This window comes from Dasypus novemcinctus, chromosome 21 (genome assembly GCF_030445035.2).
Source record: "Dasypus novemcinctus isolate mDasNov1 chromosome 21, mDasNov1.1.hap2, whole genome shotgun sequence".
Classification (NCBI taxonomy): Eukaryota; Metazoa; Chordata; class Mammalia; order Cingulata; family Dasypodidae; genus Dasypus; species Dasypus novemcinctus.
The window spans coordinates 17,338,208-17,482,386 of NC_080693.1; the positions used below are offsets into that span (position 1 = coordinate 17,338,208).

The 144,179-nt window shown below is 39.0% G+C and overlaps 2 protein-coding genes and 1 pseudogene across 9 annotated transcripts; 1 reads left to right on the forward strand and 2 right to left on the reverse strand.

Annotated features, from left to right (window-relative positions):
* Positions 1–3,280: 3,280 nt before the first annotated feature.
* LOC101425908 (zinc finger protein 624-like) lies at positions 3,281–71,433 on the reverse strand. Of its 8 annotated transcripts, XM_071210306.1 has the most exons (9): positions 71,392–71,433; positions 69,703–69,799; positions 63,348–63,455; positions 51,503–51,712; positions 41,080–41,291; positions 24,211–24,276; positions 12,833–12,959; positions 12,034–12,129; positions 3,281–7,518 (listed from the first exon to the last, which is right to left on the reverse strand). In XM_071210306.1, exons 7-9 carry the CDS (start codon positions 12,900–12,902, stop codon positions 5,402–5,404), a joined length of 2,283 nt encoding a protein of 760 aa, XP_071066407.1. In that variant the 5' UTR covers positions 12,903–12,959; positions 24,211–24,276; positions 41,080–41,291; positions 51,503–51,712; positions 63,348–63,455; positions 69,703–69,799; positions 71,392–71,433; the 3' UTR covers positions 3,281–5,401. The 8 variants fall into 8 exon arrangements, with proteins under 8 accessions (XP_071066407.1, XP_071066404.1, XP_004469063.1 ...); XM_071210303.1 differs by lacking the exons at positions 69,703–69,799; positions 71,392–71,433 and adding an exon at positions 27,296–27,384 and having other exon boundaries at positions 24,217–24,276; XM_004469006.4 differs by lacking the exons at positions 63,348–63,455; positions 69,703–69,799; positions 71,392–71,433 and adding an exon at positions 27,296–27,384 and having other exon boundaries at positions 51,503–51,598.
* Positions 66,131–83,588, forward strand: LOC101435537 (BUB3-interacting and GLEBS motif-containing protein ZNF207-like; annotated as a pseudogene).
* A 1,194-nt stretch (positions 83,589–84,782) lies between these two features.
* Positions 84,783–102,567, reverse strand: ZNF286A (zinc finger protein 286A). Its single transcript, XM_071210309.1, has 6 exons — positions 102,507–102,567; positions 101,913–102,142; positions 100,911–100,999; positions 98,344–98,458; positions 97,177–97,269; positions 84,783–86,963 (listed from the first exon to the last, which is right to left on the reverse strand). The coding sequence occupies exons 1-6, from the start codon at positions 102,563–102,565 to the stop codon at positions 86,926–86,928; spliced, it is 624 nt and encodes a 207-aa protein (XP_071066410.1). The 5' UTR covers positions 102,566–102,567; the 3' UTR covers positions 84,783–86,925.
* Between the last annotated feature and the right edge of the window lie 41,612 nt (positions 102,568–144,179).

Sequence of the window (144,179 nt, forward strand, 5' to 3'; positions counted from 1 at the left end):
CAAGGGAAAAAAGAGCAAAGAATGGAGAATTTCAGGAGATACCTAGAATCCATACAAAAAGAAAACTTACAGAAATAAAAAATCTGACTAAAATGAAGAATTTCAAAAAATGGTTTTAATAGCAGATTAAAAACAGAATATTAGTTAACTGAAAGGCAATCAGTAGAAAGTATCCAGATTAATGTACAGAGAGAAAATAGGATGGAAAATACAAAAACTTTAAGACACTTAGACATAATTGAAAGGTCTAAAAGATGTATATCAGAGCCCTAGAATAAGGGAGAGAGAAAATAGGGCAGAAGCAATATTTGAAGAAACACTGGCTGAGAATTTTCCCACACCGGTGAAAGACCTCATAGGGCAGTCTCAAGAAGCTCTACAAGCTGTAAGAATTTTTAAAAAATACCTCCACGCCTAGGTACATCACCAAAAAAAAAAACTGATTAAATCTAAGGGCAAATAAACATCTTAAAAAGTAGCTAAAAAAAAATCTGAATTGACAGTTGACTTTTAATAGAAACTCCAGAAGCCAGAAGATAATGAAGTTTCATTTTTCTAAAAGTGCTGGCCAATTAAAAAGAAATGCCAGCTTAGAACTCTATCCTAAGTGAAAATGGCTTTCCAAAATGAATGCAGAATAGATATTTCAGACAAAAACTGAGATAATACAATGACAGTAGACCTATAATACAAGAAATGCCAAGTGGAGTTAATGAGGCATAAGCAATATGATTCTAGTTGGAACAAGGAACTTCTGGAAAGAATAAAGAGTACCAGAATGCAAATATGTGGGTAAATATAAATATTGCTTAAAACAATAGGAATGGATCAGTGTTCTCCAAAAACAGATTTTTAAAATAATTGTCTCACATGATTGTGGGGGATGGCAAGTCTGAGGTATGTAGGGCCTATTGCTGAGCCCACACATAACCTCCATGCCTGCCACCATGGCCAAATTTTTCATGAACCCATTGGGAAATGACAGGAGTGGCTGAGGAAAAAGGCTGAGTGATATCCTTAAACAGGGTCATCCTATCTACCCGATTATTAAGGTATTCCTCTGCTAAGGTCACTCCTTGGTGAACACTAACATAGGACATCTTCATGGTTTTTGCCCATTCAAGAAGATCTATCCACATACTTTCCCCACAGACCTCCCTGTCACCAATTTTCCAATCATGTTCCTTCAAAGTTTCTTTTAAAAGTTCCAGGCAAACAACTGACCAAAGCCCCTGAATTGTTGCTGGATTTATTTCCCACCCTCTAACATGCCAATTTGTACCAATGAGTCTAGAGTAGTTTCTTCTTGATCACTAGGCCATAATGTACAAGTGTGATGTGTTATGGGAGGGAAAGGTGATCAAGATCCCTGCAGACTAAATCATGGCATAGGGCTGGAGAGTTGATATACTCCTGGGATAAAAAAATGAAGGTGTATTGTTGGCCTTGCCAGCTTAAAGAAAACTGCTTCTAGTGGTCTTTAATAACAGGTATCAACTAGAAGGCATTTGCCAGATCAGTGGCTGCATATCAGATACCAAGAGATGTGTGAATTTGCTTGAGTCACACCACATGTGGAGCAGTAGCTGACATTGGAGTCACCACATGGTTAAATTTATGAGAGTCCATTGTCATTCTCCAGGATTCATCTGTTTTCTCCACAGGACTATCAGGTAAATTGAATGGGGATGTGGTGCGAATTATCACCCCTGCATGCTTCAAGTCCTTGATGGTTGGCACTAATGCTTGCAATTCCTCCAAGAATGCTGTGTTGCTTTCAGTTTACTATTTTCCTGGAAAGATGCAGTTCTAATATCTTCCACTTGGCATTCCCTACCAAAACAGCCCTCACTCCACAAGTCAGGGAAACAAAGGAGGATCCTGCCAGCTGATTATGTCTATTGCAATTAAGCATTCCCAAACTGGAGATATAACCAATGGATGCATTCAAGAATCCATTGGGCCCACTGTGAGATGGCCCTGAGCTAAATCTCCATTGACCATGGAACTTCCATAAGCCACTACTCTGCTGGACCACAGTCATGTTTTGGATCTCCTGGAATTACTGACAGTTCAGTAATTCCCCGAAGTCTGATTATTTCCTTTTCCCCAATGCAATCATCCTCATAAAAGGTCATAGGTTCTTGTGGGGAAAGCTAGGAGAAATATCAACATATACATTTTTGGCACTGTAGCTGGGTCCTTCAAGGGGTTCATATCTCCCTTTCATTCAAGAAGTTCTGCATCTGTAAACTGTCTCAAGTCTGGAAATTGATTGATTCTCTGTGTTGGTGATTTGAGGAGTTACTTATTTTCATTTGAACTAGAACTTCTCCATTTGTACAAATCAAGTGAAAATCAATAGATCGCCAATCTATTTTGCTTCTGGGCACAATCAACTAGCCAATGCCACAGGTCTCTGCAAGGCAGACTATTCTAATTACTGATTTGACTCTGCTATCCATTATGGTAAACATGACCACCTTGTCTTTGATGATTAGGTGCTGCCACTTGGCCCCTGACACTCTGGGATCCAATTATCCCCACTGCACTTACAAGTCCCAGTTCAGTTGTAGCAGTTTCAAAGATAATTTCTGACCTACAGACAGGGGAAACCACAGAGCTTTTCAAGGATCCTGGGGCTCCCCTCGCAAATTAATTTCTCCAGTTGTGGTGTAAGTTGTGTCCTTTGAACAGTCCTAAAGTGGGCAAGCAGGTTTCACATGATAAATCCACTCTTAACATTCCAATCTCCCTGTCATTGGATACCTACCGTTACAGTGTATCAAGGTAGTTCTGGCATTTCATTTAATGCAGGCCACCGTTGCGGTTCATCTTTCATCAACCAGCCAATCACAGTTATAACCCTAAGTCCTCAAGTTCTTAAAGACTGAACCTCTTCTTAGTGGACCCATATCAATAAATTCAACCAGACCCAACTTTATATTCCTTCCGCCATTATCCCACAACATTAATATCCATTCCTATGTATATGACCCTGATATATTCCTAATAAACTGGAAAAATCATTTATATTCTTTTGGAATATAGCTCACCACTCCATGGGTCACATTTTGTATTTCATCTTTCATTGCCTGCTGGGACTTCAGTCTAATTATAGTCCTGGAAGAAAAGTAGTGGATCAGGAGGAGAATCATCATTGTTTTTCAAGTCAGCTATCACAGTGGAGGCCATTTATAGGTTCATCAGAAAAAGCAGAGTTGACTTCATCAGGCAGCAAGGGCGGGCTGCTTCTATGGGCAAAGATAACTCAGCAGCCTTTAGTTGTCAATATCTCCATTTTTATAGGATTGGCACATAAGTCACCATTCAAATTTTTGGGATCCCATTCCTTCTGAAACAATGCCTCACAACAGTAGACACCTTGTGAGATGGGGAATTCAACTTGCATTGTAATTTACTCATTCACAGGATAAGACTCTGGGTTTGGATTTCAGAAATTACAACTCTTTGGTTAGAGGAGATAAGGGTTTCTTTCAAGGTACACAGAAATTTTTAAGTGCTTTGACCTTTGCTTGGATGCCACACTGACAATAGCTTATAGTCCTCCTCGTATACAGCCTGGACACAAGTGCCAGATATCCAGATATCCTTGGATATTTTTAACCTACTGGAATTTCCATCATCTTTGCATCGTCCTCCAAAGGAAATTCCAGGGAATGGGAGGGAGTGAGGTGATGGGTGCTTCTTTGGCAAGCATCAGAATCAATTCCTATACTCTTGGATCCATGGGCCTCCAACTACTCATCCACTCCCTTAATGTATACCCAGTCCGCAGGCAAGTTCCTGGTGTAAAGGAGGTGGCCAATATATGTTTCACAAGAAAAATATATAAATATTATGTTTGTTTCAAAGGAAAACTTTAAAAATACCAAAAAATAAAATAAAATAAAATAAAGCACAAAAAGGAAAATCAAACAAAGAATATCTGATACTCCAACAACCCTGAAACAATCATCAACTTTTTGGAGAATATACCTTCATTCATCTCTGTCACAAGTACACACAAATACATAATTTTACACAGTTTTATACTATATGTGCTGCATTTACTTCTTTTACAGCCTTACTAGATTTTTCCCTTTATCTCTCACTTCCCATTTTCTACATCCCCTCAATGTAACCAACATTAATAGCCTGGTGTCTGTCTTCCACACCTCTCTCCATGCTCATTTAATCACACGCGCACACACACACACACACACACACACGTATATAGGGATGGTCATTATTTTAGAAAAATGAAATTTTAAATATATGCACAGTTCTGTAATAAACTAATTATTAGAACATTGTGGAAACTGCTTCAAGTCAACCAGCATAGACCTAACTCATTTTTTAAACCCTCCCATGTTAACCCATATTATGGATATATCATAACTTATTCAACTCCTATCCTATTGATGTGTATTTTTTCCAACAGGTTTTTTTTTTTTCCCTCTAAAAACAATACTTCAATAAACATCCTACGTATATGTATTCTTATGTGTTGATGCTTTTATTTCAATGGGATAAGTTCCCAGATGTGAGCCTGCTGAATCAAAGATTATATGTATTTTTAGTTTTTCAATATATATTGCAGGATTGCTGGTGCAAATATAAATTGACCCAAACTTTCTGGAAGAGTGCATAATATGCCAAGCTCCACTAGCAAAAAATCTGATTTTGCCAACTCGGTGAGGCTCAAGTGATATCTCACTGGTATTTTAATTTGTATTTCCCTGAGTACTATTTAGGTTGAAAATCTTCACATGTTAATGACCATTTGCAGTTATTTTTTATGAATAGCTATTCAGTACAGATGGATTGAAGACTTCAGTGTAAAGAATAAATTACTAAAATCTTAGAACTAAATTTAGGAGACTTCATATATCCTAAAAATTAATGAGACTCTTTTATCTACAAAAGCAAATCAAGAACCTAATACAGAAAAAAATACAAATATTTTACTATAAAATAAAGTTGTGGCTTCTCTTGCTATACTAAAATGTATAGACAAATGCTAGACTAGGAAAAATATTTGCAAACATGAAGATGGATTAATTTCTAAAACATACACAGAGTATCTACAGATTTATAAGAAAAGAATGACAAACAAATAACAGGTAAAAATATGTTTAGGAAATTCATAGAAGATAACTTGTTGAATGAATCTGGATGCTTTCATTTGTCCATTATTTTTCTCTAGTGTGAATTTTCTTGTAACTTCTAAGATTAAATACAGCTATATAGTTTTCCACATTCATTAAGTTTATAGAGTATGCCTTCAGTGTGCATTTCTGGAGAACTGCTCAAAAGGATTTTCCCACATTCATGAAAATATATAGATCATAAGATTCTTCTTGTGGAGGTGACATCTGAATGAATGACTTCTTATTCTCTATATAAACTTAGCTTCTCTCTGATGTATTCTTTGATGTACAGTAAGGTTTGAGCTACGGTTGAAGGCTTTTGCACATTCATTACATTTATAGGGTTTTTCTCCAGTATGCATCCTCAGATGTAGAGTAAGACTTGAGCTACTCCTGAAGGCTTTTGCACATTCATTACATTTATAAGGTTTTTCTCCAGTATGTGTTCTCCCATGCACTTTAAGGTATGAACCTGTCCTGAAAGCTTTCCCACAGACATTACATTTATAAGGTTTCTCTCCACTATGGATTTTCTGATGTTTGGTGACATTTCCCATCTGGCTAAATGCTTTCCCACAATCAATACATTTAAATGGTTTCTCTCCAGTGTGTATTCTTTGATGAGTAATAAAGCCTGAGTTACTTGTGAAAACCTTCCCACATTCATTACATTTATAGGGTTTCTCTCCAGTATGAGTTCTCTGATGCACAGTAAGATGTGATGTATTAGTGAAAGCTTTCTCACATTCATTACATTTATATGGTTTTTCTCCAGTATGGGTCCTCTGATGTACAATAAGGTATGACTTAGTACTGAAGGATTTTCCACAATCACAACATTTATATGGTTTCACTCCAGTATGGATTTTCTCATGTGCCTTGAGATTTGCCATTAAGGTAAATGCCCTCTCACAGTCAGTGCATTTATATGGTTTCTCTCCAGTATGAATCCTCTGATGTCCTGTTAAATGTGATTTTGTTCTGAAAGATTCCCCACAATCATTACATAGATAAGGTTTCTCTTCAGTATGAATTCGCTGATGTATAATAAGAGATGAAGCACGCACAAAGGCCTTTCCACATTCATTACATGTATATGGTTTCTCTCCAGTATGCATTCTGTGATGTACAGAAAGGTATGAACAATTAATGAATGCCTTCCCACATTCATTACATTTATATGGTTTTTCCCCTGTATGGATTCTCTGATGTTCTCTGAAATTTTCTATACGGTTGAATGCTTTCCCACATTCATTACATTTGTAGGGTTTTTCCCCCGTATGAGTTCTTATATGTACAATGAGGCTTGAATTACTTCTATAGGCTTCCCCACATTCACTACACCTAAAGGGTTTCTCTCCAGTGTGAATTCTCAGATGAACATTAAAAATTGCATTATTTTTGAAGGATTTTCCACACTCATTGCATTTATATGGTTTCTCTTCTGTATGGGTCTTCTGATGTATACTAAGATATGACTTATTCCTAAAGGCTTTTCCACAAACATTACATTTGTAGGGTTTTTCTCCAGTGTGAGTTTCCTTATGGCTTGCAAGTTTTGACTTATCACTAAAAGCTTTCCCACACTCACTACATTTATAAGGTTTCTCTCCAGTTTGAATTCTTTGGTGCTGATTAAGGCGGGCACACTGGCTAAAGGATTTTCCACAGACATTGCACTGATAAGGTTTCTCTTTAGTATGAATTCTCTGATGTACCATAAGAGATGAAGAAGCAATGAAGGCCTTTCCACATTCATTACACTTATAGGGTTTTTCTCCACTGTGAATTTTTTTATGTTGGCTAAGGTATGAAGGCTGACTGAACATTTTCCCACATTCCTTACATTCATAAGGTTTTTCTTCAGTGTGAGTTATCTGGTGTCTAATCAGTAGTGACTTATAACGAAAGGCTTTTTCACAAGTACTACATTTATAAGGTTTTTCTTTATTCATTTTCTTTTCGGAAGTAAGCTCTGTACCTTGCCTTCTGTCTTTACTGCCCTCAGTATCCTTGCAAATTTTCTTCCTCAAATGGGTATCTTTAATCACATCTAAATTCTCTGTGAAATTTTCCTTTTGCGTTAGACATTTGCTGTAGGGCTCCACTGATTCTGGGAAAAGAATAGATTCAAATCCTCTCTGATCAGTGGGAGTTTTCTTGTGTGTATCTATTCTTTGATTCAAATGACTCTCCTGACTATTTTGCAATCTCAATATCCTGTCATTCCATTTCAATGATTCTCTCAAACTGGAATCGCAGAGACGATTCTCTGTGAGTTTCTCCAATATGGTCCCCTGTGATGTATCTTCAGAAATACCCTCTATTGGTACTGCATCCTTTGTTTCCAGTTTGGTCTCCAAGCCTGAGGGGGAAAGAGAAAAATCAATGACCTCTATGTCCTTAGTTGGGAAGATCTCACTGAGTAGGATAATAAAATGGATAACTGGCCTAAAATGAATACATGGCTTTAACTGCTTGTAAATTGGCAGTTAATAATAATGTCCGACGGGATCTGACATATGTATATAATTTAAATACATAATGTCTGTAGCAGTTTAATATTATTTATGAATTCCAAAAAGAGATATTGACATTTGTAAACTGGACTGTTCCTCGGTATGATATCCTTTGATTTTATTAGATTCAGGTGAGATGTCTTAATTAAATTATGCTACGATTAGGACTTTGATTTGACCATATCAGTAGAGTATAATTTAGTTTGAGTCCACACCCCCATTGTGGGCCAGATAAATGGATCTTCAGTTAAGGAGTACACAGAAGTAGACACATAGAGAAGATACACAGAGGAAGAGAGACAGCTCCGTAGACATGGCAGAGGCTCCAGGAAGTGAGATGAGCCATTCATCTGATAGTCTGCAGCTGAAGAGATTAGAGCCCTGAGCAGCTACGAAGTCCTGAAAAGAAACAAGCCTCAGGAACAGAGACAAGCCCTATGCCAGCCTATAGCTGAGACTAGAAGAAGCTGGGACCATGGAGCCTTAAGAGGGAAGAGGAAGGTTGAACCCTTGCAGACGTCACATGCCATCTTGCTTCAACATGTGGCAACTGACTTTGGGTGAGGAAGTACCTGTTAGGGTTCCTTGAGTTGGACCCTTTAGGCCCTTGTAACTGTATACTTTTACCCCCAAATAAATACCCTTATAAATTCCAACAAATTTCTGGTACTTTGCATCAGCATCCCTTTGGCTGACTAATACAATGTCAATAGTATATAAGTGAGGTAAGTGGAATAAATTGTTCTAAGATCCTTGCATTGTTTGGGAAGAGGAAAAAATCTATTTATTTGACTCTGTTGATTCAAGGTGCTTTAGTCTCTAGATTAACCACTTAACAAATAGTAAAATGTGGTAGAAGAGGAAAACAGAACCACAAAAGATGATAAAACAAAGATTGAATGATAAAATAGAAATCTAAAGCCAGGCATGAATGGTGAGAAAAAGAACATAGAACAGATAAGACACATAGAAAGAAAATAGTTAAGTGGTATAGTTAAACATTATGTAATTATAGTACATATAAATGGTCTAAATACTGCAAAAGACAAAAGACTAGATTGGTTAAAAAAAGAGAAGAAAATCTCAGAATATAATATGAATAGAGAAACAAATAAAATATAAGAATATAGCCAAGATGACAGTAAACTGATGAGAAAAGATATACAAACAAGAACCAAAAGAAAGTGTTGGAGTAATATTACCAGGTAAAAGACTTTAAGGTAAAAAGTTATACCAGAGATAAAGAAGATTCTTCATAAAATAAAATATTCTATTTACTAGGAAGACATAACAGTGCTAACTTTGTATTCACTTAATAACTCAGCTTCAAAATACATAAAGCCAAAACTGATGGCATTAAAGTAACAAACAAATCTACACTAACACTTGGAGACTTTAAAAAACTTTTATCAGTTAACTTATAGCATGAGGTGACAATCCTTAAGTACATAAAAGACTTGAACATGATTAACAAACATGACCTACTGACTTATCTAGAACACTGCACTCAATACCTTCCAACTACATATTATTCCCACAGGCATATAAGATGTTTATAAAAGTTGGCCTTATATAATGGGTCAAGTTTTAAGAAATTTGAAAAAGACTGAAATCACATAGAGTATGTGCTCTAACCACAGACGAATTAAAGATAGCAATATCATTAGAAAAGTTCCATATGGTAGAAAATTAAGAACACCCTTCCAAAATTCCCTACTATCTAAAGATTTCACAATGGAAATTATCAAATATTTTGAACCCAATAATTATGAAGATGCTGCTTAATAAACACATGTGATATGTCCTGATAGTCTTAGACACATTTTTAGAAAAAGAATGGCTGAAAATCAATGATGTAAAGCACTGAACTGAAAATTAGAAAAAATGAGCAAATTAAACCCTAAAAAAGTAAAATCATGAAATAAAGATAAGGGCAGAAAATAATGAAATGGAAAATACAACAGAAAGTATTTAAAAAGTTAAAAAAAATTTTTTTCTTTAAAAGACAAATAAGACTGATAAATCCTGGAAAGACTAAGACAAAAGAGAGAAGGCATAAAAATTCAAATTAGGGATGAGGGAGACATTAATTCAGATCAATATAGGCATTTAAAAGATAAACATAAGATATTACACCAATAAAATTAAAATTTAGATAAATGGATCAATTCCTAGATAAACACAACTTACTAAACAGAAACAAAAAATTAATGAAAATATGAATAGTCCTAAAACTATCAGAAGAATAGAAAGTGTAATTAAACACCTTCCACACAAAATGTTTCAGAGCAAGATGGCTTCCCTGTTGAATTCTATGTACCTTAAAAAATATAACTTTTTCTCTCTCATATCTCTTGCCTTCTCTGTAAGCTGATGACCTTGCTTCCTATTTTATTGAGAACAGGGAAGCTAGCTTAAAGGAATGAATGCTTTGATCTTTCTGCCACCAGCTGCCAAATCTGAACCCATTTTCTCCATCTTTCCTAGTGTTATAATAGAGGAAGTGGCCATACTGTGTATCAAAGATAAATCTCATCTTTTCCATCTAGAGTCTACCCCCTTTCATTTTCTCTAAGACTTTAGTCCTTCAGTGATCATTTCTCTTGGAACACTGATCTCACCTCTTTTAGGCATTCGATCAGCACTCAAACATTTCATAGAAACTCCATCGTCTCTAAATCTCCTCCAGTACCATTGACTTGATATATAAAAAAATACATGTAACATGTAAGTTGTGGAGGGGCTGATAATAAAATCAATACCCAAATGAACTCGAACTCATTTATTTATTTTTCTTCTCCTCTAACTATCACCCTAATTAAAGTCATCTCTTGCCTAAACTATTGTAATAACCTTTTAAATGACTGTCAGCTTTATCCCCTAAAGTTCAATATCCATAAACAGGGTGGTTTCCTAAAAGCCTTATTACAGCCTTTAAATGCTTTCCCACTCATTTAGATTAAAATAAAAATTCCTTACTATCATCTATAAAGCCCTGGCAGGTTCCTGTCTAATTATCTTTTTTTTTTTTTTTTTTTTTTTTTTTGGTTTTTATAAAAGGTATTTATTTGGGGTAGAAGCTTATAGTCACCAGGCCATAAAGCAATAAGTTACTTCCCCCACCAAAGTCTGTTGCCATTTGTCGGAGCAAGATGGCTGCTGACATCTGCAAGAGTCTAGCCTTCCTCTTCTTCTTAAGGCTCTGTGGTCCCAGCTTCTTCCAATATAAGTTGTAGGCTGGGATAAATCTCGTCTCTCCTTCAGAGCTCAATTCTCTCTGGGCTCAGTTGCTTTGCTCTTTCACAAGGCCAGCTGTGAACTATCTCTCTTCCCAGGACCTTTGCCATGTCTAGTGGAGCCTTATCTCTTTCCTCACTGATCTGTTTCACTGTGAATTTACTTCCCGGGGCTCCAGCACTAAAACTTCTACTAATCTTATTTTATAACACTCTTCCCCTCAAGTTATGCTTTAGTTGCACCAGCTTCCTCTTGATTTCCAGAACACATTATGCTATTTTCTGTATCAGGTCCTCTGTATCACTGTTTCATTTACCTGGAATGTTCCCCTCACCTCTTTCCATGACTGGCTTCTTCTGAAGTCTCAGCTAAAGTGTCACTGCCGCAGAAGACTTCCCTGACCACCCAATCTGAAGGAGGCATCCTCACCCCACTCCCAATTATTCTTCATATCCTTTAGTTTATCTCATAGTAAAAACTCCTTGCAGCCAGTATTAAATATGCTTTATTTGTTAATTATCTATTTCACAGAATTAAATGTTCAGGAGGGCAGGGATCTGGCCCATCTTATTTTTTTCATTACTGTAGCCTAAATTTACAGCATACATATGTTCAATAAATATTGATTAAATAAATGAATTTTGATTCTCAATTGATTTCCAGTTTGTATTCTGAATTAAGAATCTGGAGGGCAGGAAGACAGCTCCCCAAAAGTTAGAGCAGGCACGCGAGTGAAGAGTTATACAATGAGCAAATCACTTTGACTTAGAAGAATTAAGGGGTGCCCCTGAAGATAACATTTTCAGGAAAACTAAAGAGATGTCAGATAATAGTGAAAGAAATGAGAAAAACAATTAACTAGAATGAATATTTCATACAGGTTTGAATGAGGTCCCCGAGAAAGTAGAATAGTATTGGATGGGAACTCAAAGTAGAGAACTGAGAGAGAGAGAAAAGGGAGGTGGGTGAGAGGGAAGGGACAGGGAGAAAGGAAGAGAGGGAAGATACTTCTTTCTCTCAGACAACTCTGAGCAAAGTTACCAAAAAAATATTTCAAATGTTCTCCTCCATCCTTGACTTATCATTGAAATAAATCTCTTCTTCCTGGTTCTTATTCAACTCACCTGAATAGGGAGCTCTTGTAATTTCTCTTACTAGCAGCCAAGGTCCTTTCCCATCCTCCAAATGAGATATCATGTCTGGTTTGGAAACTGCAAGCCCTGTTCAGAGAAAAATCATTGGGACTTGATTGTGGCTATGAGCTAGAAATATTTTCAAGTTCAGTCTCATTCTTAATCTTTTGTGTAGGAAGTCCCAGAGCTGCACTGTTCAATACAGTTACTATTACCCCCATGTAGCTATTTGCATTTGAATTTAAGTTAATTAAAATTAAACAAAATTTAAAATTCATTTCCTCAGTTGAACTAGCCAAATTTCAAGTGCTCATTAGCCACAAATGGCTAGTGGCTGCCATATTGGGCAGCACAGCAGAACATTCTAATGTATAGTGCTGTCCTAGAGAATTAAAAAAAAGTATCTCAAAGGATTTCAACCGTATGATCCATGAAGTGATAGAGTAATACATCATGGGAATAATTTAGGGTTAGAAAAGAAATGAGCAGATTCTTTCCTATCTTTACACTGATAAGTACTTCCATTTATTGAAGTATGTAGAAAAGACTGGTTCTAAGTTTTGAGGACTGTCAAAAAGCTCCAATATTCCAATGAAATATGTACTTCTTACTCTACAATGACCAGAGGCTTTAGTTTAGATAAGGAATAGCACAACCCTCAACAATATGTCCTTAAGATTATGAGATTCTGATGTCTAAACTTTAAACCAACATTCAGCTATTTTCTATATTTTTGGCAAACCTGGTTAAATGGACAGATATAGAAACACAGAAGAGAAGTTAACCTTACCCAGGGAGACTAGATTCCTGTAATTCTCTAGCATCACATCCTTGTGCAGGTTCCTCTGTGTAGGGTCCATCAGTCTCCACTCCTCCAATGTGAAGTCTATAGCTACATCCTTAAACGTTACTGAGTCCTAAAACAAATGTAAGGTGATCGCCCAGAGACTATGCAAGATATTTAGGCAAAATCATACATATAAAACTGAGGAAGAACTCCTAAAATCAGAATTACCAAAAGACTATGGAGATCAACCAGTTAATCCCCTACAGAATGTATGAATCTCGCCAGTGACGAGAATTTATATATCAAGAGGAATTCCATTCCATTTTCAGATTTTTAGTTGTTAGCAGGATTTTTTCAGACTACTTCGAACCTGAACATATTGGTTTTCAATGGAAATTATTTGGTAATGGATGGTGGTGAAGGTAGCATAACACTGTGAACATGGTTGGCAGCACTGAAGTATGTAACTGAATGTGATTAGAAGGAGAAATATGTATATATGGTAACAGAATAAAAATTTTTTTAAAATCCATGGACCTATACAAATAGTAAACCCTAAATAAAAACATGGACTATAGTTAATAGTACAATTATAAAAATGTGCTTTCATCAATTTTAACAAATGTTCCACACCAATGCAAGGTGTTAATAATAGGGTGATACATGGAAATCCTGTATTTTATGTATGATTGCTCTGTAAACCCACAACTCTCTAATAAAATGGAAATATATTGGTTCTACTATAGTACCTGGAATCAAATAGGATTGTTTTCTCCTTCCCTAGAAAGTCTTTTCAGCTAATAGTTCCCACCCAAATTGACTTTTCTCCCTCAAAACTCAGACTTACTAATATCAGCTGTTAGTACTAATATACAGAACAAGACTTGATAAAAGATACTTCGTCACTGAGATGGTATAAACAGAATCCTATAAATTCTCTCAGAAAAATAAGACATCATGGAACTTTGGCAAATATCTTTGGTATTTAGCTTTATAAAAATGGAAGAATGACATAAAAATTTTTAAATGGTTATCTATAGAGGAAAAACTGTGGGAGCTAAAATAGATGCCAGACTCTTGAATATTTATTTTGTAGATGTGAATTTTGAATCATGTAAATACCTTACATTAGTATAAAAAATAATTAAAAATGTAAAAAAAACCACGCACATACAAAAAGTTAAAAGTAAAATAAAGTCAGTTGGTGACATATCCGTTCAGAGAGCGCCTTTAAAACACAGTAATTTGCATACATATTCCTAGTGACATATCCTTGAGGGCAAAAAGAACTGCCAAAAAAATGAACTGTTTTCAGTGAATAATCATATTGATGGTGGTAGTGATGGTGATGTTATTTTCCAACTGTTGTGTGTGTGGTGTCAGATAACGTATATTAGTAATTATATTGAAGTCATTGAAAACTAGTAAATTTGGCAAGGGTGAAAGAAGATATAAATATAATAATATTGATGAGACTAGGTAAAAACACTGTAGCTCTGAATTTGATTAGAAGTATAATTACATGAATTGCTTCATCTTGAAGGAAAAATTAAAAAACAAACATAGAAACCTATTTCCTAACTTTATCCACTGAAAAGACCTAGAAACAATAACCAATCCAGCAGCATTATGCAACCCAGATTGTGGCCTCTAAATAGTATTTCCCAGAAAATGGAACCAAGAATATTCTGTCATACTAAATAGCAAGGGAGTTATCAAAAACTAGTAGCATCAGGTCTAAGACTCAGGAGAAAAGCTGAAGAGGCTTCCACTGGCAATTGATGGGAAAATTTGAGTATCAGTAAGTGTAATAAATGCAATGGATTTCAAAAATATCTAATACATTTAAATTCAGGAGTTAAAAATGATACTTAAATAAAAACTCACTGATCATCTTTGGAGAATGTCTGGAAACTGGTAAATAAAAACAATCAGCCTCTTGACCTTGCTTTCTTATGCAAACCATACATCAATGTAACAAAAAATTTGATAAGAGGTGAATTGTCCTTATGGAAGTATGCAGGCTAATAAAGGAAGATGCAACAACAGAATTAGAATATCACCACTGCAACTTCTAATGAACCAAAGGATCTAGGAAATGACCATCAGTGGCTGCTAATGTAACAGACAAGGACTTAACTAGGCACTATAAACCCTAGTTGGTGTATATACCAACAAGAAATATTCTTGTTCAAAATAAAAACAAACCAAAAGCTGAATCTAATCAAGTCTTTAGAGCTAACAATATAAAGAGAATATAGGGAACAGAGAGGCATATTAAATAAACACATGGGAATGTAATTAGTAAAATCTGGGATGTGGGAAATTCTGAAGCCATACTGTACAAAAGAAATATAATGCAAGCTACATATGTAATTTAAAATTTTCTCTTGCCCATATCAAAAAAAAACAACAACAAAAAGAAACAGGGAAATTAATTTTAAGTGTATTTTAATTCAACATATTCAAAATATTATAGTTTTAACAAGTATTCAATATAAAATTATTAGTGAGGTATATTATTCTTTATTGTATTAAGTCTTCAAAATCTAAGGTTTTGGAAAGCAGATTTGGCCCAAAGGATAGGTCGTCCCCTACCACATGGAAGGTCCAAGGTTCAAACCCAGGGCCTCCTGACCGGTGGGATGACCTGTCCCACATGCAGTGCTGATACATGCAAGGAGTGCCATGCCACACAGGGGTGTCCCCTGCGCAGGGGAGTCCCACACACAAGGACTTTGCCCCGTTAAGGAGAGACGCCCAGCACAAAAAAAGTGCAGCCTGCCCAGGAGTGGTGCCGCACACATGGAGAGCTGACGCAGCAAGATGATGCAACAAAAAGAGACACGGATTCTGGGTGCTGCTGACAAGAACACAGATACAGAAGAACATGCAGCGAATGGACACAGAGAGCAGACAACTGGGGGTGGGTGGGAAGGGGAAAGAAATAAATAAAAAATAAATCTTAAAAAAATTCTAAGGTTTTAAAAAATTTACAGCACATCTTAATTTGGCTATTCTCATTTCAGATGCTCAATAGCTACATGTGGCTGGTGACTACTGTATGGGATAATGTAGTTCTAAAGTATAATTGACATAGTTTCTTGAATAAATGATTACAGGGAAAAGAATGAGCTAGAGGAAAAACCTCTTGAGAAGAGATTATTAACTAATTAAAACTTGGAAAACAAATAAAACAATAACTAGATATTTGAATGACATGAAGGTTTACTGTTAATTTTTAAACTGTAAACTATTTTAAAAAATGATGTTATAAATATGTAATGAAATATTGAAAGATGAGCTATTATGGCTTGCCTTTCTTCAAAATAATTAGTGAGGGAGGTTGGGACTAGAAAGGAAATATGATTGTCCCTCAGTTTACAATTTTTGAAGATGGACAATACATAAATGGGGATTCATCAGACTCCTGTCTCTGCTTCAACTGTAAGATATGAGCTAGTGAACTGAGTAAACTAGTGAGCTAACTAAAGAGTCCTGATTAATCAGGCAAAGGTCTCAAGCTAGATCAAATCTGGCTATGGTATAGTCTATATCAAAAGAAACAGATTTCCTCTGGGTTAATTTTCTGCCATTTAGACATTTATGCTTGTCAAATTGTTGAAATATCTATTTATTTGGACAGCAAAGTTTGTGAAATATTTATATAATTCTGCTAATAATCATGGCTAGTGTGGGATATGATGACAGTTCAAAACTTTTAGTGTCAGTCACTTCAGATGTAACACAAATTATAACAAATTTATTGGGATTTTTTTTTTTTCCCATCAGAAAAAGCTAAGTCCCAGGAAAGATCTGATAAGCCCCTCAGCTCTCATCTCTAGGTGACATATTTCCTTTTATTTTTAAAAACATGTAAGTAATAGCTTACCAGTTGTCTGGTAAGTACAAGGCCTTTACTTCCTCAGGGAGAGTTGCTATACTTTCCTGTTTGTGTGTGTGCATTTTATAATTTTGTTGAAAGTTGGATGTTTTAAGTAATATGAAGTGGCAACTCTGAAAATTAGATTTTCCCCTTCTCCAGGGTTTGTTGTTTGTTGGCGTTTGTTGTTGTTGCTGTTTTTCTCAGTGATTTTTCCTGGACTAAGTCTATAAAGTCTGTATTTTTTGTTGTATGTGGCCACTGAAATCACTCCTTGGTCAACTTGGAGGTTAGCTACTGATAACAAATATTTCTTTAAATGTTTTGGACTTATAAGTCTCTCAGTATTTTCTGTAGGGCTCTGTGTGTTCATGCTGGAGCACACCTCCTATTTTTAGGCAGGCCATTTGTAATTCTGCCTTAGTCTTCACTTCTTGCTTACACAGAGTCTCCAGGTTAGCCATAACTTTGTAATTTATCAATGTTCTACAAGGTAACATCTTGGGAAGCGGACTTGGCCCAGTGGTTAGGGCGTCCATCTACCACATGGGAGGTCCGCGGGTCAAACCCTGGGCCTCCTTGACCTGTGTGGAGCTGGCCCATGCGCAGGGCTGATGCGCACAAAGAGTGTCGCGCCATGCAGGGGTGTCCCGCGTGTAGGGGAGCCCCACACGCAGGGAGTGCGCCCTGTAAGTAGAGCCGCCCAGGGCGAAATAAAGTTCAGCCTGCCCAAGAATGCACTGCACACATGGAAAGCTGACACAACAAGATGACGCAACAAAAAGAAACACAGATTCCCATGTCGCTGACAACAACAGAAGAGGACAAAGAGAACACGCAGCAAATAGACACAGAGAAGAGACAACTAGGGTGGGGGGAGGGGAGAGAAATAAATAATCTTTAAAAAAAAAAAAAAGGGACCACCTTGAGGGCCTGGGTATTAATCAATAGGTATAGTAAGTCAAACAATGTAACCACTTCCTCCTAGGTCAGATGACCCTTAGACAGGATGGTGAGACAATAGTTGAATATGAGACTGAAAGGCCATATATTTATCTTTTGCCTTATTTCTAAATTTTAGATAAATTCTCTGGAAAGATCAGATGGATTCTTTTTGTTTTTTTTTTTAATTTATTTTTTATTCTTTTCCTTTTTCTTGTTATTTTTCAGGTGGATTCTGAACTCACAATAAGAAAGTAAATTTAGCCAATATAATAAAAAATGTAAACCATTTTAAACTTGCCATTAAAATATTTCCCCTGGTGTTGATGTATTCTTGGTATTTTTAATAGCATTGGATGTTATAATAAAAAGCAAGATCAGACTATTTGCTGACAGATTCAATACTTATCATCAGCAATTATGATGTGGATGTCAAATTAGGGCTGTCAGTTCTGAAAGAAATGAAATCTGTCAAATTGGTGCTGCCAGCCCTGGGGATACCACACCTAACCAGCAAGATAGTATGCACTGTAAATCTACAATGGACTGGGAACATTAAGAATTAGGGACATGGGATGTAGCAAAAGCAGAGCTGAGAGAGAAATTTATAGCCATAAATGCCTATATTAAAAAAAGAAGAAAGAGTTAAAATCAGAGACCTAATTGCACACCTGGAAGAATTAGAATGGGTGGCGGACTTGGCCTGGTGGTTAGGGCATCTGTCTACCACATGGGAGTCTGCGGTTCAAACCCCGGGCCTCCTTGACCCATGTGGAGCTGGCCCATGCGCAGAGCTGATGCACGCAAGGAGTGCCCTGCCACGCAGGGGTATCCCCTGCGTAGGGGAGCCCCATGCGCAAGGAGTGCGCCCCGTAAGGAGAGCCGCCCAGTGCGAAAGAAAGTGCAGCTTGCCCATGAATGGCGCTGCACACACAGAGAGCTGACACAGCAAGATGACGCAACAAAAAGAAACACAGATTCCAAATCCGCTGACAACAACAGAAGTGGACAAAGAAGACGCAGCAAAATAGACACAGAGAACAGACAATCTGGGTGAGGGGGAAGGAGAGAGAAAGAAAGAAAGAAATCTTTAAAAAAAAAAAGAACAAATTAATCCCAAAGCAATTAGAAAGAAGAAAATAACAAAGATTAGAGCAGAGCTAAATGAAATTGAAAATAATGCACCAGAAAAAATTAGCAAAATCAAAAGTTGGTTCTTTGAGAAGATTAATAAAATTGACAAACCCTTAGCTAGACTAATAAAGAATAAAGACAGAAGATGCAAATACATAAAATAAGAAACAAGGAAGGGGATAGCACCACTGATGCCACAGAAATAAAGTGTATCATAAGAAGATTCTTTGAAAAATTTTATGCCAACAAGATGTATAACTTAGATGAAATGGACAAATTTCTAGAAACACATAAGCAGCCTATATTGACGAAAGAAGAAATTGATGAACTCAACAGACCAATCACAAGTCAGAAAAAACCTTTGATCTAAGAAAAGCACAGGAACAGATGACTTCACAGGTGAATTCTACCAAACATTCCAGAAAGAACTAACACCAATCCTGCTTAAACTCTTCCAAAAAATAAACGTGAAGGGGAACATTGCCTAACTCATTCTTATGATGCCAATATCACCCTAATACCAAAGCCGCAAGAAGACACCACAAGAAAGGAAACAATAGATGCTAAAATCCTCAACAAAATATTTGCTAATTGTATGCAACAACACATCAAATCAATTATACACCATGACTAAGTGGGTTTCATCACTGGCATGCAAGGATGGTTCAACATAAGAAAACAAATCAATGTAATACATCACATTAATAGATCAAAAGAAAAAAATCATATGATCATCTCCACTGATGCAGAAAAAGCATTAGATAAAATACGGCACACTTTTCTGATAAAAACACTTCAAAAATAGGAATAAGAGGAAATGTTCTCAATGTGATCAATGGTATATATGAAAAACTCACAGCTAACATCATATTCAATGGTTAAATCCTAAAAGTTTTCCCTCTAAGATCTGGAACAAGACAAGTATGCCCACTGTCACCATCACTGTTTAACACTGTGTCAGAAGTACTTGCATGAGCACTTAGGCAAGAAAAAGATATAAAAGGCATCCAAATTGGAAAGGAGGAAGTAAAAATTTCACTATTCAGATGACATGATCCTATACATAGACAGACCTGAGAAATATATACAACAAAGCTTCTAGAGCCAATAAATGAATTCAGTAAAGTGGCAGGATACAAGATCCTGCCCACAAAATCAGGAGCATTTCCGTATGCCAATAATATGGAATCTGAGGAGGAAATTTTAAAAAAGTTCCCTTTACAACAGCAATCAAAAGAATCAAATACGTAGGAATAAACTTAACTAAAGATGTAAAGGCTTTTTATGTATAAAACTATACATTATTAAAGGAAATCAAAGGAGACCTAAATAAATGGAAGAATATTCCCTGTTAATGGATTGGAAGACTAAACATCATTAAGATGTCTGTCCTACCCAAATTGATTTACAGACTTAACACAATCCCAATAAAAACTACAACAGCAATTTTACTGAATTGGAAAAGCTAACTAAGAAATTTATTTGGAAGAGCGAAAGGCCCTGAATAGTCAAAGACACATTGAAAATGCAAAACGATATTGGAGGAATCACACTACTTGACTTTAAAATATACTACAAAGCTACAGTGGTCAAAACTGCATGGTACTGGCACAAGGACAAACATACTGACCAGTGGAACTGAGTTGAGAGTTCTGATATATATCCTTACATATACAGTCAACTGATATTTGACAAGGCCACCAAGCCCACTCAACTGGGAGAGAATGGCCTCTTCAACAGACGGTGCTTAGAGAACTGGATATCCATACCCAAAAAAGTGAGAGAGGACCACTATCTCACACCCTATATAAAAATTAACTCAAAATGGATCAAAGATCTAAATATAAGAGACAAGTACATAAAGCTCCTAGAAGCATCTATGAGATCTTATAGTAGGATATGGTTTCATAAACTTTACATCCAAAGCATGAGCAATAGATAAATGGGACCTCCTAAAAATTAAAATCTTTTGCGCTTCAAAGGAGTCATCGAGAGAGTTAAAAGGCAGCCTACTCAATGGAGAATATATCCGCTAAAACAACTATCTGATAGGGGACTAATATCCAGCATATATACAGAAATCCTACATCTCAAAAATAAAAAGACAACTCATTTAAAAAATAGGCAATATCTGAACAGACACTTCTCCAAAGAAGAAATATAAATGGCTAAAGAGCACATGAAAAGATATTCAGCGTCACCAGATATTAGGGAAATGCAAATCAAAACTACCATGAGATACAATCTTATACCCATTAGACTGGTGGCTATTAAAAAAAAAAGGACTACAATTGTTGCAGAGGATGTGGAGGAAAAGGAACACTTATCCACTGCTGGTGGGAATGTAGAATGGTGCAGCCATTGTGGAAGACAGGTTGGTAGTTCCTCAGGAAGCTAACTATAGAACTGCCATATGATCCAGCAGGGACACAAACAGATATCTGCACACCAAAGTTCAAATCAGCATTATTCATTATTGTCAAATGCTGGAAACAACCCAAATGTCCATCAACAGATGAATGGATAAGCAAACTGTGGTATATATATATATACAAGGAATATTACTCTGCTGTAAGAAGGAATGCAGTATAAACACACAGGATAACATGGATGAGTCTTAAAGACCTTATGTTGAGTAAAGTAAACCAGGCACTGAAGGACAAATATTATATGACCTCACTGACATGAATTGAGAAAATTCAGCAGACACAGAGCTAGAGTCTGGAAAATAGGTTTAGAGGAGACAGAAAGGGAGTAGAGGGTGATGAGCTGATGCCTATAAGGGGAAAATCTAAGATAAGGTGGCCAAGGGTGTGGTTGGGCAGTGGATGGGCATGACAATGGTGCAGGGATATGACTGGGTTCAGTTGTACTCATCTCTGAGGAGGATTACAGTAGGGGGGTTGGGTTGGACTATCCACGGGACTGGGGGGAGGGGTCAAGGGAAAAAGCAAAAGAACTCTGGAGATTTGCAGGTCTGTGGTTAACCCTATAATGTTGGAAATGTTCTTTTGGCAAATATGGCAGGAGAGGGTTACTGGTGTAGGGTTTTGGGTGTGGGGGGGTATACAGGAAAGGGTGCACCTAAGTGTTCATCTTGTCACAGAATGTTATATCAGTGGGTGAAGACCACACAATAAACAAGAAAATATTAAACTCCCACACTAGGGAGTCCTGTTATGTTCTCAATTAGAGGAACAAGAATCTCTCAAGAACATAGGCAGTGCCTAATAAAAGAAAACTGACCAATATGTCAAGCCCTCAATATTACTGCAAGTAACTATGAATATTATTCTTCAAAAATTGAAACTTAGTGATTACCATAGGTTCCGAAGGGAGGGGAGGGAAGAATAGAATAGAATAGAATAGAATAGAATAGAATAGAATAGAATAGACGGAATATAGGGCATTAGAATTGTTCAGCATGATCTTGCAATAACGGATTGAGGCCACTTCAAATTTTGTCAAAACCTATAAAGTGTACAATCCAAAATGTAAACCATAATGAAAAACTCAGACTATGGTTAGTAGCAATGCTTTAATATTTGTACATTAATTATAAAAAATGTACCATCTGCAAGTAAAATGTTATTAACAAAGGAGAGGGGAAAAGGGGGAGGGCACTGGATATACACGGGCATCACCTGTATTCTCTATGTGACTTTTCTGTATCCTAAAGGCCTTCCTTTGAAGATTAAATGGAAAAAAAAAAGATACTAGGGGTATATATGGAAGAAAATATCACTGTACATACAAGACAACAGATCCAAAAGACACAAATGTCTAATGATTTTTAAAATTTAAAAAATTATTTTACTTTTTTTTGTATTTTATTGGTTATTTTTAAAGTTATTATTTAATTTTCTTGTTAACTTTATTTGGATATTTTGTTGGCTTCATTTTTGGAGAGGTTTTGGATCACAGAAGGGTCACAGAAATGGCAACGGAGAATCACTGAAAGAATACTGAATTCGCATCTTGGGGGATTCTGCTACATTCTCTAATAGGACAGCAAGAATCCCCCAAGGGCAAGGGCAATGTCTAGTTAGGGAAAACAGATTATTATGCCAGGACCTTGACAGTGATGGGTTGTATTTATGAACCTTTTCTTGCAAAAATGAAACTTAGTCTAGTATTAAATACTGCCTAAGAGTTACCTCCTGAAAGCCTCCTTGTTTCTCAAATGTGGTCTCTCTTTAATAAGCCAAACTCAGCATATAAATACACTACTTTTCACGCTGGCATGGGACATGACTCCTGGGGATGAGTTTCCCTGGCATCAAAGGATTATTACCAAGAGACAACTAGCAATTCATCTGGAAAAAGACCTTGACCAAAGGGGAAATGGTAAATACAATACAAATGAATTTTTATCACTAAAAGATTTCAAAGTGAGTTGGAGGTCATTTCAGAGGTTACACTTTTGCAAGTCTCAGCAGAATCTCGCTGACTGCCACAGAAAACAGTGCCTCAAATAGCTGGGCTTTTGAGGGCTCTAGAGACATCCAGAAAGTATAAGCAGGGCAGACAGCTCAGGAAGTCGGCACCCTGTCAGTGTGCATTGCTTTGGAATTTATGCTCCCCAGCTGAACAGAGTTAGACTCATTTACAGGTTCTCTACACATGGCTCTTCTGGCCCTTTCATTTTAACCCATAATTAGCACTATACTTGATAAATATTATGTCCCAGAGACTTAAATCTATGGTCCATCCATGTGACAGTTGAGTCCTGAATTTCTGCAGAGTTGCAACACCTACTCTCCAGTTCACTGAACTCACCCAGGAGATGACAGTGGACAATATCCATGCCAAGGAACAGAGAGTAATTTTAACTGCAAGCAAGATAGCTCCATCCATCTGCCTCACGGGATTTAAGCCCCCTCTCAAATAGAAGCAGAGTGGGCATCACCATCCCCAAATCCTCAAGATTGGAGAATGAACAATGGACTAGAGTAGACTTACTATTATTCTACTATAGACAATGGAAGAACTCTATTATTGATGTAAAGGCAATGGCTGCCAGAGATTCTGAGGAATGGGAGAGGTAAGAATAGGTGTGATATGGGGGCATTTTCGGGACACTGGATTTGTCCTGCATGAGGCCATTTTATATTTTGTCATAACTTACATAATTGTGTGAGACAAAGTGTAAACTATAATGTAAACTGTAGTCCATGGTTAGTAGCAATGCTTCGATATGGGCTCATCAATTTTAACACATGTACCACAGTAATGAAGGATGCTGTTAATGTGTGAAAGTGTGGCACAGGGAGGGAGTGGAGTATATGGGAACCCCTTATATTATTTTATGTAACTTTATGTAATCTAAAGCTTCCTTAAAAAATAATTATATAAAAAAATTAGGGACAGTAAAAAAAGGCTCTATCTCTTTGTTTCCCCTTACATACATGCTAGGTACTACCTTTACCAATTCAGGTTCTTCGGCTTGACACTGAAGGTCTTCACCTCCCTGGGTAAGTTCAGGACTCTGAAGGGATACAAAACACGATCACTCAGTGACAGGCTGCCTATAACCTACAGCGGAGCTTCAACAACCACCACTGTCGACTGGGGTGTATATGTGGGGCCTCATTTATTGTTTGAGTTAGGGCTGAAATTAAGGTCCCATCATAACATCCAATCATAACCTTTCATATTGTTTGAGACAATAAACATGCACGTCACTGAGATAGATATACTTGTAAAAATTTTAAGGGTAGCTTTTAACAGAGAACTTTTGATATAGCATAAATCACCAAACCAAGAAACATATAATAAAGGCCTTTAGACACTATATAATCCTCCTTTTTTATTTGGGGATGAAATCTATTTCTCAGAAAGTATCTATCTTATTCAAGAATAATATTCAAAAGCTACTAACACCATCTGTTCTTATACAATCACAAATCATTTTAGTGTCAAGGTGGGGTATGTCTCAGTAGCCATTCAGCAAATATTTCAGGAACCTCCCATAATATTCTTTTCATATAAACCTTAAAAACTATCTTGCTTATGGGAAAAATACACCAAATGTGAGCTATGGACTACAGTTAGCAGTAATATTTTGATGTTCTTTGATCATCTGTAACAAATGTTCCACAACGGCGCAGGTGTTGGTGGTGGGGTAATACATGGGAATTTGGTATGTTAAGGATTTTTTGTTTTGTAACCTTATAACTTCTCAAATAAAAAGTACACTACATTGCCATGAAAGCCTGATTTTATAAAGGAAATGTAATTTTTAAAAGTAGCATAAAATCTAAAATGGATAAGTACTGCTAGTATGTTATGGGTAATAAGACTATTCAAATACAACTGGAAAACATGTTATCACAGATCCCCCCTCCATCATGTCTTGATTTTGGCCAAGACCAAGTGTAGTGGCCAGTTCCCTCCACCCAAATTCTTGTCTGAAAAAGTACATATATTCATCTTCCAGAAAATTAAAGATAACGGGAACCTCAATTTCTAATAATCAGAGATGAGTTTGATCAGACCATGTAGCAGTGTGGTATTATTTATGATTCCAAAAACAGATATTGGATTATGTTTGTAAACTGGCCTGTTTGCATGTTAGATTGTATTGGATTCAGAGGTTTCACTTTTACTGGATTAAATTATGATTAAGGCTTTGATTGGGCCATCTCAGTAGGATGTTGAGTCCCTGCCCCCTTGGTGGGCAGGGACTCACAAAGTAAACAACAAGGCAGAGGAGCTGGTTGGGATTTTGATATTGGAGCCTCAGGAAGTAAACACACAGAGAAGCATATATGTGAGGGATGAGAGAAGGCTCTGATAGACATGGCAGAGGCCTGGGGAAGAGAGATGAGCCATTCACCTGAGAGTTTACAGCTGGCCTTGTGGAAAGAGCATGCAGCTGAACCTGGAGAGAAATAAGCCCCAGTAAAAGAGGAACTCAGGAAGCCTGAACTCTTACAGATGTCAGCAGCCATCTTGCTCCAACACAGATCAATGGACTTCGGTGAGGGACCGCTTTATGAACCTGGTATTGTAATCTTTTACCCCAAATAAATACACTTTATAAAAACCAACAGATTTGTGGTATTTTGCATCAGCACCCCTTCCGGCTGACTAACATAGGCCATGACCTATGACTAAACAAATATGGAAGGACCTATTGATCAAAGACAACATTCTGGCTTTTATTTCTTTTCAAATTTATTTTTTATTGGAAAAGTTGTAGGAATACAGAAAAATTATGCATAAAGTACAGAGTTCCCATATATAACCCTATGAATAGCACCTTGCATTAGTGTGGTACATTTGTTATAATTCATGGGAGAATATTTTTATAATGTACTTGAAGACAGCATATTGAGTAAAATAAGCCAAACAAAGGGAAAAATATTGTATCATCTCCCTGATATGAAATAATTATTTATTTTTAAAGGAGAGGCTTTAAGGACTAGTTTCATGTTCTGCATTACTACAGATTATGACAGATCATTACTATAATGAATTACAATTAATGGTATTACCTTTCTTCTGAATCTATTTAGAAAAATTACTAGTAAAACACAGCTTTTGTCATATTGATACCCACCACAAACATACATGCAACACATACTCGTATGTCCTCAGGGAAAGATTAAAAGATTCAGCCTAAATACCAAATTTTCAGCCTTAGTTTTCAAAGCTTTTTCATCTGAACCAACAGCTAACCCACTGGTGTCTACCTCAGGGCCTTGCCCCTCAACTCCCTACTCCCCTGTAGTACCCTCACAGATACTTTATTATTTAAATCCCACTCATAATTGAGTACTGACTTGAATCTAACTATCTCTACGAGCTTCCCATGACTAATTTAGCCCACAGGAGTTTACCATTTCCTTCCTCACATAGCATTCATCACTTTTATCATATGTTTAGCAACTATTAACAAATTATGTAACTATTTCTTTTGTATGCCTTGTAAGTGCCCCACAGTGAAGCACTGTGTCTTAGACATCTTCTTCCTCTCCATGTCATCTACTAAGCTTGATCACTTCTTAGTGGGTAGAAAAGAGGAGATCACTGAGAGTGGGCACAAAGGGAACAGTCCATATGAATTAGGAGTGTGTATATGTATGTGTACATAGATCTTTTCCCAAAATTTCCTAAATAAAACTTCCCAATTAAAAAATATTCCATTCTACTGCCCCCAAATAACTGAAATTTCCTGGAAACAAGAAAATTTTAACATAAAAATAAATTTCCTTGTTTTTGAACCATCATCTCTAAAGTGATTGACTCTATCATCTCTAAAAAGAGCCCAGATATTCTTTGAAAGACCAGGTGCCCTGATATTTGGTTCGGTAAGTATAGCAAATCCTCCTATAGATCAGAACCTTTATTAAGATGATGAACTCAAGTTCATGGGTCAAGACATTTGGTTCAGTTCCCACATGGGGAGTGGGAGAGGTGGAAAAGTCACAAGACTTCAGGGAAAAGTAGAAATGCTCTCATCCCAAGAGAGCAATTCAGGAACGGAAGAAATCTCAACTTACCAGAGGGACAACTGAAAAAACCACAGCAGTCATAATCTCTTCCTCTGTGCTCCCCTTTCTGGAAAAAGTAGAGTCCCACAAAGACATATCTAAGGAAGAGAAGTATGGCATGAAAACCAATCCTGCCTTGGAAATCTTAAACTCACCATGTTAGAAACTCTAACATTCATGGGAACCCTATTCCCCTTAAGGGAACATAACCATAGCCCCCAAGATCAATGAAAGACAAAGATCAATAGCAGGCTAGACATTCTACAAGGAGTTCTAAAAAATATCTCATTGAATCTGTTTTTTAAAAAAAGATTTATTTATTTATTTATTTCTCTCCCCTTACACCCCGCCCCAGGTGTTTGTTCTCTGTGTCTATTTTGCTGCGTCTTCTTTGTTCACTTCTGTTGTAGTCAGTGGCATGGGAATCTGTGTTTCTTTTTGTTGCGTCATCTTGTTGTGTCAGCTCTCCGTGTGTGTGGCACCATTCCTGGGCAGGCTGCACTATCTTTCGGGCCGGACGGCTCTCCTTACGGGGCGCACTCCTTGCACTCGGGGATCCCCTACATGCCCCTGCGTGGCCCAGCACTCCTTGCATGCATCAGCACTGCGCATGGGCCAGCTCCACACGGGTCAAGGAGGACGGGGTTTGAACCGCGGACCTCCCATGTGGTAGAAGGACGCCCTAAGCACTGGGCCAAGTCCGCCGCCTCATTGAGTCTTTACAACAATCCAGCTGCATTCTATTTCCATTTCATAGATGAGGAAAACTGAGGTTTAGAAAAATTAAGCTAATTATCCAAGGCTATGAAGATACACAACATCAAATTATTCTAATTACAAAGCCCACAATCCTCCCACTAAATCAACTTGCTAGTGAAATGAAAGAAAAATTCATTCTTTCTTTGCCACAATCACCTACTCATTTAACAATGAAATGTTCTAAGAATCTTTTCCCTGCCTTTCCTGTTATATATCTATTTGCTAAAATTCTCCGACAACTCAGATTTATGTAAAGAGAACACTAGGACTTCTAAATTTAAATGATACCAGAAACCTGTCACGCCCCTCCCAATCTCCTAGGCAAATAGGCATTTGTCTTTCCTTTCCTCATCAGGCAAATCTAAATAAAAAGGAATTAGGGATAACAATGATAATATAAGAAAAAGTGGAATTTAATGCATAAAGCAATATAAAAGACCTTTTATATTGAAAAAAATATATATACCTAATAAAGGTTTTATGCTATGGATAAACAGGGTGGCAGAGATCTTACTTAGGTACACCTGGTCAGTAAGTCTGCTTTTCTACTTTTGGATAAGGATATCAGCCTTACTTAAGCTGTTTGGTTCAAAAACAAGGAAAGCCTGATGTCTGTAGACATTCCCTTAATGCATAGGTTTCACAAATCCTTCCAGAATGATGCTGCAAGTTCAGAGGATAAAAGGGCTCTGGTATAGCAAGAATTGAGCTTTCCAGAACTTGTGAGATCCTAATCTGCAAAGACCATTTCCCAGGCAGTTCTTCTCCTGCCCCTGCTCCATTAGGGCCTATGGGTGCCAGAAGGATCTATGCTGAATTATGCTGCATCTATCCTTGCCTTCTACGGACAATTGGCTTCTATTAAGAATCTAGCGACTTCCAAGAAGATGGCAGACTAGAACGACACAGGACTCTCTTCTCCTCCAATAAAAATAGCTAGAGGATAGGCTTAAACAGCCTGGAAAAAGATCATCTAGGGTTTAGGACACCACGCGAAGGCTAGACCCCAACCAGAAGAGAAAGGGACAAAGGAGGGGAATGACAACCACAGAACTGTGAGCTGAAACCCAGGGCTGCTGGTACCCTCCCCCACACTAGACACTTTAGAATTCTCAGACTTCTGGGCCTGGGACTACAGACAAAGGGGGCTCCAGGGACCTACCATCCCAGGAAAGGAGAAAGAGAGGGATATAGCCTAAGGCTGACTCAGCTCTTGGCTCAAAAATTTGGTCTGCAGTACCCCAGGAGCCCTTCCAGGTCACGTAGAGCTATGCCAGCAAGGGCTAAAGATAACAGCCCTCCCAACCTCCTTCTGGATTAACCAGCACTGACTGTTGAGGACTCAGAGGGGAGGGGAAATATCTCCTACCCAGGGAAAAGCCAAGTGGCTGCCAGAGAAGGCAGAAGTGGCTGTGAGAAAGTTTGAATTATGAGGCTCTCAGCCCCTAGGCAGGAAGCTCTATCACATGGATCCTGTCTATGTTGCAACAAATACACTCCAACCAGGCACTCAACAGAGAGCTGGCAAAGAGTGCCACCTGCTGGCAGACCAAGGAAGTGAACATGAGAAAATAAAAAACGAGAGGCTTTTTCCAGTCTTTATAGTTTATAGGTCCCTCAAAAGCCCTAGGAAGTGGGTCTGAAACCAATTCCTGGGTCCACAGACCAGTTTTGGGCAGTTAGCAGGGGCAATTCTAATAATCCAGGTTGAGCCAAGAATCAAAAAGCAGTGGTAACATACAGACACCTGCCACTAAATCTCTATGAAGAGGAAGAAATTGAGCATCTGTGCAAACCACATCCTAACCAGATGCCTAGACATCAGCAAAAAATTACAAGCCATACTAAGAAAATGGAAGACATGGAAGACATGGCCCAAAAAAAGGAATACATCAAAGCCCCAGAAGAAATGCAGGATTTGCAAGAATTAGTGAGATGCACAGAAATTTCCAAAATCAAATTAATGAATTCGAAGACAATATGACTAAAGAGATAAATGACATCAAGAAGATACTGAGCTATCACAAAGAATTTGAAATCGTGAACATAAAAGTAACAGACCTCATGGGAATGAAAGACACAATAGGTGAGATCAAAAACACATTACAGACATACAACAGGAGACTTGAAATGATAGAAGAAAGAAAAGAACAGCTGACATTGCAGAGAGAAAAGAACAGATAGAGAAAAGAATAGAAAAAATTGAGCACGGGCTCAGAGAATTGAATGACAACATGAAATGCAACAATATATGTGTCACTGGAGTTCCAGAAGAAGAGAAGGGAAAAGGGGCAGAAAGAGTATGTGAAGAAATAATAGCTGAAAATGTTCCAACTCTTATGAAAGAAATGAACTTACATGTTCAAGAAGTGCACCGTACCCTTATCAGAATAAATCCAAACAAATCTACTCCAAGACACATACTACTTAGAATGTCAAATATCAACAATAAAGAGAAAATTCTCAGAGCAGCAATGGAAAAGCGAACCATCACATACAAGGGATACCCAGTAAGACTTAGCATGGATTTCTCTTCAGAAACCATAGAGGAGAGAAGACAGTGGTATGATACAATAAGGATACTGAAAGAGAAAAACTGCCAGCCAAGAATGCTTTGTCCAGCAAAACTGTCCTTCAGATATGAAGGTGAGTATAAAATATTCACAAACAAAATGAAAGTAAGAGTTTGCAAAAAACAAATCCACCTTTACAGAAAATAGTAAAGGAAGCCTTAGAACCTGAAATAAAAATACAGGAGCAAGAGGCCTGGCAGAGAATACAGAAGAAAGAATAGAGAAAGGATAACCCAAAGAGTGAAAAAACAAAAATACGATATGACATATGAAAACCAAAGAATAAGAGGGTAGAAGCAATGCATTTACAGTAATATCATTGAATGTGAAGGGCTTAAACTCCCCAATCAAAGGATACAAGATGACAGAATGGGTTAAAAAAACATGAGCCATCCATATGCTATTTACAAGAAACTCACCTTAGACCCAGGGACAAACTGGCTGAAAGTGAAAGGTTGGAAAAGATACTCAATGCAAATAGTAACCAAAAAAGAGCAGGGGTAGCTATACTAATATTGGACAAAACAGACTTTAAATGCAAAAAAGTTAGAAGAGATACAGAAGGCCATTATGTATTGATAAAAGGGACAATCCATCAGGAAGATGTAACAGTCATAAATAACCATGCACCACCCCAAAATATATGAGATAAACTCTGGCAAAACTGAACGGAGAATAGACATCTCTACAATAATTGCTGGACACTTCAACACCTCACTCACATATCCTCAAGCAGAACAACTAAACAGAAGATCAACAAGGAAACAGAGAACTTTAACAATATGACAAACGAGTTAGACCTAACAGACATATAGAGAACACTGCATTCAAACTCATCAGGTTATACATTCTTCTCGAGAGCTCATGGCTCTTTCTCTAGGAGAGACCACATGTTAGGGCACAATGGAGCTTTCAATAAATATAAAATGACTGAACTTACACAAAGCACCTTTGCAGGTCATAATGGAATAAAACTGGAAATCAATAATAGATAGGAAAAAAAGTAAATTCACAAATGTGTGGAGGCTGAACAACACAGTCCTAAATAATCAGTGGGTCAAAGATGAAATTGAAAGTGAATAATAAATATATTGAGACAAATGAAAATGAGAACACAACTTATCAAAATTTAGGGGATAAAGCAAAGGCAGTCTTGAGAGGGAAATTTATAGCCCTAAATGCCTATATTAAAAAAGAGCTAAACACAAAGATTTAACTGAACAACTAGAGAAAGTAGAAAAGGAACAGCAAACCAATCCCAAAGCAAGCAGAAGGAAAGAAATAATAAAGAATAGAGCAGAAATAAATTAAATTGAGAAAAAAGATAAAATCAACAAAACCAAAGCTGGTTCTTTAGAAGATCAATAAAATGACAAACCTTTAGCTATACAAAAAAGAAACAAATAGAGATGATGCAAATAAATACAATCAGAAATGAAAAAGGAGAACCTACAACTGACCCCGCAGAAATAAAAAGGATCATAAGAAGATACTATGAGAAACTGTATGCCAAAAAACTAGACAACCTAGATGAAATGGACAAATTCCTAGAAACACCCATACAACCTACACTGATGCTACAAGAAATCAAATTAATGAATTCAAAGACAATATGACTAAAGAGATAAATGACAGCAAGAAGATACTGAGCTATCAGAATTTGAAATCCTGAACATAAAAGTAACAGAGTTCATGGGAATGAAAGACACAATAGGTGAGATCAAAAACACATTACAGACATACAACAGCAGACTTAATGAACCAATCACATATAAAGAGATTGAATCCATCATTGAAATTCTCCTAGCAAAGAAAAATCCAGAACCAGATGGCTTCACAGGTGAATTCTACCAAGCATTTCCAAAGAATTAACACTAATCCTCTTTAAACTCTTCAAAAAATTGAAGGGAGGAAAAATTACCCAACACATTTTCTGATGCCAACATCACTCTAATACCAAAGTCAGATAAAGATACTATAGAAAAGAAAATTACAGACCAATCTCTCTAATGAACATAGATGCAAAAATTCTCAACAAAATACTTGCAAATCAAATCCAATAGCAAAGACTTATACATCATGACCAAATGAGATTCATTCCTGATGTGCAAGGCTGGTTCAACATAAGAAAATCAATCAACGTAATACACCGCATTAACTAATTGAAGGATAAAACCACATGATCATCTCAATCGATGCAGAAAAAGCATTTGACAAAATCCAGCATCCTTTTTTGATAAAACCACTTCAAAAAGATAGGAAGAGAATGGAAATTCCTCAATCTAATAAAAGGCATATATGAAAAACCCACAGCCAACATCATACTCAATGGGGCAAGGTTGAAAGTTTTCCCTCTAAAATACAGAACAAACAAGGATGCTCACTGTAATCACTGTTATTCAATATTATACTAGAAGTTCGAGCTAGGGCAATTAGAGTAGATAAAAAATTAAAGGCATCCAAATAGGAAAAGACTCACTACTTGTAGATGACATGATCCTGTATTTAGAAAATTCTGAAGTATCCACAACGAAGCTAACTGAGCTAATAAATGAGTTCAGCAAAAGTGGCAGGATACAAGATCAACATGCAAAAATCAGTAATGTTTTTCTACACTAGTTCTGAACAATCTTGAGGAGGAAATCAGGGGGAAATTTCCACTTACAACATCAACAAAAAGATTCAAACACCTGGAATCGTTTTAACTATAGAAATACAGCACCTATATGCAGAAAACAACAAAACAATGCGAAAAGAAATTTTAAAAAACCTAAACAAATGGAAAAACATTCCATGTTCATAGACTGGAAGAATAAATATCATGAAGATATCAATCTTACTGAGAATGATTTATAGATTCAATGTGATATCAATGAAAACTCCAACAGCCTACTTTACAGAATTAGAAAAGGCAATTACCAAATTCATTTTGAAGGGAAAGTGCACCTGAATAGCCAAAAGCATTTTAAAATAGAAGGGAGATGTGGGAGGAATTTCACTGCCTTACCTTGAAACATATTAGAAAGCTCCAGTGCTTCAAACAGAATAGTACTGGCATAAAGACAGATACATCAATCAGTGGAACAGAATTGAAAATCTAGAAATTAACCCTCACCTCAATGGTCAACTGGTTTTTGACAAGTCTACCAAATCTCCATGTTAACAGGACAAAACAGTGTCTTCAACAAATGATGCCAGGAGAACTGGATATCTATAACCAAAACAAGGAGAGGACCCCGATCTTACTCCCTATACAAGAATCAACTCAAAATGGATCAAAAATCTAAATGTAAAAGTCAGGAACATAAAACTATTAGAAGAAAATGTAGGGAAACACCTTCAAGAACTTGTAGTAGGTTGTAGTTTCTTGGACCTTATACCCAAAGCATGTGCAATGAAAGAAAAAAGTAGATAAATGGGACATCCTCAAAAAGTAAACACTTTTGCACCTCACAGGACTTTGTCAAAAGGATGAAAAGACAGCCAACTCAATGAAAGACAATGGTAGAAAATATGTGGAAATCACATGTCAGATAAGGATTTAATATCCAGGACATATAAAGAAAAATTACAATTCAACAATAAAAAAACAAATGATCCAATTTAAAAATGGGCAAAAGACTTGAATAGTCACTTGCCCAAAGTAAGAAATACAAATGGCAAAAAAAACAAACAAGAAGAAATGCACATCACTAATGATTAGGGAAATGTAAATCAAAACTAAAATGATATCATTTTACACCTATCAGAATGGCCACTATTAAGAAGACAAGTGAACTACAAGTGTTGGAGAGGATGTGGAGAGATTAGGAACACGTATTCACTGTTAGTGGGAATGTGGAAATGGTACAGCCACTGTGGAGTACTGTTTGGGAGTTCCTAAAAGAGCTAAATATAGACTTGCCACATGACCCTGAAATACCAATACTGGGCATATACCCAGCAGAAGTGAGAGCAGTGAAACAAACAGACACCTGCAACCTATGTTCATAGCAGCATTATTCACAGTTGCCAAAAGTTGGAAACAACCCAGGTGTCCATGAACCAATGAACGGATAAACTGTGGTGTATTCACAAGATGGAGTATTATGCAGCTGTAAGAAGAAATGAAGGCGTAAAGCACATGACAACATGGATGAAACTGAGGATGTTATGTTGAGCGAGGCAAGCCAGACACAAAAGGACAAATAGTATATGATTGTGTAACTATGATCCAAATATATTGTGTAACATATTGTATGACTTTTAAAAATTTTATATGTACCCAGAACATTTGAGAAATGTTTTTATTTTTATTTTTTGTGGTATTCATTGCATTCGATGAGTACATTTTGCAGCATTGCTACACAACATGGATTATAGTTTATGTTATAGTTTACACTCTCTCACAGTCCATTCAGTGGGTTATGGCAGGTCTGTTCCTGTGATATCACTGAGGAAAACTCCAAGTCCCCAAAATGCCACAATATCACACCTTTTTCCCTCTCCCTGCTTTGAGCAACTCCCGTGACCACTGTCTCCACATCAATGATGTAATTCCTTCCATTGCTAGAGTCATAATAATTCTATAGAAGAATACCAGTAAGTCCACTGTAATTCATACTTTATTCCTCCATCCTGAGGATCTTGGGATGGCGATGTCCACTCTGCCTCTAAATTGAGAGGGGGCTTATATCCCATGTATTTAATGGATGGAATTCTCCTTCTTGCAACTGTACTCTCTCAGTTCCCTCGTGTGGTGGTTGATCATCCTTATCTCCATTAGCTGATCTGGGTAAGTCCAACGAACCGGAGAGTAGGTGTTGCAACTCTGCTGAGGCTCAGGGCCCAGCTGGCACATAGACATACCAGAGATTCAAGTCTCCTGAGCATATACCAACCCTAGCGCCAACCATAGGTTCAGAAAAAGTGACAGAAGAGGCATGTGTATAGAGGTCACATCTGAGTCCAACTCCATCATATTCAGGAGGACAAATTCCAAAGTAGGGCCTCAACCTTTTTCTTTTTAAATTATTGTTTATATTTTCAATTATTAAATGTACAAAATAAAATTAAAAATTTTCTTAAATTAAAAAATAATCTATATCCTTGTCTTACTAAAAGACTTCTGACCTTAATTAAACCTTACGAGAATATATTTGTATATATGTGTTATGAGTGATCTCTTCCTGCCAGTTCATAGCCTTACCCAAAATACTGAAATCGACATTAAAAATGGAACTGGAAAAAAGATTCTTTCCTTTTACCACCACCAGCTATATTTTGGAAGAGGTGCCGGGGAGATGAAAGTACCAAAGAGGTGGCTTGTGGTGTGCAACTAGTGGGCCTTAGAAAGTTTTCCTGGGAAAGTGTATCACTTATATTCATGTATTGTTTTCCTACTTGTTGGGCCTAGTGGATGATGGGTCAAGTCAAGGGTAAAGTGGCCTAGAGTACAGTGGCCTGTTTTTTCCTGATCATGCTAGCAAGGGAGGATGGGAAATTGTGGATCCTAAAATGGATCTTAAAAGCTAACAGGAGATACTTCTGGGAAAAGTAGATTATACACATGCATCAAGTTTTGCTCTCTTCTGAAATTCTACTAAAATCAAAGGGATGTGTTTTCAAGCCATAAACCTGCATGGACGGGGAGAACAGAAGAGACCAAAGAAACATCTTTTGTGAAGGTGGGTATCAGATAGACAAGTGGTAACTTCCGCAGCAGACCAGAGAAAGCTGAAACCTTTGCCTTCACTGGGAAAGCCAAGAACAAGCTCCACTAAAAGCAGAATCCACAAAAGGCTGAAAAATTAGTGGTCCCTGGCACCTGTGGAAATGGGCCTAAAATAAGAAGGAATGGCTGAATGCCGATTCAAAAGCAGTTACAGCCTTCTCTATCCTCCTTTCCTCCTGTTGCAGAATGATGCTCTCTCCTAACCTAGCAGAAGCCTGGAGGTTTTATTCTCTGGAAAGGATAGAGTCTTTGGCTTAGGGGACCCAGGTACAATGTGGGTGAGAATCTTACCAAAAATAAAGGGATAAAGAGATTTTCACACTGAATACAAAGACTCAGCCTATTTTCAATGACTCAGCTCCAGAATGGTGGCAGTGAAGCCTTAATCTTTCAGGCACAAGACTGAGGAGAGCAACCAGTCCAAGAAAAAAGCCCTGCAAAAATCACCTTGTAGTTGATAAATCCCACATATATGCTAAGAGTTTCCTCACATATAAACAACCAAGATTACCGGGCATTTAACAAAAACTTCTAATGTGAAAAGTAGAGTTTAAAAACAAATTTGGATTGGCTCTAGACCCCTTATTCTGGTTGTCTTCTGTGACCATTTTCATCAATACCACTTGTAAACTCTGATACCCTAATGCTATATAGCACTTCCCCTTGGTCACAGCTGGGGCTCAATAAATGTTTGAGTAACAGATGAATATATGGTCTTTCTGTTTCCAATCTCTCCTTGTCTGCCTGAACCTAACGAATTTTCCCAAAGTTCAATACAGCAACTACAACAAACTTGGAGGCTTACTCTGTTGGTTTGAAGTAGTATGAACCCAAGAAAAACATATTCTTTTTTGTTTTAAAGATTTATTTATTTATCCCCCTCACCCCGCCCCGTTGTTTTGTGCTAGCTGTCTGCCTTCTGTGTCCATTTGCTGTGTGTTCTTTTGTGTCTACTTGTCTTCTCTGCAGGCAGCACTGGGAATTAATCCTGGGACCTTCTGGAGTGGGAAAGAGACACTCAATCTTTTGTGTGACCTCAGCTCCCTGGTCTGCTCCATCTCTTATTGTCTCTCCTCTGGGTCTCTTTTTGTTGTGTCATCTTGCTGCGCCAGCTTTCCGCATGGTCCAGCACTCTGCGCGGACCAGCACTCTGTGCGGACCAGCACACCTGTGCAGGCCAGCACTTCTGAATGGGCTAGCATGCCGCATGTGTTAGCACTCTGCCTGGACCAGGGGGCCAACTCTCCATGTGGGCCAGCTTGCCTTCACCACGAGGCCCCAGGAATTGAACCCTGGACCTCCTATATGGTAGATAGGAGCCCAATTGCTACAGCCACATTTGCTTCCCAAAACATTTTTTTTTTACACTTTTTAAAATTAAAGTTAATAGATCACAAAAAAGTTACATTAAAAAATGTAAGAGGTTCCCATATAACCCACTCCCCACTTCCCCACTCCCGTCGTTTTTGTAAATTATATTTTTTTGAAGATATATAATCACAAAAAAGGTTACATTAAAAAACATAACAGGTTCCCATATACCCCCACCCTACTCCTCCCACACCAACAACCTCCCCCATCACTGTGACACACTCATCACACTTAGTGAACACATTTTGGAGCACTGCTGCACCACATGGATAGTTGTTTACCCTGTAGTTCACAGTCAGATGCTGGACTTTATATATTCTGCCATAACCCATTGAATGTACTGGGGTAGTGTGTGAACCAAAACATATTCTTAAATTTAATTCATTCCTGTATGTGTGTGAACCCGCTGTTAAGCAGGCCCTTTTGATGAGGATACTTCAGTTAAGGGGCGAACTACCTCAATCAGGATGGGTCTTAATTCTATTACTGGAGTCCTTTATAAGAGAGTGGAATTCAGAAAAAGCCACAGGAAGCAAAAAGCTGAAATGAAACCTGGAAGAGAATGGAAAGACCAGCAGATACCACCATATATACCTTGCCATGAGAAAGAAAAGCCAAGGATCATTGGCAGCCAGACTCAGAATGCTGGTCTTTGGGAAGAAAGCATTACCTTGATGATGCCTTGATTTGGACATTTTTCCCAGCCTCAAAACCGTAAGCTAATGTAAGAAAGAGATCTCCTTCTGGAAGAAAATAAGGCTCACCTGATTGTGAAGAAGAAAAGAATTTATTCTCAATCTTGCAAGAAGGGGCACACAGCCAGAAAATGTGGCCGGTGCCCCGAACAAAGAAAAATGACAATTTATACCTCTTAAGCCTAGCGCACAAGCTCTTCCTGTTTTTCCATAGATTGGATAATTCAGAGGTTACAAGCCTATATGAGAAGTCTAACTTTCCCGTGCAAGTTCCCCAGTTTTTGATTAACTGTTTCCCCCATCACATTCCAACCGTTTTAGCTTTTACCTGCTTCTTTTGCCAAATAAGGTATGGAATTGAACATTGAATTGGTATTAACTTAGCTCTTTCTTGTGCATCCTTTTTACTGGCTACAGGACTGGCTTAAGCTGGTTTCCTTTGTTCCTGTTTAACCCAGGAGTGGGAGACTGAGGCAGTAGGTTGCCAGGTTACATTAATATTTTTTTCCTTTATGAGAAAACTAAACAAATATGTTTCTTACAATCACCCTACTTTCTCTTAAAACTCTTTTTAGTTTTCACATTTCTATTCTTCAAATTTTCTAAGAGCTATTTCATACTCTTTATCATAGGGATCTCCTTCTTTAAGGGGGTACAGATTGTTTTGTCAATACTGTATGGGCATTTGTTTGGTTAGGGTGGTTTCAGGGAGTCTATGAACTAGCTCTCGGGCACATGGGATAATACAAAATCTGACTGTAGTAAGCACCCCAGCTGAGATAATGAGGGAAGTTAAGATGGACAGTTCAACCTCTCTCCACTTTCCAAACCAATTTTCAAGTCCATCCTGTGAGTGAATTGCTAATGCCAGAATTCTCTGTTAATTCCTCAGATAGGGCTGTTAGGCCATGTAAAGCTTTAGTGCTAGTTCCGTCAGGGGCACTGTTATTGAGGTGAAAGTACAGCAGCTACCTCCAATCATAACAAAGACTCCCCCTTTCTCAGCTAGCATATCTAAGTCTATTCTATTTTCCCATACCATTCTGCTAGTAGCATCTAATTGTCCTGCAATTCGCTTAAATGCATTGCTGGTATAATTAACAAATCTATGTTGATTATAATAAATGTAATGAATCCAATCTACATTTTTATTAATGGTGACCCACCAGAACAAGAATGACTCAAACTCACCTGCTACTTGATTTCTAGCCTTAAATTCATCTGGGACTCCTCGGGGAACTCCTATACTGTCTAGACAGATCTGCTCGTCAAAAGAACCAAGTTGACTTTTCTTCTCTCTCCCTCCCTGGGATGTTATTTTCACTTCTTTTTCAAATGTCAAGGTGAATGGGATAGCCAATTGGACTACAGCACAGGTTCCACCCCACCTCTCAGGCACTATCGGTCAGAGAACACCTTTTCCACAGTACCACCGCTGGGTCTGCTCGAGGTATGACCAAACTGGAGAAATTGTCAGTACTATCACTGTTCACATTTAACACTTGAGTACATGAGGCCATGGTTCCAAGGTCCTGGAATCTTTCCCCCTGTCTTCTGAGACAAGCAGAATGATTCCCTGGGCCTAGACAGAGGTGGGTATGGCCTTGATGTTTCCGTTTTTGATTGGTGGGAAGAGAGAGGACAATGTACTACAATTTTCACAGGAGTAGCATTCTGGAAGAGGAGTATCATGCACTTAAACTCCCTTTTATGCTTTTCCATATCTAGCAGAAAGGGTACAATATGAACTGTGGGTTGGCCTGTTGCACAAGCATAACAGTTGTTTTTGTTCAGACTCTGGACTGTATATTTGACCCATTCTACCCAGGCATTAGTCTCCCCATATCCTGTCTTCTGCCTTAAGTATCCTGACTGCCTTGGGATCATTTTGAATTAGGGAACCAGCTTTTGGTTGGTTTTCCTGTGGTATTTCTGAAGGGTTAGCTAGAGAGGGTGTTGTTGATGTTGGGCCCACAGGGGGAGGAAGGACTCATACAGAACCTCCCAGAGGATCTTTACCTGTAATGTTTGCTCCCATTCCAGATGCCTGTAATATTTGCTCCCATTCCCTGGTACTGCTCCCAGTTTCTAAACTGTCTGCCTTCTTAATAGTCACTACTACTGAATTGCACTGAAGACTTTTGCAGTCTGGCAGGTTATTACCTTTATAAAAGGTTCTCTTACCCTTTAATGGCCTCAAACTTGGTGAGCCCCATCCCATATTCACAGTCCCTCCTTTATACTGGATAGTCCACCATACATCATCTCAGAACAGGCAAGGGGGGGTTGACTATAATCATTCCCCACTGGTTCTATGCATAGGTATTTATTTTCCCCACTCAGCCATCACTGGTGCTCTAAATTGCCAGTCTGCAACTTGGTAGGCATTAAACTGCCTGGTCTGGGACTCCAGACTTTCAGTCATGTTTATAACTAATTTGATGGGGCTAGTTGCTTCTAGGGTTCAAAACATTATGGCTAGTAAGATTATTTTCACCTGTAATTTAAGTTCTGAATTCCTCCTTTCGTATTCCAACAGGACTAGGGTCATTGTTGACTATGACAATATACAGTTCCACCCCCTCCCACCCACAACCCCCCAATTATTGTCTTTTCAGTGTGATCTTTAAGGGATCTAGGGCTGAAATTATTTTCCAAGTCTTGAAGTTTTTGGGTACTTACTGTCCAGTTCAGGTACTGGATCTTTTACTCAAGTCCAGCCTTTTTTTGCTGTTTGGACTACTGTTTCAGTTGTCAGCAAGACTTGATAAGGTCCTTCCCAGGCTGGCTGGAGTTTGGACTCTTTCCATGACTTGATTAGGACCCAGCTGCCAGGGTGGTGTTGGTGGACTGCAAATTCAAGAGGTGGAGTCTGAGCCAGCAAACCCCGATGTCTTGAGGGATGACAAAGGAGAAGACAAGGTCAGTACATAATTTGAAGAAAGAGATCCTTCGACTCAAAGTAGGGGAGTTCTCCAGGCTTCCCAGGGAAGGGCAGACCAAAAAGCATTCCACAGGGAGAAATTCCCAGTTCTCTCCTAGGGGCAGTCCAGAATCTTAACAGAGATAGAAGTAAACATTTAACCCATGGTAATTTGGTTTCTAAGACCAACTAAGAGAGGTGTTTTAAGACTTGGTTTATTTTTTCCACCTTCCCTGAGGATGGTGGGTGCCAGGGTGAAAAGAAGTTCCATGTGACACCTAGGCCCTGCAAAATATTTTGCAACACTCTGGGATGAGAAGGGACTACCATTGTCTGAATCTATGTTTTCTACTAACCCATATCGGGGAATGATTTGTTCAAGGCTAATTTTTGAAGTCCCTGATGTTGTAGCTGAAGCTAGAGGATATGCTTCTACCCACCCTGTCAGGTGATCCACAATAACCAGAACACACTTTAGTCGACCTACAGCAGGCATTTCAGTATAATTAACCTGAATGTTCCAGAATGGTCTGAGGCCGGGTTCCTTCCCCCCGGCACCTGCTTTCTTAAAACTTTCTTATTAACTCTCTGACAGATTATGCACCATTCACTTATTTGTTACACTATAGTACAAAGGCCCACATACCTGAAATGCTTAAGGACCAGGTCACATATGACCTGTACTTGCCAATGACTCCCTTGGTGAGAAACTGCTAGTACTTCCCTCATTATTTGTTTATTCAACATCTGCTGGTCGTTTGGCAGAAGCCATTTCCCTTGGCTATCTAAGGTTGCCCCTAATTGTTCTAGTTCTTTTACTTCCTTTTCAGAGAATACAAGGATTCCAATTTCTTTTGGGGGTGGAGGGTATCAGGACCATTAGTTCCAGAGGGGAACAGAGGGAAGCCTCTTTGGCTTTTTCATTAACCAATCTGTTGCCTTTTGCTTTAAAAGTGTGATATTTCTGATGCTCATTTATATGTACTATGGATATTTCTCTTGGTAAAAGCAGACTGGCTAACACTTGTTTTACCAGTTCCACATGGACTAATTCTTTCCCTCTGTTATTAATCAACCCACTTTCTTCCCAAATTTTTCCAAAGATGTGGACCATGCCAAAGGAATATTTAGAATCTGTGTAGACTGTATCATCGTTTTCCTCTAACAATTTAAGGGCTTGATTTAATGCACACAGCTCACAAATCTGAGCTGACCAGTCATTGGGCAGGTGGCCAGCTTCTTTCATCTCACAAATTTGCCCATCAATAATAGCATAGCCATTGTGCCTTTTTCCTTCCAGGATCCTAGAAGACCCATCTATGAACAATTTTTCCCCAAATGTGAGGGAAGGTTCCTTAGGTCGGGCTGGACTCAGGTTTGGTATTCAATTAAGTCTAAACAATCACATTCAGGAGTTTCTACCTGATTGGACTCTTTTCAATGAAAGAAGCTGGGTTCAGACTATCACCAATTGTCAGTATTAAATCGTCCTTTTTCATTAGAATTGCCTCATATTTCAGAATTCGGGACTCTGTCAACCACTTTCTGGCTTTTTGAGACAAAACAGACCTGATTTGATGAGGGGTGCTAACAACTAAGTCTCCTCCAAAGGTCAGTTTCCTGCTTTTTTCTACTGAGAGAGCAGTTACTATCATGGCCTGAACACACCCTGGGCATCCCTTAGAGATAGGGTCCAGAAATCTGGAAAGGAAGGCCAGGGGTTTCCTTTGCCCCCTCTCCCTGTGCCCCCCCCCCCCCAGATTTGGGTTAGGAGCCCTAAGGCTGTCCCCTTATGTACTGTAACATACAGATAGAAAGTTTTTTCGAGGGAGGGGAGGGCTACTATAGGGGCTTGCACCAATGCCCTTAAAGGCCTTTACTTCCCTCTCCTTACACTCTAATTTGTCAGGCTCCTCCTCCAACTGTCTTTGGTATAACCCCTTGGTTTGGGATGTATAAAAATCTATCCATAATCTACAATATCCCACCAATCCCAAAAATCTTCTTGGTTCTCATTTTGTCTGGGGAGAGATAATTCAGTAATGGCCTGAATTCTTTCTGGATTTATCTTCCTCCTTCCCTCACTAATGAGATGTCCCAGGTATTTGACTTCCTTTTCTACAAATTGTTAGCTTAACTTTTGACACTCTTGGCCCTTGATCTCCCAGGAAATTCAATAAACTCTTTGTAGTTTGGGCCACAATCTGCCTTTCTTCACCTGATATTAGTATATGATCTACATATTGTAACAGGGAAATTTCAGATGGGACTACAAATTTCTCCATACTTTTTCGAGTTCCTGCCCAAAGAGGTTGGGGAATTCTTTGAAGCCTTGGGGTAAAACTGTCCACCTATATTGCTGTTTTCTTCCAGTAGAGGGATCCTCCCACTCAAAGGCAAACAAGTCTCTATTCTCTGGATCAAGGGGACAAGCCCAAAAGACCTTTAGATCTACTACACTAAATGATTTACGATGGTAATTGATCTTACTAAGTAGAGTGTATGGGTTTGGGACTACTGGGTGTCCAGCCTGAACAAATTGTTTAGTGGCCCTTAGATCTTATACCATCCTCTAATTACTGTCAGATTTCTGAATGGGCAAGATAGGAGAATTGAAGTGGGACTATTAAGAGATTTGCAATAATTAAGCTGTAGCTCAGTTTCCCCTGATATGCACTGGGAAAAGAAAAACCCCTCCCCTGTGTCTGAGGGCATGGCAGGCACTTTCCCACAGGTTAAACAAAGAAATCTCGTAGAGACAAGAGTAGAGGGAGATAGAGATCTTCATCATCTGCGTATCAGAAGGAGATGGAGATCTTTACTACCTCTACCTGTATATCAGAGAGAAACCGAGATGGAAACCTTCACTATTTACATAACCTTTCATTCCTACAGATGAAAAGAAACATCTGCTCCTGCAACATTCCAAGAAGCCATAAACTCCCTCAACCCCTCCCACTACCTCACTCCGACTCTAAACCCCTCTCCCACTATCATTTCCCCACCTAGAAAAGTTGTGTATAAATTCAAATCACCCCTTCCAGGAGTTGGCTGAAGTCTCTCTTCAGACCCCCACCATGCTGGTGGGGGGACTAAGTCTGTTCTTCCAACTCCTTCTGTTGGGAGAGCTTCTCAATAAATACATTTTCTGCCTGTAGTCAATCAGTCTCCATGTCCCAGTGATTGCCATTTTTCTCCAACAGGGACATACAGGGCTCCAAGAGTCCATTCCGAAGGAGGCCTTCGATGATGGGTTGAAGTCCCTGTGATGTGGGCTATGGGTGGAAGGCTCTTTTTCTCTTCAGAGATAACCTAAGCTGTCTGTCCTGACTTGTGGGTGTGGGACAGTAAGAGGCTGCAGTCCTGCCCTTGGTAACCATAACAATGACTCCAATCCTGGGAGGACATTTAGCAACACAAACTCTATATACATATCAGTCAGTCTAGGGCAACTCTGATGGTGGTGATGGCAAAACTTAAAGAAACTTAGACTTGGCCTCAAATGAGAAATATAATAGCCTGTGCATAAATTCAAAATCATCTAATTCTGTATCCAAGTGTGCCTAGTCTCTAGAAACCCAGTTAAGTGATATGAGCTTTAAATGTTCAGAAAAGATATAAGACTAAATGTATATTCAAGGTTGCATCCAGACAGAAAATAAGCAAGATGCTAATTCAAGCTCACCCGAAATGTGGGCGATATGTTAATTTAAAACCTATCTGGTCAGGCAAAGACTTAACTAACATAGAAAAGTAGTTTTCTTTAATAAAAGCACCATTTAACTCCCCACCCTGTATAAAAGAAACTTGAAAATCTTGTTCCAGGCTCGGGTTTAAAACAGAAAGCTCCTGAGTCCTGCTGGCCATCAACACACCATTTTTCCTTCTCAAAATCATTCCTGAGTCCTGGCCTTTCTATACACAAATAATTGAACCTCTCTCAACTTCTACAACACCTGCTTCCCCTTAAGAGGAATGGGATATTGTCTTCAACAAATAACTTCCCTTTCCTTTTTCAATTTGATTTTAATAGGGCGTATCTGCAACTACCCTCTATTCCCTATCACTCACACTTCTTCACTGATATTGTTTTCATTTTCTTCAGTGAGCAGGGCTAAGACTACTTCTATCCGCCCATCCCTTACTTTCAAATCCAGACCCATGAATACTGATAAGCCCCATCCCAACAAATAACTCCCAGCTTCTGGTATGTACAACAGAGAGACTACAATTTGATTGTTCTCCCAAAAAATATTAGTGGGAGAAAGAACGGGAACCTCAAATCCTTCTCCTTTTACTCCTGAGACTGTAAGGGAACTGCCAGAGAGTTTGATCCCTTTGGGGAGATGAGACACAGAGGATCATGCTGCCCCAGTGTCTATTAAAAATGCAATTTCTTCCTGATAAGGGTCCACCCTTAGATTTACTAAAGCCTCCTGGTGGGCTTTAGAAGTAAGGAATCTCAGATCCCCCTAATCCTCAACATTCATGAGGCGGACTACCAGACTTTCTTTAAACTCGGGCATTCTCTTGTGAAATGACCAGGCCTCCCACAGTGACAGCAGCCTACTGGAGCCCTGCATTCTCCCCACCCCCTAATCTAAATAAGCCCATTTTGCATCTTTATCTTGCTTCTGCCAGTTCCCTCCCTGAATAGTCTCCAACCTTTTCTTAACCATTTGGTCACTGTGCTTACCATAACCCTTGCTTTCTGTTTCTGCTTTTCCTCTCTCCTTACACATACTTTCTGGGAGTCTCTCAAAAACTCTTCCAATGGCTTATCCATCCATCCTTCTATTTTCTGAATCTTCTTCTGCATGTCAGGCCAAGACCCCTTCATGTAGCTTTTAACATTCCCTGAGCCACAGGATCATCAGGGTCCATTCCTGAATATTCCTTCACTTGGTCCCTTAATTCTTGTAGGTAAACAGAGGGAGTCTCGTCCTTCTCCTGGGCTACTTCAAAGGCCTTATTCAAGTTTTGAGATTTGGGTAAAGCCAATTTGATCCCCTGTATAATGAGGTCTCTATGATCTTTTATATGTGCTCTGTCCCCCAGGTTATTATTCCAATTAGGGTATGTGTTTGGAAACTTCTGCTCTGCTACCATTACCTCGTCGGGGTGGATGCTGCCTTTCCCACTCCTTCATAGCTGCCCTCTGCATCATTCCTCTTTCTTCTCCCGTAAAAAGAATATTTAGTAAGGACATAAGTTTGGGCCAGGTATATAAACAACGACCTAGGAATTGATGTACTTGCCCAGCCAGCCCCGCTGGATCTTCCATTAGTGATTTCATCTCCTTTTTGAAGTTCCTTACTTCAGTACTCCTTAGTGGAACATTTACATAGTCAATCTTCCCTGGCCCCATTGGTACTTCTCTCAGTGGATACAAAGGCTCAATGGAGAACTTTGCTCTTTCACTCTCTTCTCCTTGGGTGCTCTGGGGAATGAAAAATTTTGTCTATCTTTCTTACACTGTTCCAATTCTTTCCTCAGCTGTTGGTGGGTTGTAACTGGTAAGGCTGTTGGCCCTGCTTAATTCTCCAGTTCCCCAGGGTTTAGAATGATTCTATTGGGCCCTCCAAGTCTAATGGCCCTTCTCTCGGAGAAGAGGAGAAACATAAGGAGAAGGGAGATTCAACAGGGGGTCCAGTTTTAGTTTCTGCAGCTTTTGTTTCTGCAGCCTTAGTTTCTGCAAGCTTAGTCTCCGGGTCTAGATTTTTAGCTTTCATAGGATAGAGAGTGGCCTCCTTTGGCTTTAACCAGTACATGGCATAGTCAGACTCTTCTTTGGAGAAGGGTATTTTCCCATTAACATACAGTACAACATCGGCACAAAGTCAATCCTCATCTGGCCTGTATTTTGGCCAGAATACACCAGGCAGTAAAATACTTTCCTTGGTCTAGACACAATAGCAGTATTTAATCATTTTCTTCTTGTCTCTTCCCCTGGCCCAATCACTATCAGTCCAATGCCTTAACATCCTCCCTAATGGACTATCTAGAGGAATATTTCCGGGGGATCTACAGATACCCCCTACCCTTTTTTCCCAGTTGAGTGGCTGCCTCTATTCCTGATTTGGAATCTTGTCTGGATCTCTTTCTCTCAAATCTTTCACTTTGTCTGTCTCTGGCCCTTTCCCTTGTGGGAGAAGGAAAACATGAATTGGGCCTCCACACTCACTTTGCGCAGTATGTCATGCATCTCATGCATGCACACTCAACCTCAGACTCATCAGAAATTCCGACCTCCAAGGTGATACTTAGGAGCCTTTGCTCTTACTTTGGTCCATGCATGGAATCACCTGGTCAACAAGAGGCAGATTTTCCCTTCCCTCTTTCTCATCCACAATCAGGAGATCTAAGCATCTGTTCTCAGGTTTCTTGGCTGTCAGAGGCGAGGCCATGCCAGAGGAGTCGAAGACCGCTTAAACAGTGGGATGTGCCTCCTCCTCATCCACCCCAGGGGTCTGCTCTCTGAAGCTTGAGAATCCTGGATGAGCCCCCAATTGTTGTAAGAAAAAACCTCCTTCTGGAAGAAAATAAGGCTCACCCAATTGTGGAGAAAAAAAAGAATTTATTCTCAATCTTGCAAGAAGGGGTGCATTACCAGAAAATGTAGCTGGTGCCCTGAACAAAAAAAATGACACAATTTATACCCCTAAGCCTAGCACGCAAGCCCTTCCTCTGTTTCTCCACAGGCTGGATACTTCAGAGGTTACAGCCTATTTGAGAAGTCTAACCTTCCCATGCGTATTTCCCAGTTTTTGATTAACTGCTTCCCCGTCACATTCCAACCATTTTAGCTTTTACCTTCTCCTTTTGCAAAATATGATATGGAATTTAGTGCTGAACTGGTATTGACTTAGCACTCTCTTGTGCATCCTTTTTACTGGCTACAGGACTGGCTTAAGCTGGTTTCCTTTGTTCCTGCTTAACCTGGGAGTGAGAGGCTGAGGCAGTAGGCTGCCAGGTTACATTAATATTTTTTTCCTTTATGTGAAAACAAAACTAATCTCCATTTCTTACACTAATAAATCACCTTTGTTCAAGCCAACCCATTTCATGGTGTTTGATTAAGTAGCCTAGGAACCTAAAACACCATTAGGGTAAAGTAATCAAAACTGTGTAGCATTGGCAAATGCTAGACAAACAGACCAATGGAAAAGAACTGAGTCTAGAAATAGATCTATATGATGTGCTAAAGTGATTTTTTACAAAGGGGCAAAGGCAATGAATGAACCTCTTTTCCAATGAATGGAAAAAAGGCAGGCTTTTCAACAAATGGTGCTGAACAACTGGGCAGTTATAAGCAAAAAATAAACCTTGATCTGTATCACACACTAGATAAAAAAAAAAACAACCAACCCTCAAAATGGACTGCAGACCTTAATGTAAAACCTAAAACTATACAACTTCTTAATGTAAAACCTAAAAGTAGGAGAAAATTGTTGTGACCTTGCATTAATCAAAGAGTTCTTTGATATATCACCAAAGCACAATTCATAAAAAAAAGAAAAAAAAATGATATACTGAGCTTCATCAAAATTGAAAATTTTTGTCAAGAACGGGTAGCCAGAAGCTGTAAAAAAAATATTGTAAATCACTTATCTGACAAAGAATGTATATCCAGAATACATAAAGAACTCTCAAAACTCAATAAAAAGAAAACAATACAATTTAAAAATGGGCAAAAAATTTGAACAGATGCTTCCCCTAAAATAAATAGGTGGCAAATAAGCACATGAAAAGATAACTAATATTAGGAAAATTTAAAATGGCTCTTAAGGCGGCAGACTTGGCCCAGTGGTTAGGGTGCCTGTCTACCACATGGGAGGTCCGCGGTTCAAACCCCGGGCCTCCCTAACCCATGTGGAGCTGGCCCATGCGCAGTGCTGACGTGCGCAAGGAGTGCCATGCCATGCAGGGGTGTCCCCCGCACAGGGGAATCCCCACGCACAAGGAGTGCACCCCGTAAGGAGAGCCGCCCAGTGTGAAAGAAAGTGCAGCCTGCCCAGGAACGGCGCCGCACACACAGAGAGCTGACACAACCAGATGACGCAAGCAAAAGAAACACAGATTCCCGTGCCACTGACAACAACAGAAGTGGACAAAGAAGACACAGCAAATAGACACAGAGAACAAACAACGGGGGGGGGGGGGGGGGGGAGGGGGGAAGAGAGAAATAAATAAACAAATAAATCTTTAAAATAAAATAAAATGGCTCTTAAAAAAAATCTGATAGCAACAAGTACAGGCAAAGATGGGAAGCAAAAGAAACTCACAATTTGGGAATTTCTGAAAAAGTTAAACATACAATGAAATAGTACTCAAGAATAAAAAGGAACTAACCACTGATATGTGTGACAACTCAAATGAATCTCAAACGTGTTATGCTAAGTAAAAGAAACCAGACTTAAAGGTTTTCTATGGCATTTTAGAAAAGGCAGAAAGGACAGAAAACAGGTCAGAGGTTGCCAAGAACTAAGCATCAGGGAAAGAACTGACCACAAAGGAGTTCGGGCAACTTTTTGGATGTTGAAACTGTTTTATATATTGATTGTGATGGTGGTTACATGAGTGTATGGATTAGTCAAAACTAATAGAACTGTATGATATAATAGGTGAATTTCACTGTATGTAAATTATTTCCTAATTGAAAATGAAAAAAAGGGGGGGGAGAGGAAAACATACGTAAGAAAAAAAATTTAACTTTTTAGAAATCATATTGGTGATGGAAGTACTGGTATTATTATTCTGAAACGTGTAATAAAGTAAAAAAATGAGTAAATACGCCATATTATAATTCTATAACAAAATATTTTCAGTTCCAAGGAACTAGAACAGTTTTCTTCCACATCTTTAAAATTCATTCTGAATGACAAAATTTTCATTTACTTTGACATCAGTAAAGATTAATAAACTCTTCCATGGCAATATGCCATGTAGATACTGCTAGTCAACCATGCTTAACAATCAAAATGTGCAATGAACATTTTAAAAATTTTATAATCAGAATAAAAAATATTATTTGAAATTCGGTATATTCACATTGATCTGAAATGTGAAAAAGGTAAGGAAAAAAGACTGCAAGTAAATAAGCCAAAACGATACTGAGACTTCTGAAAGCTGGGACTGAGGTGTTTACCTTTTTTCTACTTTTCCATATATTATGTATTCAACAAGTAGTATCCATATTTACATAGGACCTTAGTTAGGATAAAATCCCAGGGTGGCTGTCCACACGCCCAGATTCTAATCTTTGACTTGGCTGCTGTAGAAATATGACTACAGGCAAGGCACTGGAGCACAGTCAATTTCTGTTAACTTACTAGCAAATGAGGCTATCCACATCTTACGTACGTGCCCACTTTCCCCTCTGACATCATGCAGAAGAAATCGAGGCCAATACCCCCAGAGTCATCATTTCACAAATATTTTTTCTGGATGTTCTGACTTCATCCAAACCCCATCTTCCCAAAAACTGCAGAAACCCCGGAGCTAAAGGAGAAACTTCACTGCCAGTGGTCGCCAAGCCCGTGTCATTATTTAAAATAATGATGGGTCCACGTTCCTGCTGCGAACTTCAGCGCCACAGACCACTCAAGCATTTCCCAACCAACGCAATGATCCACGGCCATGCCACGGAGAGAGGAGCGATTTACAAGTGATTACTGGGAATGCCATAACATGTACCAGCAAGGAAAGGCTGGCTCCGGTGAATCCGAGGCCCGAGAGCGCGCCCACCTGTCGGGTAGCGCTGGTCATCAAAGGCGAAACCCAGGTCGGTCCCAGGCTGCTCAGAAGCCAGGGCGGAAATTCTCCCCCAGCCTCGCCCTCGAGCCCTAACTGCCTTCTCCCCCAGCAAAGGCCCCGGCCTGGAAGGAGGAGGAGAAGGCCGGGCGGGGGCCGGCCCGCCTCGCCGAGTGACAGCCCGGGGCCCGCTCCCCGCGCTCCCGGGCCCAGCGCCGCGCCGCCCGCCAGGCCCTCCGGGGAGGGGCGGCCGCCCCGCGCCAGGCGAGGGGGCCGCGGAGGGCGAGAGCCCACGGCCCTGGCCAGCACTGAGGCCGCGAGGAGACAGCGCCGACACTCAGGCCGGCGGCCCTGCCCCAGTCCTCCCAGGGGTGGGCGGGTCTGCTCAGGGACAGCGGCTCCGGAGCGAAACTGCAGGGCAAAGAATACCTGGCTGCGAAACTCAGGAAAACTGAAGGGCTTCGCAGTGCACGGCGGGAACGCGTCCAGCAATGGCACCCGGCCGCCTGAGCCAGGCCGCTAGGCAGCCAGTGCGCGTGCGCAGCCCAGTGAGCGAACTACGTTCCCCAGAATCCTCAGCGCCGGAGGCCTTCCCCTTGTTCTTTGCGTTTATAAGGAAAATGAAGGCTTTGATCAGCTCTGAAAAATAAAATTGAACAAACTTTTATTGAGATGACACCACTATGTGTCAAGCATGGGTTTAGCACTAGCGAGATATGCCACTAAAGAAAGCAAGCCTCTGAGAGAACAGATAGGCCTCCTGTAGTTTATTTAAAACATCAGAAACACACACCACACAGACTGTGGAGAAGTTGTAGCTGTGTGTCCACGCTTTTGCTTGTTTTCCATCCAAGCGAGGAAACACCGATATTGCCTTCATTATAACTTCTGGGTCTTTGATCTGAGCTTCCTTCCTTAGCTCCTCCAAATAACAACAAGTTTTCCTTTGCCACGGTTCCAAAAGATTATATTCTCCACAGCTGGCAAACTGAGAATCCTTAAGTATTGCAGAGCTGCTTTCCTCAATGATGAATCCATTTCCTCTCTAACCCATTCCTACCTTGTGTACCTTGAATTAAACATAAAAACACATAGTCTGGTGCTTTGATTATGTATGAAGCCCACGCACAGGGTCACCCCCCTCCAGATTGGGATTTGCCTGGAACTATAAAGCTCAGTGAAACTGAAGACTGGGCAAAATTGGGCTCATGGGATCTCAAAGTATATCATAACCCAGTGGCCCTTGAACTATGAGATGGGAAATTCAAGTGGGAAATTGAACTTCTGGAGATGAAATATACAATCTCTGAAATGAAAAAAGTACTGGATTGAATTAAGGGCAGACTGGAACCACAGAAGAAAAGATTAGTGAACTTGAAGACATAACATAGAAACTAGCCAAAATGAAACACAGAGAGAGAAAAGACTGAAAAATGAACACAGCTTCAGTGAGTTGAGGAACAATATTAAGCTACCGAACTATGTTAATTAGAGTTCCAGAAGAAAAGGAGAGGGTGGAGGAGAAAAAATATTTGCATTTTCAAAATTTGATGAAAATTATAAAACTGCAGATCCAAGACGCTTAGAAAATTTTAAACAAAAATAGGTAAAGAAAATGACACCAAAGGATATAAATTGTTGCTAACCGGTAATAAAGGAAATCCTAAAAACAAAAACAGAAACAGGCAGAGGAACAAATATATATTGGGGACAAAATAAATCTTATCAGAAAAATGCAAACCAAAAGACAATGGAGCGATACCTTTAAAGTTATGAAAGAAAAATAAAAAACTGTTAATCCAGAGACTTATACCCACCAAAATATATTTTCAAAATTGAAGGTAAACCAGTATTGAGATAAGATAGAGTAGAAACATTTCTCCCTATACCTTTTTCTAAGTACAACTAAAATCCTCAAAATTATATATAAAAGAATTATAAGAAGACTTTGAAAGTTGAACAAAAGGCAGACCATCTAGAACCTTATGATCTGAGTAAGGACATGGGGTGTTTCCTGAGGTTTTTTTTCTTTTTTTTTTTCTTCTGTATCCTGGGCTGGTTGCTGGAGAAGCTGGCAACCCAAAATGCGAGTGGGTGCAGGAAAAAAAAAAAAAAAAGCCCAAAGGAAAGCCTGTTCTCTGTAGCCAAAAGACCAAGGTATAGTCTTGCACAACAGAAAATTTGTAAAATAACTTTTCTCCAGTCAAACACATCAAGAGAAATGTGGCTCTATTTCCATCACTGTCAGCAAAAGCAGAATGGAGAACGTAGTCATCTTCCCCACCTGGCTGTCTTGAGGTGCCCCTCTGTCCTCTCTAGGATGGTGTCAAAGAAGGCTGTATAGGGAGCTATGAGGAAGTGCTCCAACACTTCTGCCTGGGTGATATAAGAGAAAGCCAATAGGCTCTGTGACTTTCATCCACAAAGGGCTGCAAAGGCCACCCTCCCAGATACATACTTGTATCAGTGGAGACCTTATGAGGAGCCTGGACGTCCATCCTCACCTGGTAATAATGAGGTCTTTCAGATTACTTCCTTAGAATTTTTTTCTTCAGTTCTTTTCTATCTCTGCCTCTTCCTATATTAAATGCCAAGTGGGCTTCTACCTTCAGACATTTCTGCTTATCTTCTCTCTGCCTGGGACACTCTTCCACCTATGTGAATTGTTTGCTCCCTCCCTTTCCATAGGTCTCTACTTAAATGTCACCTTATCAGGCCTTCTCTGATGGTAGCAGTTTGGCATTGTTTATGAACTCCAAAAATAGATATCGAATTATGTTTGTAAACTGGTCTGTTCCTCTGGGTGCATTAGACTACATTAAATTCAGAGGTTTTACTTTTACTTGATTAAATAACGAGTAAGGCTTTGATTGGGTCATGTCAATAGGACATTGAGTCCCCACCCCCTTGGTCAGTGGAGACTTATAGAGAAAAGACATGGCAGAGGACAAGGTTTGTAGTTTTGGGACACTGGAACCCCGGGAAGTAAACATAAAGGAGAAGAACACAGAGGAATAGAGATAGCTCCATAGACACAGCAGATGCCCTGGGAAGAGAGAGAGAGCCTGACAGTCCACAGCTGACCTTGTGGAGAGACCAGAGCAGCTGAGCCCAGAGAAAAATGAGCCCCAGGAGATAGATGAGACTTATCCCAGCCTACAGCTGATATTGGAAGCTAGGACCACAGAGCCTTAAGAGGAAGAGGAAAGCTGGACCCTTATAGACAATGACAGTTATCTTGCTCCAACACATATGCAACAGACGTTGGTGAGGGAAGTAATTTACACTGTACGGTCGGGTAACTGTAAGCTTCTACCCCAAATACCCTTTATAAAAGCCAGCAGATTTCTGGTATTTTGCATCAGAACCCCTTTGGCTGACTAATACACTGACCATTCTTTTTTTTCTTTTTGTCACTTTATAGTATACTTTATTATGAGAGTTCTGCAAAATAGTTATTTTATTTTTTTTATCTTTTTTCAAAGATACACACATCACACAAAATGTTACATTAAAAAATATAAAAGGTTCCCATACCCCACTCCCCACACCCTCCTACTCCTCCCACATCAACAACTTCTTTCATTAGTGTGGTATGTCATTGCATTTGATGAGTACATTTTGGAGCATTGCTACACAGCATGGATTATAGTTTATGTTACAGTTTACATTCTCTCCCAGTCCATTCAGTTGAGTATGACAGGATATATAATGTCCTGTATCTGTCCCTGCAATATCATTGAGGACAACTCCAAGTTCCAAAAATACCCCAATATCACACCTCTTTTTCCCTCTTCCTGCCTTCAGCAACTCCCATGGACACTGTCTCCACATCAATGACATAATTTTTTCCATTGCTAGAGTCACAATAATTCTACAGTAGAATACCAGTAAGTCTACTGTAATCCATATTTTATTCCTCTATCCAGAGGACCTTGGGATGGCAATGTCCACTCCACCTCTAAATCACTAGGGGGCTTAGATTCCACATGGCTGATGGATGGAATTCTCCTGCTTACAGCTATAAACTCTTTCGGTTCCCTGGTATGGTGGTTGACCATCCTCACCTCCCTGTTAGTTGACCTGGGTAAGTCCAATGAACCAGAGATAGGTGTTACAACTCTGCTGAGGCTCAGGGCCCAGCTGACACATAGACAATCCAGAGACTGAAGTCTCCTGAGCATACACCAACCCCAGCACCAACCACAGGTTCAGTAAAAGTGACAGAAGAGGCATGCATAGAGAGGTCACATTTGAGTCCAACTCCAGCATACTCAGGAGCACAAATTCCAAAGTAGGGCCCACTGACAAGGCACTGAACTCCAGAGCCATCTATCTTGACCATAGGACCTGGGTGTCCCCCTACCTGGGGTTGCATCTACTTTGGCTGTCTCTGGGATCCTGCTGAGATGTGCGCAAGCATGACCCCTCTGATGACCTCCCAACTCATTTTGAAATCTCTTAGCCATATAAACTCATTTGTCTTTACCACCTCCCCCTTTTATTCAAGGTCTTTTTCTAGTTGCATCACCAGCTTGTGCTTGGTAGTAATCCCTTGGCACCAGGGAGGCTCATCCCTGGGAGTCATGTCCCACGCTGGGGGGAAGGTAATGCATTTACATGCTGAGTTTGGCTTAGAGAGTGGCCATATCTGAGCAACATGGAGGCTTTCAGGAGATAACTCTTAGGCACCCTGAAGCTCTAGGCCTAGTTGAAGTTTCAAGCACACAGACTCATAAGCATAGTCACCAGTATCAAGGGTCCATCATTGGGCCATTCTTCTTCACTGGTCTTTGCCCTTGTACTAGGAGGATTATTGCTGCTCCATTAGGAAGTGCGACAGTTTCCCAGAATGGGAACTGAGCACTCCCTCAGTTGTCATGTGAAACTCTACCCCCATGTCAATACCCAAAGAACATATGAACATACCTATATACCCTATATGCATGCCCTGGAGAACTCCCTCCCACCCATGCATCCCCCTTCAGTGATACACCACATCAGTGCTCCTCCCTGACATAGCCAAACCACTCTATGATCCAAAACTTCTTCAAAAATCAAGTCTAATATCTTGCCAAATTCAATTAATAGGAAAATGAAATAGTAATGATAGGTTTAAAGATTAGAACTGGAATACATAATAATTCAGAAAAAAACTAAAATAAAGTAAAAAATAAATTGGGATATTAAAAAAATGAAAAATATCATAAAAATTTTTTTTTGACGTTTTGCCTTTCATTGCTGTAATAGGTGTTGCCCGGTATGTACAGTGGCAAGACAATCTCTTCCATTTTTTCCTCAGTGTCTACATCCTTTATATATATGTCTTTTAAAAAGTTTTAGGTCACAGTAAAGTCACATATAGAATATAGGGAAGTCCGCTATACCCAAAATCAAACCCTTTCCCCCCTTCCCCAGCAATGATCTTCTTACATGTAGATGTTACATTTGCTGAAACTGATGTGCAGATATTGAAACACAGCTACTAATCAAGATTCCATTATGGTTTACATTATGGTTTACATTTTAGACTGTACACTTTTATAAATTTATGGCTACATTATGGCTTACATTATGGTTTATATTTTAGACTACATACCTTTATAAATTTTTGGTGATATTAAAATGGCCTGTATCCATCATTGCAGGATCATGCAGAACATTTCCACTGACCCCAGCTACCCCCTCTTCCAACTATTCTATTCCTCTTTCCCTCTCCCCTTGGGGGACATAGTGACAACCAAGCTTCACTGCTTGAAGGAGAAGATTCATAGATACTTGCAACAATACTGAGGGCTTGACACACTAGTCTGTCCTCCATTGGGAGTCATGCACACTCTCCCCTGTTTGAGAACATCAGGCCTCCCCAGGATGGGGGCATAACACCTTTCCACTCACTGTATGAGTCTCCATCCACTGATATAACACACTATGACATGATGACCACTCACAAACTGACCATTCTTTTTAAAATAGCAATCTGTTGTCCCTCTCAACTACTCCATATCCTCTTGTCCTCCTTCCTTTTCCTCCACAGCCCGTCACTACCTACCACATTAGATATTGCTTTAGTTTGCCAAAGGGCTACCTGTGCAAAGTACCAGAAATCTGTAGGTTTATAATGGGTATTTATGGGGTAAAAGTTACTGTTCCAAGGATGTGAAAAGTCCAACTCAAGGCACCATAAGAGGTGCTTTCTCACCAAAGTCATCTGCCACATGTTAAATTAGGATGGTGGAGGATCTCTGCCTGGTCTCTCCTTCTCCTCCAGCTTTCCTCTCTGTGGCTCACCTGCTCTGCTTTCTTCCTGATTTCAGTTGCAAAGGTGGCATAGGGCTTGTCTCTTAGGGCTTCCTATATCAGTCTTGGCTGTTCTACTCTCTTCCCAATTTCAGCTATAAGCTGTCAGGCAAATGGCTCATCTCTTGGGACCTTAGTTGTTTGAGCCTTGTCACATGGCAAGATGAAAAATGGCAGAGCTCTCTTGTTTCTGTCTGAGTGAGTGTCCATTTTTATCAGACCCAGCAAGGGGATAGGGACTCAGCCTGAGTCCTGCCTCACTGATGTAGTCCAATACAAAGGACTTTTGCCCTATGGCAATCATAAGAAAATCTAGTCAAAGACCACACAGCTAAATTTAATGTAATCAATTTAATGCAATGCAACCAGATGAAGACATCAGTTTACAAATATAATCCTTCTCTTTTTGGGATTCATAAAATAATTTCAAACTGCCACATATATATTCTTATTCTCATTTTTATTGTTGGACTCTCCTCAATTAGAATGTAAGCTCATGAGGGGAGGATTTTTGTCCATCTTGTTCATTACTTTATCCCCAGTACTTAGATACTGTGCACTCAGTAAGTATTTGGCAAATGAGTGAATGAATCTCCCCTGCAACCTCTCCTGTTTGAGGGTGAGTGGAAATGGTTGGTTTTTCCATATCTCTTCCTCACTATTTTTATCCACATGTAGCTCTTCAGTCTGAAGAGTTTTTCCTAAATCCCATGTCGACATTTTGGAGAAAAAAGAGAGATCAGTCTCAGCCTACTCCTTCTTCCAGAATATCTCTTCTTGACCCCTTTTCTCTCATAGTCATGAATTCCTTCTCATCCAATCACTGCCCCTTTCCTCAGGTATCCATAACACACTTAGGACTTTTCTTAATGATTTTAGTTCTTTGGCCTTCTTAGATACAGTGTCATTACTCTCTACTTCCCTTCCCTTACTTGCATTTTGGGTCAGATAATTACCAAAAGCAGCTCATTCTGCATGATATCAAACTTATTACTCCATCTTTCTGACTATCTCCTTACTGCATCCTTCTGACAGGTTAATTTGCCCTCACCATAATCTCTGGTCCTCTGATTCCTTCAGCTTCTTGGGTCTCCACTGCTTTCCTACCCATCCTATATGGTCTGCATTCCACATGATTAGCTTTTTATTCAAAATTATTTCAGCCCCATATATTTCTTTATTCCTCTGATGTTTCTTTATGCCAATCACAAATTTTGAGTGGCTTTTTCCCCTATATTATATTTGATCTTGGTCTTTCTGCCTAGTTGCTAAAACAAATACCACACAATGGGCTGGCTTAAAAACAGAAATTAATTGGCTTACACTTTCAGAGGCTAGAAGGCTTGCTTTCTTTTGGGATGGGTGTCTTCTGCTTGATTGGCGATCTGTGGGGTTCCTTGGCTCATCCATCATACAACAATGCACTTTGCAGCATCTTCTCCTTTCTCTTCAGGTTCTATTGATTTTCAGATTCTTGATTCTCCTGTGGCTTCTCTTAGTGTCCATTTTCCTTTGCTTATATGGATTTCAGCAATATTGGATTAAGGCACACCCTCATTCAGTTTGGGCACACCTTTCCTAATAATATCTTCAAAGGTCCTCACAGAACCAGGGGTTGGGACCTGAATATGCTTTTTGTGGAAGATGTGGTTCAATCCCCAAAAGTCTTTGACTTCCAAGCATTGCTAGAGGAAGTAAAGCCAACTGTAGAGACGTTTGAATGACTAAACTGTCCCTTTCCTTCTTCAGCTAAACTGACATCTGAGAATTCATGCCAGAGAGAAATGTTTATATGTCATGAACATGGTAAAGCATTCAGACATCAAACTTAAAAAACATCAAGGAATTCACACTGGAGAGAAGCCCTACAAATGTAGCATTTGTGGAAAAGACTTTATTCTACACATTAGAGTGCATACAGGAGAGAAACCCTATAAACGTAATGAATGCAGCATAGCATTTATTTGTTCAGTAATCCTCACAGAACATCAGAGAAGTAATACAGGGGAGAAACCATATAAATATAACGAATGTGGGAAAGCCTTTAGAGAGAATTCAAGTCTTCCTGTATATCTTAGTTTGCCAAAGGGCTGCAAAATACCAGAAGTGGGTTGGCTTTAATAAAAGGGATTTTATTTGTGAAAAAAGCTTATAGTTCTGAGACTGTGAAATGTCCGAATCAAGGCTCCATCAGAGAAGCTTTTTCACCAGAGTCAGCTCCTCTTGATACTGGTGTCTGGCCACGTGATGAAGGAAGATGGCCTATATTCTCTGCTGAGGTCCCTACTTCCCCATCTGGGCTCACTGTCTCCTGGAGCTCAGCTGTGGGCAACCAGGCATAGGGCTTACCTCCTTCTGGTCCTTCGCTCTCAGCCCTAGGACACTTCCCTGGCAGTTAAAAGGAGTTTCCAAATGATTACTGCCAGGTAGGGTGGAATCCAGGTTCTCCCCTCAACTGCTATTGAGAGTGGGTGGGGAAGGTGGCCCTTTTCTTAATGTTTGGTGGGGTTTAGTTCATGCATCCCACTAGGTCTTTTCTGATACTACCCTGTTTGGGAGAGAAAGGATGTGTAGTTATTGCTCCCCACATGGATTCCACTGACGCTGGGTAAAGCAATGTGGCTTTGCAACTTGGTGATGAGAGAGAGCCCTGACTTTCGTAGGAAAGGTTAGTAGTAAAGAGCAGAAATGAAAAAAGCCAAGGAATAGGAAGTAAGCTGAAAGTATGTTAATGGCATATGATTGGAAAGAATGGTTAAAAGAATAGGATATTGGGATATTGGCTAATTCAAATTTTTAAATGAGTATCTGGTGAGTGCTAAAACGTCACTCTTCACCTTAGTTATAGATGGTTGTGCCTGGATGCTATTATGGCTTAATTTCTAGTTGGAAATGGAGAAAGTGACCAGTGGTCTAGGTTGTCGCAATCTCAAGGTAACTATGAGAAAATATGGAGACTGGGACACTAGAAGTTAAATATACAAGGTGAGAAATAGATGACAGTTAAAATGGATTACAGTAGGGGCCTTGAAAATTAGGCTAAGGAGAATTCTTGGGGACAATTAAACAATGTGGCATGATGAAAGGCAAGAGGTAAAATTGTTTGGCACCAGAATGCAAGGCAGGAGTAAGGCAAAACCAGAACTAGTGAGATCCCTCAAAAAGCTATTGTAGGGAGGTGGAGGTGGCTCAGGTGCCTGGGCTCTGGTCTACCATATGGGAGGCCCCATGTTCAATTCCCAGAGCTTCCTGGTGAAGACAAGCTTGCCTGCACTGCCACGGAGTGCAGACAACCCGCACCACTGTGGACAGCTGAGAGCAGACAGCAAAAGCAAAACAAGGTGGGGCGGGGGGTGGGGGGGAGAATAAGTAAATGAAGTAAATCTTAATAAATAAATCAATCTTAAAAAAAAGCTATTGTAATAAGGCAGGCATAAGGGAAGGCCTGGATTAACAGAAGTGGAAATATGAGAAGGAAAAATCCAAGAGATTTTTTTAAGGAGTTTAATTAACAGTGAATTCAGGTGAGGAATTTAAGGGAGATTAAAAATGGCTCTATGGTTTCAAGCTTTGAGGAATAAAAGAATAGGGTGAAAGAAAGAGGTGCAACATACAAAACAGGGGAAATTAAGACTGAAGCCATCTATCTCTTGTTTTCTTTCTTTTGCTTTTTCTTTGACCCAAAGTGGGAGAGAAGATGGAAAGAAAAGAAGAGGTTAACAAAACCATTTTTAAATATTTTGAGTTTGAAGGAATAGTGAGAAATGAAATTGGGGTGGGTAAGAGAGTTGTTATGAGAATTCAAATATTTAATAATATGTAAAATGCTATTTCACTGTTTATTAATATTATAATTACTATTAGAGCAGAGAAGAGTGAAAGGCCAGTGGGCTTATGAGTCACATAATAAAAAAAGAGCTGGGAAGGAAAAAATGTAAATGAAAAATGCTTACATGAAGGAAAAGAATAGGAACAGTAAAGTGTTTTAAGAAGGATCGAGTAACATAAATGTTAAAAAATTGGAGAATTGACTGTAGCAGTTTGATATAGTTCATGAATTCCAAAAACAAATATTGGATTATGTTTGTAAACTGGTCTGCAAATGGGCATGATTAAATTATGATTAGGGCTTTGATTGGGTTATGTCAGTATGGTGTTGAGTTCCTCATCTTGGTGGGTGGGGACTCACAGATGAAAGATATGGCAAAGGACACAGTTAGAATTTGATGTTGGAGATTTGATGCTGGACTTTTTGATGCTGGAATTTTGAGCTGGAGCCTGGGAAGTGAACACACAGGAGAAGAACACAGAGGAATAGATAATGCTTAATAGACATGGCAGAAGCCCTGCGGAGAGACAGAGGTGGTTGCCTGATAGTCTATAGCTGACCTTGTGGAGAAAACACAGAAGCTGAGCCCAGAGAGAAATGAACACCAGGAAAGGAGGAACCCAGGAGGCCTTAACCCTGGCAGATGTTAACAGCTATCTTGCTCCAATACATGGCAAAGATTTTGGTGAGGGAAGTAACTTATGCTTCATGTCCTGGTAAGTGTAAAGTTCTACCCCAAATAAATACCATTTATAAAAGCCAAAACAAAACAAAACAAAACAAAAACTGTAGAATTATTAAATTATGGTACCTAAAAACAATGGAATTCTTTAAAATATTTAAAAATTACATAGAAAAATATTTAATTACACAGGAAAATGTGTGTATTGTATAGAGTGAAAAAGCATATTTCAAAAATGAAAAGCATGCTCCCATACTTTGTGCTAGTTTTCATTAAATAGAAATTTGTATCTATATCCCTCTATATAAAGTATGTTTCCTTGATATCTGTTATCAGTGCATATATATAAAAACACCTGGCTAGATATGCTCCATACTGTCAAAGCAGTTACTGAAATAAATTTAAAAAGAAATACCTGGAAAAGTCAGATCAATCAAGAAAATATAAAGTCTATGCATGTCTAAATGCAGAAAGGAAGGTGCCCCCAGAATAGAATCATACTAAGGATTCTAATGAGAATCAAGACCCAGAGAAGCCAGTATGTAATGAAATGAGATAAAGACATCAATCAAGTAAAGGATGTCAAATAGAAATAAAGACGCCTTTCCTGTGAAACCACATTGAAAAGAGCTAATTAAAAGAGCTAATTAAAAGATAACTTTTGAAATTCTGAACAGCAACTGGGGCTTTTTCTTGCATTGAACCTTAATGTCTCATCTACTCATCTCTTCAACAAATTTGTCTCACCACCCTATTTTCCTTCCTCCAACAGGGAAATCATGTCCTGAACTGCAAACCCTGTTCAGGAAAATGGAAATGGGACTTCACCATGTTGTTGACAAAAATCCATTACAATACAGATTATAGTTAATAGTGCAATTATAATATTCTTTCATCAATTCTAACAAAGGTACCATACTAATACAAAGTGTCAATAATGCTAGGGGAGGGGGAGTATATGAAAACACTATTTTTTACATGATTTTTCTGTAAACATACAAATTCTCTATTTTAAAAAAAGTGAAGCATACTTCAATTTGGAAACCAACAGAAAAAAAGCCCTTAAAAATTAAAGTTGGTCACCAATCTCTTGGAAAGTGGGCAATATAGGCAGTTGCACATGATTATAAAAGTAGCTGAGGAAGGCTCATACCTGTGTTCCCAAGAATGGTGAGATATACTTTATCACAGAACTAATATGGATTGAAAAGAAGGCAGAGTGGAAGTATTTGCAAAAGGCTTCCAGAAGACCATCTTAAGTCTGGAGATCTATCTTCAGGTGTAGTTTTCAGGATTGCCCAATAAAAATATAAAATTTTCTCTCTACAAAAAGCAGAATTTTGAGCTGGTGTTGGGGATAGAATTGCTCCATAAATGGGTCCATACAAATCATAAATCACTAAACCTAAGCTCAATTTGGTCCAATAGAAAAATGGAGAGTCAAGCAGAGAAATTGTTCTTACTCAGAGAGACCAGATTCCTGTAGTTCTCCAACACGACCTCCTCAAGCTGTTCATTTGTTCACGGCCCATGACCTTCCACCATTCTCAGGTATGGTGGTTTGGAGTTGTCTATAGCATAGAAAAACATGTTCTTAAACTTAATTCATTCCTGTGAGTATGAACCCATTTTAAGTAGAACTTTTTGAGATTATTTCAGTTAAGCTGTGACTCACCTCGACCAGGATGGCTCTTAATTCTAATACTGGAATTCTTTTTAAAATAATGAAATTCTGACAGGGAAGGAGAAGTCATACAGGAAGGAGCCAGAGTTGAAATCAAGGGAAGCCAGAAGAGAGGGCAGGATCTTGCCATGTGACAGAGGGGCCAAGGATTAGTGGCGACCGGTCCCAGAAATCTGGTCTTCTTTGGGAAGAATGCATTGCCTTGATGACTCCTTGATTTGGACTTTCTTTTAGCCTCAAAACTGTAAGCTAATAAATCCCCATTGTTTAATCTGACCCATTTCATGGGATTTTCTTAAGCAGCCTAGGAAACTAAAATAACAGGTGAAGTCTACAGCCACATCCTTTTTTAAAAATTTATTTATTTCTCCCCCCTCTCTCCGTTGTCTGCTCTCTAAGTCCATTGCTGCCCGTTCTTCTGTGTCTGCTTGTATTTTCATCAGGCAGCTCCAGGAACTGATCCTGAGACCCTCCATAGTGGGAGAGAGGTGATCATTCTCTTGTGCCATCTCAGTTCCCTGATTTTGCTAAATCTCTTATTGTCTCTCCTCTGTGTTTCCCTTTGTGCATCATCTTGCTGCATCAGTTCTCCGCACTGACTGGCACTCCTGCACAGAGTAGCACTCCTGTGCAGGGCAGCACTTCACATGGGCTGGCACTCTGCATGGGCCAGCTTGCCTTTACCAGGAGGCTCTGGGTATCAAACTCTGGACCTCCCACATGGCAGAAGGGAGCCCAATTACTTGAGCCACATCCACTTCCCAACAGCCACATCCTTGAATATCATTGATTCCTAAATATCAAATGCACTTGGATAATACAAAACTATTCATTACATGGACCAATGCGTGGAAAAACACATATAATAATGGTAGGGAGATTCATGGAAACTCACAATACTCAGTTTGGAAGGGAAGCTGCAGTTTGTCCAGTCCTACTCATTAGAGGATATTTGAATCTTCTGAGCAGGTGATCATCTAGTCTCTACTTGAACTTCTCCAAAAATTAAAACTGACTATTTCACCAGACTGCCCACTCCATTTTCATTGCTATCATAAAATTTTACAACTTAAATAAAAATTTGCCTTCTAGTAACTTTAACTGTTGGCTTAACTCTATTATTTGAAGCCAAAAAGCATTTTCTTCCTTCCCTGGTGAGCTCTTTAGTTTTAAAACTAATGAGATATATAATAAACACAAGAATATCTATAACAAACATCACAATAAATGGAATAGCAGTGTACCCACACTCAGTTTAAGGAGGGAAAAACCACATTACTAATACCTTTGAAAACTTCTATTTGTTTTTCCTAGATCTTAGCCCTGAAGGAATAATAATCTATCCTAAAAGTTGTATTAAACATTTCCTTGCTTTTCTTTACAGTTAAACCAAATATATGTATATCCCTAAACAATGCACTATTTAGGTTTTTCTCTATTTGAATACTACCTGAAAAAATTGTCATGTGTGTGTGTATATATATATATATATATACTTCTCCTTGTTTTATCAATATTATGTTACTTAGACTCATTCACATTGATGCATGAAACTGCAGTCATTAATTAATTTTCATGCCTCAATTAAGTTTAAGTCATATCTCTGCCCATTTACAGAGGCAAAAACAATGATAAAATATCCAGGCATAATAACACATGAATAAAACCTGTATGAATAAAATTTAAAAACATTCCTAAATGAATAAAATATATATCTAAACGAATGAAAAGATAAACTGCAATCTTGGAGGGGAAGACTAAACATCATAAAATGAAAATTTAAGTTTCCTAACTTACAAATTCAATGTGGATCCAGAGACTTCTGGGTAGATAGCACCATATTATGGTGGCAATGCTCAAGTCTCTCAAGAAAATGATGGAGAAAGGGCAAAAAGATATTTGTGGGAGCTTCTTTGGGGGCTGCAGACCAGGAAATGCTGTCTACCATCCAGGAGGGAGAGGGACAGAGAGAAGAGGAGGCTGAAGTGAAAACTGTAAGTTACTAGCCCTGTGGCTAGGAATGGCACCCATGCACAACCCTCAAGGCAAAGAGTCTGGGTAAAACCTATAGCTTACTAAGGCCAACCTAGAGGGGAACCGACGTCTGCCTCCTGGGTTAGGTGGAGAGCAGAGTGAGTTTGGCCAGCAGAGTGAGTTTCTCTTTGGTGAGTTTGGCCAGTGGAGCCCATTTTGAATCTTGGCTCTGGCCAGACCAGAATCACCAGTGAGTGGAGGTTAAAAGAGACACCTCTGTAGAAAAGTTTGCTGTAGGGTGCCAACTTCTGGCACACCTGGAAAGTGCAAGAAGTAAAAACATCTTTTGGAGACTGTCATGTCCCAGTTCCCCTTGACCTGGTCTGTGCCCCATCAGTGGATCCCTGATTTAGAAGAAGTTGGGTAATTTAAATATTTAGAAGAAGTTGAACACAAAGGCAAAGAATAACCATGAATCTAAACCACTAGGCAAGAGAGAGAAATCGTCCATCAAAGTAAATTCACCAATATAATCAGATGCCTAGACATCAGCAAAAAATTATAAGTCATACTAAGAAACAGGAAGATATGGCCCAGACAAAGGATCACATCAAAAATCCTGATGAGACAGAGGATTTAAGACAACTAGTCAATGATGTTCACACAAATCTCCTATATAGAGAGATAAGGGATATTAAGAAGACACTGTAAGCATGAAGAACAACTGAAAAGCTTGTAAAGAAAAGTAACAGTTTATGGGACTGAAAGACACATAATGGATGAGATTAAAAATACATTACAGGCATATAATAGCAGATCTGAATTGACTGAGGACAGAATTAGTGAGTTGGAGGACAGAGTATTTGAACTTGAAAAGAGAGGAGAACAGAAAAAGGAAAGAGTGGAAAAAATGGAACAGAGTCTCTCAGGGAATTGAATGACAATGCGAAATGCACAAACAGGCATTATAAGTGTCCCAGAAAGAGAAAAGTATGGAAAAGGGGCAGAAAAAAATATTTGAGGAAAGACATAAATAGCAATATCCAAGAAGGATAACACACCCCAAACAAAATAAATCCAAAGAGACTTACTCCAAGATACCCACTATACAAAAATGTCAAATGTTGAAGACAAAGAGAGGATTCTAAAAGCAGCAAGAGGAAAGCAATACATCACATACATGGAAAGCTCAATAACACTACATGCTAATCTCTCATCAGCAACCATGGAGGAGAGAAGGGAATACTATGATAAATTTGAGGCTCTGAAAGGGAAAAACCGCCAGCCTAGAATTCTTTATCTGGCAAAACTGCCCTTCAAAAATGAGGTGAATTTAAAGTCTTTCTTCACAGACAAACAAAAACAGAGTTTGTTATCAAAAGACAGGCTTTACAAGAGATTCTAAAGGGAGTTCTGCAACCTGAAAGGAAAACACAAGGGCAAGAGACTTGGAGAAGAGTATATAAATGAAGATATTAATAAGAGTACCGAAAAGTGTAAAAAACAGACAATACTAAGATATGACAATAGAAAGTCAAAAGATAAAATGGACAAAGTAATGCCTTTAAGTAATATGAATCCAATAAAAAATATAATAAATTTATTATTTTATAAAATATGCACATCTTTTAATTGATGTATTTAGATCACTTAAGTTTTATGTAAGTATTAATATGATAAGACTTAATCCTGCTATTTCAATTTTTTGTTTCTTGTTTTTCATTTCTGTTTCCCATTTCTTACTTTGTTGTAGGTTACTTCGAACATTTTTAGAATTTTACCTTGATATATCTATAGTGTTTTTGAGTTTTTCTCTTTGTATAGCTTCTTTATTGATTACTCTTGGATTACATTTATATATATAATTTATAACAGTATTCTGGTGATGACATTTTACCAGTTTGAATAAAGTGTGAGAAGCTTACCTCCATTCTTATCCCTTTACCCTCCATCTTGTATAATATTATTGTCTTCAGTATGTCCTCTCTCTTTTAATCTGGAACATTTCTTCAGCCTTACTTTGTCTCTTATGGACATTAACATTTTTATAAAATACAGTCCATCTTTAAGAGTTCTCCCTTTAGGTTTGCCTAATATTTCCTCATGATTAGATTCTGGTTATGCATTATGAGCTAGAATATTACATAAGTTATACTGGGTTCTCCTCATAGTGTCACATCCAAGGCACACAATGTCCATCTACCTGTCATTGATTTTATTAATTTTGAACACCTAGTCAAGGTGTTTCTCAGTTCTACTGTACAATTATTTTTTCTTGCAATTGTAATAGCAATCTGTGGAGAAGGTACTTTAATATCATGCAAGTATCTTGTTTCTCATTAAACTTCCACCCTCCCCTTTGATTTAGCACCAATTTATGATTCATCTGTATGTGTTTACTTTTGCCCTGTGAAGAAAAAGAGATAGGTATGGCTGCAGGAGGTCAGATTATGTGTTTGTAAGCTTTGCTCATAATGTTGAAATGCTTGTATATGACAAAGTTCTCGATTACCTACATCCCAGTTAATTATTTTGGTTAGCAAAAATGTGTATTTTGTAGAAAAGAGTTAGCAGAGGAGGTCTGAGACTACTATCCTTAGAAGGGCCTGCTTACAAAGTTGGCCCTTGGGAGGTTTCTCGGAACTTTGACTACAAGCGGGTTCCCACCATTCCCAGAATTAAAAAGAGTGGCTCACTGTGCCAAAATTGTTTGTATAAACAATATGGTTTATGCCAAACACCTACTTTCCTTCTGCTAGCCTCGAATTTTAATTAGGCAAGAGGGCCTACGTGACCAGCCTCCAATATAATCTTGGGCCCTGAGTCTCTAATGAGCTCCCCTCATAGACAATATTCCACATGTGTTGTTACAACTCTTGCTGTTGGAATTAAGCCTGTCCTGGGTGACTCCACTCGGAGAGAATTCTTGAAACCTTGTACCTGGATTCCTCCTGACTTCACTCCACGTGCTTTTTTCTTTGCTGATTTTGCTTTGTAACCTTCCACTGTAAATAAATCGCATGCATACAACAATATGCTGACTCCTATGAGTCTAATGAACCATGGAAGCTGGAGGTAGTCTTGGGGACCTTCAATACATAAGTGTAAATAGGATGTTGCTTTTGTTTATCAAGAGAAAAATAGAATATTTTGTATTAAAGTAAAATGTCCAATTGTTCCAGAACATGAAAGAACGTAGAATAAGGCCAAAACTGAAGTGATACAATACATTTTAGAAGTCTGAGGGAAAGTGAACTTTACTTATCCTTTATAATAGCTGCAAATTCTGAAAGACAATGCTAAAATATATTAAAATTTTGACAAAAGTTGGCTTAATTTTGATGGATTCATTCATTAAAAAGTTAAATTCTTCCATGTTAAACATTATGGTTTTACTATCTTTCTGCTAAAATGATATTCTGCTCTTAATAGGAGGTGATGAAAGATCATTCTTTACCTAAGTGTAATTGGCCCAGAAAACAGAGATTCCATTACTTCCTCTGCTTTGTGCTTTGCCATGCTCTTGTTAATAAAATTATAAAAAAAAAAAAAGCAGGGAAGCTGACTTGACCCAGTGGTTAGGGTGTCCATCTACCACATGGGAGGTCCGTGGTTCAAACTCCGGGCCTCCTTGACCCCTGTGGAGCTGGCCCATGCACAGTGCTGATGCACACAAGGAGTGCCGTGCCACGCAGGGGTGTCCCCCACATAAAGGAGCCCCACGCGCAAAGAGTACGCCCCGTAAGGAGAGCCGCCCAGCACAAAAGAAAGTGCAGCCTGCCTAAGAATGGCACCGCCCACACAGAGAGATGACACAACAAGATGATGCAACAAAAAGAAACACAGATTCCCGTGCCACTGACAACAACAGAAGCGGACAAAGAAAAAGATGCAGCAAATAGACACAGAGAACAGAGAACTGGGGTGGGGGAGGGGAGAGAAATAATCTAAAAAAAAAAAAAGCAAACCAAAACTTGTCCCTTACCTTAGAGCCAATGACATGCCATTCGAAAGCATGAGAAATGCTAGAAATAATTAGGTTTGACTGTATATTCCATATTTATTAATTACTTCCACATTATATTAAGAGCTGCTCTGTTTATGGAAAGAGATGTCAAATCAAATCCCTGGAGACTGTTCTCACCATAATGCATTCTTACCTTCATAGAGAAATCCTGATCAACTCTGCCTTAAGATAGTAATGTATTATGTTCCAGAAGAGGATTTTACTTTCCTCCATTCTGATATTATTGGTCCCTGTAATAAATTAAACAGAGCAATTATGTTGGATCTACAATAATCATTTATACTCTGCTAGATGCTAAAGGCTTGAAAATGAGTTTTTGAGAAAGAACCATACTAGATATTGTTAACTACTGATAGTTCACGGAAGACTCATGGGCTGCACACTTCCAACCTTAAGCTGACACTGCTTAGAGAGCTGTCAAACTGGTTGCATCAGGAGATCCAGGACCCTTTTTTTTTTCGGTCCAGAAACAGATCTCTTAATGAGATCAGGCTGCTATCCAAAGATTCAGCAGAACAAGGGTTAATTGAAGAGGAATGGATGCACCGATGGGGGAAGTAGAGTTGCGGTTATTTGTTTGGATCTTTATCATCATTTAAAAAAATATTTGATAGGCCTATGTGCAGTCCTTACTCATCTGAATCCACCTCTCACTTTCAATTTAGTTGACTCTGCTTTTGCAAACTAAAATGAAATTTTCTTTAAAATGTAAAGATTAAAGTATAAGTGGTATTTTGTTCTCAGCCATCACTCAGAATTAAAGAATATACCTGTACTGAGACTCTTTCTGTTTCATGACAATGTAGTTATTTGCAAACTTTCAATAAGAAATCTGTTGAGGAGGGAGGGCAAGATGGCATCTGAGTGAGCGCACCTCATAATCTCTCCTGCAAAGAAGCAGCTGAGTAGGGTTGGAGTCCTGCTGGGCCGGGCTTGCAGGGCAGGAGGTGTATGGATGTCGATTTGGTGGGACAGTGACAGAGGAGATTCTTGCAAGAGGTAGAATTTTGGGTCTCTTGCATGGAGGTCAGAGGTTGTGGGCAGGACTCTTCCCCCTAGAGCTTGCGGCCCGTCCATGGCCATACTTGAAATCTTTGTTGTGCTGCGGCACTCCCAAACCCTGAGCGAGCTGTTTCGGGGGCTAGCAGAGCAGGAGGTGTCTCCATGTCGATTTGGTGAGACAGTGACAGAAGAGATTCTTGTGAGAGGTGGGATTTTGGGTTTCTGACACGGAGGTAAGAAATTGTGGGCAGGACCCCTCCCCCTAGGGCTGCTGGCCCAGCTGTGGCGATCCCTGAAGGTTCTGTTGTGCTGCAGTGCTCCCAAGTCCCGTGTTAACCGGAAGCATGGTTCCCAGGTCTGTGTCCCTTAAACCCTGGTGGCCCATGCTCCAGAGACTCACACACCTTGAGTCTGCAATATCACAGACTTCCCATCCTCGAATCCACCGTGCCCTGAAGTTCATCTGAGGTCCTTCATTACCCTAGCCCTCGGTGTTTGTGTTTTTTTTTCTCTCTCTCTCTCCTTGAACTTGGGGGAGTGTACCAGCAACTTGGGGAGAGTCTAGGAAGAAAGGAGAGGTGAATCTGCTGAAAAAGCCCAATTTACCTAAACGTCCTGGGATAGGAAACTTGGTCTGGGAGAAGGTGGAGTCAGAAAATCAATTAGACCTCTCCTAGCACACCTAAGGAGGAGGGACTGTAGGAGGTGATATCCAAGCTTCCAGTAGCATATTTGGGGTTTCTGGTGAGGTGTAGGTGATCTCATGTTGGAAATAAAGAGTCTTAGTCTTCTGTGTTGAGTTGGTTCAACAAGGACTTACTTGAATCTCCTACCGGACCTCTCAGGTGGCTTTTCTGCTGCCCTGGGAGAGAGAGAGGTGAGGAAAGAAGAAAGGGGGAAGGTCAGATCCCTAAGTGTATTATTTAACTACAAAGAGGATTCCTAGCTTGAAACGTTGGTTCTTTTTGTGTGTGTGTGTGTGTGTGTCTTGGTTGCTAATATTGCATTGTCTCCTGGTCTTTTCTCCTGTTTAATCCCCCAAGGTCCTTTTTCATTTATTTAGTTTTTTTTTCTCTTTCTCTTTTCTTGCTTGTTACCCCGCCAATTTCTCCCCCCCCCCTTTTTTTCTCTTCTCTTTTTTTTCCTTTTCTCTCTTTTTCTTATTTTCTTTTCTTTATATAATAGCTGCTGCAGGGAATGCTTCAAACTTGCTGTGTTTTCTCATCCTCCATTTCCGCTTTTCTGTGTGTATTGATTTTGGCCACCTACACTATCCCCTTTCCCCCACATCTTGCTATCCTCCATCATCTACTGTTTCTCTTACATTCCATCTCCCTTTCTTTGGCCCCCAAATTGTCTGACTTTTTTTATTTCTAATACCTTCATTCGGTTTTCTGTCTTTGATCCACTCTTGATATTATTGTCTTTCTTTTCACTTTCCCTCTCTCTTGAAAACATTGGCCATTTAATTCATACTATATTCCTCCCCATATTCAGTTGACTGTCTCATTATAGGTACTCTACTTACTGCTATAACTCCACACCACTTACATGAGTCTAATATCCATTCTCCTAGATCTCACATTGTTGCTCTGTTAACATGTATTACCAATACTACTTTATACATTTTCTTTTCCTACTCATTTTGCTTTCCTTGGCCCTAATATTTTCCTTCAAAGTGAACTTAGCCAGCAACAAAAATATAGAGTAAGAAGAACAAAATGACAAAAAGAAGACATAACACTTATGCATGAACAACAACTAATTAATCCCCAAGACTAGACAAAGAAGCTAAGGAGCTGATTAAACCCATCAAGATAAAATGATGACCGGACAGCAACAAAAAACTACAAACCAAACCAATAATCAGGAAAACATGGCTGAATCCAATGAACAAACTAAAAATCAGGAAGGGGAGCAGAACATTGGACAAGTAATTAAAGATCTCAAAACATATATCAGAGACCAACTTAATGAAGTAAAGGAAGAGATTAACAATATGAAGAAAACACTTGGAGAGGAAACTGCAGACATACGCAAAAAGATAACAGATATGATGGTGATGAACACCACAGTTCAAGAAATCAAAAATATACTCTCAGCAAATAGCAGCAGATTAGAAGAGGCAGAGGAGAGAATTAGTGACATGGAAGACAGTACATCTGAATTCAAACAGATAGTAGAACTGATCGATAAAAAGACAGAAAAAATCCAGCTAGGACTTAGGGACTTGAATGACAATGCAAAATGCACAAGCATACATATTATAGGCATCCCAGAAGGAGAAGAGAAGGGAAAGGGGACAGAAGGGGTGTTGGAGGAAATAATGGCTGAAAATTTCCCAAATCTACTGAGAGAGATGAATATCCATGTCCAGGAAGCACAACGCACCCCAAACACCATAAATCCCAACAGGCAGGCCCACCCCAAGACATATGCTTGTCAAATTATCCAATGCTCAAGACAAAGAGAAAATTTTAAGAGCAGCAAGAGAAAAGAGAACCATCACATACAAGGGAGGCTCCATAAGATTAAGTGCTGATTTCTCATCTGAAACCATGGAGGCAAGAAGGCAGTGGTATGATATAGTCAAGGTACTAAAAGAAAAAAATTTCGAACCAAGAATACTCAACCCAGCTAAACTAGCATTCAAAAATGATGGAGAGTTCAAAATATTCACAGATAAACAGAAATTAAAAGAGTATACCAACAAGAACCCTGCCCTTCAAGAAATACTAAAGGGAGTTCTACAGGAAGAAAGAAAAAAACAGGAGAGGCAGAGTTGGAGGAGAGTGTAAGAGCAAAAAAAAGACAAAAAGAGAAGGAAAACAAACAAACAAACAAAATATGACAAACACAAGTCCAAACAAAATATGGCTAACATAAATAATTCCTTGAAAGTAATAACACTGAATGTCAATGGATTAAACTCACCTGTCAAAAAATTCAGACTGGAAGATTGGATAAGGAAATATGACCCATCGATATGCTGTCTACAAGAAACACATCTTAGACCCAGGGATTCATGGAGACTGAAAGTGAATGGTTGGAAAACAATCTTACAAGCAAACAATAACCAAAAAAAGGTAGGAGTAGTTATATTAGTATCAGACAAAACAGACTTTAAATGCAAAACAATTGTGAGAGACAAAGATGGATACTACATATTAGTGAAAGGGATAATCTTTCAAGAAGAACGAACAACCGTAAATATTTATGCTCCTAACAAGGGCACCTCCAAATACGTGAGGCAAACACTGGAAAAACTAAGTAACAGAATAGATGCCTCTACAATTATAGTGGGAGACTTTAATACACCACTAAGAACTTTGGACAGAACATCTCAGAGAATCAATCAAGAAACAAAAACTTTGAACAGTATATTAGAGGAGCTGGATCTAATAGACATATACAGATCATTACACCCAAATACAGCAGGAAATACATTTTTCTAAAGTGCACATGGATCATTCTCCAAGATAGACCATATGCTAGGCCACAAAGAAAGGCTCAATAAACTCAGAAAGATCGAAATCATACAAAATAATATCTCTGAACACAGTGAAGTGAAGCTGGAAATCTGCAAGGGTCAGAGGCCCAGATTTCACACCAAGATATAGAAATTAAACAGCACACTCTTAGAAAAACAGTAGGTCAAAGAGGAAATCTCAAAAGAAATTAATAACTACTTTGAAAATAATGAAAATGATAACCAACATACCAAAACTTATGGGATGCAGCAAAAGCAGTACTGAGAGGGAAATTCATAGCCATAAATTCATACATCAAAAAAGAAGAGCGGGGAAATGGACTTGGCCCAGTGGTTAGGGCATACTTCTACCACATGGGAGGGCCACAGTTCAAACCGCGGGCCTCCTTGACCCATGTGCAGCTGGCCCATGCGCAGTGCTGATGCGCGCAAGGAGTGCCCTGCCACACAGGGGTGTCCCCCGCGTAGGGGAGCCCCATGCGCAAGGAGTGAGCCCCATAAGGAGAGCTGCCCAGCGCGAAAGAAATTGCAGCCTGCCCAGGAATGGCACTGCCCACACTTCCCGTGCTGCTGATGACAACAGAAGCGGACAAAGAAACAAGACGCAGCAAATAGACACAGAGAACAGACAACCGGGGGAGGGGGAGAATTAAATAAAATAAATAAATCTTAAAAAAAAAAAAAAGAAGAGGAAAAACTGAAGAACTAACTGCACATTTGGAGGAATTAGTAAAAGAAACAACAAAGTAACCCCACAGGAAGAAGAAAGAAAGAAAAAAACAAAGATAAGAGCAGAACTAAATGAAATAGAAAATAAGAAAGCACGTAAAAAGATAACCAAGAGCTGGTTATTTGAGAAGATCAATAAAATTGACAAACCCTTAGCTAGATTAACAAAGTAAAAAGAGAGAAGATGAAAATACACAAAATAAGAAATGAGAAAGGAGATATCACCACTGACCCCACAGAAATAAAGACTATCATAAGAGGATACTTTGAAAAACTATATTCCAACAAAAATGACAATTCAGAGGAAATGGACAAATTCCTAGAAACACATAAGCGGCCTATATTGATGAAAGAAGAAATTGATGATCTCAACAAACCAATCACAAGTAAAGAGATAGAATCAGTCATTAAAAACCTCCCAACTAAGAAGAGCCCAGGGCCAGACGGCTTCACAAGTGAATTCTACAAAACATTCTGGAAAGAACTAATGCCAATCCTGCTGAAACTCTTCCAAAAAATCGAAACAGAAGGAACATTACCTAACTCATTCTATGATGCTAGCATTACCCTAGTACCAAAGCCAAACAAAGACACAAGACAGGAAAATTACAGACCCATTTCTCTAATGAATCTAGATGCAAAAATCCTCAACAAAATACTTGCTAAACATATTCAACAACACATTAAACAAATTATACACCATGACCAAGTGGGATTCATTCTGGGTATGCAAGGATGGTTCAACATAAGAAAATCAATGTAATACACCATATAAACAGATTGAAGGAAAAAAATCACATGATTATATCTATAGATGCAGAAAAAGCATTTGACAAAATACAGCACCCTTTCTTGATAAAAACACTCCAAAAGATCAGAATACAAGGAAATTTTCTAAAAATGATAAAGAGTATATATGAAAAACCCACAGCCAACATTGTTTACAATGTTGAAATCCTAAAATCCTTCCCTCTAAGATCAGGAACAAGACAAGGATGCCCACTATCACCTCTTCTATTTAACATTGTCTTAGAAGTACTTGCTCGAGCACTGAGGCAAGAAGCAGATATAAAAGGCATTCAAATTGGAAAGGAAGAAGTCAAAATTTCATTATTTGCAGATGACATGATCCTATACATAGAAAACCCTGAGAGGTCTACAACAAAGTTTCTAGAACTCATAAATGAGTTTAGTAAAGTCGCAGGTTATAAGATCAATGCGCAAAAATCAGTAGCATTTCTGTATACCAATAATGAGCAAGCTTAGGAGGAAGTCAAGAAACAAATACCATTTACAAGAGTCAATAAAAAAATCAAATACTTAGGAATAAATTTAACTAAATTTGTAAAAAACTTATACACAGAGAACTACACAACACTGTTCAAGGACATCAAAGAAGATCTAAATAAATGGAAGGATATTCCTTGTTCATGGATAGGAAGACTAAATATTATTAAGATGTCTACCCTACCAAAACTGATCTACACATTCAATGCAATCCCAATAAAAATCAACACAGCATTCTTTAAGGAACTAGAAAAACTAACTATGAAATTTATTTGGAAAGGAAAGAGACCCCGAATAGCCAAAGACATATTGAAAAAGAAAAAAAAATTGGAGGAATCACACTACCTAACTCCAAAACATACTACAAAGCAACAGCAGTGAAAACAGCATGGTATTGGCACAAGGAGAGACACACAGACCAATGGAATCGAATTGAGAGTTCTGATATAGACCCTCATATATATAGTCATATAATATTCGATAAAGCCACCAAACCCTCTCAACTGGGAAAGAATGGCCTATTCAAAAAATGGTGCCTGGAGAACTGGATATCCATATGTAAAAGAATGAAAGAGGATTACCATCTCACACCTTATACAAAGATCAACTCAAGATGGATCAAAGACCTAAATATAAGAGCCAAGACCATAAAGACTTAGGAAAGCAGTGTAGGGAAGCATATACAAGTCCTTGTAATAGGAAATGGCTTCATGAACTTCACACCAAAAGCACGACCAGCAAAAGAACAAATAGATAAATGGGACTTCCTCAAAATTAAAGCCTTTTGCACCTCAAAGGAGTTTGTCAATAAAGTGAAAAGAGAGCCTACACAATGGGAGAAAATATTTGGTAACCATATACCAGATAGGAGACTTATATATCAGATAGGAGACTTATAACCTGCATATATAAAGAACTCCTATATCTTGAAAATAAAAAAGACAAACAACCCATTTAAAAAATGGGAAAAAGATTTAAACAGACACTTCTCCAAAGAAGAAATACAAATGGCTAAAAAGCACATGAAAAAATGCTCCAAATCTCTAGCTATTAAGGAAATGCAAATCAAAACTACAATGAGATACCATCTTACTCCCATAAGATTGGCAGCTATGGAAAAAACAGAAGAGACTACAAATGCTGGAGAGGATGTGGAGGAATGGGAACATTCATCCACTGCTGGTGGGAATGCAGAAGGATCCAACCATTCTGGAGGACAGTTTGGCGGTTTCTCAAAAAACTGGCCATAGATTTGCCATATGACCCAGCAATTCTACTGCTGGGTATATACCCAGTAGAACTGAAAACAAGGACACAAACAGATATATGCACAACAATGTTCATAGCAGCATTGTTCACTATTGCCAAAAGTTGGAATCAACCCAAATGCCCATCAACAGATGAACAGATAAATAAAATGTGATAAATACATACAATGGAATACTACTCAGCTTTAAGAATGAATACACCACAAACACATGTGATAACATGGATGAATCTTGAGAACCTTATGTTGAGTGAAGCAACCCAGGCATTGAAGGACAAATACTACATGACCTCAATGATATGAAATAAGTAAACCAAGCTGCCTCAGAGAACTAGAGACTGGATGATAGGCTTAAAGGAAATTGGGGGGTAGAGGAAGGATGTAAGCTGACACCTACATGGGAGAAATCTATGATAAGCTGGAGGTAAGTATTTGTACAAGGAAGGGATAAAATGGGGGAATAGGGTTACCTTTGGGTGGGGCTTTGAGGGCTTGAGGGGGGCTAGGGATGGCAGGATGGGTATTATTGCCCAAGAAATTGGGGGGAGGGTGGGGCAACATACATAGGAGATTGTCAGGTATTTGGTTAAGAATATATTGCTAGGGAAATGGACTTTGGCCCAGTGGTTAGGGCGTCCATCTACCATATGGGAGGTCCGCGGTTCAAACCCCGGGCCTCCTTGACCCGTGTGGAGCTGGCCATGCGCAGTGCTGATGCGCGCAAGGAGTGCCGTGCCATGCAAGGGTGTCCCCCGTGTGGGGGAGCCCCACGCGCAAGGAGTGCGCCCGTGAGGAAAGCCGCCCAGCGTGAAAAGAAAGAGCAGCCTGCCCAGGAATGGCGCCGCCCACACTTCCTGTGCCGCTGACGACAACAGAAGCGGACAAAGAAACAAGACGCAGCAAATAGACACCAAGAACAGACAACCAGGGGAGGGGGGGAAATTAAATAAATAAATAAATCTTAAAAAAAAAAAAAAAAAGAATATATTGCTGAGAAAACTTTTTCAAAAATATAATAAGGAAGGTTACCTGTTTAAGATGCTTAAAGGGGATAATCTGAAGCAGGACAGGCTCCTAGGGAATATGTGAATGCTCATTTTGCCATATGGGTTATATCACTGGATAGTGACCCATATAATGAGAGTGAAGGTATACCCACATCCTGGGGAGGACTGATGTTCTCAAATAGAGGGAATTGTATCTCTCGAGAGAAATGGTGGCTCCCAGTGCATTAGGGCAGTTGAGTATGTCAAGCCCTCAACACTGTTGCAAGTATCTCTGAACATGGCCCTTCAAGCAATGAAGATTGACTGTCACTGTGGGCCCTAAGGGGAGGGGGAAAGAGGTATTTAATAGATGGAACCAATGTAACTGTGTGGGCAATAGAAGTATTCCACAAGATTATGCAAGGATGGATATAAGGCATGCTAAATTATACCAAAAATATATAGGGGCTGATAGGCTAAAATGTAAATCATAATGTAAAACATAAGATAACTAAAAATTTAGAAAATTGTATAGTGTAAAATATAAACCACAATGTAAACACAAATGTTACCTTGTTTGAAAGCTATTGTCTCAATATCTGTACATCAGTTTCAGTAAATACAGTATGAATATGTAAAAAGATTATTGCTGTGGAAGGAAAAAGGTTTTATATTGGATATGTGGGAGTACTATATATTGTGTATATGAATTACTGTGATCTAAAACTTTTGTGAAGATAAGCTTAATAATTAGAAAAAAAAGAAAAAGGACGTAGACACTGAGGAAATGATAGAAGTAGTTGCCTTGCCAATTTGCATACAGGGCAACACTTATTGCAGTGATGGAAGGCAAAACATCAAAAACAAAGCTTTTGCATTTAAAAATTTTTTGATACCCCAATTTATTTTTACTGTACTTTTTCTAAATTAATATGTATTCTATAGAAACTATATAAATTCTATATAAGCTCATCACTATATTCCATTTTACTATTAATGGAACCTGGCAATATATTGGGCTTCACTTTTGAAGAAGTTTTGGATCACAGAGAGGTTCAACAATGGCAGGGGAGGAATACTGGTGTGGGATGTTATTGACAGGGGACACATGGTTGGCAGGGAGTTCTCCAGGGCATATATCCAGGGTACATAAAAATGTTTGGATATTTTCATAGTGGTTACAATTAAAAACAACAACTGAGGGAGTGCTGAGTTCCTAGCCAGGGGAGCTCTATCACTGTCCCTAAAGGAATAGCAACAATCCCCCAAGTGCAACGGCAAAGACCAAAAAAGGAATGTCCAACGATGAGCCCTTGATACTAATGACTATGCTTATGAGCCTGTGCACCTGAAATAAGAACAAGGCCTAGAGCTGCAGGGTGCCTAAGAGTTACCTCCTGAGAGCCTCCATATTGCTCAAATATGGCCAGTCTCAAAGCCAAACTCAGCATGTAAATGCATTGCCTTCCCCCCAGCATGGGACATGACTCCTGGGGATGAGCCTCCCTGGCGCTGAGGGAGTACTACCAAGTACCAGCTGATGATGTAACCAGAAAATGACCTTGAATAAAAGGGTCAACTCAGATCAGCAGAATATCTCAATCTACATATAACATCAGGAGTTAAAAGTGCCTTTTGACCTGAATAAAAGGGGGAAATGGAAAGGACAAATAAGTTTATATGGCTGAGTCTCCAAAAAGAGCTGGGAGGCTATCAGAGGGGTTGCCCTTATGCACACCTGAGCAGAGTCTCAGAGACAGATAAAGTAGATACAACCCCAGGCATTGGTTCTTCTGAGGGCTACAGAGACCCACAGGTTCTATGGTCATGGCAGATGAAGTTCAGTGCCATGTCAGTTGGCCCTGCTTTGGAGTTTGTGTTTCTGTGTGATGGAGCTGGACTCAGATGTGATCTTTGTTCACAAGCCTCTCCTGTTACTTTTACTGGAACTGTAGTTGGTGCTGGAATTTAATGTATACCCAGGAGACCTGAATCTCTGGACTGACCATGTGATAGCCAGGCCCTGAGCCTCAAGAGACTTGCAACTTCTACACTCTGATTTATTGGACTTACCCCACTCAGCTATCGTGGAGGTGAAGAAGGTCAACCATCACACCATGGAGCCAAGAGTGCCTACAACTGAAAGTAGGAGAATTGCATCCAGCATCCATGTGGAATCTAAGCCCCCTCCTGATATAGATGTGGAGTGGACACAACCATTCCAAGGTCCACAGGATGGAGGAATAGAGTATGGATTAGAGCGAACTAACTGATATTCTATTATGAACTACTGTGATTAGTAGAAAATGTGGCATTGGTGTGGAGAAAGTGGCCATGGTGACTGCTGGAGGTAGAGAATGGGAGGAAGAGATGAGATGTGGGGGCGTTTTTGGGACTTGGAGTTGTCCTGGGTGGTGCTGCAGGGAAAGTTACCAGACATTGTATGTCCTCCCATGGACCACTGGGTGGACTGTGGCAGAATGTGGGCTATGATGTGGACCATTGACCATGAGGTACAGCGGTGCTCAGAGATGTATTCACCAAATGCAATGAATGTCTCATGCTGATGGAGGAGGTTGTTGTTATGGGGGGAGGAGTGCGGTGAGGGGGCTGGGGGGTATATGGGGACCTCATATTTTTTGAATGTAATATTAAAAAAACAAAGACAAAAAAAAATAAGGATCTGTCCTCCCTTTATCAGGATATAATTGGGCAAATATATTGTGTAAAATAAGGCCTTGGGGGTATATCCAAGAATCTCCCTTAATCAGGCATGACATTAGTAAGGGAGGTTTTGCTTCATGTATGGATCCAATGCCTAAAAAACTCTTTTAGGAAATCTATATGGATACCTACCCCCATGGATTTCAGGATCCCAGTTCCACGAGGAATAAAGGTAACTTTCTGGCAGAGCAGAAACCTTAGATGATCCACAAGGAGAGAAAAATTCAACCTGGAGCCAGATCTACTTGATTTGGTTTCCCAGCCTTGGAACAGAAGAGCAAATAACAGCAATTTTCAAAAAATCCCTGGAACAATGGAAACTATTGAGAATAAAACCCTAGGTTCCTTATAGAGTTTCCAGAGAGAAATTTGATAGTTGCTTAACACAGTAAGTTGCTAGAAACACTAATTGCTTGGTCCTAGAGTTGCTGAGAATACAACAAAGTGGCCAAAGGACTTAATTAGCACCTACTGCTGTACCATGTGAATGAATATAGCCAAATAACAAAACACAATGAATCCAGTTGCTTTTGAAATCAAGAATAATCTGTAGAAATTATTTATGAATACAAGGGGAGACTATTAAAAAAATTTATCCAAAACTTGGAAATAAGGCAAAAGGATGACTATGTGTACTGTCAATGTCATATTAGAACTTTAACAGGCCCATTTAAGGATTATCAGACTCTTCTTGGGCACGGGATTTTGTTTGACTTATTACTTACTATTGATTAGGGCCAGACTCTGTAAAGGAAAAAAAAACACTCATAAATTGCAAATGATTTGTTTGGTAAAATGACCCTAAAGGTTAGAGTTTCACTGCCTTGTAGAGCGTTAACCTGTTTTGAAACTAATTTAATAAGCTCATAGCAGCATTCCTTCTTTCACTGATTACATATACACTAGTCTCAGGTCATCCTTTGAACTAGCTTTACTAACATGATAGTTCCCTCATTAATGAGTCCAATAGATCTTTGACCTATGATTACTATATATTTATGAGAGTCATGTTCTTAACTTGCAAAATATTATATTTTATTGTCTGTTTCCTGTGGGATGGAGTAGTAGTTATTAGGTTGGAAAAGTGAGCAGTTATTGCCTCAGTTTTCCACCTTGCTTTCTCCTATCTTTTACCTTTTCATTACAATGCAGTTATGGGTGCAAGAAGGAGCAGCTCAGGCCATGGTGCTGATATTTTTTGTCAGTTTGAAGTTGAGGCCAAGTAGGGGTGCTGGTTGATGTACTGATTAGGTATTGTAATAGATTTTGCTGATAAGAAGATCTTTATACAGTACCAAAAAGAACAATATTTTAAATGCCACGTATTTCACAAGAAATTATACAGAGGACCTGGCTTAGCAATTCTTTGCATGCAGGTGCATAAAGAGACCACAGATGCTATATAAAATGCAGTATCAGGGAGAACAGACAAAGAATTAGAATATATGGCATGGGAAGAATTTCAGAAATAGATGTGGATGAAAGGCCATGACTTCTTGAATGGAAAATACAGAGTAAAAAATCAACAAGACAAGATGATCGTGATGAGTACAATGATGATAGCTATGCCACTTGAACTTCATTTCAACCATAGCCTGCTCAACCTCAGCAAGGTTATATCCTCCCAATGGTACAGCGGAGACTGCTACCAGTTCCAGGAGCACCAGGAATGATGCCAGGCATCCCTCCATCAATGCCATGTGTTCCTCCTCTGATGCCACGAATGCCACCAGTTATGACAGGCATGTCTCCTGGATTGTATCCCAGAGAAAATGCACCCTTTCATTTTGAGGTAAAAACATAGGATGCCCCCTGACCAGGAAGACCACCTCTGAAGCCTGGTATGCTACCAGCTATGCTACCAGCTATGCCCCCACCTGCTCCACTGGAATTCCACTGGAATTCCATCAGTGACTTAAGCACAGGCCATTTCAGCTCCAGGTATTCTTAGTAGACCACTGGCACCAAGAGCGACAGCTCCTGCTCCACAGCTTCTAGTTTCTAAGCCTCTTTTCCTCAATGCTGGACAGGCTCTGGTGGCTGTCCAAGCACCTGTGGGTACAGATTTCAAGCCCCTAAATAGTACCTCCACAACAAAAGAACCCCAAAGCCCACACTCTCTGCTTATGCAGTCTACAGCTTCAACCACTAGTAAAACAAATAGCACGTAGCTCGACCAGGAGCTTTGGTAACAACTAAACCTGCTACACTTAGGAGACCAGTGCAGTCAGGAAGTTGATCCATCCAGTTGTCACCCAATGACAGATAAGGATATGAAAAGGAAGTTGTCATCCAGTCACAGATAAGGACATGCTACTGGAAGAGGGGAGGGCACAGTTACCTAAATATCAATGTCATCTTCCTCAACCAGGATAGGGCCCCAGTGGTAATCTACGGGTTAGACCAATTGGATGTGTGAAGTCACTGCAGCTGGGCTATTCCACACAAGGAATGAGACTCCCAATCTGCCTCATGGTCAGTATGATGGGCATCACCAAGGCATGTCAGGTCAGCTTCCTGGAGTCGCCACATAGGCAGGGATCACTACGGGCACCCCCAGAAGTAGCCTTGGGAGTTTTGCTGAAGTTATTGGAAAGAGGCACTCTCCTTGTGATTGTCAATGCAAAGAACCATACTAGCTTGGAGTTGCCAGTGGACATCTTTGTCATCACTGGAGGAGAGACAAGAAAATGCAGCAATACAGAGGCAACAAGCACAGGAGTGAAGGAAAACCATCCTTGACTTTGCAGTGTTCAAACCTCTGGCTTCAACCCCGAGGTTCCCTAGATATGTGATCTTCTTTCAATATAATTGTAACATTTGTGGGTGAACTGGCAGGAATGCGAATCAGGTAAGGTTTGTACCTTTTACGTACAGTCAATGCAATCTCAGGACAGATCTGGTTTGTGAACTAACAGGCTGAAAAGTAAGAAGTTACACTGTGAAAAAGGTAAAGAAATCTTTTCAGTAAAAATCTAATTTTTAGAGGGCATTAATTCAAACTACAAAGTAATCCAGAGAGAGCACATTATATGTATTACTAGAGGGGAATACCTTTTCCCCTTGCCAATAAAACCTATGGCAAGGGAAGGTTTATGTGGCTCTGGATCTCAAGACTGCCCAGCTGGGGACTTAGAATTAGATAAGGAGGAGAAGGGAGAAAGCAGGGCTATAAAGCTTCCAACTAGGGTCCTGTTCCAACACACATATATATGTTTTTAAAGTGAGAACTTATCTAAGGTAGTAACAATTATGAGACTTTTAATAATTTAGTTAATAATTGCCAAGTATTCTGAATAATGTTCAAAATTCCTATATTATCATTTTATACTTTTGGATGACGTTACATTGTCCTACCTAAAACCAAGTCTAAAATTACACTAAATCAGTTTTTTAAAAACCAAACATATTTTGCCTAGTTTTCACTGTGGTTTTGATAGGAATTCTTTCCTCCCTTTTCCCCATTAAACCTAAGTGATAGGTGCTAGTATTTGGCCTCAGGACTCTTAATACCATTTGGAAAAAACTCTATTCTCTTCTCCTCAATGCGTTTTTGCATATATGTGGGCCACTGAAGGTATACCCCACCTTATCTTTCCAAAAGTTGCAAGGCCCAAATACAATTAGAAATGTGATTTGTTTTCTGAATGATATGCATATTTTATGGTGGCTCTTTATCTCTTAAAATGTGCTTAAATTAGGAGAATTTAAAAGGCATTTATAAGAAGTTTCTGACAGTATATAAACAACATCTTTATTGAGAGTGGGTCAATAAGAGTACAAGTTTAGTTCATAAGACACAAAAAACATTTGGAATGTAGAACATTAAAACTTCCAACATTCATGTTAGAGTACAAACATACAGTCAGATTGAACACTGAGCATAAAAAGGACAATAGTGAAATGCAAAGGCCAGAGTTCCCAGTAAAACCAACTTGGATCAAGTTCTCTAACACTATTAAAACTGCAATTAAATGGCAAACTTGAGTCTCTGGAACCATTAGATAGCTCCTGGTTAAGTGATACTCAAAATGAAAAACAAACAAAAAAACAAGCTCCTCCAGGTCTCAAGCAGGCTGTGTAGGGAGCGGAAGTAAAAGCAGGAAGAAATGAAGCCCCGCTTCTACAATGAGTCCAGAAAGCAGAAAAAAAGTAGGACGGTCACAGTTCTTACTTGGTAAACAAAAGGTGTAGAAGATCACACTCATTCTTAGGTAATTTCTACTAATTCTTAGCTACTTTATTAAGGGGAAAAAAAGAAGAAAAAGATATGGAGCTCCCTATATAGCTATTTACTAGGTATCAGATCCTTTACCTACATTTCTTAGTCCTCACAACCCCTTATGAGAGAGTGAAGGTTTATTCCCATCTTACAGATGAAGAAACCAAGGCTCAGAGAGTAAGTTGTTCTTCAAGGTCACATTCAAAAGGTCAATGTTTATTATTTCATTAGTCAAATTTTGGCCCCCAAATGGTGAATTTATTTTCATGTATCACTCATTTGGCATTTTGAGAAAGGTTTAATAACTTCAATTCTCTCAACAGTCATTCTGAGTAACATTCTAGGGTTAGGATTATTTTGATGTATCATCATTTCCCATCTCTTTCATTCTCCCCACCCCAATTCACATACACAGCAGTGTGGGGACCACTGAGATTCTGAGTCACTACCTCTGGGGTTATTTATCTGCCTTGCTCTGCTTACCAATCTCACCCATGGGGACAATTACAATGGCTGCAATCCCTAGAAAAGGATAAGGTCACCATCATGAACTTTTCCCTTGCACCTGATTTCTCTGAATGGCTTAACCCCACTCCCCTATTCCTTGACATGGAGGCTTTAGCTCTGGGGTTGGCAATCATTTTCTGTAAAGGGCCATTTTATGCTTTTATCTTTATGCAGAGAAAACATTTTATGCTGTTTGAGATATACAATGTCTGTTGCAACTATTCATCTCTGTTGTTGTAGCACAAAGCAGTCATAAGCAACAGGCACATGAATGAGTGTGGCTGAGTTCCAATAAAATTTTAACAAAAAGGTGGCGACCAAACCTGGCCCATGGGTGCTGGCCACTGCTTGTCAATTCCTGCTCTAGACCATCAACATGGAATTTTAAAATAACGAGTTCAGTCTTTTTCCAGTATTCTGTTTCTGAGTCATTCTCCTACTCTGACCTCTCAAACTCTGAACCTTTCTACTCACCTCGACCCCCTTCAATGTGTTTTTCATCCCCAAACCTCTTCCCAGTTCTTTCAATCTGGTTTTCAATGATTTTCATCACTGCTGGATCTATGCTCTATGCATTCTCAATGAGCTTGCTTGTCACTACCACCACATGTTTAAACTCTATTCCCTTCTGCTCAGTAACACAATGAAGGTCTCCTGAGAGGCAATTAGAAGGGGTAATTGGGATAAGGTGGAGGGGCAGGAGTGTAGACTGGTTGCTGGATGACCATGGAGGACAAAAGAAGTTAAATCACTTTTTTATAACATTTTCTGTAGTTTTCTTTCCATACAACATGTAATACATAATACAGTAACAATAAAAACTGATATTTGTATAATGTTTCACTAAATGTTTATTTGAACTTTTGCTTTTGTATCACAAATCCCACCACTGGTCTTTGTTCACCCATGTAACTTATGTCCAATATATCATTGTGGTTTCCCTCTTTTTTACCTACTTTCGGACTCTGGGACATAGCATACACCAGCCAGCATACAGAGAACAAGAACAACAAAAAATGTGGGTGAAAATAAGGACCAGAGAAATGGCAACTTGTTCTTCATGGAGGGGAGCTGCTTATCCTCAAGTGAGTCACTGTCCCATGAGCTGTTCTCCATACCTGGGAGGAAGGTATGCACTGGTGTCATAGAGTTCCTTCAGTTCTTCTCCTGGACTGGCACCCTAAATACAATAACACATTGATTCCATCACCTTTTCAGACCCTCAGCATTCCTGGGCTTTTTCTCAAAGTGATACATAATACTTTACAGAAAGTTAATAATATATAGAAATGAGGTCTCCAGTATACTGTGATTATAGAAAGCAAAGGATTCATTCAATACTAAGGATAAAGAAAATAGGGACTTGAACAACAACTACAATTAAGATTATGACCCAGTCTCTATTTCAGGGTAATCTCCAGGGAAATGGAAAATTAAGAGAGATAATAATTAGGTAAATCTGTAACCAATGTAATCCATGTGAACATAACTTAGAACCTGCTTTATAAGTAAGTTCTAATTATGTTCATCAAATTAGATAGCAGCCTTGGGAAGGGGAGACCCTAAGCAGCTTTCAATTTTTTTTTTTTAAAGGAGAGTTCAGGGGTTGAACTCAGGACCTTGAACATGGGAAGCAGACACTGACCACTAAGCTACACCTGCTCCCCAGCTTTCAATTCTTAAAGTTTTTATGGCTTAAAAAAAAAAAAAAAAAAAAAAAGATACTTACTGAAGAAATTATACTATTTGTATATTTGGATCTCTATTTGAGAATCAAAGAAAAACAATTCTATGAGTTTTCCTGATTATAAGGATATGAGCCTTTGGCCTAACAGAACAAATAACAATATCCTTATAATTTTATAAGCTATAGTGGAGCTTTGATATGACCAAAAGAGGGGGAAATTTGACTTTGCAATTATTACACAACTACCCACTCCCAGGAATTTTTTCAATTTCCACAAGTGAGTATTGGGGGGGAGGGGGAGATGCAGTTAAAATGTGAGGTCTCTGTCTAGAAATTTTCATATTGACCAAATCAGTGAATATAAGAAGATTCTGTCTACAGCTTAAAAGTACATATTATGCAAATTTAATGAGATAAATTCAGGAGCAGTCTTCTCAAGCAGCATTTCATGGATCCTTCATCTAAACACTCAAGTATTTAACCTGTGATAAGACCAACTTACATTTCTTCTTCACATTCAGTACCTTTTCAGAGTTGGCCCTCAGTGTGAATTCTTTGATGTCTGAGGAGGGATGAACTGCACTTAAAGCTTTTCCCACATTCATTACATCTATACGGTTTCTCTCCAGTATGAGTTCTCTGATGTTGAATAAGAGCTGATGAATGAATGAAGGCTTTTCCACATTCACTACATTTGTATGGTTTTTTCCCAAGATGAATTCTTTGATGTTTTGCAAAATTTGAACTCCGGCTGAAGGTTTTCCCACATTCATTACACTCATAGGGTTTCTCTCCAGTATGAATTCTCTGATGCTGAACAAGATGTGTACTCTGACTAAAAGTTTTTCCACATTCACCACATTCATATGGCTTTTCTCCAGTATGAACTCTCTGATGTTTAGTGAGGGAAGAGCAATGGCTAAAGGCTTTTCCACATTCTTGACATTTATAGGGTTTCTCTCCGGTATGAGTTCTTTGATGTTTAATAAGTGCTGACGAATGAATAAAAGCTTTATCACATTCATTGCATTCATAAGGCTTAACTCCAGTATGGATCAGCTGATGCTGCACAAGATGTGTACTTCGATTAAAGCCTTTCCCACATTCATTACATTCATAAGGTCTCTCGCCAATGTGAATTCTCTGATGTATTGCAAGGGATGAGCTTTCTGTGAAGGTTTTCTTACATTCACTGCACTCAAATAGAATTCTAGTATGAGTTCTCTGATGCTTAGTTAAATTAGCTCTGTGGCTAAAAGATTTTCCACATTCATTGCAGGTGTAGGGTTTCTCTCCAGTATGGACTCTTTGGTGTCGAATAAGCACAGAATGGTAAGTAAAGAGTTCACCACAATCATTACATTTATGAGGTTTCTTCTCTTTATAGGTCCTCTGCTTTTTCATTAAATTTGATTTCTGTTTCAATCTTTTTTCAAGTGTATGAAAGGCATAGGATCCTTTGGGAACTCTTTCTTGAGTGATAAGGACAGACTTCTGACTGAAGTTCTTCCAGTATAGATCATGTTCATGAGTTCTTTCCCCAGAGAGTGGATTCATATGGGTGAACATTTCTCTCAGATGTCTCTCTTGATTTCCTTGCTGATTCTCTAGCCAGTTTTCACATTCAAGAGTTGTTTCCAAGTTGGAATCATAAACACTATTCTTAGTCAATCTGTCTATTATTGCAACCTGACATGATTCTTCCTTGGAAAAGTCTTGCACTGAAGTTGATTCCTTGTTCTCAGGTCTAGTCTCCCAGTCTGAAAGAAATTGGAAGTGCAAATTTCCTTTGTTTTTTGTGCTCAACAAAAAGGCAGGTCTTTAATAGGTAAGAGTTAATGAAGATGAAAAACATGCCATCAAGGAGTATATTTGCAAAGAGAAGAAAATAAAGAGAAACTAAGGTACAGTGTATGCACAGAAAATGAGCAGAGCCTATCTAGGAAAGTAGGAAAACAGGAAAGATGACCAGGAACATAGGAGAAGGAGGGATGTAGATGAAGCAATACATCTTTAGATGAGCAGACAATGAGCCCACTAGGTCAGGATAAGGGAGAAGCAACTTCTTATAGAACCCGACTACTCTAATAAATATCCAGACAGTTAATACTTTGTTCTAGATTAGTTATAACTTTTAAATTTCCATTCCACCAATTCATGTCCAAATATGTATTCCATTGCCAGTTTAATATTTCCAAACAATGCTCTAATAATAGATATAATGGCAAAAATCCAAAATGTAAAAGGCTATTCAAAGCAATTATTAGATGAGGTCGTAAAAGACTGGAAACACTTCAAATATCCTACTATACAGAGCTGACTGAACTACAGCATGTACATACAATGGAGTCCTATGCAACTTTAAAAAAGAAAGATCACTATATATTGCTAGGGAGTGATCTCCAGGATACATTAAATGAAAAAAGAAAGGTACAAGTGAGTGTGTAAGGGGAAAAGGAGGGGAGGAGGGGAGGGTAACTAGATTCACATGTATATACCTATTTGATTATATTTTCAAAAACCACAGAAGCATCAATCAAAGTTAATAAAAATTGCTACCTATAGGGCAAGTGTCAGAAGAGAGGTAAGAGGGCAGGGATGGAAATTGATCCTCTCTACACATATCCAGTATAAATATAATAGGATATTTATATCTAATGTACAGCTATTTTGTAAAGTTAACATAATTTGAATAGCATGGTTCTGTTAAAGGAATTAATAGACGAGTCAGTGAAACAGGAGAGCAAGCTCAGAAATAAACACAAGTATATATAAGAATTAAGGACAAATAAGGTTAATGTGCCTTGACAGGATTTTTAAAAGTAATGCTTCCATAATTTGTTGAGCTGCCTTTTATTATTTTATTTTAAATTGAAATAAAGTTTTTTTCTAAAAAAGAATTAAAGGCAATATGAAGGTGACATTTCAATCAGTAAATAAAAGATTTTGTTTTTCTAACACATGGTGTTATGATAACTGATTAAAAATTTGGAAAAAAATTAAGTCGGATCTGTCCTTCCTTCTATGCACCCAAATATATTCTATTCATTATCTACTACTCTTCTGTCATCCACTCATTCAGCAAATATCTGTTGACCTACTACCATGTACTACACTCTGCACTAGGTACTGTGGACAAACAGATGCAGTCTCTGTGCTCATAGAGGGAGAAACAATTTAACAGTCACGAATAATTAAGAACCTTGGGGAATATTGGGAGAGAATGGTTTAAGTGTTGCTATGAAAGCATTTGAGGAGATGGGAAAAACCTTCTCTGAGAAAGTAAACACCGAGCTGGATGACACATACCAGGTAGAAGAGCCAAGTAAATGATACTGGGTTTGGGTGAGCATTCCAGGTGATACAAACAAAAGCACTGAAGTGAGCATTCTCAGGAGAGGGAATGAGATGTACAAAAACCCTGACATGAGAGGAACATTCAAGAAAAGCAGCCTGGCATAGTGGTTGGGAATGCGGACCCTGGAGGCAGAATGTGTAAATCTGAACCCAGCTCTGCCACTTATTAGCTGTGTGACTTTGGGCAAGTTATTTAACCTCTCTGCTTCAATTTCCTTAAGTGTAAAATGGGGCAATAATGGTAGCTGCATCATGAAGAATAATAACGGTACCTACCTTAATGAACATTAAATGAGAATAAAAACATTTAAAACTCTTCCTGCCACAATGAAAGTGCTACATACATGTTTGCTAATGAAACAAATAAATTGATGTAACGCTGGTGTAGGTTGGTAGAGATTGAGATCTCTAAGTGCTATCAATGTATCCCTAGCAGCCTGCAAGTTTGAAACTATTTTCAGAGTACTACTTAGACATTATTTTTTTTCCCTCACTGCCTTGATATTTGCATTGACAGAGCAAAAGCAATGATGGTAAAATTGCCAGTGTCTTAGTACAAATCAGGACAGTAACACCAAATGTATTAGTATTTCTATTCTTCCCCATTATGTACTCAGTTAAAAAGAAAAATGCCAGTTTCACTTACAAACCACCCAGAAAGCATTAAAAATTATTAATTTCATTAAATCTCAACCCAAGCACATGCTTTTTTAATATTCTGAGTGATGAGACGGGAAATGTTCATACCAAAGTATAACGGCTGTCTTGAGAAAAATGACTTGTACAATTGTTTGAGTAGGGCAGTGCCTACTTTTCACAGAACAGCATTTTTATGTGAAGAAATAACAGACAAACCATGTTATTCAAGTTGGGTATTTGGCAGGCATTTCCTAAAAAATGGAAAAAAAGTGAGCTTGTCTCTTCAAGGAAAACTGATAGTATTTGATAAAATTCAAGTTTTCAGACAAAATTTTGAATTTTTAGAAAACCTGTAGGTACCACCAAGAGTCTGAGTGCTTCCCAATACTTAAGAGACTTTTCTGATGAAGTGGTGATATTAAAAAAATATTTAGAAGATCTGCCTAACTCAGTGAACCAATATTTTCCAAAAGAGCAATGGAATTTAATTAAACAGATAAGGAAAAGTTCATAGGTATGGTTTCAGATTCCACAATGTACCTAAGCTTTAAGAAATTACCATGTGTCCAGTTTTGATGTAGTATCACAGAATATCCACAATTACATGAAAAGGCTACTAAATACTCCTCCCAATTCCAACTATATATCTGTGTGAGATTGGATTTTCTTCAAACATTTCACCTGAAACAACATTATCACAACAAATTGCACTCAGACACAAGTATGAGAACCCAGCTTTCTTCTCAGAAGCTAGTATGAGAATCCCACTTTCTTCCATGAAGCCAGACATGAAAGGGAATTGCAAGTATAAAATGATGTCATTTTTCTCAATAACATTTTTTGTTTCAGAAAAGAACTGCTTTTCTTAAAAGTTATTTGTGTTAGCATATAGGTTTATAATTATTTTTGAATTAATAAATGCCTTAACATTTAATCAGTTTTAATTTCTAAATACACTAAGTATTAGTAGATATAACCGAAAGTTGGTGAGGGTTCTTGTGGTAGGTTAAATGATGTACCTCAACAAACACAGGTTCTTAATCTTAGGCCACGTCCTTGTGCATATGAAACCATTATAAACCGGATCTTCTGAAGATGTTATTTTTAGTTATGGTATGGCCAACTGATTCAGGATGGGTCTTAAACCATACTACTGAAGGCCTTATAAAGAGAATTCGGAAGTCACAGAAGCCAGAAAGGAGAGGACATCGCCATGTGACAGGACTCAGCGTCAGAGACCAAGGAACCTCAAGGAACCTCAAGGATTGCTGGCAGCCAGCACCAGAATGCCAGACTCTGAAAGAAGGCAAGGCTTGCTGATCTCTTGATTTTGGACTTCTAGAGACAGGGGTTCTTAACCTTTTTTGTTTCACGGACCCCTTTGCCAGTCAGGTGAAAGGAATACTACTGTAATTTATTTATTGCATACATTCTTAAGTGAAGGAAATGCTAAATTTCAGTTAGAGATCAGAGAAAATAAAGATAATAAGTTGATTTTTTTCAATTCAAGCTCATGGATCTCCTAGAATCTTTCCAAGGACCCCTAGTTAAGAACCTCTGTTCTAGATTCAAAACTGTGAGCCAATAAATTTCTGTTGTTAAGCCAAAACCCACAGTGTGGTACCTGTCATAAAGGCAGGACAAACCAAGATGGTTCTTAATAATTTTTATTTATTTCTCCTCCATCATTATTTGCACTTGCTGTCTGTTCATCTTCTTTTTTAGGAGGTACTGAGACCAATCCTGGGACCTCTCGTGTGGGAGGGAGGCACCTAATTGCTTGAGCCACCTCTGCCCCATCTTAACAATTTTTAAAGAATTAAACTAGGTCCTTGGTCAAAACAGGTAAGAACTGGTAAGATAGAGCACAGAGGTGGAGGGCAAGTAGTGTGAGATAAGGCTGGAATGTTAAATAAAAGAAAAATTTTGCAGACTTTGGAAGCCTCAAGCCTTTTGGATTGTTTTCTTGACCGCAAGGGAAAGCCACAGAAATGTTTTAAGCAAAAGGGTGACACAATCAGATTTGTATTTTGAAAACAACACCCGCACCAGGATGTACAGAATAGGGGGAAAGAGATTATCATAGTAGCCCAGGACAAAAAAAAAAAAAAAAAAAAAAAAGATGGGGGGAGTATTATGAAGGAATGGTAACTGTGAAGAAATGTTCTGAAGATAACTAGGTAACTGACATTATGAACCGTGTAAGAGAAAGAGAAAAAGAGTAAAAACTGTAGATTTCTGGCTTATACAATTATTGATAAGACAGTGAGTGTTCTTAAGACACTAACTACAAGAAGGAATGTGGGTATATGTCAGGCACTCAGTTTTAAACATGTTGTATTGAGGTGTTTTTGACATAAGCAAATGGACGCATTAAATAATTACAATGGAAATATAAAGGTGGAACTTATCTGCACAGAGATGATAATTTGGTTGAAGGAATGGATGAAACTACCTCAGGGAAAATAGAGACTGCAAAGAGGTGGTGCTAAGAAAAGGAAAAAAAAACTATAATGCCTAATAATAAGGGGATAGTTAAATAAATCATAGGAGATAATTATAATGACTATTATGCAGGTATAAAAATAATGAGATGTAATATATATACATTTACTGGGTAGGGAGAAAGCAGCAGAACAATACATTCATTTATGGTACTATTTACCACCAAAATGATATTAATGGAGAGGGAGACTGAGGATGGAAGAAGTGGTCTGGTTTATCTGTATTGTTTTACGTTTTTTTTTTTTTAACTAGTAAAATATAACTAAAAATACCTTTAAAGGATGAAAAGTACAGAAGAAAGAAGACTAGCTCCAATTCCCCATTTCCCATTGTCTCCACATTCCACTCCAATTTGTTTCCATTAATGTTGTTAAGTTAAACAATGACTTCCATGTTAACAAACCCAACAGTTCCCTTTCTGTCCCTCTCTTATTCCACTTTTCAGCAGTGCTCAACATTGTTATCTTTTCTGAAGCACTTCCTTTACCCAGGTCTCATGGCTTGAAATATCTTTGCTTGTCAATGACTCCCAGCAGTTCTTAACAAAGAAATGTACAGCTTAATTACTTTTTATTAGAATGGATGAAAATTAATAAGCTATTCTTTCTAGTGAAGAAGTTGAATAGAGATGAAGAGTAAAAAAAGTAGAAGGAAAGAAATGATTAGAGCATAAATAATGAAACAGGAAAAAGACTAACATAAAATAGACAAACCTTTGATAGAACCTAAATAAAACAACATTTAGAAAGGAAAGAGCAAAATAACAACAGATAAAGCAGTTATTTAAAAATATAAAAGAACATTATGAAAAATTCATACCAATTAAATTAGGAATCCACAAAAAGATGGATAATCTCCTAGAGAAAACAATTTAACAGCAAAAAAAAAAAAAACACAAAAACTGCCGAAAAAAAGAAATAGAACTGTAGCCATAAAAGATACTGAGTCTACAGTTAAATTAAAATACATACACACACACCTGGCCCAAGTGGTTTTTTAAGTTCATTTTGAAACCTTTGAGGAAAAAAATTCACTAGTTTACACATTGGAACCTCTAGGAGTACATTATTCTTCCAGTTAGACAATAATTTTCTCCTACCCAATTAATTTTTGAGACAAATATAAACTTAATACCAAGAGTATACGAGAAAACAACTAATCAGCCAATCTCACTGAATTTCTAAAAAAGATAATGGCAAAATAAATCAAGGTATAAAAAAATGGAGACTTCATGACAAGAGATGCAAGCATAGTTCAACTTTAGAAAAACTGTTAGTGCAATTCATCACATTAACTTAAAAGAAAAAAAACATATGATCATATGGCCATATGCACAAAGAACAGTCACTAAAATCTAACATTCACTTAATTTAAAAATGAAAACAAAAACTCTTAGAAAACTAGGAATAGAAAGTAACCTGTTAAAGGTTATCTATCAAAAAATTTATAGTAAACAAATTTAATGATGAAATGATAACATTTCATTTAAATAACACGAAAAAGATATTCTTTTAAACAGGATTCTGAAAATCCAAGTCAAGGAGTAAGATAAGAAACAAAAATAAGATATAAGGATTACAAAGGAGAAAATAAAACAGTCATTATTTGAAGACTATATGACTGTCCACATCGGAAACTTAAGAGTCTCTAAAGGCTAGTGGTTATAAGACCAGTATTTAAGAATTAGCTTTCCTATAAATTAGTAATAAACAATTTAGAAATTTAATTTAAAAAATCCAACAAGAAAAAAATAAATAGCCTATTTTTAAAAAAATGGGCAAAGGATATCAAGAGTAAATTTAAAAAGAGGAAACCAGAATAGCCAAAAACAGTCCAAATGCTCAGACTCACTCATAACTAGATAAATGAAAAAAATTTTAAATGAGGTATTTCATACACATCAGGTCAACAAAAATTTTTAAGTCTGATGACATCAACTGTTAGTGGGACCTTGATAGTTGCTAGCAAAGCTAAACATGTGACACCTTAAGATGCAGCAATTTTACCAATACACTGTCTGTCCTAAACCAAGCAGCACAGCTGACCAGGATTCAATAAAAGGATGAACCCCGCAACTGTTACTAATGGCAAGAAAGTGTAAATAAACTTTTATTCACAGTGGACTTACTCCACCGCAGTTAAAATGAATAAAGGTAAATTCATTATGTATTAACATAGATTAATCTCAAAACACAACATGCAGTTTTAAATTCAGATGAAAAAGCAAAAGGTAATAAAACATACGCATATTTTATGTACCTATGTATGTGTATGTGTAAGTGTGTAAACACACAAATATGGAACGACTTTAGGATAGTGGTTTCTTCTAAGGAGAAAGCGAATCCAGGGACTTTAATAGAATCCATAATATTTATTTTTTTAAAAGATATCACATACAGACCAGAATGGCTAAAATGAAAAAAAGACAGACACAATCAAGTGCTGATGAGGTTGTGGAGCAACTAGAACTCTCATCATCTGCTGGCAGGAGTGGAAATTAGTACGACTTTGGAAACCTATATGCCAGTATCTCCCAAAGTGAAGATATACCTACCCTATGACCCAATAGCTCCATTCCTACATATATATTTAGCAGAAATGCATCTATGTGTCCATTCAAAGATGTAGAGAATGTTTCTAACAGTTCAAACCTGGAAACTACCCAAAATATCCATTTTCAGGAGAATGGATACACTGTAACATAACATAATGGAATACTGTACAGTAACGAAAATGAATGAATAATGACGACATGAAACAGCATGGATGACTTTCACAGCTTATGTTCAGTGAAGGAAGCCAGAAAGTAAGAGTAGAAACAATACGACTCCAGTTTTATCAAGTTTAGAACAGTCAAAACTAAGTTATGGTGGTATTAGTTAGGATAAGGTTATACTTGGGGAGGAGGTGATGATTGGAAGAGGGCATAAGGGTACTTCTGGGATACTAGTGAAGTATTATTTCTTGATCTAGACGCTAGTAATATGAATGTATTCCAATTTGTCAGAAACTCCACACTTATGACAGAAGTGCCTCTGTGCCTGTATTTTTTTAAATGTTAAAAAAACCATGTCCTATTATTAAAAACAAAACAAAACAAAAAAAACCCATACCAAATAATAGCACAGAGACACTTCTAATACTATTTACTAAGCAAATGCAAAGTGCCTTTGCTTCACTGTCATACTCGGCTATTCTGACTTACCTGAATAGCTGCTTTTGGGGGCTTTTTTCTCAAGCATCCATGGTTCTTTTCCATTCTCCAAATTGTAGTTCTCAGCTTTTGAAACTGGAAGCCCTGCTCATAAAAAAGAAAAAAAAAAAAAAAAAGAGAGAGAAAGAAATAGGACTCAGCTCTGTGTGATGGGCACAAAGGTCTCTCCTGGAGCAGTGACAGAGAAGAGAGGGTATGACAGGATCTCTGGAGTAAGGGAGGACGAGTCTCTAAAGGGAGCTTAAAATACCTGCAGCAAGAGTCTGGGTTGGATAAGGAATTTCCTGGGTTTAAAAAGACAAATGTTTTCTCCTGTCAACATAGAAGGAAATTTCCCTTTCCTTCCTGAGGATATTTTAGAAAGACATTGCAGATTAGTCCTTAGCTTAGGGAAGCAGATGAAGAAACTGGGAACTCGGGGGCAGTACCACAAAGCTATGACAGTGGTAACTACAGTGGTTTGTCTTCCAATGGTTTCCTTTTTTTTTGCTTCTTTAAAAGCCACTAGCATTTACTTTCTTGGAGAATTCGTTACATGAGGTTTAGAAGGGTTAACACTCCTCACAAAAACACACATGCTCATACACACACACACAGTGGTGGATACATCACCTAGAACCCACTAGAGAGTACTCTAGCTCCCTTGTTTCAATGATAGGCATATGACTCTCCTGAGTCTCTCAGAGCCCTCTCTATGTTTTGCTGAAGTTCCCAAGATACAAGCTCTTCATTTTTTTTTTTTTTTTTTTTTTGCTTAGCTCTCTAATTGGAAAAATAATGTAATCCTGGAGGTGCCAATAGCTACCTTTGCCACGTGGGGAGATCTGAAGACTAAAGGCAATACCAGGGAAAGCCAAGTCAAATATATCCTGATGATATATTTGATTCTCTGAATCAACCTTTTCCCCCCTTTAAGCTAATGTGAATTAAGTTCCTAACCCTTGAATTGAGAGAATCTTGATATACAAAAAACAAAAGCACAGACATTTCACCGAGAACCTAGAGCAAACATAGATTTTTTTCCCCTAGGCCCAAAGGAATTAATGCTTTATGATTCCTGAATGTCAAAGCGAAGGCTTTATTAAGCTATTTTATTTTAAATGATGTTTAATGGTGCCCTCCAGGCAGATTTCAGAGTCAGTGAGAAGCCATCCTTACAAAGTGACACGAGGTTCCTGTAGTTCTCCAGCATCACGTCCCTTTGTGTAGGATCCAGCTTCCCCCACTCCTCTGGGGTGAAGTCCATGGCCACATCCTTGAATGTCACTGATTCCTAAAACACAAAATGTACTCCTGTTCATCATTCTTCACTCAACAGCCTCCCATCTATTCCTCCAGTTGCCTACAGCCCTGCAGCAGAGGCATTCAAAGAGGAAAAGTAACTGTGATATATAATAAGGATTCATACAGTATTCAGATTGTGAATATTCTACACAAAAGTCACAGGATATCAGTTATGTACCTTTCACACTGTGCTAGACTCAATATGAGTACCAAAAAAACAAGATCATCATTTCTCCATTGAGAGATTACAATTTTTCTGGGGAGTAAGGGGTTAAAAAAAATGAAGCAGGGGAAGCAGATGCGGCTCAACAGATAGAGCATCTGCCTACCATATAGGAGGTCCAAGGGTCTGATACCCAGGGCCTCCTGGCTCATGTGGTGAGCTGGCCCACGCACAGTGCTGCTGAGCACAAGGAGTGAGAGCCCATGCAGGATGCCCCCACGTAAGGGTGCCGCCTGCACAATGAGTGGCCCCTGCACAAGGACAGCCACCCCGCGCAAAACCGCAGCCCGCCCAGGAGTGGTGCCACACACACGGAGAGCTGACGCAGCAAGATGATGCAACAAAAAAGAGACACAGATCCCCCGTGCCACCTGATGAGAGTACAAGTGGACATAGAAGAACACACAGCGAATGGACAGGTAGCAGACAACTGGGGGGAAAGGGGAGAGAAATAAATAAAATAAATCTTAAAAAAAAAAAAGAAGCAATGAGTTAATGACATAAGTTGGTGTGGCAGTTTGAAATTATTTACGAATTCCAAAAACAGATATTGGATTAGGTTTGTAAACTGGTCTGTTCCTCTGGGCATATTAGATTGTATTAGATTCAGAGGTTTCACTTTTACTTGACTGAATTAAGACTGGGATTTTGACTCTGTCATATCAGTAGGACGTTGAGCCCCCACCGAGGAGAAACTCTGAGCTAACTTAAAGCTTCCTGACTACAGTACTGATGTAAGACAGCAAAAAGCCAATGGAGACAGGCAAATACATAAAAGACTGCAAGAAATGACTTTTACAAACTTTAACAGTGTGCAATAGCTACCCTTTTTACACCCTGGATTACAATAGCAAAGAAAAAGGATCTTTTGGACTGTGGCATGCCACATCATAGAGTTCATTTTTTTCAACCCAATGTGTATGAACAAAAATTTTCAAATATGAAAAACTAGTACACTGATCACTTATTAGTACATCTACCACCTAAATCTACAAGTCTTAGTATTTGCCATATTTATGTTCTTTTTTTTTGGGGGGGAGGGCATTGGATTTCAAAGTAAGTTACAGAAACAAAAACACTTTGCCCCTACAATACTTCGGCAGTCATCATCTTGGAGGGCTGAATTCTAACTGGAACTCTTTAAATTAGGCCCTCCTTGGGCTTCCCTGCATTCCTCTGACCTACTTCAGTACTTAATTTTATACCAGTACCTTAGGTGCTTTCTTAAATTCCTGCTTAACTGCTGTCTTTATGCTGTTTCACTCTAGGGAAACAAAAGATTTAAGAAGTATGTACCACACTTTTTTTAGGAGGTACTAGGAATTGAATCCAGGACCTCATATGTGGGAAGCAGGTGCTCAACCACTGAGCTATATCCACTCCTCAATGAGAGAGTTGGTTTCTTTGTTTGTTTTTAAGAGGTACCAGGGATTGAACCCAAGACCTCCTGCGTGGGAAGCAGGCGCTCAGCCATTTGAAGTACATCCACTCCCTGACATTTTCTTTTAAAATAATTTCCCACATAATCAAACTGTAGTAGGTTGAATCACGTCCTCCATAAAGATATGTTTAAGCCCTAGCCCCTGGTTCTGTGGTGTGGACTCATTTATAAAAATGCTCTTCAAAGATCCTATTTAGAGGAGACTAAACTGAATCAGGGTGGGCCTGAATCCAACATAAGGAGAGGAAGGTTAGACAGAGACACAGAATGCTGTGCAAGAGGAGAAGGAGCCACACTGGATAGCAGAGACAGTCATGTGATGGGAAGCACTGACTGTCAACAAGCCACCACCAGAAAGCAATGGACTTTAGAGAAAGCATGACCTGTCAGTACCTTGATTTTGGACTTCTGGCCTACAAAACTATTACACAACAAATACCCATTGTTTAAGCCAACCAGTGTGTGGTCTTTGTTACAGCAGTCCGGGCGGACTAAGACACAAACACAGAAATCATGTAGTAGGCTGAAGCAGGCAAGGCTTCTTATATACTTGTCGAGTGACAATGAATGCTAGATGGAGAGGAAAGATGCCACAGATAAACAGAAAACATTTTCCACTGATTCCATTTGTCACCACGAGTAGTCTCTTAGAATTAGAGCTCAGCACTCTAGACGGGCTCTGTGGACAAAGAAACTCTACAGCTCAAAGAAGGGGGTGTGTCTGTACTCTTGAGAAAGAAGGTGGAATTTCGATAATCGGTTGAAACTCAGACTCACCTGGGATCTGGCTGTCAGGCGCAGGGATGCCACTTCTCCCTCTTCCGCGCTCCTCTCTTGGGAAAGGCGAGACTCCTGGGAAGGCAGAGCTGAGGGAGAGAGAGTAGGAATGATGGGGTCGAGAATTATCCCACGACTCAGATTTACCAGTCTAGAAATACCTCCCCGTATTCATGAAGCCACTTCTACACTCTGTACAAAAAAACTGAGGCAGAAAAGAGCCCCAAAACAACCCTCCCAGGATTGCGGCAGATGTCCAGAAATATCGTTATTTGGGGTTTAAGGTCAGTCCCTTTGATTATATGACATTCTGGAAGACAGCACTCTCTGGTCTATAGAACAAGTCAGTTTATTGCCGAGCTTAATCTATACTAAACTGATGCCAGAGACACATAGCTCAAGGGTTCTCAAATATCACCACGGATGCTTATTTAAAATGTAGACTCCCAAAACTCACCTTCAAGTCATTTTCATTGGTTGAATCTGGGACGCAGTCTAAAAATCTGAAGTTCTAACCAGCACCCCCAGGGGATTAATTCTGATACAGGAGGTCATATACCAAACAACCAAGAATTGAAAGCCAGTCATTGACCTCTAGCCCATTTTCTCTTGTGTAAAACAAACAGAACATTTGCTCCATTGGAAACATCATGTTATTGTGAGGACAAAGTGAGATAAAAGATGTGGGAAAATATTTTTACCAACTGAAAAGCTAAATTCTTAGACCCACTGATGGAGACGAAGATGGCATAATCTTTGGGAAGAATGTATGAGGAAATAAAGTAAATGAGGCTATGGTCAGGTTTGGAGGCTAACAGTTCATTTACATTTTGGGAGTGGCTTTATAGAGTCCACTGTACACAAAACTGGAAGGGAAGGGGGAGTGATTCCGGACAGAGCCCATCCCAAGCCCGAGGCAAAGGAGACAGTTCTCCGTAGGGAAAACTTAACAGTTATTTCCCCCCCTCCAAGACCCCAGTTCAACCCTTCGGCGTTGCTCACCTCTTTTCTCAGGCATTTCGGCCAAATCGGTCTCCATGGTCACCGCCTCCTCCCCGGTAAGAAGATTCTGATCTTCAGCCAGATTCTGACTGCTCTGGGCAGAAGAGTTTAGAAGTCCCCGAGACCTCGCCGCCCTCCTGGCTGCCTGTTGTCTGCGGGCTCCGCTCAGCGGTCTGGGCAGGGCATGTCTCCTCACTCGGGAACCTGGCTCGGTGCTACGGAGCTGGGGCCTGGGAACCCGGGAACAGCATCCCAGAGGCTGAGTCCTCATTCGGACGCCTGTCCCTGACGCAGAGAGCTGTCCTCGGAAGGAGGAGCGCTTGGCCGAGGCCAGAGAGGGCAGACACCCCCCGCCGCGCTCCGGGAGCCCGCCGCAGGCCCACGCCCCCCGGCCCGCCCCCGGCCCGGGAGGCAGGAGCACCAGGAGCGCGGGCTGGGGGGAATCAGGCCCAGAGCGCGGGGATGCGGGCTCAGAGCCTGCACGCAAGGCCCCTCCCAAAAACGCACCCTCCACCCTCGACTCGGCACAGAACGAACCCGGGGGACACCACCCAGACCCTGCGAAGAAAAGCGGCATCCGAACGACCAACTCACCTCCCATCGCGGGAATGACAAAGACTATGAACTTCTGGGGCCGCCTCCGAGTCGCGCATGCGTAAAAAGGAGCCGGGAGGGGGCGGCGGACCTGGTACCTCCCTGGAACTACGACTCCCAGAAGGCTCTGGGCGCCGCCCGGCGTCTTTTCCGAGCAGGGGGGGAGGCACGTGTGGCGTGTTTGGGAGACTGAAAGGACTGGCAGGGCCCGCCCCTCTCGCGAGAGTATAGGGTCGCGAAAATCGCTTCGGTTGTGAGGGGAGGTGCTTAAGCCAAACAGGGCTGGCTGTGCTCCAGTTGTGTCCTCTTCTGGTAGGTGCTGAGGAGGTCGGTCCAAGTCACTCTTATGAGAAACATAATAGAGTATATGGCTTTTATCCATACTTTTGTTCTCCACAAACTCATCTTTTGCCTTCAAAGAGTGTAGAAGGTGTATTTTCAGGAACTGCAAGCTCCTGGTTGCACACGCAATCCGATTTTCACGCATCTGTAGACTAATGCTGAAAATTCACCTATGTGAGCTGATGGAATTTGTTCAACAATTTGGAACAAAAGATTCTTTGCAGCCATGGAAAAAGTTTTGGTTTATCAAGAGAGATTGTTCTCACAAGGAGCGTAGTTAAGCGTCTCTAATTCTACTATTGGACTAATCCACGTACCTCAAACTCAACATGTCCAAAACTTACCTTGAGTCTCAAACTTGCTCTTCATCTTCTTGATGAATGATATCACTGTCCACTGGCCCATTTGCACAAGTCAGAACTAGAATATCATCCTCAATTCTTCTCTTTCAGGGTCTATTGATCAACAAGCCCTATATTTAAGAAATACATATAATCAATATAATAATTATATAAGTACATATTTTATTAATTTTATATAATATAATTATATTTGTAATATGTTACTATTATATATGTAATATGTTAATTATATATTATTATATCTCCAATTTGTCCATATCTCTCCATTCCCACCAGCATTACTTAACCTCAGTTCTGGCCACCACCATTTCACACAAACAGAAACAAAAGTATGCTGAAGCATTACTTATTCTTATCACGTGCAGTGCTTCCTAGTATTTTGTGTTGTTCCTTCTTTTCCATTTTTTATCATTCACTTCTATCTCATTTTTTAAAATGCTGATTGTGTGCTACAAATCGAGTGTATGAACCCCAAATAGTAAGAACTTTGCATTTTACTCTTCTGTGGGAAACCAGCGAAGATTTTGAGCATAGGAGAGACATGACATAACCTGTTTTCTTTTTAGATTTCATTAAAATTAAAAAAAAAAATTTATTACAAAAGTTGTGAACTTACGAAACAATCATGCACAGGTGTAGAAATCCCATACAACAAAACTTCAACACACCACACCGTTGTGGAACATTTGTTACAGATTATGATATATCATCAGACTATTACCACTAACTATGGTCCATAGCATACATTTGTCATGTTTTTTCCATACCCCCTATTATTAACACAGTAGTACATCTTCAGCATTGATGCAAGAATATTGCAGTATTGCTGTTAACTATAGTCCACAGGTTACATTAATTTTGTTTTTCCCATGCTTCTTTACATTCTCACCACCTTGCAATAGCGGCGCACATCCATTCTAGTTCACAGAAGGACGTTCTTACATTTGTGCTATTAACCACAATCCTCATGCGCCTCTGGGTTCACTATGTTGTTCAGTCCCGAGATTATTCATTAGCTTTCTTTCAAATGATATTTATATTCCAACACTACCCTTTTTGGTCATAATCCCATTTATAAACCAGCTGCTACTCACTGTGTTACCATCAACTCTACCCATTTCCACATATTTACAGTCAAGTTAATTAAAACCTCTACATTCTTTAAGCATTAGTACTCCTTCACAGCCCTTCTCTTATCTCCTAATAACCTATACTCTAGGTTTTAACTCCATGTGTTTATTCTTCATATTTAGTTCCTATGAATGAGACCACGAATATTTGTCCTTTTGTGTCTGGCTTATTTCACTGAACAATGTCTTCAGGATTTATCCATGTTATCATATGTGTCCCAATCTCATTTCTTCTTAGTGCAGTATAGTATTCCATTGTATGTATATACCACATTTTGTTTATCCATTCATGGTTTGATGGATACTTGGGTTGTTTTCATATTTTGGCAATTGTGAGTAATGCTGCTGTGAACATCAATGTGCAAATGTCTGTTTGTTTCACAGTTTTTAATTCTTCTGGATATATTCCTAATAGAGGAATTGCTGGATCCTATGGCAGTTGTATATTTAGCTTCCTGAGGAAACCCCAAGCTGCCTTCCACAGAGGCTGCACCATTTTACAATCCCACCAACAGTGAAGGAATGCTCCTATTTCTCCACAACCTCTCCAGCACTTAGTGCTTTCTATTTTTTAAGTAATGGCCATTCTAGGTCATGTAAGATGATATCACATTGTCCTTTTGATTTGTGTTTCCCTAATAGCTAGTAACATGGAACGTTTTTTCATGTGCTTTTTGGCCATTTGTATTTCCTCTTTGGAAAAATGTGTGTTTAAGAATTTGCCTACTTTTAAATTGGATTCCTTGCTCTTTTATTGTTAAGTTGTACGATCTTTGTATATAGAAAGGAAATCAAACCCTTATCAGATACGTGGTTTCCAAATATTTTCTCCCATTGAGTGGGCTCTCTTTTCACCTTCTTGATGAAGTCCTTTCAATGACAAAAGTGTTTAAGTTTGGGGAGGTCCTATTTATCCATGTTTTCTTTCATTGCTTATGCTTTCTGTGTAAGGTTTAAGAGTGCACCACCTGCCACCAGGTCTTGAAGATATATTCCTACATCTTCTTCTAGGAGTTTTATGGTTCTAGCTTTTATATTTAGGTCTTTGATTAATTTTGAGTTAATTTTTGTATAAGGTGTGAGGTAGGGGTCTTCTTTCTTTCTTTTCGCTATGGATATCCAGTTCTCCCAGCACCATTTTGTGGACTAGACTGTTTTTTTCCCAACTGGGTAGGTTTGATAGGCTTCTCAAAAATCACTCTGACCGTAGACATGAGTATCTGTTTCTGAAGCATCAGTTTGGTTCCATTGGTCTACGTGTCTATCTTTGTGTTAGTACCATGCTGTTTTTACCACTGTAGCTAGGTAAAATGATTTAAAGTCTGGAAGTGAAAGTCCTCCAGTTTCCTTTTTCCTTTTTAAGATATTTCTGGCTATTCCATGCATCTTACCCTTCCAAATAAATTTGATAATTGTGTTTTCCATTTGTTTTAAAAATGCGGGTGGAATTTGCATCAAGAATGCATCAAGGTGGCAGACTTGGCCCAGTGGTTAGGGCATCCACCTACCACATGGGAGGTCCGCGGTTCAAACCCCGGGCCTCCTTGACCCGTGTGGAGCTGGCCCATGTGCAGTGCTGATGCACGCAAGGAGAGCTCTGCCATGCAGGGGAGTTCCCCGCGTAGGGGAGCCACATGCAAGGAGTGCGCCCCGTAAGGAGAGCCGCCCAGCGCGAAAGAAAGTTCAGCCTGCCCAGGATTGGCACCACACAAATGGAGAACTGACACAGCAAGATGATGCAACAAAAAGAAACACAGATTCCCATGCCGCTGACAACAACAGAAGCGGACAAAGAAGACGCAGCAAATAGACACAAAGAACAGACACCGCGGTGGGAGGGAAGGGTAGAGAAATAAATAAATAAATCTTTTAAAAAAATGCATCAAATCTATGTATCAGTTTGGGTAGAATTAACATCTTAATGATATTTAGTCTTCCAATCCATGAGCATGGAAAGTTCTTCCAACTATTTAGCTGTTTTTGGATTTCCTGTAGCAATGCATTCTAGTTGTCTGAATACAAGTTCTTTAGGTTATGTTTGTCCTAAATACATGATTCTTTTAGTCCCCATTGTAAATAGAATTTTCCCCCTGACTTCCTCCTCAGATTGCGCATTACTAGTGTATGGAAACACTACTGAGTTTTGCATATTGATCTTCTATCCTGACACTCTACTGAAATCATTTATTAGCTCCAGTAGCTTTGTTGTAGATTTTTCAGGACTTTCTAGATAAAGGATCATATAACCTGCGAATAACATAAATTTAACTTCTTCCTTTCTGATTTGGATGCTTTTTATTTCCTTTTCTTGCCTGATTGCTCTAGCTAGAACCTCTAGCACTATATTGAACAACAGTCATGACAGTGGGCATCCTTGTCTTGTTTCTCATTGCAGTGGGAAAGCTTTCAGCCTTTCACCATTGAGTACAATGTTAGCTGTGAGTTTTCATACATAGTCTTTCTTATATTGAGAAAGTTTCCTTCAATTCCTATCTTTTGTAGGATTTTTGTCAAGAAGGGATGCTGTATTTTGTCAGAGGCCTTTTCTACATCAATTGATAGGATCATGTGGTTTTTCTTCTTTGATTTATTAATGTGGTGCATTACACTGACTGATTTTCTTGTGTTGAACCACCCTTGCATGCCTTGTATAAAGCCTACTTGATCATGACAAATAATTCTTTTGATGTGTTGTTGGATTCAATTAGCAAGTTTTTTTTTTTTTGCATTCATATTCATTAGGGAAATAGGTCTGTAATTTTAGTTTTTCATATCTTTACCTGGCTTTGGTACTAGAGTGATATTAGCTTCAGAGAATGACATTGGTGGCATTCTTTCTTGTTGAATATTTTGAAAGAGTTTGAGTAAGATTGGTATTAAATCTCTGAATGCTTAGTAGAACTACATGTGGAACCTTCTGGTCCTGGGCTTTTCATTTTGTTTAATGACTTTTCAATTTCTTGTGAATGGTTCGTTGAAGTCTTCTATTTCTTCTAAGGTCAGTGTAGGTTGTTCATACATTCCTAGGATTGTTTCTATTTCATCTATATTGTCTAGTTTTTTTGGCATGCAGTTGTTCATAGTATCCTCTTATCATCTCTTTTAGTTCTGTGGGGTAATGTCCCCATTTGCATTTTAAAATTATTTGTTTACATCTTCTCTCTTTGTTTCTTTTTCAGTCTAGTTAAGGGTTTGTCAGTTAGGTCATTGATTTTAGCTCTTTCTTCTTTTTTAATGTAAGCATTGAGGGTTATAAATTTCCCTCTCAGCACTGCCTTCACTGCATCCCATAAGTTCTGGTATGTTGTGTTCTTGTTTACATTCATCTTGAGATTTATTTATTTTTCTCACAATTCCTTCTTTGACTCACTAATTATTTAAGAGTGTGTTGTTTAATCTCCATATATTTGTGACATTTCCCTTTTTCTGCCTCTTGTTGATTTCCAACTATATTCCATTATGATTAGAGAAAGTGCTTTGTATAATTCTGATTTTGTTGAATTTATTGAGATCTGCTTTGTGACCCAATGTAAGGTCTATCCTGGGGGAAGATCCATGAGCTCTTGAAAAGAATGTACATCCTGCTGTTGTGGGGTGCAGTGTTCCATATATGTCCATTAGGTTTAGTTCATTTATCATATTATCCAAGCCTTCTGTTTCTTTATTGATCCTCTGCCCAAATGTTCTATCCAATGCTGAGAGTGGTGTATTAAAGTCTCCAACTATTATTGTAAAGATATCTATTTCTTCCTTTAGTTTTGCCAGCATTTGCCTCATATAGCTTAGGGCATCCTGGCTAGGAGCATATACATTTCTGAATGTTATTTCTTCCTGGTGAATACCCCTTTTATTTATATATAATTTCCTTTATTGCTTCTAATAACAGTTTTGATTTTAAAGTCTATTTCATTTGATATAAGTATAGCTACTCCAGCTTTTTTTTTTTTGGTTGAATGCATGGAATAGCCTTTCCAGCCTTCCACTTTCAATCTATTGTTATCCTTGGGTCTAAGGTGAGTCTCTTGTAGACAGCATACAGATGCATCATATTTTCCTATATTCTGCCAGTCCATGTCTTTTTGGGGAGTTTAATTCATTAACAATCAATGTTATTAATGTAAAGGCAGTTCTTATTTCACCCCTTTTGCCTTTGGATTTTATCTGTCATATTTTATTTTCATCACTCTTTTGACACTTTTAGTTACTTTTACTGATATAATCTTCTTTTCTAGACTCTCTTTCAAGCATCTCTTTCTCAAGAGAGGACAGGGAGTAGCACTCCCTTTAGTATTTCCTGCAAATCCAGTCTCTTGGTTACAAACTCCCTCAGTTTCTGTTTATTCTGTGATTATTCTAAACTTGCCCTCATTTTTGAAAGGCAATCTTGCTGGATAAAAGGATCTTGGCTGACAGTTTTTCTCTTGCAGTATCTTGAATGTATCATACCACTGCCTTCTTGCCTCCATTGTTTCTGATATAAAATCGGCATCTAATCTTACTGGGTATCCCTTATATGTTATGCATCACTTTTCTCTTATTGCTCCCAGAATTCACTTTGTCTTTGGCATTTTGCATGCTGATTAGTATTTGTCTAAGAGTTGGTCTATTTGGATTTATTCAGGTGGGAGTCCATTGTGCTTCTTGGACACATATCTGTGCCTTTCAATAGGGTTAGGAAATTTTCTACAATTTTTTCTTCAAATAGTACTTTTGCCCCTTTGCCTTCTTTTCTCTTTCTGGGGCACTCATGACACACATGTTTGAATGTCTCTTTCTGTCATTAAGTTCCTGTAATACTGTTCAATTTTTTCCATTCTTTTCTTTATCTGTTCTTTTCTGTGTTCACTTTCAGAGGCCTTGTCTTCAAGCTCATTGATCCCTTCTTCTGCCTCCTCAACTCTCCTGTTATGTGCCTCCAGTGTATTTTTAATTTCAATTATTATGACTTTCATTCCCATGAGAATTGATATTTTTCTATGCATGCTTTCAAACTCTTGGTGCTCATCCAGTGTCTCCTTAATATCCTTAATCTCTTTAGTCATCTGATTGAATTTATTAAGGAGATTTGTTTGAACAGTTATGATTAGTTGTCTCAACTCCTTCATATCATCTGGAGGCTCATCTTGTTCCTTTGACTGGTATGGATTGCAATGTTTTGTTCGTGTCTTGGCATCTGGCTTACTAAGTGTATTTATTCTGGGTGCAGTTTCTCTCTTTAGTTTAGAGCTTTCTTGCCCTTTCCCCTTGCTGGTTGTGTAGAATGAGCCAAGGATGTAGTTGGTACTGTTTTAAATTTAATTTTAAAAATTACTTCATGGAAAATTTCAAAAATACACAAAAGTTGAAGACAAGAATAATGAATCTCCATGTACTTATCACCCACTGTCAACAACTGTGGGAAACAAAGGCATGTTGTTTCCATGGAAGCAAGTTACTTCCTTGACCACTGAGTCAAACTGTCCCTTGTGATTATCGGTGTGGATCATAATCTTGGCTGGGAAAGCACACCTGCAGGCAGAACAAATACATATAGAACAGAACAACCTGAGTAACAAGATTTATGAGCATAGTTACTGATTTTTATAATAATAGTTCCAGTAAAGTTTGTTGGTGTTCATCTATCACTAGTTAATATAGAATGAGGTAAGGGTAATAGGTAACTTGATTTTGTGCTGAATGTCACGTATGTTAGGGGTATATATTCTACCCCCTCGACTCAATAAAGTTTTCTGATGAGCTTGAGAAATCAATGCTCTCAGATCCCCTGAACCCAATCTTTCTTTGTCTTTCATTCCCGATACCTCGGGTCACCGACCAAGACTCCGACAAACAACTACCAACAATTTGTCACTCCTTTTGCTCCTATCCCCTTCCCATTTTTCCCAAGCCAGTAGATTATTGAGAACTCTTTTTGGTAGAGGAAAATGGGGGAAGATTTGGGAGAATAGAGTTTCCTGTGCTGTTTGCATCCTGGTCACCAAACCCAAAACTGTAGAGACCTGAGCATTTTTCCAGCAATCCCAGAACAAGGATCTCCAAGTTAAGGTTCTTGCAAATGCCCAAAGTATTCTAGCTGGAAAAGTGCTTAGAAAGTCAGGATCCAGAACATCAGTGTGATGACTGGATAGACTGGATTTAGGTTCTCCTTCTCCGGGGTGTATGTGAGGTGGAGATGATGCTGATAAGCCTGGAGCTGCCTCAAAAGTTGGAGTGTGCCTGCTCTTAACACCTTCCACTTCTAGAACTGATAAAGACTCAACCCAGTAGAACTGAGTAGAACTACATACTGATGAGCCCATTGCAGAGATGAATTAACTGAATTTTGGAGAGTCATGTAAAATGAATTCCAAGGGATTAGGAGGACTGCTGTGGATATGAAAGTGGCAAAGAAACAGGAAATAACACGGGGGGATAACAGGGCACTTTTCTGGGCAGAGAAGTGTGAAAACATTGTGATGAGGTTCTGACAGTCTTATTTGTCGATTTGTCATATTTATTCATCACCTAAGGAAGGCCCCAGCTCTCCATGTATCAGAACACTGCAATTCAGTGATAGAAACCCAAATGGCCGTTAAAGAATGATGCTCTCTGAGCTAAGGGTACAGCGGTGAGCCTCAGGAGTGTATCTCTGGGTTTTGTCTGTGCCTGACTGTGGTGTGTGGGTGCATGTGTTCACTATCTGAATCACCTCAGGGAGTTTGGAAATGGGGTGAGGACCCATGCAGCATAAATTGTTGTTTGACTAGAAGGTGAAGCAGGTAGGCCCCAAGGCTCCCTGCAACCCACAGTGTGGTGGAACCGTTTTATGGACTCTGACATTGTTCACATGGAAGGGATGGATTAAAGAGATCTGTCCATCTGCTTTGCAAGAAAGTGGTATTGCTCAATGAGGTGACCTTAGGCAAGTTACTAAACTTTGTGCTTTGTGCACCTCATCTTTAAAAAATGGTTTATTTTTCCTACAGAGAACAATTGAAGCAGTGCCAGGTACCAAGTAAGGGCTCAGTAATTAGTACCTACAGTACATCCTAGGTATTCATCTCCCTATGTGTACATAAAAAGAAAGGGAGAGCCAGGGAGGAAAAGTAACTAAGAACAGAGTAGAAATTAGAACCTGGGTGCCCTCATTCCCAGCAGGACATTTCCACCTTCCATTATATTGGTAGCAGTATCTTTACCACTGATTGTGATTATCTCTGTTCCTGAGTGTCTGTCTCTGCAAGGTCCTGGGATAAAGGTTGTTTTGATGCTTGCTGGTGTCAAGTGTTTCCCAAAGGCTAGCAGCTACTGAAATGTGCAACTTTAATCTTAGTCCAAATAATACTGCTTGGGACTCCTTGATGACTGTTATGAGTGCAATCTCTGAGAATGGGGGGAAAAAACAGCTGAAAAAAAGGAAGAAAAATTCATTCCAGAATCTCTTGCCAGAGTTTCTGGGAGAATGCTGCTAGTTCCCAAAAAGAGACATGGAGGACTTAGGTGAGTTTGCTACATCAATGCAATTGTGAAAAGGCTGTGAATATGGAGGTTTGGACCTACACACTTGACAACAGAAGTAAGAAATACACAAAAGAGGGAGGGTTCTGCCATAAGCTGGGCACCTGGTGTGTGCACACATAATCTCACTTTAGTTTTTCTTTACAGCAACCTTGTAAAATGTGTAAGGGCAGCTATGAGATCTTGGGCAAGTTATAAGTTTCCTCATCTGTCAGAAGTGATTCATGGAAAGTACCTGGCCAAAGGTGAGTGCTCAATAAGTGCCAGTGATTTTACTAACATCATTAACCTTTTTACTTGAAACACTGAGAAAGTAAGAAATCTCATTCGCTCCATTGTATCAGCTGCCTTTCCCAAGGATGAGAGAGTGGGCAAGTCCTACTCCCAGCAAGGAGAAGGAGATGGAGAAGCTGATGATTCAATTTGGCAGTATAGGAGAACTCTGGTCAATTGAACATTCGATGAGCCCCGATAAAGAGCCCTTCTGTCCAGTTGGGGCAGGGTTAGGAACTGTCCTGTCTCCCTTTCAATTCACTCTTAGTAAGTGTTAACTCTTAAGGAGATACCAAGGATTGGCCTAGATTAGAAGGGGTTTCCGTATTTCCCCAAACATAACAATGTGCCCCAACCCCTCTGATTTCCTGAGGCCCTGGACATTATGAGTTTCCTGTCTTCTCTTGACCCAACCATTGATTCTCAGTGTTCAGCCCAGGGAGGAACAGGCATCTTACAGGTAAGAGGGGGTTTGGGAGGATGACCAAGCACATTGATTATATTAATATATTTTGTTGTCATAAGACAAAGTAGAGAAAGCAAACCCCATAAAATCTTGGTTAGTGGTAATGTGCTGAAAATAGTGAGAATAATCATTAATGGATAATTAGCTGACCCTCACTGAAGTGTTTATTCAGTATTGTTTTGGGATTCTTTTATTATTATTATATTATTATTATTATTATAATTCCCATTTTTCAAATGAGGACATTGAAGTATGGAAGAAATTTGCCTGCAGTCATGTTAGAGCCAGGGTGAAAACAGACAGGCAAACTCCAAAGCCAACATTCCAGTGGGAAAGGATTGTAGGTGGCATGGATTTAAGTATTGCATTTTGGGGAAGAGAGGCTGGGAAGAAGGATTAAAGAAATAATAAACTGTAGAATATTAGGAAAATACAGAGTAATATATAGGGTAAAATAAATGGCATGTAACTCTACCCTATCACTTAGAGATAAGCTCAGACAAGTGCTTGAAGTTAATATGATCAACAGTTTTCTAGTTTTCTCCCTACAGGCAATATCACAATGGGAAAGTAAGTTGTGAGCAGGAGGTTGCTTGATGGGCATGGAATCAGGCAAAAAGAGTTGGGTGAGTCATCATTAATTCATTCACAATTTTGGGGGCCCTGTGCAAGATGCTCAGGATACAGGAGTGAATGGGATGACACACTGCAATTTAGAGGAGTGTGTGTGAGGTGGAACCAATGTAAGATGGCCACAGCTTACAATGGGACTGGAATATTCAGAGGCCGGTGACCCAGAGGTACCCCACGAAGCACAGAGACCCTCACCGGCTGGAATGAGCACTGTTGACCATTGTCTTTCTGTACCCTTTTTCTATAAAATTGGACAGTTTCCATTTTTATGAATAAAGAGTTGAAGCCAGAGGTCTTTAAAGTTCCCTTCAATTCTAATGTCGTGTGCTGCTTTAGGTCACAGGAAATGTTTCCATTTCCTTGGCTGCTCAAGCAAATATCATGCAATGGGTCAGGTAAATGATGGGAATTTACTTGCTCATGATTTTGAGGTGAGGAGAAATTCAAAATCAAGATGTCATCAAGGTGATGCATTTTCCCTGAAGGCTGTGGGACTCTTGGACTGGCTGCCAGTGATCGTTGGTCCTTGACTCCTCTGTCACGTAGCAGTGCACTTGGTAACCTCTCCTGGCCTCTCCCTTCTCATCCAGGTTCTGTTGAATTTCAGCTTCTTATTTCCCATAGATTTCTATTTGTCTGAATTTCATTCTGCTTATAAAGGACTCCAGTAATAGTTTTAAGACCCATCCTGGGGAAGCGGTTGTGGCTCAAGTGATAGAGCATCTGCCTACCATATGGAGGGTCCAGGGTTTGATACCCAGGACCTCCTGACCCGTTTGGTGGGCTGACCCATGCGCAGTGCTCCCGTGCACAAGGAGTGCCATGCCACGCAGGGGTGTCCCCCATGTAGGTGTGCCCCACGTGCAAGGAGTGCACCCCACAAGGACAGCTGCCCTGCACGAAAAAAGCACAGCCCACCCAGGAGTGGTGCCGCACACACGGAGAGCTGATGCATCAAGATGACACAACAAAAAAAGTGACACAGTTTCCCAGTGTCGCATGACAAGAATGCCAGCGGACACAGAAGAACACACAGCGAATGGACACAGAAAGCAGACAATTGGGTGGGGGGCGGGGGAGGAGAGAAATAAATAAAAATAAAATCTTTAAAAAACCCATCCTGACTGAGGTGGGCTATACCTTCACTGAAGTAACCTCATCGAAAGGTCTTACTTACAATGGGTTGACATGACAGGAAAGGATTCAGTTAAAGAGCTTGTTTTTCAGGGGTACATAGCTTCAAACCACCACAGTGAACCTTGTTTTCAGATCAAAGGCTCAGCAAGCTTGAGACCAGTTAATGGTCAAACCTTTCCCTGCTTTAGAATTGACATTTTTTAAAAGCAGTTTTGTTGAGATATATTCACATACCACACAATCTATCCAAACTGTAAAATCAATGGCTTTTAGTATAATAACAATGTTGTGCATTCATCACCACAAAATATTTTAGAACAATTTCATTACTCCAAAAAGAAAAACTCCACACCCCCTTAGCAGTCACTTCGCAATCCCTCTATCCTCCCCCAACCCTACATAACCACTAAACTAACTTCATCTTTATAAATTGATTTATATTTACATTTTATATAAATGGAATCATAATATATAGTGCTTTGTGTCTGGTTTCTTTCACTTAGCATGGTTTTTTTTTTTGTCTGATATTAACATCTTGTAACATTAGCATACATTTGTTCAGTTTCAAAGAAAAACAGTCTTATATAGGCAATATTACCCATATTCATATTTCACATAAGGTTTTACTAAGCTATAGAATCCCAAGTTACATTTTTTAAACTTTCCTTTTAGTAATATACATGACCTTAGACTTTCTCTTTCAACCACTGTCACATCCATATAATAGCACTTAGTTATAAACATTATGTTGTGCTTTCACCTTTTCTATTCATTTCTCAAGATTAACACGTACACTTTTTACCAATTCTACACAAGTTTATTTCCATTCTCTAGCCTCATTCTATTTTCTGGTGACCCATATTCAAGTTATTAACTCTATGAGATTACACGATATATTTAGTTCATAGAGTGGAATCATATATTATTTGTCCTTTTGTGTCTGGCTTGCTTCCCTCAACATAATGACCTCCAGGTTCATTCAAGTTTTTATATGCTTCATGATTTCATTTCTTCTTACAACTGCATAATACTCCATCATGTGTTACCCCACAGTTGGTTTATCCATTCATCAGTTGTTTCCAAATTTGGCAATCATGAATAATGCTGCTATGAACACCAGGGTGCAGATGTCTGTTTGTGTCACTTCCCTCAGTTCTTCTGGGTATATACCCAGTAGTGGCATTGCTGGGTCATGTGACAAATCTATATTAGGAACTGCCAAACAGTCCTCTACAGTGATTGTACAATTCTATAGTCCCACCAACAGTGAATAAGTGTTCCTACCCTTATTCTACTATTACTCTGTCTACATCCTCTTTAACACTTGTAGTTCTCTTCTTCTTAAAAGTGTCCATTCTAATAGGTGTGAAATGATATCTCATTGTACATTTGATTTGCATTTTGCTAATCACTAGTGATGTTGAACATTTTTTTATGTGTTTTTTCTCCATTTGTATTTTTTCTTTAGACGAATGTCTATTAAAGTCTTTAGTCCATTTTTTAATCAGGTCATTTATTTTTTATTGTTGACTTGTGGTATCTCTTTATATATTATGGATATTAAACCCTTATTGGATATGTGATTTCTAAATATTTTCTCCCATTGAGTCAACTGCCTTTTCGCCCTTTTGACAAAGTGTTTTGAGGTGCTAAAGTATTTAATTTTGAGGAAGTCCTATTTATCTATTATTTTCTTTTGTTGTGCATGCTTTGGGTTTAATGTCCAAGAAACCACCACCTACTAGAAGATCTTGAAGATGTTTCCCTATATTTCCATCTAGCTTTATGGTTTTGGCTTTTATATTTAGGTGTTTGATCCATTTTGAGTTGATTCTTATATAGGGAGTGAGATAGGGGTCCTCTTTCATTCTTTTGGTTATGGATATCCAGTCCTCCCAGTACCATCTGCTGAAGAAACTGTTTTGTCCTGCTAACATGGAATTGGTAGGTTTGTTGAAAACTAGTTGGCCATAGAGGTGATGGTTGATTTCTGAACTCTCAATTCTATTCCACTGATCAATATATCTATCTTTATCCAATACCATGATGTTTTGACCGCTGTAGCTTTGTAATATATTTCAAGGTCAGGCAGTAAAATTCCTCCCACATTGCTCTTCTCTTTTAGAATGCTTTTGCTCTTTGGGTGCACTTTCCCTTCCAAATAAATTTGGTAATTACCTTTTCTATTTCTGTGAAGTATACTGTTGGAATTTTGATTGGTATTGCATTGAATCTATAAATCAGTTTGGGTAGGATTGACATCTTCACAATATTTAGACTTCCAATCCATGAACATGGAATGTCTTTCCATTTTTTAAGGATTTCATTGATTTCTTTTAGCACTGTTTTGTAGTTTTCTGCATATAGGCTTGTAGTTCTTTGGTTAATTCCTAGGTATTTGAATCTTTTTGCAAATCATGCACAAAATACTTACAAATAGTATTGCAAATGAAATTTTCTCCTGATTTCCTCTTCAGATTGTTCAATACTAGTGTGCAGAAATATTATTGATTTTTGCATGTAGTCTTGTGTCCTGCCACTTTGCTGAACTCATATATTACCTCAGGAAGCTTTGCCATAGATGTTTCAGAATTTTCTAAATATAGGATCATGTTATCTGCAAAAAGTGAGAGTTTACTGTTTTACTTCTTTTCCTATTTAGTTGTCCTTTTTTCATCTTGTCTAATTGCTCTTGCTAGCACAGGTTTGAATAACAACAGAGATAGTGGGCATCCTTGTCTTATTTCCAGTGTTAGAGGAAAAGCTTTCAACCTTTCCCCTTTGAGTACAATGTTGGCTGTGGGTTTTTCATATATCCCCTTCAGTTTGTTAATGTGGTGTATTACCTTAATTGATTTTCTTATGTTGAACTAGCCTTGCATACCAGGAATAAATCCTACTTGGTCGAGATGTATAAGTCTTTTGATATGCTGTTGGATTCTATTTGTAAGTATTTTGTTGAGAATTTTTGCATCTATGTTCATTAGAGAGCTTGGTCTGTACCTTTCTTTTCTTGTAGTATTTTATCTGGCTTTGGTATTACGGTGACATTGGCTTCAGAAAATGTGTTGGGTAATTTTCCCTCTGCTCCAATTTTTTGGAGGAGTTTAAACAGAATTGGTGTTACTTCTTCTCAAAATTATTGGTAGACTTCACCTGTGAAGTCATCTGGTTGTGGACTTTTCTTTGTTGGGGGATTTTTGATGGCTGATTCAATCTCTTTAAATATGATTTGTTTGTTAAGTTCTTGAATTTCTTGTAGCATCAGTGTAGGTTGTGTGTTTCCAGGAATTTGTACATTTGTACAACAAACTAGGTTGTATATTTTGTTGGCATACAATTTCTCATAATATTCTCTTATGATCCTTTTTATTTCTATGAGATCACAGAAATAAAGTTATAGCTTCCCCTCTTTATTTCCGATGTTATTTATTTGCATCTTCTCTCTCTTTTTCTTTCTTAGTCTAAGGGTTTGTCAATTTTATTGATCTTCTCAAAGATCTTTCATTTTGTTGATTTTCTCTCTTTTTTTTTGTTCTCAATTTCATTTATTTCTTCTCTAATTTTTTGCTTGCTTTCAGAATGGTTTGATTTTCTTTTCCTCATTTCTCCAGTTGTTTGGTTGAATCTTTGATTTTAGCTCTTTCTTCCTTTTTAACATAGATATTTATGATTATAAATTTCCCTCTCAGCACTGCCTTCATATCCCATAAGTTTTGATATATTGTGTTCTGTTTTCATTCATCTCCATATATTTACTAATTTCACTTACAATTTCTTCTTTGACTCACTGATTCTTTAAGAGTGTGTGGTTTAGCCTCCACACATTTGCTAATTTTCCCTTTTCCCATCTATTATTGATTTCCAGTTTCATTCCATTATGATCTGAGAAGGTGCTTTGTGTAATTTCAGTGTTTTTATATTTATTGAGAACTCCTTGTGGCCTAACATGTGGTCTATCCTTGAGAAAGGCCCAGGGACCCTTGAGAAGAATGTATAACCTGCTGGGTTTGGATGCAGTATTCTGTATATGTCTGTTAGGTCAAACTCATTTATCATATTGTTCAAGTTCTCAATTTCTTTGTTGATTGCCTGTCTAGTTGTTCTCTCTAATGATGGGAGTGATGTGTTGAAGTCTCCAATGATTATTGTAGAGATGTCTAATTCTCCCTTCAGTTTTTTAAAAAAGATTTATTTTTATGTATTGATACCCCCTTGCCACTTGCTTGCTGTCTGCTCTCTGTGTCCATTCACTGCACATTCTTCTGTCTGCTTGTCTCCCTTTGTTGTGTCATTTTGCTGCATCAGCTCTCTGTTGGCATGGGCCACCAGCTCTCCATGGGCATGGGCCATCAGCTCTCTGTGGGTGTGGGCCATCAACTCTCTGCAGGTGCGAGCCAGCTTGCCAGGGCCTGGGTTCACTTCCCAAGGGTTCCCATATGGTATATGGCAGCCCAAACGGTTGAGCCACATCTGCTTCCTTCCACTCAGTTTTATTTTTACTTACCTTGATATTTCAAGGACAATTTTGCTGGATAAAGAATTCTCAGATGGTAATTTTTCTTTCAGGATCCTAATTGTATCATACTACTCTCATCTCACCTCCATGATTTCTGATGAGAAATCTGAATTAACCTTGTGTGTGATGGTTTGCTTCTCCCTTGCTGCTCTCATAATTTTCTTTTTATCTTTCACATTTGACATCCTAAGTAGTATGTGTCTTGAAGTAGATGTATTCAGATTTATTCTGATTGGGGTATGCTGTGCTTCTTGGACATGTAAGTTCATTTCTTTCATGAGTGCTGGGAAATTTTCAGCCATTATTTCCTCAAATACTCTTTCTAACCCTTTCACCCTCTCTTTTCCTTCTGGAACTCCCATGATACATGTGTTGTTTTGTTTCATGTTATCATTCAACTCCTTGAGCCCCTGCTCAATTTTTTCCCAATCTTTTCTCTCTCTTCAATTTCAGCTGTCTGTCTTCTGTATCACTTATTCTTTCTTCTATTATTTTGAGTCTGCTGTTGTATGCTTCTAATATGTTTTGATCTCACCTATAGTGCCTTTCATTCCCATGACTTCTTTAATTTTCTATTCAGGTTTTCAAATTCTGCTTTGTGCACATTTATTGTCTTCTTGATGTCTTTTATCTCTTTAGCCATATTGCCTTTCAACTCATTAATTTGAATTTGGAAATTTGTATGAATTTCCATGATTACTTGTCTGAAATCCTGTGTCTCATCTGGGGCTTTGTTATATTCCTTTGTTGAGCCATTTCTTCCATTTTCTTAGGATGAGTACTATTTTTTTTTGCTGCTGTATAGGCATCTGATTATGAGGGTGAGTGTACTCAGATGCTCAATTTCTCTCTTTGTAGGGATTTAGTTGTGGGAAGTTGTATATTATTGCTATTCTGTGATTCTTGGTTCAACCTGTTCTGGGTCTTTAGGATTGTCTATTAATTGCTCAAATCTGGGCCCTCAACCCCTTAAAGGGTTGCAGACCTTCTTCCAAGAGCCTTGGGGAGGGAGTCTCTAATTGCTTCAAAAAGCCTTTCCTTCTTTACTTTGAATTTCCTCAAGTGTGCTTCCTTGTTTGGCCAGCAGATGGTGCTCCTCAGCAGGTCTCTCAGTTCAAAGCCTGGTTGGAGTATGCTTGCAGCAACACTGACCGGATCAATGTGGCAGAGGATCCTTCTGCAACCTTTGCTGGAGCCCCCTCTATCTTCCTGGGTATGAAATAATTTCACTTTCCTCTGTGTCCTTAACAACAAGTCCTGGTCAGTAAGAGGGTGATTTGCTGTGCTGACTGCCAGGGCAAACAATGGCCCATGTTACTCACTCCCCACCCCAACTGTGGCCTAGAAGGACTTGTGGGACACAGCAAACCAAATTTGTGGGTCAAAAGCTGAGTCAGCCTTAGACTGTGTCTTTTTTCTCCTGTTTCCTGGGAAGGCAGATCCCCGTGGGTCCTCTCAACCACAGCTGCAGCTTTAACTCACAGCTTTGCTGTTGAGATTTTGTTTTTCCTGTGCCACTCTCTCTTCTGGGCATTGTCCAGCCTACCTCTGGTATCCTAAACCTTAGAACATTTTTTCTCCAGGTAATTTTTCTGGGAGAAGAGAGAGTCCCATGTCTTTTTAGTCTGCCATCTTACCAGAAATCCCCAAGAATTGACATTTAATCTACCCCTGGAGGTTATCTTCGAGATGTCTGCAGAATCCTTCAAGCCATAAACCAGCCCAGATCAGAGGCACATTTTGTCATAAGTGGCTATTTCTCATCTCATTGGTCTGAGAAACATAAAGATCCACTGGATTCCTTTATTGCTTTTCTTCCAGCTCTGCTATCTAGGGACTCTGCCCTTTCCCCAAAGGGGTATCTTGAGGAAGAATATATGGCTTTTCTTCACCAGATGGGAAAGTCGCAGGTGAGTTGGGGATTTTCCTCTCTTCCCTAAAATCTCATTTTCATTCCTGACGCCCATAAATTTCTTTCTCTTAGCATCAAGTTTGTCAGTAGCAGCAATTTGAAGAGACAGGATCAAGTGGTTGTGATAAAGCGTCAACAAAATGGTGGCCACAGTGTTCTTCAGTTTTCTGGAAGTAGTAACGATGACCAGAAGCCTTGGCTGCCCCCCACTGGTTTGCAGTAGGGAAGATCAAGTCTCTTTCGCCAGGTATGGGGGAGGACAACTGATAGAGCATGGTTAGTGGGGAATCAAGCCTTGCTTTGTTCATCTGAGACATTTAGTTCAGATATGCAAAGGCACATGACATATTCTTGCTTCCATCTTCTTAGAATCCCTTGGGGAGAAGAGGTATGTTCATAAAGCTAGGTCATACAGATCAGCAAATTTATTAAGGGCCTAGTCAATAATAAAGTCCTTAGGAAAAAATGCTTTAGGAATTCAGAGGAGAATGGGAAAGGCTTTATTTACTCAACCAACACTCATTAAGCCTTTTTAAGGAGCTCTCACACTAATGAAAGCAGTGAGAGTTGAAATGGGTCCTGAAGATTAGTAGATTCTTATGAAGACTGATTTGTAGGAAGTCCACTTGGGAGTGAGGAGAGCTACTACTTCCTTTAAAAAAAGAAAAAAGGAAATGCATTGAAATCAGGCATGTATCATCCCTGAAAAACTTGCTTTTGTGATTGCGCTCCATTCATTTCCATGTGCTAATAAGCACACCCAAAATTCATTCTTAGATATATCTCTCAAGCATGATCTATTTCTTAATTTCTTATTTACCATCTCTTTTTCTTCTTTTAATTTATATATTTTTTATTAGTGAAGGTGTGAGCTTACAAAACAATCATGCATATGTACAAAATTCCCATATGTCATCCCTCCACCGATACCTTGCATTGCTGTGGAACATTTGTTACAGATTTTTTAAAGTATATTTTCAATTTATTTTTAACATTTTTTACAGATTATGAAAGAACATGATCAAAGTATTACCACAAACTCTGGTCCACAGCGTACATTTGCTATATTTTCCTATATATCCTCTGATATTAACACCGTGTATTAGCATTTTATATTTATTATAGCTCATGAGAGAACACTCTCATATTTGTACTCTTAACCACAATCCATCTTCTACCACATGGTTCATTATGTTATACAGTCCCATGCCTTGTACAGTCTATCTGAAGTGTACTCTCAGTGGCTCTCAGTTTTGTCACAGTTGTGCAGTCATTGCCTTAGTAAATTTTTAAATGTTTTCCTTAGTCCAAAAGAAAAAAATTCCATACCCCTCTATTATAACCTTGAGGCCAGCTGAAACAACAAATTTGGGTGGGAAGGCCACATCTTTTTTTTATTTTTTTAGAGCTAAGTCACATTGTTTAACTGAGAAGTCCTAATGAGCCTTTGTTGCTCAAAGCCATATTTAGACTTGTTTCCTTCTCTGAGGGATCTGGAAACAGCTTACTTTTCCAATATAGGAAGCTCTAAATTTCTGGACTCTATTCCATTTTATTTTGGCTTGAAAACTGGCAAATTCTTCCCTGAGCTCATTTCTTTCTCTCTTTGCCAAACTCATCTAGTGGCATCCTATAAAAACTAGTATTCTGGCTCTTTTCAAACGATTTCCCTAGAGCTGCCGGCTCAGTGAGCTTTGACCTGCCTTCATGGTTACTTATTATTTTGTCGTTGTGTATCAAGAGCTTCCCTCTTTCCAGGCTTCAATATGCATGTCCTTGAAACTGCCACCTGATTGTCAACCCAAGGCAGCCTAAGTCTTTTAGGTTTTTGTCATGGTACTTCCCGTTTCATGGACCCAATTTCTGAATTAGGTAGAGTCCACTAACTGGTGAAATAGTAGATTTTAAAATGTATAATTGGCTTCAATACAATAGACGTTTCTTTCTTTCTTTTGTAACTATAGGACTGGGCCAACAGGCTAATAGGATGGGCTTTCAAGGACCTGGCCTATCTAAAGCTCTAGGAGCTTTACTACGTGGCTTCCAAAGTCACTCAAGGGGAGAGGTTGTCATGTCCATACTAGGCAGCCACAAGGGGAAAAGAATGTGGAGTGTTCTGACGGCATTGCAGTGATGGATACAGGGCATTATATATTTTATCATAATTTACAAAATTGCATGGGACAGAGTGTAAACTATAATCCACAGTTAGTAGCAATGCTTCAATATGTGTTCATCAATTGTAACAAATGTACCACACTAATGAAGAAGGATGTTGTTAATGGAGGAAAGTGTGGGAGGGGGAGGGAAGGGGGCATATGGGAATCCCTTGTATTTTTTATGTAACATTTATGTAATCTAAAGTTTCTTAAAACTTAAAATTAAAAAAACAAAAAAAGAAAAAATAGAAAAAGAACAGGAAACAGGAAGACATGTGTATTAGTCAGCCTAAGGAGTGTTGATGCAAGATACTAGAAATCGATTTTTTAAAAAATAAAGGGTATTTATTTGGGGTAGGAGTTTACAGATACCAGGCCATAAAGCATAAGTCACTTCCCTCACCAAAGTCTATTTTCACGTGTTGGAGCAGGATGGCTGGCAATGGCTGCGAGGGTTCAGGCTTCCTGGGTTCCTCCCTTCCAGGGTCTTGCTTCTTTCTGGGTTCAGGGTTCCTCTCTTCCTGTGGCTGGCTTCTCTTTCCTCTGTCAGCTGACTTCCCAGGGCTCTAGCTTAACGCTTCAGCAGCAAACACCAACATTAAAAAACCCCTGGCATCAAAAAGCTTCAACTCTGTCCTTTGCCATGCCTTTTATCCTAATGAAGTGGTCCAATCAAAGCCCTAACCATAACTTAATCATGCCCAAGTACAGACCAGATTACAAACATAATCCAGTATTTATTTTTGGAATACTAACTATACCAAAATCCTGCAGCATGTACTGTGGGCTAGACCTGGAAGTAGCCCACGTCACTACCGCTCCCCTCCCATTGGCTAGAACTCAATCACCTGACCATACCTAACTGCGGGGAGACCGGGAGATGTTTCTGTGCCCAGAAATTAGAGGAGCACATACATTTTAGTAGCAGGCAGTTTCTGCCCCAATCCTCAAAGTTTCAGGCTACTTAGAACTATTTTGCTGTGGTAAACTGTAGCTGCCGGGGGACGGCTGCAGCCCAGGGGCAGGCCACGCCCTGCTGCCACCCGAGGGCCTCGGCGGGCCCACAGCCTCGGCGCCAGGAAGCCCGCAGGCCCCGCGGGGCCCCGAGCTCCTCCCGGACGGCCGCACCAGTGACTTTGCGATCCGCGGGACCCCCCAGCGGGTCACCCACGACGCTTCGCTGCAGGAGTCCATGCGATTTCAGTGTGGGGCCCTCCGCCACATGCTGCCACTGTTCTGGGCTGGGGGACATGGGGGAGCAGGCGCGAATGTCCATCCGTACGCCCGCCTTTGTCTTCATGGGCTGGAATCGCTTCAGCAAGGCCTGGCTGGGCTGTGCCCTGTGCTTCCAACAGTTCCACCGTGCCTCTGCGGCTGCCGGCGCTGCCTGCCTCCACCCGGAAGGCGACCGGGGCGAACTCCACCCGGAGGCCGCCCCCCCACCCCTCTCCAGGGGCAGGGCGCTGGGGAGGCCCGCGGAGGAGTGTGGCTGGGCAGGAGACCCACGGGTGGCGTTATGGAACCAGTCGCTTTGAGGGGAGAGTGATGATTAAGAACACTGCTTACACAGGGACAAGAAATAGTTTCTCATATTTTGATAATTTTCAAATAATTTATTTTTGGCGAAGAAAATACTATATTGTGTCAAAAGGGTATGTGCATTTTAAGGCTCGTTAATAATCAATAAAAGCTTGTCTTTGACATTTAAAGCTATGGACATGGTGGGAACTATTTCCTTTCCATCCCATGAATCTCTCCCAATTCTCATCTTTTCTTCAGGACCCCGTGCGGGTGCTTCAAGGCTCTCTATCACTCAAGGATGTGGCTGTGAACTTCACTGAGGAAAAATGGAGAGAACTGGACCCTGCTCAGAAATTCTTGAACAGGGATGTAATACTCGAGAATTATAGGAACCTGGTCTCCTTGGGTAAATTTGGGGCTTTTCACCTCAGGTCTGCCTGTAAGAAACAAAGATTAGTTTAGTTTTCACATAAAGGAAGAAAATAATGATTAATGTAAACCCGGCAGCCTACTGCCTTAGTCTCCCATTCCCGGGTTAAACAGCAACAAAGGAAACCAGCTTAAGCCAATCCTTTAGGGAGTAAAAAGAAAAGAAAAGAAAGATGCCAAGAAAGAGCTAAACCAATACCAATTCAGCACTACATTCCATTCCTTATTTGGCAAAGGGGAGCAGGTAAAAACTAAAATGGTTGGAATGTGATGAGGGAAGCGGTTAATCACAAACATTTGCGTGGGAAAGTTAGATCCTCTCGGATAGGTTGTAACTTCTGAAGTATCCAATCTATGGAGAAACAGAGGAAGGGCTTGTGTGCTAGGCTTAGGGATATAAATTGCGTCATTTTTCTTTGTTCGGGGCGCCAGCCATGTTTTCTGGTTGTGCGCCCCTTCTTGCAAGATTGAGAATAAATTCTTTCCTTCTCCATGATCGGGTGAGCCTTATTTTCTTCCAGAAGAAGATTTCTTTGTAACATGCCTTTTAGGGTACCTTTGCTTTCTGAAGACTCCCTTGTTCCTTTTAGGGGGAAAGCAGCAAATGAGTTTGGTAGTTTTTTCTTTTTCCCAGAATCCAGATCAGATGTTTAAACTGTAGATTTCACCCTACTTAGGTACAAACACTCATTTATTTCTGACAGTTAATTATCCAGTCCTTTGCTCTGTAAAACACAATAGAGTGGGAGTGAGAATAGGGGTTTCTTTCAAGCTAGCAATCACATTCATTTCTTTCCCTTGATCAGGATTTCCATTTCCTAAACCTGATGACCTCATCTTCCAGTTGGAACAAGCAGTAGACCCATGGATGCTGGAGGAAGTGCTAATAAGCAGCTGAATGTGTAAGCAAGAAAAGGCAGACAGTGTTAGGCCTCAAAGCAGGGCCTTTATGGGTAACCAGAGATGGCATGAAGAAAACTTCAACACGAGAGTTAGGCAAACTCACATTTATTATGTCTGCAGAGGTAAGGAGCCAAGGCCAGTCTAAAGTGACTCAGACCCGACCACCCGTGCTGCAGTTCCAGTTCCACTCTTGCTTAAATACCCAGGCTACTACTTAGCATTTGCTTTGATTATGCATTAGTTGTTATGCATATGGATGAACACACATAGATGGTTATATAATTGTGTGCTTAGTATGTTCAGGAAATCACACTTGCACATACATTGCATGATCAAGAAAGAGGCAGATAACTCCACCCCTGGGTGGGAATTTTACTATGTTAATTAAGCAAGTTGAAGTGAGTACAGCAAGGGGCTGCTTCTGTGCAGGTCCGGCCAACTGGTTGAAACTGGTTTTCATACTTCATTGCTTCAGCAGGATATTCTTGACCACCAAAAGTGGAATTTGACCCAAAGAGAGGGTTGCATTTCATTATCTTCTGATTTACATGCAATTCTTTTCTTTGTATCCTAGCAACAGGGAGAGAAACAAGTTACTTTCAGGTATTCAGTCATCCTACATCCATCAATAGCATCTTTTGAAATATAAATTAGGGGTTGTTCCCCAATTTCTTTAAAAAATATTCATCTTGTCTTGAACATATTGGAGTCCTGATAGCTTAACCCTACTTCTCCCTAGACTCATGGAAGAGATTCTTCCTCCTTAAAGTCATAACCCTAACACTTGATTCAGAGATCGCCTTTGTTCCTTGCTGCCAGGCATTTTATGAGGTCATTCCCTTCTCCTTACTAGAAGCCTAATCATATCTAGTACTTCCCTATCTTAAAAAAAAAAAAAAAGAAAAGAAAAGAATGAAATAATTTGTATAATTTTAGGCATATAGAAGTGACAGAATTTGCTGGCTGAGTAGCTATGAAGGTGAGAGAATAGGAGACAAAGATAATTCCCAGGACTGGCTTAGATGTCTAGATGGATGGGTGTTCTCTTCCTTTAGATGGAGAACTCAGGAGAAGTATCAGGTTTAGAGGGTGGGAAATGAACTTGGTTTTTCCTACATTGAGTTTGAAGTGTCTGCAGTATTTCTAAAACAGTGGTTCTCAACCATGGGCAGTTTTGCCCCCAGGGAACACTTGGCAATATCTGGAGACTGGGAGAGAATTATGGGCTTCCATTGAGTGGAGGCCAAGGATCCTGCTAAACACCCCGCAATGCTTGGATAGGCCCCTGCACAAAGATTTGTCTGGCCTAAAATATCAGTAGAGCTGCATTGAGAAACTCTGTCTCAATGGAATGTCTGGAGGTAGAATCTGTAAGTGGGGTGTCCGGGGTCTCCAGGACCACAATTATCTCAGTAATTTGCTAGGAGGACTCACAGGACTCAGCATATGGTCATACTTGTGGCTGTGATTTAGACAGTGACTTGTTACCAAGCACGAAGAGCAAAGGTAAAAGGCACATGGAGAGAGAACCAGGGGATGTCAGGCTCAAGTTTCCATGGGTTCTCCCCTAGGGAAGTAGCACAGGATGCACTTAGTTTCCCCAGCAATGAGTTGTGACAGTATGTGTCAGATGTTGACAACCAGGAAGCTCATTAGAGACTCAGTGCCCAGGGTTTAATTGGGGGCTGATTGTGTAGACACCCCATGCTTAGGAAGTCCCCAAATCCCAGACTCCCAGAAGGAGAGCAGGTACTTAGCATTAACTGTACTGTTTATGTAAGCAGTTTAGGCACAGTGAGCCACTCTTATCCATTAACGATGGGAACCCTCCTGAAATCCAAGTTCCCAGATGCCAGCCAAGGGCCAACTTTGTAAGCTGCCCCTTTGAAGGATAAGCAGGCACGCCTGCTGTGCTAACTCTTTTCTGCACAAGAGGAAATGTTAAATGAATCTTAGTGAAGGAAAGGGTTGTAACCGGTGGCAGCAATTTGGGAATCAGCGGAGGCTAGATAGTAATTGAAGCCTGGGGAGTGGATGAGATCACACATAGGGTGAGTTGCAAGAGGATCTAGAACTCTAACAAACACAAATATTTAAATATCTGCAAATACATTACATGTATATATCACTTGTATAATTTTTCAAAAGTAAATCCATAGGAGGAAAACTGGTAACAAATACCAGAAAATAGTAATAGTTTTTCCATAATGTGCATATGGGGGTGTACGATATATATTTTATTGAATTTTAAGCATTTATCAACATAGGCAAGGGAAAGAGTCCAAGAGAAGTTTTAAGGAAGAGTGGCCACAGTGAGGAGGAAAATCAGGTCAGGATATTGGTCTCTTGGAAACCCAGAGGAGAGAGCATTGCAGAAGGAGGAGCTGGACTCGAGATGTTAAATGCCGAAGAGATCAAGTGTAAAAGGCTTGGAAAGTGTCCATTGGGCTTAATAGTAATAGGTCATTCGTTCTTTTTTGGGCAGCCTAATAGTGGATAAGCCCCACTTCTGCCCTCCACTCAACACTAATGCCGTCTTTTAACTTTTCATTTTCCAAAATTATATAAGACAATCAAATCTACATATTAAGATTACTTAAAAAATGGTCCTCAACCTATGAAGATGTATGTCGTGCTTGTTTTACCCATAATAAAGTTGAAATAGCAAGATCCCCAGATTTGCAACAATAAAAGGTATATTACATGTAGTTTATCCATAATAAAGCTGAAATGGTACTAATTGTAGGCCGAATCCCCTGGTCCTCATAGAGTGTCTGCATTCTTCTGAACTTGGACTCCTTTAAGCCTTGGAGGGGAGTGTGTGTGTGTGTGCGTGCGTGCATGCATGCATGTGTGTTGGGAGGCTCAGAGAGAGGGAAAGAAAGTGGACGCTAAAGAAAATCTCTCACAAATGTGTAGTATCACTCATGCTAGCAAAGGAAAATATGGGAAATTATTGAATCTGATAGCAGCCCTAGCAATCATCAAGGAGAATTTCCTTAGGACTATGCAGTTGGGGTGGCATTAAGAGATGACCCTAGCTAGGATGAACCCAAGAAAAGGGGACTATCAAAAGCCAGGAAAGGTTCCAGTGATTCCTAGTCTAGGGGCAGTAGTGTTCGTCCTACTTGGAGCTACTTGATTAATCTCCATTTCCTCTGATAGACTGTAAGTTTCAAAAGAACTGGTACTGTATCCGTAATGAGCACATAGTGGATAATCAGTAAATTATTTGTAGACTAGTTGACTTATATTTGTGGTTACTGGTATTTTTAGTGTTATGGCATTCTCACTCTAGCCACTTCCTTTCAGAGAACAGTTTTATGTTTTTTTTTTCACACTAGGAGACCTGGAAGTCAAAACCAAAGATGGTCTTTTCTGGAAAAAAATTGTCCCAGGGGATAAGTATGTAGAGAAATACAGAAGGTGATCCAAGGACCTCTACCTTGAAAGAGATCTGGGGATATTATGGTTACTCAGAGATCACACGGGGATTAAGAGAACTTCTGGAAACAACAACAGCTATTTACAAGGGAACAACTTCTATAGCAAGTACCAATCTTAAATGTATTGAATTTGGCAGAAATGTTAGTCTAATGTCAGACTTTATTACACAACCAAGGTTTTGTAAAGGACCTTGAATAGCCTGGGCTCTCTCTCTCTCTCTCTCTTTCTCTCTCTCTCTCTCTATATATATATGCTCTCTGGAAAGAGCTTGAAACAAAATTCAAACCTAGCCAGACATAAGAAAGACAGCTCAAATGACAAAGTTGTTCAATGTAATGAATGTGGTAAAATCTTCAGTGATTACTTGGTCTGTACTCAACAATGTATAGTTCTTCCTGGAGAGAAAGATTTGAAATGTGATCAATATGAGAAGGCTTTTTCACTGGATACACCAAATTGAACATCAGAAAACTAAAAATGGAGGGAAATCATATGAAAATAGAAAAGCCTTTAGCTGGAATTTTTACCTTACCAAACATCATTGGAGCATTCACAATGGGAAGAAGTATGCTGTACATGAAAGAAAGAGCCGTAATTCAGACTACACCATTTATTCAACATCAGAGAATCCCTAATGGAAGGAAACCTTACAAATGTATTGAATGTGGAAAAACCTTCCATACATCAGCAAGTTCATACTGCAAAGAATCCTTATGAATGTAGTAAATGTGGCAAAGCCTTCAGTCACAATTCATCTCAAAATGGAACATCAGTTTATTCACACTGGAGAGAAATCCTTTAAATGCTGCGAATGTGGCAAGGTCTACATTCAGAGCTCAGATCTCTATCAACATCAAAGAAGTCATCCTGGAGAGAAACCTTGCACTGGTAATGACTGTGGGAAAGCCTTTGGTAATCATTGACCCTTACTAAACATCAGAGAACTCATACTGGAGAAAAACCCTGCAAATGTAAAGAGTGGTAGTAAGGTGGTAAGACCTTTTGTCAGAACGCAACACTCATCAAACACAAAAAAATTCACACTGTATAGAAATCCTATATATTTAAAGATTGTGGGAAGACTTTCAGCCAGAGTTCATACCTTACTTGACATCAGAGGGTTCATACAGAAGAGAAACCGTTTGAATGCAGTGAGTGTGGGAAAGCTTTCAGCAGATGTGACCATCTTTCCTGACCTCAGAATATTCATGCTGGAGATAAACCTTGTGAGTGTAATGAATGTGATAGAGCTTTCAGGTGCAGTTAAGCTCTCATAAGGCAATAGATACTTCAAAGTGGAGAATAACCTTGAATGTGGGGACACATTCATTTAGACGCTAAATACCAAAGAATCAGACTTTTACAGATTGTTACAATTGTGCTGCCTTTTGATTTTGGAGGATGAGAATGGCCCTCTCCATTTTCTGCCAGAATCTTACAAACCCAAATGAAGAAATGCTGATCTGAAAAATCTAAAATAGCCTAAGAGACTCTTAAACATTGATCTTAATTTTGTTGTTTGTGTATATGTATTTTTATACAGACTTGAATATGACTAATATCACCAGGCTTCTACATCCAGTGATTTTTTTTTTCCAGGCTATTCCAAATGTCATGAGTTTCCAACTTTCCAAAATTGAGCTGCTTGCCTCTCTTAATGATGGGAATAGTGCCATGTCCAAAACCTATAGAAAAACACATGGTTGATTTTATTACTAACACCACCGCCTTAATCTAGCCATCCTGCGTCTGGCTCAGACCTTCTGTGTGTGCTGTCTTTTTTGCCTTTCCCACCGTTTTCTGCTTACCTCTCAGAGGCAGGATGGGAACCCCCTCTGTGAAGTGGCTGGCACTTCATAAATCAAGAGAATCTGAAAGAAAGTGAAGTATGATACACAAGGGAGTCCATGGTAGGTACAAGCCAATCTGGAACAGCAAGGGCATAGAGTAGGTTGGGACTTTTTGGTGGCTAAGAGGTGGGCTAGCGCTGCAGGACTCAAAAACTTCCTGCTGGTGCTGAGTTCAGAAGGTGCACACGGGCTTCCTTCTCTGAAGTACAAGTTGTGTGGTGGTGGGGAAGGGAAGGGTGAAGTCCAAATGCTGTCGATGGTCAAATAGTATAAATGGAGTAAGACTCATTATTACACCTACGTTCTTAGAAAATCGTTGTTTACTGAACTTAAAATAGGTGTTTAATATCACCGTATTTCCTGTTGATGCAGGATCTATTGTGTTTTCCATCTCCACCTTTCTAGAATCTCCTGTCTTTTTCCATTTCCCAAGGCTGAAATTATACCCCTAATTTCTTAGGGTGTAAATACCATTCACCCTGGAAACTGACAGTCTTACACAGTTACTGCTGTTTCATACAATCCTAATGGAAGGGTTGGGGTGGATAGAGCCAACCCTTTTAGAAAATATAAGAGAAAGAAAAAAAAAAGCCATGTGGATTTGTAACAGGCTATCCCCAAATATATTGCTTTGGAGTTACTTGATGAAGGTACCTGCACATGGCTCTAAGACGTTTTATGTGCCCATAATAATGACAGGCATTACTTTTTCACCCCACTGTAACTATATGCATTTAGGCAGAGTTTGTCTTTCTTTAAAATCAACCCAAGCATAAGTTGATCTTGAGAGTCTTTTTTGATGTTGTTTCTGTTAATTGTTTCTGCTTCCCTTTTCCTTTGTTTTAGGTGATTCTCAGGTGCCTCAGAGGAACCTTACATTTCTATGGGATTGGTGTTCTTTGGCTTTCCCATATCACTCCTGATTAGGTAGCCAGAACTTGAGATTTCCCGCTTTATCTTTTTCTGACATATGGGGCTACTCTGGTCTCTTCCTTTCTTTCTCTTTTTAAAATTTACAGTACTTATAAGCTGTTAGTGAGTGTATGAAGTTCTAGAGGGCTTGATTTACCTGAAGTTAAAAAAGTACAGCATTAAAAGACAAAAAAAATTTATTTAAAGAAATAGTGACATCTGGAAATAATTTTTGTAATACCTGAAATTCTTAGTAACTTCCCTTCGAAATGTGAAAGGTCATCTATGAGAACACCTATCATTAGAATCAGGCCTTTTAAAATCATGTTAATTAATTCAGTAATAATTATTTCTTCCCTTCAGCCAGTGAGTTTTGGCTGAGGAGAAACCTTTGCCCTACCGTCAGAGACCCCATCTATGGTAACTCTTTTTGAAACTAAAAACTAAGGACACGTCTTAGAATGGGTGGGTTGCATGAATATATTAATTGCACTGCTGTGAATTGGTTTAATTTTGCTATAGTCTAGATGTAGTTTGGATCCTGATATATTAACACTTGTAGGATATGATGGGGACTAAGTATATGAAATCAGAATTACTCCAAAAACATTATAACTTCTGGATTGATGGTGCCTGTTTGTTTTGTTTAGTTTCACTCTGTGCCTTCAGTAGCGGGGCCTACGTTTCTACTCTCTTCTCGGAGGTTTATAGCGGGACACTTCCTTCATGCTATATCTTTCTTCTTTTATTGCTTAAACTAGAGTGCTGTGTGAGTGCTTTGCTAAAGATGGGGGTGGGTAACTGGGGACTTTAGATAAAACTTTTGATGGTTTGATCTTTTTTTGGTTGGCTATTTTGAATTCTTTAGTTTTTACCATCATATATGCCATATTTTCTAATTTATACAATCAAAACTGCTTATGCTTGACTGGTTAGTGTTTGTTGAAGGGGAAATTAATTTTCCTTTAACTTCTCAAGTTCCTCCAAGATATTTAAATATTTTATGTATTTGTGATGAACTAACTATATGGTGACTCCAGGCTTGATAGGATTGCATGGAGAGATCTTTGGGTAGTATTCTTGATTAAAGCAGGACTCTATACCTTTTCCAAGGAGGAATTAATACTCTATTTAATTTATTATTTTAGTAAAAGTGGCTTCTCATAAGATCACTCTTTTCTGTTTTCTGAGTTAGTTTCCTTTAGGTCCCAGCTTAAATTATCATTTCTTCCCCTACCATTTCCTTGATGATCATAATTGAAAATAAATCTCCTCCTCTTGATGTTTGTGCCACTTCTTATTTATATCACTTATATTTGCCAGTACTACGTGATTTTAATATATACCCTTATCCCCAATTGTTAAAAACAGTATAAAACAGTATACAACAGAAGGATTTTCAATGAAAAGTCATCCCTCTCATGACTTTTACCTATTAAAGACCCATTTTGCCAAGAGTCACATGTACCAAACAGCAGCTTGAGATAAACATCTCATTTATCCCCATTCTAAAGTAAACCAACAGAAAAATAGCTTAGTGCAGTTAAAAATGTTGTAAAATTTTATTTTGTATATTTGTATATTATTTATGTATACATTTATACATACATGTGGTATTATCAGAGTTATACACAAACTATGCATAGTATTAATGGACAAATTAAGGGACTTACGAGGGCAATATGGATGATCTCTGATTTTTACCTTATGTGCCAGTTGTAGAAGCTAGCCTTGTGTAAGAACGTGAATCCAAGAATCCAGTGGCAAAGCCAATACCTATGTGTGCCAATTTGTTCTTCTCCGTTAATATGTTTGCTTCGTTTGCCAAAGGTATATCAGAAGATATGTCAGATATGTCAGTTCATCCTATCAGGAAGGTCACCAGGACAGAGCATCATGGGAACTGAGAACCATCTCATTAACCCGGGTCAGGGAATGCCTTTCCCACCATACACCTGTCTCTAGGTATCTGGATAATTGCCTCAGTTTATAAAGCAGGCCTAGTTTAAATCTCTTCCTTAGGAAATGTAGGAATGGAAATCTCCCTGAATTTCATCCTTATTCTAGAAATGTGTCAGGGGGAGTAGACATTGATATTCCATTTCTTTCATTTTTACGGTGTGTGTTAAGGGAGAATTCAATTTACAGGCTTCCTCTTTCAGCTCTTCCCCCAATCCTTTTGCCAGATTTCCCTGACATAATAGTAAATGCTAACACTTATCGAGCACGGTGCTAGGTACCGTTCAAATCCCTTTATTCCCCACAACAACCCTCTTAGATAGGAGCTCATCTTATTCTTATTTCTAGATGAGGAACAAGTTTGGAAAAGCTTAGTCACTGGCCTACTCAGTGGAGCTGAGTTTAAACCCAGGCAGTCTGGCTCCAGCATCCTTGGTTCTTAACCCTTACACTGCCCTGCCTCTGGGCACGTGCGTGTGGGTACACATGGCCCCGGAAATGTCTAGGGAGACTGCTGAGTGGCGAGTTCCCAAGGCATGTTGGATGCTGGCAGCCTAAGCGACTGATGGAGGATGCGGATGAAAAAACTTGCTTTCCACTAAGGGTTAATCTGTGCAGACTTGGTAAAAGGTTGTTTGTAAATCTTTGTAAATGAATAGAGAAAGTGAAAACATATCATAGTGTTTGTGACTAGCAGAACTATTATAGGGGTACTGCTAATGGATTTTGTCTAGGTTCCAGACGATGCTGCAGAAACGAATTTCAAGAGCACGTTGGGTGAGTTAGGCCAGTAATTTATGCAGATAAGGAGGGAAGAGAAATGGGAGAAAATAACAGATCAGGGGTCCCAGGTAGAAAGGAAGGGGCTGAAAAGTGATAAAGTGGACTGATTTACAGGTTACAATTTCCCATTATAGGTTACAAATGCCCAGGTTTTACTTGCATGGTGATCCAAGTGGGGGAGAAGGCAGTTGGAGTCCAGGTCCAGAGGCAAAAGAGCACATGAGAGAGAGAGAGAGCTCAGGCCTGGTGCCACTTTTTGAACTGTTCATTATCCCACTCCTTTGTTAATGGCAGGGGAGGAGTTCCAGCTCTTTACCGTTTTGATTGCTTATTTCTCCCATTAATCTCCCAGGAGGACCCAATGATAAAGTCCTTGGGGAGTATCTGGGGCTTCTCCTGGCTTCCAGAGGAAGTCTTCTGAGTGGCAGAATCTTGGGGAGGGTCTTCCAGCAGCCATCTTGGGGGTTATTGATGTTCACGTGGACTCTCTGCCAGTTCCAGATCCATCTTTTGATTCCTTATTTTACTAGCCTGTTTCAATATGACAGCGGTTGAAAGGGTAAATCTAAGGTCATGTATATTGCTAGAAGGAAAGCAAAAAATGTAACATAGACTGTATAGCATAGTGTATCCTTATATAAAATACGAATATGTGTGATACTGCATATACAAAACTGTTTTTACAAAATATAAATACGAATAAACTAGAGAAACGGAAACAGAATAACAGCTATGTATGGCAGTGGAAGCATAGAGAGATTGAGGGGTGATGAGTTTTTTTGCTTATTATTATTGGAATAATGAAAATGCTCTAAAAATGACTGAAGCAATTCATGCACAACTATGCAATTATACCGAATAAGACTGATGGTTAAAACCAAACCAAACAAAAACCCTTGCTTTCCTCCCTGTTAGACAGTCTGGTGAGTCTCAGGAACACAATGCACCAAGAAGAGAAGGCTTCTTTGTTAACTCGGAGGGGAAGTTCTGAGAGCACTCTTCACATTCCCTCTTAGTGAATTGCTAAGAAATATAACCTGATGTTAAATAACATATGGTAAAGTCAGTGTTCTTCACAGTCCAGAGTCACCTAGCAGCACCTTTTAGAGGTGCTGGCATTTTGGGGGCAGCTTCCACGCAGTCCTTAAGAGGAGATATTGCCAAGCCATCCCATCGTCCATAGCTGAGCTAACATCAACAAGTAATACTGGAGGTGCAATGGAAGTGCAATGGACATGGGTGTGCTTCTGGATGGGGAAATTAGTGGGCTGAAAGAGGGATGAAATAGGCCTTCTCTTTAGTGGGATGAATTGGCCTGGAAGGCTGGAATGAGGTCGCTACCTTGGTAATTATGAATTGCTGCCATAGGCGTGGCGTGTGGGCACTTGTGCCAGGACCAGCCGTCCTTGCTGCCTCTGCCTGAGGCAGTAGGGGGTTCCCAGGACAAGAAAGGATTATCTTCTTATTGAATTTCAACTTCAGAATACCCCAGAGCTGGGAGAACAATTGTGTGGGAGAGCACACGTGGGTTCGAGATCACTTATGCAACTGCTACAAGAAAATCATTTCATACAGGCTTTGCCCTGGAGTGATGTTTTGTGATGAAAAACGAACAAATGCATTTTGTTCACGTGCTTTGCACTCACAAGACTTTCATCCACTTACATCAGTGATTCTTAGTGGGGGATAAGAGTGGGGCGTGGCAGCGATTGGGCCCCACAGAGCACATTTGGCAGTGCCTGGAGACAAAAATTTTTGGTTGTCATAACTTGGTAAGAAAGTGTTACTGGCATCCAATGGGTAGAGACGGGATGTTGCCCAGAATCTTAGAATGCAGATGACTGCCCAAAATGTCAATGGAGCTGAGGTCGAGGAACCCTTGGATAAGCAGTGACTGTTTAGATACTAAGATCAGACTACAGTTTAAGTTCACCATGAGTCGAGTTGGTTATAATAGAGTTAATCCTCCATTCCCTTAAAACCCCAAATATCAACACACTTAAATGGTTCTGAAATTACAAAAGTGAAATGTTCTTTATGATAAATGCAAACAACGTACAGGTGTATGAAGTGAAAAATAAAGGTTCCCCTGTTTCCCCTTCAAATTCTTATCCTTTAGGTTTAAGTTTCATGTTTCAGTCCAGATTCTGTGTGTGTGTGTGTGTGTGTGCATGCTATAACTAGTATTTTACTGATTCTCAAGTAGTTTACACTTATCTCATTTTGAAAAGATGGGCGCATAGTGTTCTGTTGTTGGAAGTACCATAATTTATCTATATTCCTATTGATGGACATTTGGGGTCTTTGTTGTTGTTGTTGCTGCTGCTGTGAGCAATTCTGTGGCCCTGCTATTATGTTATTTCTGTAGAATCGTTTCCTGGAAATATGAGCATTGGGTCAGAATGTATGTACATTTAACATCTTGATGAATTGACTGCACTGATTTGCACTCTGACCCCAATGTAGACGAATGCCCATTTCCCCACTCTCCCAGCACTGGATCCTGCCAACCTTGTGTTATTGGTTTTTAAAAAATTATTCTATAATTGTTCTATTTTGCTCTTCTCATCCCAAAAATGTAGCCTTTTTCAGAGACACAGTTAGCTGGTCATTTTACTTTTATGCTTAATCATTTGAGCAGAAGTTTCAGAGGCTATTACACCAGTTGACTGATCTAAACTCTCATGTTAAATGTGAACAGTTTGTTAATAGTACTCTTAAATCATATCTCATTTATCTCCCTCCTTAAGAACTGTATAGGCTTATTTTTAAAATGTTTTAAAAATCTGTAGTAAACTACAGATTTTACTAAGAGTAGAAGTACTCTGGTAAATGATCAAAATGGTGTGGCCAGAGGAAAAACAAGCATTATTACATCAGAATGCACTCCTTACCAACACAAATTGAGCCCTTCTTTCCCCCAATTAAAAAAAAAAAGCCTAGTCTCATTCTATAAAGATCATTTCCAAATCACAGTGCGAGGAACTTGAGTAACTTACCACTTGTTTTCTATGTGCCTTAAAGATAACTCACTAAATATCCATATCTGACACAAGAGAAGACATCTGCAGAATGTAATATTGTAGTGACAGTAGTGAAGATGATTGTTACAGACATATTAAACTTGTTGGGTTTGGTTACACCTTAGTTATTTATATAGAACATTGATCCAATAACATAAAAATAGAGAACAGCAGCTGGAAACTTATCTCATTCAATGTTCAGAGATAAAAGGTTTAACCACTCTTTCCATTATTTTCTGCATATAAATCCTTATTCATTTTGATTCAGATGACAACCAAATTCTGGCATCTTTCCAAGATTTTGTAGGAACAGGATACTGAAGGCCAGCACTACACAGCATATGGCAACATAAGGACTCTTTCTTTCACCAATTCTGGCACACTTCCAAAATATACTCCATGGAGCAATTTTATTTCTGTCCCGGAGGCCTGGGGCCAAGGATCAGATATAAGCACAGGGACATAGAAGCCACAAGGTTATAGTAAACAGACTCTGAAAATTGAAAGTAGCAGACATAGTAAGGCTGGTGAAGCCCCTATTGTTGGTTTTGTTGTTGTTGTTGTTTTAAAGATTTATTTATTTTTATTTATTTCTCTCCCTTTCCTCCTTTCCTTCCTCCCCCTCCCCCCCTCTGTCTGCTCTCTGTGTCCATTCACTGTGTGTTCTGAGTCCACTTGCATTCTTGTCAGCAGCACTGGGAATCTGTGTCTCTTTTTGTCGCATCATCTTGCTGCGTCAGCTCTCTGCATGCAGTGCCACTCCTGGGCAGGCTGTGCTTCTTTTTTTTCGCACGGGGCAGCTCTCCGTGTGGGGCGCACTCCTTGTGCGGGGCTCCCCTACGCGGGGGTGGGACACCCCTGCATGGCAGGGCACTCCTTGCGCACATCAGCACTGCGCGTGGGCTGGCTCACCCTGGGTTGGAACCCTGGCCCTCCCATGTTGTAGGCAGACGCTCTATCAGTTGAGCCAAATCTGCTTCCCCCTATTGTTTTAATTAATATTTTATAGTTCATTATTAATGAAGTTGGCTACCTTTTCCTATGTTTATCAGTCATTTGTATTTCTTCCTTAAGATGCCTGTTGATTTCCTTTTCCCATTTTTCAAATCGGTTTGAAGGAACTCACTATATTTTTCTCATTAATGCTTTGGCTGAAGTTGGTTTTTGACTATGAGGCAAACAAACTAGGGATAAAAGTCTTTTCTCAAAAACCAGCTAGTTGGTCAAACTGGGGACATTTATTAAGTCACTGCTCCTTTTGCCATTGAATTGAAACACATATAAGCATGAGCCTATTTTTGGACTCTGTTCTGTCTAATCCAGTGCTGGTTTCACAGTCTTGTTTATTGTAGCTTCATAGCGTCTGAAGAAGGGTGGCAAGAATGTCAGGTGGCATGACGACAATGGGCCCGGTGGTAGGAGAAAACATAGCAGGGGATTTAAGAAGGTCAGAGGCTGGGCAAGGAACGAGGACCAGAGGAGGAGAACCAGGTTGGCGTGCAAACGGGGTCTAGATCATTCAGGGCCCTGAAAGCCTTGTTCAAATTTCGACCTTTTTCTTTTGAGCCAAGGAAGGGGTTATAACGCAAGGAATAACATGATCAGATTTGTATTTTATAAAGTTCTCTCTGGACTTTGGTTTCTAGCCACTATTGAATAATTTGTACCAGACTAGCCCTTCCACCATAAATGTCTATGGAGTTCCTGCCAAACCTACAACCCAAGTCTAATCATGAGAAAAATATCAGACAAATCCAAATTGAGAAACATTCTACAAAGTCCCTGACCAGTACTCCTCAAAACTGTCAAGGTCATTCATAAACAAGAAAAGCCTAAGAACCTGTCACTGTCAAGAGAAGACTTGACAGAAAACTAATTGTAATGTGGAATCCTGGGAAAGAGAAAGGACTTTAGGTATAAACTAGGGAAACCTGAATATAGTATGGACTTTAGTTAGAAATAATATAGCAATATTGGTTCATTAATTATTTTGTCAAGGTCTTCTTATTAATGAAAAAAATGAAGAGAAAAAATGTTTAATCATATTCATATCTCACAAAACCAGACCTCATATTCTTTCTTTACCTTTAGAATTAGCATAGTACCAACTTTGCTTTTGCTGCAAAAACATTGCAATTTTGTTGATAGAGTCCATAAATTACATTAGTTATATTTTCCCCATGTGTCACCACATTCTTAATACCTGTAGCACAACATTCCTGTACTTATTATTAACCATAATCTTCATCTACTTCCAAAATCATTGTTATACATTCCCAATATTGTCCTCCAGCTGTCCTCCAATTAAGAGTCTTCCTAGACTACTTGTTTCAGCCACAATCTTCCATAAGTCAACAATGTTTGTTATAAACACATTCATTACAATGTTACCATCAAGTCCAACCATCACTACATATTTACATTTGACCCTATTAAATATTCTACATACATCTAGCATCTTCTCCCCCTTCTCATCTCACATTCCATTTCCCACCAACCTATACTTCATAGTCAAACTCCCTAAGTCTATACTCATTGTATTTAGTTCAAATCAGTGAGACGGCACAATATTTGTCCTGTTATGTCTGGCTTATTTCACTTAACATAATATCTTTAAGATTCATTTATGTTGTCATGTGCTTCTCCAATTGGTTTCTTCTTATAGCTGAGTAATATTCCATCATATGAATATACCACATCTTGTTTATCCATTCGTCAGTTGATGGACACTTAGGTTGTTTCTATCTTTTAGCAATTGTGAATAATGCTGTTATGAACATGTGCAAATATCTGTTTATGTCCTTCATATCCTTCTGAGTACAGTCCTAGGAGTGGGATTGCTGGATTGTATGGCAGTTCTATATTTAGTTTCCTGAAGAACTGCCAGATCATTTTCCATGGAGGCTGCACCATTTTACAGTCCCACCAATGACGAAGGAGTGTTCCTATTTTTCCACATCCTCTCCAGCACTTGAAGTTTTCTGTTTTTTAAATAGTGGACATTCTTTGTGGTATAAGATAATATCTCAATGTAGTTTCAATCTGCACTTCTCTAATAGCTAGAGATATTGAATAATTTTAATGACTCTTTTGGCTGTTTGCATTTCCACTTAGGAAAAAATGCCTGTTCAATTCTTTTGTCCATTTTTTAATGGGGTTGCTTGTCTTTTGTCATTAAGTGGTACGATCTCTTTATACAACACATGGATCAATCCCTTATCAGATGTATGGTTTCTGAATATTTTTCCCCTTTGAGTAGGCTGCCTTTTTCTTTTGAAGAACAAAAATATTTAATTTTGAGGCGGTCCCATTCATCTAGTTTTTCTTTTGTTGCTTGTGTTTTAAGTGTAAGGTCCAAGAAACCACCACCAAGCTCAAGATCTTGAAGATGTTTCCCTACATTTTCTTCTAAGAGTTTTATGATTCTAGTTTTATATTTAGGTCCTTGATCCATTTTGAATTAATTTTTGTGTAAGTTGTGAGAGAAGGGTCCTCTTTCTTCCTTTTAGATATGGATATCCAGTTTTCCTAGCACCAATTGTTGAATAGGCTATTTTGACCCAGCTGAGTGGGTTTGACAGCCTTGTAAAAAATCACTTGACCATAAATGTGAGGGTCTATTTCTGAACTCTTGGTTTGATTCCATTGGTCAACCTATCTTTATGCCAGTACCATGCTGTTTTTACCACTGTAGCTAGAAAATATCTTTTAAAGTCTGGAAGTGATAATCCTCCCACTTTGTACTTTTTAAAGTTATGTTTGGCTATTCAGGGGCCCCTACCATTCCAGATAAATTTGAACACTGGCTTTTCCAATTCTACAAAGAAGTATATTGGAAAAATTTTATTGAAATTGTGTTAAATATGAAGATCAATTTGGGTTGAATTGATATCTTAATGATATTTAATTTTCCAACCCATGAACATGGAATATCCTTCCATTTATTTAGATCATCATTGGTTTCTTTTAGCAATGTTTTATAGTTTTCTGAATACAGGTCTTTTATGTACTTGGCTACATTTATTCCTAAATATTTGATTCTTTTAGTCACTATTGTAAATGGAATTTTTTTCTGCCTTCTTCTTCAGATGATTCATTAGCAGTGTGTAGACACACTGTTGAGTTTTGCAGATAATCTTTTATCTCACCACATTGCTGAAATTGTCTATAAGTTCTAATAGTTTTGTTGTGGATTTTTCAGAATTTTCTAAGTGTAGGCTCATATCATCAACAAATAACAAAAGTTTTATTTCTTCCTTTCCTTTTTGGGTGGCTTTTATTTATTTTTCTTGCCTAATTGCTCTAGCTAGAACTTCTAGCACAATATTGAATAACTGGGGAGAGTGGGCATCTTTGTCTCATTCCCAATCTCAGTGCAAAAACTTTCAGTCCTTCACCATTAAGTACAAGGTTAGTTGTGGGTTTTTCATATATACACTCTATTGTATTGAGAAAGCTTCCTTCTATTCCTATCTTTTGGAGAGTTTTTTTTTTTTTTTTAATCAAGAAAGGATGTTGTATTTTTGTCAAATTCCTTTTCGGCATCAAGTGAAATGATCGTGTGGTTTTCTTCTTCAATTTATTAATGTGGCATATTACACTGATTGCTTTTCTTATGTTGAACCACCCTTACATACCTGGTATAAAGCCCACTTGATCATGATGTACACTTTTATTCGTGTGTTTTTGGATTCAGTTAGCAAGTATTTTCTTGAGGATTTTTGCATCCATGTTTGTTAAAGAAATTGGTCTGTAATGATCTTTTTTGACTTTGGTATTAGGATATTGTTAGAATGAGTTTGATTGTCTCCCTTCCTGTTCAATTTTTTGGAAGAGTTTGAGCAAGATTGGTACTAGGTCTTTTTAAAATGATTGGTAGAATTCACCTGTGAAGCCATCTAGTCCTGGAATTTTCATTTTGGGGAGATTTTTGATGACCGTTTCAGTATCTTTACTTGTGATTGATTTCTTGAGGTTTTTCATTTCTTCTAGGGTTAGTGTGGTTTGTTCATGTGTTTCCATAAATTTGTCCATTTCATCAATGGTGTCTACTTGGCATATAGTTGTTCATAGTATCCTCTTATGATCTCTTATTTCAGCTCAGTCAGTAGTAGTCACCCTTCTCATTTCTGATTTTATTTATTTGCATCTTCTCTTTTTTTCCCTCTGTTAATGTTGCTAAGGGTTTATCAATTTTATTGATCTTCTCAAAGAACTAACTTAGTTCTGTTGATTTTCTCTGTTGTTTTTTCCTCCATTTCATTTATTTCTATTCTAATCTTTGTTATTCCTTTCTTTCTGCTTTCTTTGGAATTGGTTTGCTATTCTTTTCCTATTTCCTCCAGGTGTGCAGTTAGGTCTTTGATTTTATTTCTTTCTTGATTTTTAATAAAAGCATTGAGGGCTATAAGTTTCCCTCATAGCACTGCCTTTGTTTTGGTATGTTGTGTTCTTGTTTTCATTTGTCTAGAGCTACTTACTGATTTCTCTTGTAATTTATTCATTAACCCACTGATTTTTTTTAAAGAGTATATTGTCTAATCTCCTTTTTTTCCTGTCTGTTATTAATAAAACTTAATTCCATTATGATCAGAGAAAGTGTTTTGTATAATTTCAGTGTTTTAAAGTATATTGAGATCTGACTTATGTCCCTATCCTGGAGGAAAATCAGTGAGTACTTGAAAAGAATATATATCCTGCTGATTTGGGGTGTAATGCTCTATAAATGTCAATAGATCTAGGACATTTATCATATTATTAAAGCTCTCAGTTTCTTTATTTATCCTCTGTCCAGATGTTCTATTTAATGCTGAGAGTTGGAAGTCTCCAACTATTATTGTGGAGACATTTATTTTTCCCTTCAGTTTTTTTGTTTGTTTGTTTAATCTCCACATGTATTCTTTTATTTCCCCCTGCCTTGTGGCTTTTTGCTTGTGGTCTGTTCTCTGTGTCCATTCGCTGTGCGTTCTTCTATGTCTGTATTTATTTATTTTTTCTTTCCCCTCCTCTCTTGCAACTTGCTTGCTATCTGCTCTCTGTCTCCAATCACTGCACACTCTTCTGTGTTTTTGCTTGTCTCCCTTTTTTGTTGCATCACCTTGCTGAGTTGGCTTTCCACGGCACCTGTGGGCAAGGTGGCACTCCATGGCATGTGGGCTAGCCTGCCTTCTCAAGGAAGCCCCAGGACATGAACCCAGGGCCTCCCATATGGTAGATGGGAGCCCAACTGATTGAGCCACAGCCACTTCCCTTCCCTTCAGTTTTACCAGTGCATGCATCATGGATATTTTGTCACTTATATTAGGTGCATAAATATTTATTAATGTTATTTCTTCTTGGTGAATTTTCCATTTTATTAACATATGATAACCTACTTCATCTCTTATAACAGTTTTGCATTTAAAATCTATTTTATC

Excerpts from the sequence above, each read along its gene's own strand:
- ZNF286A (XM_071210309.1), bottom strand. The coding sequence starts at position 102,565 with ATGCGCGACTCGGAGGCGGCCCCAGAAGTTCATAGTCTTTGTCATTCC. Across the intron at positions 102,143-102,506 it reads TGTCATTCCCGCGATGGGAG|GCCCCAGCTCCGTAGCACCG; the intron begins GTGAGTTGGTCG and ends CCGGGTTCCCAG. Across the intron at positions 86,964-97,176 it reads CCCCAAAAGCAGCTATTCAG|GGTGCCAGTCCAGGAGAAGA; the intron begins GTAAGTCAGAAT and ends TATTGTATTTAG.
- LOC101425908 (XM_004469006.4), bottom strand. The coding sequence starts at position 27,382 with ATGTCTTTGTGGGACTCTACTTTTTCCAGAAAGGGGAGCACAGAGGAA. Across the intron at positions 24,277-27,295 it reads TTTTTTCAGTTGTCCCTCTG|AGTCCTGAACTTACCCAGGG; the intron begins GTAAGTTGAGAT and ends GTATCCCTTCAG. Across the intron at positions 12,130-12,832 it reads CAGGAATCTAGTCTCCCTGG|GGCTTGCAGTTTCCAAACCA; the intron begins GTAAGGTTAACT and ends TTCTCTGAACAG.